The sequence below is a fragment of the Bubalus kerabau genome, chromosome 12, assembly GCF_029407905.1.
Source record: "Bubalus kerabau isolate K-KA32 ecotype Philippines breed swamp buffalo chromosome 12, PCC_UOA_SB_1v2, whole genome shotgun sequence".
Lineage (NCBI taxonomy): Eukaryota > Metazoa > Chordata > Mammalia > Artiodactyla > Bovidae > Bubalus > Bubalus kerabau.
The window spans coordinates 21,451,444-21,595,622 of record NC_073635.1 but is presented as its reverse complement, the minus strand read 5'-3'; the positions used below and the strand labels follow the sequence as shown (position 1 = coordinate 21,595,622).

Sequence of the window (144,179 nt, the reverse complement as noted above, 5' to 3'; positions counted from 1 at the left end):
TCTGCCACCCCTGGTCCTGCCATGCTGAAAGGCTTGGAAGCCTCTCGGAACAGCTCATTCTCAAGGTGTTTCTCAGAATCAGAGAAGCTCTCCTGCGGGTCTGACCAGTGACCAGAGAAATACTCAGAGACCCCAGAAGCCTGCCTCACTATGCAAAGAAGAGAAGAAAACAAAAAGGGAGAGAAGGAACAGCCTCATATTTGCCAAACCCAGCTGCTCTTAAAAACCTCAATGCCTGTGCTTATTCACCACTTAGACATGTTTCTTAACTCAAAGACTCCTTCCTTCTCTCTCGAAATCTAAAACTTTGCCCTGCCAAGGCCACGAAACCCCATTCTCAGATTTTTTTTTTATACTGCAGGGACAGATGAAGTTTCAGAAATGAAACCAGGCTCCCTGTACCCCAGAATTACTGAAATTTCCCTCTATAGTTCTTCTTTAAAAAAAAAAATGCATTTGGTTGTGCCAGGTGTTAGTTGCAACATATGGGATCCTTGATCTTTGCTGTGGTTTAGTTTCCTGACCAGGGATCAAACCTGGACCCCTGCATTGGGAACGTGGAGTCTTAGCCGCTGGACCACAAGGGAAGTCCCCCTTCTATAATTCTCACAACTGAAATATTTACAATATTTAGAGGCTTAAAAAGACCACTAAATCCTGAATTCATCTGTTTCCATGGGCCCCTAGGGTTGATTCAGGTAGATATATGGAATCAGATATTCTTGTCCTCAAAGTCTTCTTTAAGCTGGAGAAATCAGTGTAAGATACAGCTCTGAAAGTGGAGAAGCTTGTGAGAAGCTCGGCTGTCAACAATGGCTGGCCATTGACCTCCTGGAGAGACTAAGTGTTTCAGACAGCCAAAGAGCAGGGATTCTTTTTTACTCCTAGAGTGTTTGACTGATAGTTGTGCCCATCTTGAGAGTATCAAGAGTCAAGGATGCTTCCCTCTTATCTATGTGTTTACTTTCTTCATGTATCAGTCAGCATCTTTATCAAAAATGTGCCAATGGTTTTAGGCCTAGGTGTGGCTCAGCCATAAAGCTGCCAGTGCAGAAGATGCAGGGACTCAGGTTTTATGCCTGGGTTGGGAAGATCCCCTGGAGAAGGAAATGGCAACCCACTTCAGTATACTTGCCTGGAAAATCCCATGGACAGAGGAGCCAGGCGAGCTACAGTCCATGGGGTCACAAAAAGTCAGACATGACTTTGTGACTAAAAACAACGAACAACAGCTTAGTTTGATTAGCAAAGATCCCCTTTATTCAATTGCATGTCAATTTCTGAGTAGGAGTTGAAGAACTAGGTAGAATTATGGCTGAAATTAAATTTTGCTGTTGATTCCTATAAAGAAAAGGAGCTATTGATAGGGGTTAGGACAATGTCAGTGTTCCCAGTCATACCCCTAGTTAACACTTACTGTTAATATTAAAGTATAGTAAGTATATCATTTGGGGTCCCGACAGGAAACAAGTAGAACACTCAAATTAGGATAACTTATTAACTGTTATAAATTTTATAAAAAGCTAAGTACAAAACTGAAGGCAGAGTTAAGGGAGCCATAAGGTATGGGATGAATTCAGAAATGGCAGCAGCCAAATAGTTATCACTCCTGGACCCCAAGGGACAAGGTGAGGGAAAGTTACAGAGCCTGGAAGGAGAATCATGCTTAGCAGGTACTAATACTTTGAGAGGAGCAGTGAGGAGATCACAGCCAGTCCAAGGCAACCTCTCCCTCTCCTCCCTCCTCTGTGTCTCCTGCTAGACTCCCCTTTGACTCAACACATCTTAAACCCAAAGACACAGAGCCATATGGGGCACACTTGGGCCTGAGAGCAGAATGTAGGAAGCAGAAGAGGGAATCGGGAGGAACTAGTATAAGTTATCTGACACCCCTGGATTCCCAAAGCATGGCTGACCTCCTTCTTACCCCTGTATGAGTCTCCATGACTAAAGAGTCTCCATGACTCTTTTTCCCCAGGTTTAAGAACAGGTTTAAGATGAAGCTTCTCAAGGCTTCATCCTCAAAGGGCATCCTGCAGACCTCTTGCTCCATAGGTTAAATAATGCTCACCACTTTGCACAATCTCTAGGAATGTAGCCTGACCTCCACCTAATCCAACTGCCTGCTGGACAACTTGACCCGAATGGCCACGGGTACTCTGAAATCCGTAGATCCCAAATCCAGCATAATCTTCCACAACCTTAGCCCCAAACTGGCTCCTCTTCCTCCCAACTCATACTACGTCACTTGGAAATACCATCCTTGCCCAGTGACTCAGTCTTGCAGGCTCAGTCATGCTTCTCTGTGCCTTGCCTTTCCTCACCTTTCCCTTTCCCCATTGGTTGGTTGCAAAGTCATCTACCTTCTCCTTCAAGTGTGCTTTTCTGATGTATGTTCAGTCTCATGACCAGGTTGTAGTTAGGGGTCTTTAAAAGCATTTTACCTGAACTACTGTAATAAATTCTTAACTGTTACCCTAACTCCTGTCCACTCTGTACCCAATCTAATGTACAGATAGTTGAGTTTGTTGCACCAAGTTGTCACACTAATATGGCCATCATCTTTGCCTCTGTTCTCCTTGACATTTGAGAGGAGGGAACAATCTGTAAGATAAATATTCCTAAAGCAGTGCTTGTAGCAGGGCATGAAGCATATGTGACAACCTGAGGCCCAGAGAACCTGCTTGTCCACATAACCTACCTCTCACAACCAGTGCTCTAAGAAGCCTTTGATGACCCCTCCTTCACTTTCTGTTTAGTAGAACATAACACTTTGCAGCTTTCCATTCTAGGCTATTTCCACCATGTGTTCCTAACTCATCTGTTCAGGCTTTTATCCTGCAGCTAGCCCATATACAGCCTATTCTCAACAGCTTGTTCTGGGATACAGCTCATAATCCTCCCCATTCGTGTCTTTGCATGTACTTTCTTTTACTTAAATTGGCCTTCCCTCTGTTGATTCCCCAAGATCTGCTTGTTCAACATCTGTGTATCTTTCAGAGAATAGGCCATAGTCCTCTTCCTTTAGACTCTCTTTTACAAAGTCCCTTACAAAGACTTCCTGGATTTCCCTAACCAAATAGGGTCTTTCTCTCCTTTAAGTCTCTTAAAAAAAAAAAAAAACTTTCAGTACTTTGATTTTACCCTGGTCTTTCAAGTATTTGTCACTCTGCTCATGGCTGTTTGTAGACTGTCTTAGGCCTTTATTATACTATAAGCTTCTTACATGCATGGCCTATGCTTTCTTCAACTGTTTCCTATTCTATCAGTATTAATGTAGTGCATTTCACAGAAATATTCATTATTATTTTTAAATATTGATTTATTTAAAAAAAATACTTATTTTGCCACATCGGGTCTTAGTTGTGGCACTCAGGATCTTTGTTGAGGCACACGGGCTTTCCAAGAGCTGAGCTCTGGAGCTCACAGGCTGAGTAGTTGCAGTGGGTGGGTTTAGTTTCTCTGAAGCAGGTGGGATCTTAGTTCCTCAACCAGAGATCAAACTTGGGTCTCCTACATTGGAAGGTGAATTCTTAACCACTAGACCACCAGGGAAGTCCCTGAATTTTGACTTACGATACTTTTCTCCCTCTAGAAAGAATTATCCCAGTACTTTTCCATTATAACTATGTATCTCTTATGTGTAATTTCCTTGGCAGGAAGGGGTGAAGTTTCATTATTATTGTTGGTTTCTTGTCTGCCAAGATGATGGTATTTATCAGAGCATGTTTCATTCCTCTGAATCCTTACCACTCTCCTTGGTAACTTGGTGGGAGATAAAGACCAACTGGGCTTCCCAGGTGGCTCAGTGATAAAGAATCTGCCTGTTGATGCAGGAGATGTGGGTTCAATCCCTGGGTCAGGAATATCCCCTAGAGAAGGAAATGGCAACCCACTCCAGAATTCTTGCCTGGAAAATCCCATGAAAGAGGAGCCTGGCGGGCTACAGTCTATGGGGTCACAAAAGAGTCGAACATGATTTAGCGACTAAACAACAGCAACAACAAAAATCAACTGATCTAGTCTATTTTGTAAATGAATCTTGCAGTTAAATTGTATATGCAACATATGTTGAAGAAATGAATGAATGATTGACAGAATGCACGCATAATATGACTGCTACTAGGCATACCTTGTCTCACTGGATGTCTCCTTCTGTTCAAATTCTGACTCTGCTACTACTGAACTAAGAGACCTCAGAAAAGTCACTTAATTTTTCTGAACCTTAGAGAGTATGGACCACATTTTCAAATTTTTCTTTTAAGTTGAGGAACTCTTTTATAAAGTGAAATCTTACTCAGACATGCACTATGTAAAACTGATGAAATAAGAGAAGTATATTTGGCTGAAAATGGGGGAAGCAGCTTTGGGGACTAAGATGTAAAGACTGATAGACAAATGTGACCTTGAAAGTCCATCCCACAGTGAACTCCCTAATTAACCACTTTGTCAAAGAATACAGTCAGGGTAGAAGATGCAAACTAGTACTGACTGGTAGGGGTTTCTGAAATTCTAATTGAGAACATTAAAAATGTGAAACTGGAACCACTGCATACCCATTAGGATGGCTGTCATAAAAACAACAACAGCAACCCAGAAAATTACAAATGTTGGCATGGGTGTGGAGAAATTGGAGTCTTTGTGCGTTGCTTATGGGAATATAAAATGGTGCAGCTGCTGTGGAAAATAGTATGGTGGTTCCTCAAAAAACATAGAATTACTTCCTAATCCAGCAATTCCGCTTCTAAGTACATATCCAAAAGAACTGAAAGTAGGGCCTTGAAAAGATATTTGTACACCCATCTTCATAGCAGCAAAAGGTTCTGTGTAGCCAAAAGATGGAAGCAACCTGAGTATCCATCGATGGATGAGTGGGCTAACAAAATGTGGTCTATACATGCAGTGGAATATTAGCCTTAAAAAGGAATGAAATTCTGACACATGCTACAATATGGATGAACCATGAACTAAGCCAGACGGCAAAGGACAAATAGTGTATGATTGCATACCCTATATATTTGTTTGAGGTGCCTAAAGTAGTCAAATTCATAGAGACAGAAAGTAGAGTAGTAGTTAGCAAGGGCTGGGAAGTGAGAGTGACAGGGAACTAGTGTTTAATACTTATAGTATTTGAGTTTCAGATGATAAAAAAGTTCTGGAGATGGAGACTGGTGATAGTTGCACAGCAGTGAGATTGTACTTAACTGCCACTGAATTATACACTCAAATTGGTTGAAACAAATTTTATGTATATTTTAGCACAGTAAAAAAATATCCCCTAAAATGAGAGACAGAAACAGAATATATCAGTTTGGGAATTACGGCAGTATAGAGAAAATCTACACATTGCACGTGGTACCTAAAGTGAATTTCAAAATATCTAATAACAAAGTTGTTCTCCATTCTAGCATATGGAATTTTTGAATGCTGACCTCAGGCTAAAGTCCATACTTACTGGAGAAAGACTTTTCTTGTTTTTGTTCTGTCGCTAAGTTGTGTCTGACTCTTTATGACCCCATGGATTACAGCACGCCAGTCTCCTCTGTCCTTCGCTATTTCCCAGAGTTTGTTCAGATTCATGTCCACTGAGTCAGTGATGTTATTCAACCATTTCATCTTCTGCCATCCCCTTCTCTTGCCCTCAATCTTTCCCAGCATCAGGGTCTTTTCCAACAAATCGGCTCTTTGCATCAGGTGGCCAAAGTATTGGCGTTTCAGCCTCAGCATTAGCCCTTCTAATGAATATTCACTTTAGGAGTGACTGGTTTGATCTCCTTGCTGTCCAAGGGACTCGCAAAGATCTGTACAGCATTAAATCAGAGGTCATTCTGATGACTTATAGGACCAGATAGGTTGTTCCTTATTCATGATAGTGGTCTCTGAATTCTAAGACTCCAGGTCTTAATTTATATCAGAAGTCAGGAGAGAACCTCTGGAACAAAGCTAAGGACTGTGACCACACACTACCACCCAATTAAGCTTGTCGAGGAAAGGATCTACAAGTCCAGAGTCAGCCCTGATAGCCCTGTGTGTCAAACCTTAGAAGAAAACTCAGTCACAGTAGCTCTGGCTGGGGCAGTGCTCAGCCATTGTTGGCCATAAGGTCCAGGCGTAGTGTGAGGTCACAGCTGGGAGCCAGGGCTGGCGCCTCCCCGGGGCAGCATAGACTGGGTCCATAAGGTTACAACCTGTCCTTTGTACCGAAGTTACTTCTGAAAAAATCTTGCTGCTAGATTAATTAACAGGCAGTCCTGTCATCTGCTATATATTAATTTGGCTGTCCTAACACAAAACAATATAATATAAATTTAGACAGTTCAAGACCAATATGGCAGCTTTAAAATAGTCAGACACAAGCTTTGGCGATCTTATTTTCTCTACTATCTTAGAGTGTGGTCCTTATCAGGATCCAAGATGGCTAATCATATTTAGCAGCAAAATGAAGAAAAGGGGTTGGAAGACATGCTCTTTTAGTTACAACCCTCAAAATTACATACATTCCTCCTGCTCCCATCCCAAGACCAGGGAACACTCGGAGGCAAGGAAAGCTAGGGGATGGGATCAATTCTGAGTGTCCATGTATTCGACTAAAATTCCAGGGTTCACTTACTGAAGGGAAGAAGTTGGAACTCCCAGACCTGAGCATTCTCTCTACTTAAAATACTGGTCATCTTAATACTGGTCATCTCTCTACTTAAAATACTGATCACTTGCATCCCACCATCCAAGTAGATGACCTGGATCTGGAGTATTGGGTCCTATCTGCAGTCTCTGTCCTGGACTAATCTTCTGGTTGTGAGTTTGCCTTACACTTAATTCCTCGAGGGCTCCTTCTTACGAGTCACAGAGTGGTTATGCTCTGAGGTTCCCTGTTACCACCTGACCCTGTAGATCTGTCCTTATTCCTGAGTTTGATAGAACATCCTATGGCTCCTTTCATTGCCACACAGGCTTCCCTAGAGATCAGTAGAATTAAGTACAGTTTTCACACTCTGCTGTGTCTGTCACAACGAACATGTATATTCCCTGTACACCAATAAGAAAATCATTGCCCTCATTTTACCAGCAGGTAATAGAGGCTCAGAGATGTTAAGCAGCTTTCCTCAGGTAACCCAGTGTCAGAAGTGGGATAGCATACTTTCTTGCAGGGAAATTATGTCAGTGGAGGGTTTTGTGCAGAGTTGTGTTGGGATGTAACTCTGTTTTAAAAGCACCACTTGCCTCCTATGTCCAGGAGAGTGAAGCACAGCAAGGGTGGAAGCATGGATGGTGGTGATGAGGCCACTGGGACAACGGAGGAAGACCTGATGCTGGTGTGGACCCGCGGGAGGCCAAGAGAAAGGGTCAGGGTTTGGATGTATGGAAAATAAACCCGATGTGTTGATGGGTGTGAGATGTAAGGGGAAAATATGTGAATTTTATGGTAGAATTTTTAAAGTATTAATGTATTTGGCTGTGCCAGGTCTTCACTGTGGCACATGGGATCTTTTAGAGCAGGTGAACTCTTAGTTATGGCGTGTGGGATCTAGTTTCCAGACCAGGGAGCGAACCCAGGCCCCCTGCATTGGGAGCTCAGAGTCTTAGCCACTGGACCACCAGGGAAGTCTCTACAGTTGAATTTTTGTGTTTCATTGGCGATATCTCATAGCCTTCAGAAACACTACGATTGGAGTGCAATGAAAGGATGATCAGACAGAGGTTTGAGAAACATTCACAGTAATGCCAGTAAGATGACTCTAAGGAGTCTCCAAAAAGTGTGTCTGTGTGTGTGTGTGTGTGTGTGAGATGCAAGTGTGCAGCCAGAGAACATAAAGGAGAACTATTGGACCTTCAGCAGTGTGAAGACTTACACGGTAGGAAGAGGAACCAAGAAAGATACAGTGAAAATGGGATAGTTTGTCATCGGTTCCAAATTACTAGACTTTATACTTTGTGACTCAGTCTCTGAAAGAGAATGAATCAACATAGTACTACTATTGCTATTTTGGGAAGTTTTCTATTAATGGTGCTAATACTCAATTCTATTTTTGATTAAAGCATTTGATCATTTGAATCATCACTTTAAACATCTGACAGTTGACAGAACTTCAATTTAGGAAATTGGAAGGGTGGTTGGTTTACTTTTATCTTTTTGTTTCAGGCTGCTTAATTTGTGCTTATGAAAAATGTGTTACATCCACCTGTGATGTGCTATTCTGTTCTTCCCACAGGCACTAACCTCATTCTTGTTTGGATTCAGTGTTTTTTTTTTTTTTTAATGTATGTATGTATAAAACACTAAGATTGATGCTTTTAGATTTATAAATAATAGAGGTAAAACTGGCTTTCAGTGGCTTTTACTTTACATGTTCAAAAGACTGAATTATAGTGTAAATGAGTATTACACAGGAAAGGCCCTTGCGTGCAAACAACAAATCCAAGATTAACTGCAGAGTGAGAAGTCTCCTCTTTTACAGAAAGAAGCATTTAACTATTCAGGATGTTCGCAGTCTGCATTGATAGGCTCTAGGCTTGCAGACCCCACGGGAGTGTAGTGTGTTCCACAGATACCCTCCAAGTTGACTGTGATCTGGATTTGATTTTTCCTCATGGTCCTAGGTCAGTAATAACCTCTTCTTGGTTGCATCTCATCAGCTCTGATCACCACTGTGCAAACTCACAGTGATAATTTGACCAGACCTCCCCTGCATCTCTTCACCCTGTAAAGTGTCTGCTTACACTGTTTTACAGCCCACACAAATTTTTTTGACCTGAGAATGCTTTTCACTCCTACTCTTAACCTTCTCCTACTGCTTTGTCTGAACACATTTAGTGATTGAAAGTGTGCTTCCATTATGACTCTCATCATCAAGAAATATCTTCTATTACATCATGGATTCCAGACTGAGAATTTTTAAATTTAGGAGGTGTGGGTTTCAAAAACTGTATTTGTTCATTCTCTTACCAGTTCCAATTAACATAAACTGAAGGACCTGAGTGAACTTGTAGTAGCCGTAGCCAGCATCGAGAGCTTACCGTATGTCAAGCACTTTATATATTTTAACTTGCTTAATCCTTACAACAGAATTCTTTGAGGCAGAGATGACCACCATGTTCATCTTACAGATGAGGCAGCTGAGTCTGAGACCGCTTAGTTAAGATGGTCAAGACCCTACAGGCAGAAGCTGGGTTCGAACTCAAGCCGTGTGGCTTCGCGGCCCGCTGGGAGCGCCTGCACTCCTGTGTACTTGTTCACAGTGCACACTCCACGCTTGCAGGACCCGCTTCGGGCCTCGAACAGCAGCAGCGCGCTGTCTGACACATCTGCCACCACTGAGAAATCAGAAGCACCCTTGTTCATCTCCAAACGCTTCCCAGGTCAACATCTCCAGTTGAGAAGGACCAGGGGAACAATGTTTATAAAAATACATACGTACACACTATCTCCATCTATCATCTCTCTATCTCACAGCTTGTCTAAAAGTTTCCTACATTTTTATAAATTTATAACTTGAAAAACACACAGCAGCACAACTGATAGGGAAAGAAAAGGATCAGGTGATGAATATGAGGTAATTTTGTAGGTGTGTTTGTAATGCTCCTCTTCATTATTTGTGAATAAACAATTTTGAGCCTAAAATATCTTGGATTGTTTGATAGTCATTATTAAGTAAGATACACTCTGCTGTTTACCCATCTAGCAATTTTTTTTTTTTTTTTTTTTTAACAGTGCAAAGGTAAATGACTTCAGCCTGGGCCAAATCTCAGAGTCACGCATCTGAAAGTCAGGATTTTTCCCATGTTTATTTTTGGCTGTCAAATTCAGACCATCAGGCTTGTTGCCCCTTTACCAGCACCAAACCCTTCCTCAGGGAAACCATAACAAGTACAAATATTTAGTAGAATAAAAAGAAGCTTGGGGGTTTTGTATTTGCTATGCTAGATCCACTTCACTAGACTTTGTTCAATTGGAGCTATCTCCAAGGTCATCACACAATTTGATCACCTTAACAAGGTTGCAGTGTGAACTCTGAACTGTTTTTTTTTTTTTTTTAATGGGAAAGCTAGTATAGTATTGTGTAATTTTTATTTATTTATTTTTAAACTTTTTGTTTTGTATTGGGGGTATAGCCAATTAACAGCATTGAGATAGTTTCAGGTGGACAGTGAATGGACTCAGCCATACACATACATGTATCCATTCTCCCCCAAACTCCCCTCCTCCCATCCAGGCTGCCACATAATATTGAGCTATGTGGTCAGTAGGTCCTTGTTCGTTATCCATTTTTAAATATAGCAGTGTATGCATGTCCATCCCTAACTCCCTAACTATCCCTTCCCTCCATCTCCCAACACCCCCATCCACCCCCCCAACCATAAGTTCCTTATCTTAAGTCTGTGTGAACTCCATTTTTAAATGACTGCTTCCACAAGAATGTTACGACAATGCTCTGAGCTATGTAGGAGGAGGAATACATTTACTTAAGGAGGAAAAGGGGTCAATGATAAGATGTATTCTGAAACAGATATATCTGGAATTCCCCACCCCAGTTTGGTTCACTTATTAAAATAGCCTACTTGTCTTAAACAAAATATTATATAATCTTATTCAACATCTCAGGTGCTATCAACACCAGGTAACAATGTTAGGTTTTGTTCTTACCCTCTATTGCTTATTACATATCTGTTTTACAACATGCTGCCAGAGCTTGAACAACACAGTAGATGAGATACTTTGATATCCCTGAGGACCTAAAATTTAGGCCTTGTATTATTAGAACTATTCAGTGATGATATAGAGATTTAAAATAAGAATTTCCCTTTGACAGCTGTGAAGTGACAGACAAACCTACATACTCTGGTAGAGCAAAGTGTTGAGATACATATCATAATTCAGACAAAATGAAAGCAACTCACAAAAGATGTTCTAGTAGTTTCTTGAAATCTGATTCATTGAAATTGCCTTAAAATATTTTTATACCTCAGAAAATAAGGCAGAACATACTTTAAAAAGTTTATCCATAGTGAGTATGCATTTTTATTATTTTTAAGAAATCGACTATGCCAAACATTTTTACTTAACCTTTGCCCTTTTCTTGAGTAAGGGTTAGAGATGTTTAAGAGGAATAGGGCATTGGAGAAACCAATGGCACTCCACTCCAATACTCTTGCCTGGAAAATCCCATGGATGGAGGAGCCTGGTAGGCTGCAGTCCATGGGGTCACGAAGAGTCAGACAAGACTGAGCGACTTCACTCTCACTTTTCACTTTCATGCATTGAAGAAGGAAACGGCAACCCACTCCAGTGTTCTTGCCTGGAGAATCCCAGGGACGGCGGAGCCTGGTGGGCTGCCGTCTATGGGGTCGCACAGAGTCGGACACAACGGAAGTGACTTAGCAGCAGCGGCACTTTCCAGGCCCCTTTTTGTGAAGGAAGATTACAGTCTTCTGCAACTGGAATTTCTGGTGGCCTCTTGCCAGGGCAGTTTGCTCAGCCCAATCTGTGGGAAGGAAAAAACTATTGGATCTGAGTAGCTAATAGGTTTCAGAATTCTTCATGAAAGTGAAAATGATACTCTTTAAAGTATAAAAAGGATCTTCTTGGATGCATTAGCGAGAAAAATGAAGTGCACTTTACTTAAATTTTTTAATGTCTGCGAAAAGATCCAGTGGCTTAAAGGGAGACTCGCGTTTTATTTCAGTTCTTCACAAAAGATATTGAAAATATCTTTTCAACATTGCTGCTGTTACGCCTAAACAAATTTGCTTTCACAACTGAGACTGACTTCAAGTGGTGACAGTGTTGCCAATGAAATAATACTGTTGACACAGGTCCTATGGGTAAGCGCAGGATGTATGCTGAATTGAAGTTGGGAAGAGGTGGAATTAAAGAAATAATTTAAAGAAGCACACAGACCTCATATAAAACAGGCTTATCTATAGATGATGGGGTAAATCTAAGCAAAGGGAAAAATACGAAGAAAAAGTTCAAAAGGAAAAAGCATGTGGCAATTAAAAAACTGCAATTTGAAGATATACATACATATATAAAATTAATTGGATAACTGAATCAAGTATTTTGGTAATTACAGAGAAAAAATCTTGCAAGCCAGGGCAAGTGTGGGCTCAAACTTTATAAAATGGTTAAATTCACCATCTAATTACTCATTTCTTCATATTACATTGCTTGTATTGTCTTGGGTTGTATTTTGAAAAGCAAAACCGAAATTACATTTCACAGATCTGAAAAGTAAAACCACAATACATCTATTAACATCAAAGGTTACAAAGTGAAAGTGAAAGTCACTCAGTCTTGCCTGACTCTGTGAATTCTCCAGGTCAGAGTACTGGAGTGGGAAGCCTTTCTCTTCTTCAGGGGATCTCCAAACCCAGGGATTGAACCCAGGTTCCCCACACTGCAGGCGGATTCTTTACCAGCTGAGCCACAAGGGAAGCCCAAGAATACTGGAGTGGGTAGCCTATCTCTTCTTTAGCGGATCTTCCTGACCCAGGGATCGAACCTGGGTCTCCTGCATTGCAGGCAGATTCTTTACCAACTGAACTATGAAGGAACTCCAAAAGTCACAAAATTGCTATGAAAAAACTGAGAGGCGAAGTCACATTCATGAGACAGTCTTATGTTTAGGGCATGGACTAGAGGAGTCGATGTAGGCTGCAGTTTGCTCCGTGTTTGAAGCCCAGCTCTCAGTCCCTGTTCAGGACGCTCTGATCCCTCCAGGTGATCCCCTTACTGGGGAAATAACTACTCAGGGTTGTTGTAAAGATTGAGAGATAAAAGTATTTGTAAAACATGAAGCATAATGATTCCTATATAGACTTTTAAATGGCTACATCCCCTTCTTTTTATCTCTCACACACATACCCCTTTCATATTTAATTCTTGTTTTGTTTTTGACCTCACCATGCCCCCTGCAGTGGAAGAACTGAATCTTAACCACTGGACCACCAAGGAAGTCCCCGTATTTAACTCATTTTAGAGAAAATATTTAGACAAAGGTTTTATGTGAAGTTTGTTTTTTGCCTACTATTTCAAAGCAATTTATATCATCAAAGTTCAATATAATGCAATATTGGATTGTACTTCAGCTTTTATCATGGGATTGACTGGTACATGGAAACCATATGTATGAGGCAGATGTTAGCTCTAGATGTTTTTATATCTATGAAATTCTGCTAATATTTTTAGTTTTTGTATGTGAAAATGGTTAATTTTCTTATGAAGTATGTATATCTCTTTTTTCTTCTTGCTTCACAAAAATCAAGTACCTTATATAAAACTTCTGGTATCGCCATTCTACTGGCAATGCCTATAGCAAACTAGAAATTCTTGCAACTGAAACCAGAAACCCAATGATCTCTACAGAGACATCTTTTTAAAGTGATGATCTCTATTTAGCAATGTATGAATAATACAAATAAATGTGGTAAAATTGTAATGGTCCAACAGATGTTATTCTCTCAACATGTTACCAATTTGAACATGCTTTACTTATGATAAAATACTTTTTTTTTTTTTTTTTTGGCCATACCAGACAGCATGCTGGATCTTAGTTAACTGACCAGGGATCAAACCGATGCCCTCTGCATTGGGAGCTCGGAGTCTTAACCACTAGACCGCCAAGGAAGTCCCAAAATACATTTTTAGCAATAAAGTACAATAAACAAATACTTCCCAACTCATGGAACACAAGACAGAAAAAGGTCATTCGTATGTAAAACTTTTGAGACTACAGTGCATATATTCACAAACTATTGACTAGTGTCCAGAATGATAATCTGGTTAATCAAATGAGTTTTAAAAAGTTGCCATACCAATATTCCTTGCCTGGAGAATCCCAGGGACGGGGGAGCCTGGTGGGCTGCCGTCTATGGTGTCGCACAGAGTCGGACACGACTGACGCGACTTAGCAGCAGCAGCAGCATACCAATATTTTAGTGCCAAATGGAAGTTCAGTATAAATGAGTTTTACTACTGAAAATTATGTCATTACCACATTGGATTCTATACATGTATGAAAACATTTCTACATTTCTTCATAATTACTGTGGAAGAAATTTGGCAATGTCACCACTCATTTCATTTTTTTCTAACAAAATAAGAGCTGCCGGTTTTTCAGTATCTACTGTGAACCAAGAACGTGATGTAGATGCCACACACATGCTCTTCCTAACCCTGGCAACAGTCCTACAGAGGCTATGGGGTGCCCTCCCATCTCTTAGTACAGCCACAGTGCAGGTGACAGTGGCCGTGTAACACAGTTGGACAGTCAGCTCTAAGAGGAAATTATTAGGGTGGTTCCAGAAAAATCTCTTTTCTAAGGGAAAGCCAGTTGAGCTGACATGCTTTCTTTTCTTCTTCCCATCACATCTACCAAAGTAAACCTACAATGCATGAGGTGGAAATAGCTCATTACCAGTTGACAAGCACACATTAAGGCTGGCTGAACAAAAAACCGAGAAAGCCTCATGTTCTTAATGACATTATAAAACTTAAGAGTGGACAAATGAGGCCTGCCTGCACAGCCTACCACTGACACAGGTGATAAAAAATAACCCTTGTTTTTCAGGTTTCTTATTCACGGATGAATGCAACTCTCAACTGATTCACCTGCAAAGAAAATGTTGACCTTTCAGTTAGTGTTTGAGAGGAGGCAACCCAGCTGATAGAAAATAGGACAATAATTTGATACATAGGTATCAGAATTGTTAATGATTTGATTTAAAAGTGCTTTGAGAATCCTGGATTTTAAATGCTATGTATTTATGGGAAGGTCCAATTGTTTGGGGTTATTGAAACATTTCCCTTAATTTTATTACAATATATTTTCACTAAATTTATATTTAACCCTGGACCTCAGTTTACTTATCTCTGATACAGAAGAATCACACTGTTTAAGAGCACCAGTCTTTGGAGACTAGCGAATTGAACATTAAAGTGTTACAGATATCTTAGAAGCTCTCACCCCATTATCCTTCCAGTTATGTTCTGATGAGCAGATTCCTTCCTTACACTGTACTTTGTTGATTGGCTCCTTTATGTTTTCCTCTGTGTCCAAGTCTCTGACTTGTTTTTGATCCAGGTATCTCAGTTCCTGGGCTTCACAGGTGGCTCAATGGTAAAGAAAACACTTGCAATGTAGGAGATGTGGGTGGCATCCTTGGGTTGGGAAGATCCCCTGGAGAAGGAAATAGCAACCTACTCCAGTATTTTTGCCTGGAGAATCCCAGGGACAGAGGAGCCTGGTGGGCTGCCGTCTATGGGGTCGCACAGAGTTGGACATGACTGAAGTGACATAGCAACAGCAGCAGCCAGTATTCTTGCCTGGGAAATCCCATGGAAAGAGGAGTCTGGAGGACTACAGTCTATGGGGTCCCAAAGAGTCAGACATGACTTAGATAAACAACAATCCCAGTTCCTACAGTCTGCACAGGGATTGGAAGCAGGTCCCTAAGCCCCAACTCCCATAGACGGGTCAATGACAACTGTCAGGCTTGCCCTGGATAACGCCTCCGGAATCAGATCCAGGTTCTGAGTCTATTGTTTTGTGACCTTGGATTATCTTAATTAATATTACTTGGTCTTTGTTTCCTTTTCTGAAAAAGGAAGAACACTCATCTTGCAGGCATGGGAAGTGCTAGCAGAGGGCCTGCACAAGTAGGTGCTGAAATGCTTGTTTTCTTCCCATTCCCTTGATTTCATATTCCTGACTCAGAGCTCTGACTACCTACAGGAATGCTTGTTGAATGTCCTAGAGGCTGACCACCTGCCCTCTAGAATCCTTGCCCATGAAGAGCTCAGAAGATCTGCTTGCTTGTCCATATTATCCAATGAAAGGGCTTCCCTGGTAGCTCGTTGGTAAAGAATCTGGCTGCAGTGCAGGAGATCCAGGTTCAATCCCTGGGTCGAAAGAGCTCCTGGAGGAGAGCATGGCAACCTTCTCCAGGATTCTTGCCTGGAGAATCCCATGGACAGAGGAGCCTGGCAGGCTGCAGTCCATGGGGTTGCACAGAATTGGACATGACTGAAGCGACTAAGCGGCAGCAGCAGCCAATGAAGGGATTTCCCTGGAGTGTTTACTTGGCCATCAGTATCACTGGTTGGCTTGGGCAACCAGCCGTTTCCCATGGCTCCCTCAGCATTTATTCTTTCCTTTGAATTTCTCTATAATTGATTTTATCATTCAACACAGACGAAACATTTGCCATATACTGGCACACTGTTGTTCAGTTGGTAAGTCCTGAACCACTTTTGTTACCCCACGAACTGCAGCATGCCAGGCTTCTTTGTCCTTCACTATTGCCCAGAGTTGAAGGCTGAACTGGTACATTAGGGTTCTGCAGAGGAATAACCAATGGAAACAGAACACAAAATACATATATATACACACACACACACATATATACATACACAGAGAGACAGAGAGAGAGAGAGAGAATGAGATTGATTTTAAAGACTTGGCTCAGAGGATCATGGAGCCTCAGAAGTCCCGACATCCACAGTTAGCAAAGTGGAAACCTAGGAGAGCCGATGGTGCAGTTCCAGTCCCAAAACTGGCAGGCTTGAGACCCAAAAAGAGCGTGTTTCGGTTTGAGCCCGAAGACTGAAAAGTCTGAAGTCCAGCTCAAGGCAGTCTGGCAAGAGGTCCTTCCTCCTCAGGGTAGAGTGCCCCTTTTGGTTCCATTCAGGTCTTTGATTGGATGAGGTCCACCCACTTGGGGGAGGGCAATCGACTTAACTCAGGCTACCATTCAAATATTCTCATCCCAAAACACGCTCACATACACTGGGAATCTTTGACCAAATGTCTGGGCAGCCAGTTGTCAGTTACCATCGCACTGAGCACTGGGCTGGGCATGGTTCACAATCTTATCATTATTTTTGGTCTCAGAGAAGTCAGTGCACCTTCTTTCACGCCCTCTTATTCCCACCTGTGCTCCCGAGCCTGTCCTTTCCTGTTGCTAACACCTACCCCACCCTCAGACCCCTCTCACACTTTCAGTTTACCCCTGCTTTTTCTCTACCTAAAAACATGTTCAGGTTTTTCCTTCACTTTAAAATAAAGGCTCTCTTTGGTCCTTTGAGCTTAACATCCCATCCTCTTTTTTCAGTTCAGAAAGAGAAGTTTATATTCTCTGCCTTCAGTCATTCACTAAAATCCCCCGTGATCTAATTCATCTTATTTCTTCTGTCTTTATATTCCTTATAAAAGTCAACAGTGGCTTCCTCAAATCTAACAGCTTTTGTTCAGTCTTCACTTTAGTATGTCATTAACTTTTGTAAAAAAGAAATTCTCTTTGCTTTAGCTTTGGGTGTCTACCTTGTTCTCTGCTGATTTGAGGGGCTTCTCTTTCCTGTCCTGTCCAACTAGGTAATGTCCTTCATTGCATTTTGTATCTGTTTTGGCATTTATCAAATTCTACTCCATGTTTTAGTTATTTCTGTTGCACGGGTTTAAAAGGCAAGCACCTAGCCCCACTACTTATTTCTCTTCCCTGCTTGATCTTTCTCCAGAGTACTTATCAGCATCTCACAAGGCACAGAGTTTACATATTTATTGTCTCTCCTCTTTATCCCCCTGGCAGGGAAGAATTTGGAACTGTTTTTTCACTAACATATCTCCAACATCCAGAGCAGCAACAGTGTTCAAATAATAGCTGTTGAATTATTACAAAGATTAGGGCTGTTCAGTGCCGAATTATCTATAAAACTAAAACATCTGGAAATAAAATATCTAGTAATAAGAAAATAAATGATGATACATCCATGAGATGGAATACTGTGCATTTATTGAAAGTCATATTTTAAAACATTAGTGGAAAATGCCCACTATTATATTAGGTGGAGAAAAAGCAGGCTAGAAAAATATATGTAAAGGATCCTCATTTTATTTAAAATATAAAGGAGGGGATATATACTAAAATTTATCAGTGGCTATATCTGTGTAGTGAGATTAAAAGTGACTTTTGGTTTTCTCTGTTATTTTTGCATTTTGTAAATTTTCGACAAATTCCTTTCAACAACAACAAAAAAATTAAAGATAGAAAACCGTAAAGCTTTGAAAAAAATGCTTCCTCTTCTCTAGTCTGAATGAATTTCTCACTTCAATTAAAGATACTATTTGCACTTTTGGCACTGATTATATTCTGCTTAGTATTATCTGTCTTTATTTCTGCTAGGCCCTACACTTTCTGAAATCAGAAATCATGTCGTATTTTTTGTAATTTTCAGAGCCTACAATACCTGTCTTTACATTCTATAACTGTTTGAAAGAAAAAAATTGTATATTTTAGTAGCTGAAATAATGTACAGCATTCGTTGCTTAGGGAAACCATCAAATAATATAATTTTCTTATGTCCTTCATGACTGCCTTGAAAATACTCAGATTTAGAGCCATGTTAGGATGACGACTGTGGGCATCCTGCATTTTTATTTGCTGGTTCAAGATGGTGACATAGGAAGATCTTGATTTCACTGCCTCACAACCTATCTACAGCTGTTTTTAGAATAATTTCCTCTGAAAAAACCTAAAAACTGGCAAAGCAAACCCTTCACATGAGGCAAACCGGAGAGAAACCACATTGAAGCAGGTAGGAAAGGCTGAGATACAATCTCACTGTAAATCCCGCCCTTGGCACAGTGACCTCTGATCAGGAGGGAATGTTGCAGTGAAAAGGAAAAAAGAGGAATGAGTGTGCTAATTCCTGATGAGTGAAGGGTCAGACTTTATTTTTGGGGGCTCCAAAATCACTGCAGATGGTGACTGCAGCCATGAAATTAAAAGACGCTTACTCCTTGGAAGGAAAGTTATGAGCAACCTAGATAGCATATATAAAAGCAGAGACATTACTTTGCCAACAAAGGTCTGTCTAGTCAAGGCTATGGTTTTGTATGGATGTGAGAGTTGGACTGTGAAGAAAGCTGAGCGCTGAAGAATTGATGCTTTTGAACTGTGGTGTTGGAGAAGACTCCTGAGAGTGCCTTGGACTGTAAGGGGGTTCAACCAGTCCATCCTAAAGGAGATCAGTACTGGGTATTCATTGAAAGACCTGATGCTAAAGCTGAAACTCCAGTACTTTGGCCACCTCATGCGAAGAGTTGACTCATTGGAAAAGACCCTGATGCTGGGAGGGATTGGGGGCAGGAGAAGGGGACGACAGAGGATGAGATGGCTGGATGGCATCACCGACTTGATGGACATGAGTTTGAGTGAATTCCGGGAGTTGGTGATGGACAGGGAGGCCTGGTGTGCTGCAATTCATGGGGTCACAAAGAGTCGGACACGACTGAGCGACTGAAGGGTTTGTACCCCACATCGGGCACCCCAGTTTTTAAAACCAGGACCTGAGAGAATGATGACTACTGTACGAGTATTTTTACCTGTTTATTTACAAAATGTAAATGTTTACTTACATTTTTAATTAATTGTTGGTACATTACATGACAACTTCTGATTCTGGAGTTAATCTGACCACGATAGGCAATTTCAGGAATGACCACTAAGATAATTAGGGTAGGCAGTGTTACAAAATGACCATGGGACAAATGGATCCAAAACACATGGCTCAAGCACAGAGAAGTTTATTTCTTGCTCTTAGGGATGAATGTTCTTGGTTGGCAGGCAGGTTTCCTCCACACCCTTGGAGTCCCAGTGTCTTCCATTTTATGGCTTCCCAGGTTATACAGCATGTGCACTGTATACTAATTTTATTTACTCATCTCTGCTTCCAGAAGGTCAGATTGTAGGTTCAGTGAGGTCAGATTCAGCAAATAAAAATACAGGATGCCTACTTAAATTTGAATTTCAGATGAGAAAACATACTTTTTTTTAGCATAAGTATACTCCACATAATATTAGGTACATAATTATACTAGAAAATCACGTGTTATCTGAAATTCCAATTTAACCTTGGGTCCTATATTTTATCTGGCAACTCTGTGTGGGTTGGGAGTAGGTCTATCTCATTTAACACGGAATCCCTAGAATCTGAAACAGTACCTGTCAACTTTAAGATAAATCTCTCAATAATATTCAATAATATTTAATGAATAATTGATATTCTGCCTGTCAAGGAGAACCTATATGAACAAAGAATTTTTATTATAATTAATTAGAGCAGTACTACTTTTAGTAAGAATATGTATTAAGTATCAGCCAAGAATAGTTATTAATACTACTTGTTATAAGAATACTTATTAAGTATATCAGCAAAGCATACTTACCAACAGATGGGACCTTAACTGTTTCAAACCATAAATGTTTTCAGTAAATCATTAAACTCTCTTCGCCTAGATACCTGCGCAGCTCTGCCCCTGGCTTCTTTCAGGTCTCTACTCAAATGTCATTTCTCAGTATGTCTTCCCCGTTCTCCATGTCTAGCGCTGTAGCCCTCCCCCTTCTGTTACACTGTTAGGTTTCCTGCTCTGTTTTTCCTCCGTTGCAGTTAGAGTGAAGGTACCATATACTTACCTTGTTTACTGCCTCCCTCTCCCACTAGAATGTCAACTTCATAAGGGCAAGCATTTTCCTTTCTGTTTTATCCACTGCTAAATTTCTGGCTCCTGCACATATTCAATTAATATTGGTTGAACCAATGACTGAATAAAAACCGTTGGTTCTTGTTAGAATTTATATTTACCATTCGTTTGATATTCACTTTACATGACGCAAGATGGAGTTAATCTCACAGTATCATGATTCTGCCTGCATCTACTCTGTTCTAAGACCATGTCTTAGAACCCATGGTGTCTCAGAATTGATAAAATATGGTGTGTTATCTTGCATTTCTAAAACAATCCTCTAAGACAGGTCTCGCTGTATCCTATCTGGGGTCTGCTGACTTATGAGTGTATTTTCATTATCTATCTGTCTTTCCATATTACTGCTATGTTTTAGGCTCCTTTGATACAGAAACTGTTCCACTGTGATTCTAATTCTCAATCTGGATATGTTCATTTTCAATACTCATTTTGAGTTGCCTAAGACTTCAGCTATTACTGTGAAATACTGCTTATTGGAAAGGTCTAATTTCCGTTTTAAAAAAATTAATTTATTATTTATTTGCTGTGCCAGGTCTTAGTTGTGGTATGTGGGATCTAGTTCCATGACCAGAGATGGAACCTGGGCCCCCTGCATTGGGAGTGCAGATTCTTAGCCAGTGGACCACCAGGGAAGTCCCTCTTGTTAACAGTAGTCTCTAGTAGCATTCCAACCACCACCCCCCCCCACCCCGCCCCCGAGGATTAATACCAATTATATAATTGGTATTATATAACATCATAAATTAGGATGACCAAAATTAAATTAAATTTCCTTATATATGTATTATTCAAATACTTTTCAAATACTTTCTGCTGCATAATTTCACATCTGATGTTTTTTGTTTATTATTTCACGTTTGTCTGATGTTCTCAAACTCTCAACATCACTGACTCAGTTGTGGTCTCAAAGAGTAAAGCAGACAACTGAGGAAATGAATGGTAAGACAGCCAAAATAAACTTTGTTAGGTTACATATGAGAAACACTAAGTTCATCTGATTATTCTGCTCAGATGGCACATCCAGATACCATAAGCCAAGTCACTGGCACATCATTACTTTTAAACTGTGTTACCCTGCTTAATTAGTTTTAAAATAATTTAAAAGGCTCTGATTGGCTTCTACAAATGAATATAATTTGTCAGTTCTTAATTCTGTTAGAATAGCTCCATTTCAACAATTTAGGCTATTGTTTAAGCCAGAGTCACTAATCTTTAAGGGTTTTGTATAATTTATTCCTTCCCTTTTAAATCAGGAGCCATAGCATTTGGGCAGCATTCCTTTAAAAACAGCAGCAAAGAGCATGTTTTCTCCCACATACTTCTTCCAACCAATGTCCTCCCAGAAAAATTTTTCCTAATCCCTCAGATTGCCCCAGGACAGGGTTTAGCACATACTACTCCAACTAGTTTCCCCTCTAGCGTTGCAAGAGCTCAGTTTCTTCAGTTGAGTCTGATGAAATAGTTGGCTTGCATATGATGGGTTGTTTTAGAGATATAAGCCTACATATAACCAGAATCTTTCTGGAATCACATTGTAGAATCACAGAGATTAGGTGAAGAAGAGATTCATGTTTCCCATCTGTGCTTCCTTCAAGGCCTAAGCTCACAGAGTGGAACAGTGAGAGTCTCTGGCATTATTTTGCTTTCTCATTTTACATTTTTGTCAAACATAGTTGAATTCAAACAATTAAATAAGCATATGATGAAATTCGCTGTTGTTTATATTGGTGCCACATTTATAGTTTTTTTTTTTTCCCCTTTAGTTTGCAGATTTTAGGCGTTTTAGATAATGTAATAACTCCAAGATTATGTGAATTTTTAGTTACTGAGTACTACTAGAGGCTAGACACATACATTATTCTTATACTTTTAGGCATATAGTTCATAATCAGCATTATTTAAGATTCATCTGAACAGCTTTTTAAAAAATGAGGTGTCGAAGGCTCATCGCAGTTTTCCTGTATCACTGTCCTCTGGGCTTGGGGGTTTGGTACATTATTATTTTTAAGCTCTATTGATAATGCTGATGCACGTCTTCTGGCCCAGAACCACAGGCTTGAGCCATCATCAACTAACAGCTTAATTGTCAACCAGAGTCACTAAGAATAAACTTGGCCTACTTCTCACAGTTTTGTCTAGGGACTACTTGTCAAAGCTTCCTGGTTTCAGATGGCCTTTTGATTTGCTGTCTATGTATGTCCTGATTTCTTTCCTGTTTTACTCGGGGCTTTGCTGTCCAATACTTCTGGGCTTCTCAACTGGAATCCTGGTCTTTGATCTCAGGTGCCACTGTAAGGGTAGTTTCTGGTTATATGCCCCAGCTTGGCTCCTTGGACTTGGCTCTCCTGATCTTTGTGTCTAATCCCAGGTCTATCATATACCTCTGCTATGACCCTAGTGCAACCAACTCCATGGAGTTGGGGAAGAAAGACCATGCTGGCTCCATTGGAAATGATTGCAAATAACAGTAATAGCTAAGGTCAGTATTAACACATGCTCATTTACTTCACTCTAGTTTGATTCCTTTCAAACACTACTTTGTACTAACTAAAAACTCCAATTTACATGGAAAAAAAATTTCTATGTCTTAGCCTGGCATAAAGACCCTCTGGACCTGACCCACCTTTCTGGATCTTACACTGTTCTTCCTGTATCTGATGCTCCAGCCTAAGCTGAACTTGATTGTTCCCCAAGAAGCCACCGTCAGTGCTGTGCTAACTTCCTTTCTTTACTACATTTTCAATGTCTAGAAGGGATTTTCATCAGAAGCTTCTTTTCCTTTACCCGCATATTCAAATCCTATCGATCTTTTAAAGCAGTGTTTCTCAAATCTGAGAAATGTAAAAAAAAAATTCTTATGATTCCAGAGAATACATTTTCTGACAGGCAGGAATCCATAGACCACAGTTTGAAAAGCACTGACAGAGAAAACTGGGGACAAATTCTGTCAAGAGTTCTTTCAGTTGCAAATTATCACTTTGAAAAAAATTTTTGTCTTTGTGACTTATAAAACAATTTGAATATTGTCATTAAAATAAAAACAAAAATTTTAAAGTATCAAGGAAATCTTAATTCTTTATCTCCAGGTCTAGGATTCCATTTTGAGAAACATTGCTTTAAGGGACCACTTAAACTTACTGACCCTAGAAAATGTTATTTCCCCGGGGAAATAACATTTTCTCTTTTCTGAATTATTTAGTATCTAATCACTTTCTGTTCTGTAGTAGCTAATAATATATGGGCAATATTTTTCTAGAAAAACCATAAGTTCTTTGAAGGCAAGGATAATATTTTAATCATTTTTAACTCCACTTAGCAAACACTGGATGTAATCTCTCTACTCCACCTTATTTTGTGGTCTAAATCTCTTAAAAATACTTTACTCTTCTATGGAACCTACTCACAGAACAGTGTATTATTGAACTAGCCCTACTATAACAAAAGTTCAGAGACTATCTTAAATGTTAGTAAAAGTCCAAGTTAAAAAATTAAAAATTAAAAAAAAGTGCCACAAAACATGTTTCATGTTAACAGTAATAGGAACAATTTCTTTCAATGACCAGTAGGCAAATTTCAGAATAAACGGTAGAAATGTAAGGCTAGCAGGGGAGTCTTGTCTTATATGGGTTGTATGTCCCTAGGTCCAACTGTCGACTAGTATATTTGAGGAAACTTTTCCTCGGACATTTAAGATTCATTATGTCATCTGGCTTGATGACAGGCGCTGGTTTTTAACCGAGGATGTCTTCCCTCATGCAGTATCTGGATGGAGCCTGATACAGTGTATGTGAAAGAGCACTGGAAGGGTTATGCAGAACCAATCTTATGTGTCACCTGGGCAGCCAAGTCAGTTTGTTTAAATAAATAATGGATTAAATAAATAAATAATGGATTATGATTTGCCAGCGTCCCTTTTAGCTCTGAAAACTAACATTCGATGGCTCTAAGTAAATATGGCTTGACAGAGGTTACTTCTTTGGGTAAGACGGGTTATTTCCCTCCCAGTATAAAAAGGGCAATAAACAGTTTGTCGATATTTGAATCTTTCCCCACTGTCCTTTTAGGGCTGAGTTAGGGGGAAAAAAATGGTTTGTATCCTTTTTGGTGGGTCCTGCAACGAGAGGGGTACTGGCCAGGTCCAGCCCTCGCCCTCGGTCGCTGCCCAGGGCCAAGCGCGGCTGCGAGCGAGGGTTGCCCGTGGTCCCCACTCCCCAGCGGGAGCGGTGTGACTAGCGGAGATTAGTCCCTGGTCATAAACAACCTCTCACTTCCCCTCTCCCGCCCCGCCCGCGCCGGGGCCGGCCCTCCGAGGGCCAAGGAACCTCCTCCGACGACCGCCGGCCCAGAGCCCTCCTCTGGGGGGCGACCGCGGGCTTGCCGCTAACTCCTACCCGGGCTTTTGATCGCGCTACTCATCCCTCCTCGCTGGCCCACAGGGAAGGGGTTTGCTACCAAGACCTCGGAAGAGGAGCTGAGGCCAACCTCCATTTCCCTTCCCCCGACCCCTACCACCTCCGACAGCCAAGGAGAGGCCGCCGTGCCTGACGCGCAAACTCACAACCGCGCCGGCCCTGGGCGCGCCGACGCAGCCCCCGCCCCACGGACCTTCCGTGGCCAGTCTCCGCCCCTTCCCGGAGCCCGCCTCCGCGTCGGCCGGCCCGCCTGCTCGCCCCTCGCGCTCGCTCTCGCGCGCACCCGACGCCCCGCCTCTGCGCGTGCTCCATAACTGTTCCCGGAGCCGGCCTCCATGCTTTCCCCGCCCCAGAGCTGTTTGAATATGCTAATAAGAGGCCAGGGGCCAGCCAATAGACTAGCGGGGCGGTGCGTCACGTGGGCAGAGGACGTGTCAGAGGGCGGAGCCTCTGCGGCCCCTGCCCGAGTTAAAACCGGAGTGTGAGGGAGAAAAGCGCTTCAGTAGCGAGAGGGGCTGAGAAAGTGGTGACACCGCCGGGGTGCGGAGGGAGTCCCTGAAACTTCTCCCAACAGCCCCAGGGCCAATCTCCCCTCAGCCCACTCCCCTCTTCGCCAGCTCCCAGGTCCCCACTCCCTGCGCCGGGGGTGGGGTAGGGAGCCAGGCCCGTCTCCCGCTGGGACACACACAGGGACCGGGAGCGGGGACGGGACCCCCGAGGCGGGGGGGGAACGGACCGACAGACAGACGGCCGGGCGCCCGCCCCAGCGGGCAGGCAGGCAGGAGGAGGCGGAGGAGGCGGGGGTACGACGGGGAGGACTGGGTCCGGGGAGTTTCCTCTCAACTATCGGGGGAGAAACTCCCCGCAGCCGGAGGAAAGACCCAGACGGTGTTTTCCTCCCGGGGGCCGCGCTCCCCCGCCCCGCGTTAGCGGCGGTTGCCGCCGCCGCCGCCGCCGCCACCGGCGCTTCCACCTCTACCATCTCCTCTTTCTCCACCACCTCGGGCCCCGGTGTCCCCGGCCAGCACTATGCCCATCTTACTGTTCCTGATAGACACGTCTGCCTCTATGAACCAGCGCAGCCATCTGGGCACCACCTACCTGGACACGGCCAAAGGCGCGGTAGAGACCTTCATGAAGGTACCGACCGACCGAGCCCGGGGGGCGACCCCAGCCCGGCGGCCCGCGGGCGGCAGGGGTTGGGGGGAGGGTGGTGAGGCGGAGGTGTCGGGGACCTGACTGCGGGAGCTGCCGGGCTCGGGGACCCCCTCCCCCACCGCGCGGGCGGCGGGCGGCGGGCGGCCGGGAGCTGCGAGCCGGGCTCGGCCAGGGCCCGGGCTCCGGCCCCGGGTGGTGTGTGTGTGTGTGTTGGGGGGGGGGGGGGGCTGATGTGTGTGTGTGTGTCGGGGGTGGGGGGGGGCGGCCGCGGCGTGTGCGGTAACTGTGGGGGGGGGGGCGGCGGGGCCGCTGGGCGCCCCTTCTCCGCCTGCTAACCTCGCCTGTGTGCTTCCCTCTCGCCCGCCCTGTTCCTGCTCCCGTTTTCCACCCGTTCTCCCGCAGCTCCGTGCCCGGGACCCTGCCAGCCGAGGAGACAGGTATATGCTGGTCACTTTCGAAGAGCCACCCTATGCTATCAAGGTAACAGCCCTCGCCCTCCCCCTCCCCTTCCCCGTCCCTTCCTCTCTCGCCCTCCCCGCCCCCCCATTCACCCTTCCTTATGCTCCCCTCCCCCACCCGCTGTGCTCTAGGCGCTGAGGTCTTTTCCCCTGCGGGCTCCCACCCCCTCCCCCCGCTCTGGAGCGTCCCGGCGCGGAGTCGCCGGGCCACCGCCGTCCCCTCCCCAGCCCGGCCCGGCGGCGGCGGCGGCGGCGGCGCGGCGATCAACATGGCCGACATTTCCCCTCCGCGGCGTGAGCGGCAGCAATGAACTGTGGGGGATATTTATTCAAGTTAGCCCGAGTGACAGCCGGGCCCGGCCGCGCAGAGCCCGGGTTTGCATTAAAGGGGAATCGGCCCGAGGCCGGGGCGGGCCGGCGGGCGGGGGGCTTGCGATGAGGGGTGGGGTGGGGTGCAGCGGGGCCGGGTCTCCGGATTCTCCCCGAGAGGGCCGCGGGGCCGGTGGGACAGCTCCGGGTGAACTTCGGAAGTGCTGCTCACTTCTGCTTTCCACCAGTACCTCTGCATCCCCGGATTTTTGGGCACGAGGTTGGGGAGTGCATCTCCCCGGAAAGTTATGAAGTATTAAGGCTGGTAGCCACGGAAAGCTGTAGAGCCAGCAGGTTTATTCTCGGCCACCTCTGGAAGAGAGTTTCTTTAGCAGAGAGACGGCATTGACACTTTACCCCAAACCATACAGTAAAGTCGAGCAGCTGCTTGGTGAACGGCAGATTGTTAACGGCCGTCCATGTGTACCTGGCTTTAAAAGATGAAAAAAAGAAATTCTCACATTTTTCTTTTCAGGCCGGATGGAAAGAAAACCATGCAACGTTTATGAATGAACTGAAAAACCTTCAAGCTGAAGGACTTACGACTCTTGGCCAATCCCTAAGGACAGCTTTTGATTTATTAAATTTAAATAGATTAGTAACTGGCATAGACAACTATGGGCAGGTAGGTTGAATATTAAGGTGGAAACACAGTTAATTTTTCTTTTTGTGGACAAGCAGCCCAGTCCAAAAGCTATATACCGTGAAATACAAATATGAAACATTGCAGATTAAAATACAGAATGCACATAATACAAAAGTGGAATTCTGACCACAATGTATATGGTTTTATAGCCCTCAGGTTTTTTTTTGTTTGTTTGTTTCTTAAAATGTATTTGGGTTCAGAATTTGAATCTGAATGCTATAAAGTTGACATAAATTCAGTTTTAATCCCTTCAAGTTCACTCAGGAAATAAAAGGAAAACATCCTGTTTCACCACACTGTTTCTCTCATGGCCTACCCACTGGCAACTGCAACCCTTGCAATGACTGACAGACACTAGTTAATTAAAATGATCTTAAAATGTTAGAGGAAATTATTCTATTTGTTGCAAAAGGTCTTAGTTTAACCATGTTGTATAACAATTCTGAAAGGTGAAAAGATTTTCAGTGTACTGGCTGAGTACATTAAGATTTCTCAGCTTTTGAAGTGTGTCCAGTAAGCCACTCCAGGAAGAATTCTGAAATCATTCTTGAATTAAATGGCAGGTCCAGAATTTTGTTTGTAAACTCCCAACCCTTGGAAGAAAGGCTGTTGGAAAATTTGAAAGAGCCCTTCCTTTCTCCCTGAATTCCCCCAGTTCCTCTAATACTCTTGCTCTTAGTTGTCTGAAGATGAGACAAGATACTTAAATCACATGATGGTCACTATGGGATAATGCAAGGTGGTCCATGATGACACTTTTTGGGGTAACTGGCCCAGGAAGTAAAGGATGACAGGTTCTGTGTTGTGCAGAGCACTATTACCACAGTGACACATTTTGGTATACATTTTATTTTCACAAATTCCACGAGCCACACTTTTCCTCAGTTTCACAAGTTTCAGGGAAATTCTTCCCACAATTACAGCTTTTGGTTTTTTTTTTCTATATAGAAGCAGAATTGTTCTTTTGTTTTAGAGATGTTTACGCCTTAGTTCTTAGGGATGACTATTCATTGCCTGAACATCTTTGGAAATGGTTGAAAATGTAGTCCTATTGCATTTAAAGTATACATTTCAACTTGGAGCCAGTTTGTTTCTGTTTTTATGGAATTGTACTTCCATTGTTTAATTAGTAAATGTGTATTTTCTTATACAGTAATCTTTCTGTTTCCCCTTTCTATGCTGCTTTGTGTTTCAACTGTTAGTAATTTAGGCAGATTTGCCATGAACTTTTCAGTTTGTTTCTTTATTTCCCTTTCAGATTCCTTTGTTATCTGTAGTACTATGCAGTCTTAGTGCTTAAGGTCTCCATCTAAACTTTGAGTTCAAAGTCAGATAAGAAACTTGCCCTTACTCAGTTATCCTTATTTCCTTGTTATTTGGTTGTTAGGTTGTCAGTGTATAGCAGAAGTATTAATTTTCTGTTTTTCTGCATCACATTTCATAAGTGGGAAAGACTTTTAGACATATTTACTTCCTACCTCCTATTAAAAATATTTTTTAGGTGTTTCCTTGGAAAAAACTCATGGAGAGGCTGAGGACATTTGTAACTTAAACCTGTATTTTCTTTTTCATAATTGTCGTCTTCCACCAGGGAGCACTTAAGTTCTTGTCTGTAAAGTTCACACAAGTTTGAGGTTGAATGTGGTCCTGCTGTGCTTTTACCACTTGCACCAAGAGAAGAGCCTGGAGATGAGGATGTTTTTGAATGTCAGGATTTATTGATTCAACAAGGGGTAGAGATTGTGCCTTTTAGTTATTTTGATGAATAAGTGAAGAGGCAAGGAGTAATATCCTGATTTGGCACATAAAAATGAATAGCATTAAAGTAACTTACGAAGCCATAATTTTCCAAATGAAAATGACGATTGAGTAGTCTTTTAATTAGAAGAAAATGTCTTTTCAGAAGCTATTTTTCATCATGAGGTTTTTTTTCTTGCTGATTTAAATACATATTTTCTTGTTAAAAAAGACAAATGATCGAGAATTTTGAGTGTCTCATATATTTAATAGTGAATAGTTCATATGCTTTCTTTGTGAGATTGTCTGCCTATTTTTTGTGGAATACCTGTTTTCTGTAACCTCAGTGTTTCTACATTAAGTACTTTCCCTCTCATGCTCTGTCCTAGGATCTGTGGAGCCCATAGTGCTAAATACTATTGTATAATCTCAGTAGTTGAAGGAAATGAGAACAGGTGAGCTAGATGAAAGGGCATATTGAGTTTATAAAGCATCTAAAAACTTTATATAAGCTTCTGAAAAAGTTTTCCTAAAACACTTAAATGGGGTTTATGTATATCTGCATATTTATACAGATACCTCCACACGTTCCTCCTACCCACATACGTGCACATACGGGTTTCCAGAGTCAATTCCAAGAGTTTTTAATATCTATGTGTTGCATTAACATACTTAAAAATAAAACATGTTGAGCTATTAGTATAGTAAGAACTTACAGGGCTTCAGCAAGGTTAAAGTGGCTGAGAAAAAAATGGGTATTCGTGAATTTTTTCTCAAGCACGTTGGCTATCTCACTAATAAATTCCTTGCATGTTGAAGTCCTTATAAATAATTTTGACAATTAGTACTATTTGCTGATATTTCTATACTCATGGGATGATGTGTAGTCAGTCTTCCTTATAAATTTTAGTAATAACTTAGTCAATTGCTATCATTGCAGGTAAATCTGATAAATTTTTTTTTTTTAACGTGTTCACTAGGGTTTCAAATAATGCTGAATTTTTAAGAGGCACTGAAAATTTGATCCAGCCTTAATATCTGTTGGACATGTATATTTGATTAAAATTTCATATGTAGATTGGTTTATTTTTCATACTTTAGCAAGTTGTTCTATTATTTTCAACATTGTTAAAGTTAGGTTCCAGTTAGGTTTAGCTTCTAAATATTACTCTGAGCTGCAGTTCATCATTTTTGTCACTGGACTGATTCCACACTCCTGCTACTCAATACACTAGTACTGATTCAGTTGTTCCAGGACTTAGAATGGTACCTTCTACTCTATACCTTTGGTGAAGACAACCCTTGAATAATAACATAAAAGGAGATAAAATATGTGTTTAATTTTTTGAGGGATTTCTATTCCAAGTGTTTACCTCATTGAAAAATGGTGGCTTTTAGACAAGATCAAATTGAGTGAATCTTAGGGAGAATAATGCCAGCCAATTTTATTCTTCAGCATAAAGAGCTATTTGTGAATGAAGCAGGTAATTCAGGTAGATTTCTAGTAATACTGCTTTTTTCTCTTCACCAAAGCGGTACCCATTTAGTTCTCGGATAGTATGTAATAAAGGTTTCTCTTTTAACACTGGTAGGTGAAGTAATGAAAACTTGATTCCCATTTGGGTTTTTGGTTTCCTTTAGTCTACTGAGAAATGTATAAACAGTAGTTTGGTATTTATTGACCTATAGATATCTTTTCAAAAGAAAGTAGATTATTATCCTTGAACATTCTGTGCTGAAGTCCCTGAACCTTTTTTTCCTACTTTTTAAATTTAAACATGTAATAGCAAATATACCATCCTAACTATTTTTAAATGAACAGTTCAGTAGTGTTCATAGTGTTCAGGTTATTGTGAAGCCAGTTTCTAGAACATTTTCATCTTTCAAAACTGAAACTCCTTTCAAAACAATAACTCCTTATTGCCCCCTAGCCCCAACCACTGGCAGTCAAAGAATAGCACCATTCTACTTTCTGTTTCTATAAATTTGACTGCTCTAGAGATACCTGCTGTAAATGGAATCATAGAGTATTCCATGTTGTAGCATGTATCAGGGTATCATTTCTTTTTATGACTAAATAATATTCCATTGTATGTATATGCCACATTTAAGTTTTCTCTGTGCATACCACATTTTGCCTGTGCATTAGTGATGAACACTTCGGCTGCTTCCACCTTTTGGCCATTGTGAGTAATGCTGCTGTGAACATGGTGTGCAAGTGTCTCCTGAGATCCTGCTTTCAGTTCTTTACACCCTGAAGTAGAATTGCTAGATTGTTTGATAATTCTGTGTTTTAAAATTTTAAGAAAAGGCCATATTGTTCTACATAAAGGTTACACTGTTTACTGTTCCCACCAGTAGTGCACAAGGATTTCAGTTTCTCCACATGCTTGATAACACTATTTTCCTTTTTTCTAATATTAGCCCTTTTAATGGGTTTGAGATGTTATCTTATTGGTTTATTTGCATTTACCTAATTATTTAATATTATTTATATTGTACATCTCTTCATATGCTGGGTGGACATTTGTATATTGGTTTTGGAGAAATGTCTGTTCAAGTCCTTTGCTTATTTTTTAATTGTTACCTTCTTCTGTTGTTGATTTGTGGGAGTTCTTTAAATATTCTGGATAGTACCCTCATCAGATGTGCAATTTGCAGATATTTTCTCCCCTTCCATGAGTTGCCTTTTTGCTCTGTTGATTGTCCTTTTTACAGACGTTTATTTTTGATGTATTCCTATTTATCTTTTACTGCCTTTGCTTTTGGTGTCATATCCAAGAAATCATTGCCAAATCCAATGTATTCACGCTTTCCCCCTGTATTTTCTTTTAGGAGGTTTACTTTTACATCTTAACATTTATGTCTTTAATCCATTTGGAATTAATTTTGGTGTATGATATAGGGAGTAAGGGTCCAGCTTCATTCATTTGCATGTGGACATCCAGTATTTCCAACACCATTTGTTGAAGAGACTCCTCCGCTTTGAAGGGTCTTGGAAAGTCACTGAAATTATTTTCAGTAATTACTGATAGATAGGGCCCTCTATAATCAAACTGGTTTAAATGTTTTTTTCTCCATCTGTAATTGTGTAAAGGAAGAGCAGTGGCTAGGAATGTGAAAATGGAATTTAAAATCTGACCTTGACATTGAATTACTCTGTCATACTGGACAGTCACTTTACTACCCTGTGCCTCTGCTTCTTCGTTTCCCAAATTGCCAGTAATGAAGCTATTTTATACCCTTATAGAGTCAATGAGAGGTTAAAATGGGAAGATATGGTAAAATGTACTTCAAAAGTTATGAAGTGCTCAGTAGATACAAGACATACTTTTCTCCCCTGAATAAATTATTTACCTCTAGTTTTCTATTATTTTTCCCTGTTGAATTGGAAAGTACAGTGATAAAAATCTAGTGATACTTAAAGCTGATATTTATTACATGCTTTGAAATCTGTAACATATTAAATATATTTATTTTTTGGGGGAGTGAGCTTTGTATTGCTTCCTAAGGGAAGCAGTGTGAAAAGTAAATATAATGTGATCAAAGTTGTCTTAATGATAGTTGATAAGCATGGGATAAAGGATGGGATTTTTTAAGTGTTAAATGAAAACTGGATGAATATAGTTCAGTAGATAAGTCAGAAAGTCATTCTTTTATAGGAATGTAAATTAGAAAAGGAACCCTCAGAAGACAAAAGCACATATTTTAGGATTCTTTCAAATAGGGAGCTCCCCCTAGTGCGTTTAAGATGATACTTAAACACATTTGATTTGCAAGGAACTTTTGAGGAGCGCATCTATTGGGTAAATCAAGGGATATTTTAATAAGGTTTGACTGAGCTCAAAGTAGTATAACATGGCTATGATTTGTTTCCTGTTGAGCAGTAATTTTGAAGGTGGTAATTTATGACAGATTTCAAGACCCAGGTTTTATTTTCTTTGAAACTCACTATAATTTGTCTTCATCATTTTACATGCTATATCTATTTTCTAAAAGATAAAAAACCCACCTTGGTATGATGGTTTTAAAAGAAAATGAAAAAGACTATCCTAAAGACATTGCATTCTTTTTTTTTTTTTTTTTTAATTTTATTTTATTTTTAAACTTTACAGTACTGTATTGGTTTTGCCAAATATCGAAATGAATCCGCCACAGGTATACATGTGTTCCCCATCCTGAACAGACATTGCATTCTTGATTAGAAATTATTGAAAATAAAAGTACAAAAGGTGAAAGTAATATGTTCCATTTCTTCAAAGAGAATATTTTCCCTTTATGCAATAGAATGTCAATAATTTAGTATTAAGCTATGTGTGAAAAATTATATACATTAAATTATGTTTGAAAATTAAAAGACCAGGAACAAATATTGAAAGAATATCACTTATTTGATTATTTTCAATTGATTTAAGGTCATTTATGGTCAGAATTAACTAAAAGTATTGTTTAGCCATGTTCGTGTTACAGATTTCTGCAAGGAGATTATAATATTTTATGTTAATTTTCTTAAATATTTAAAGTTATTTTTAGTCGTCCTACTCCACTCAAATTTATACTTTTATGAATTGTTTTGGTGGATATTTTTCCTTTGGTGGATCAACACTAACGTATTACCAGCGCTGTTTTCTTTTCCATTTTATTTTTAAATTTTCTCTCTTTAGCCATGTGGCTTGCAGGATCTTAGTTCCCTGGCCAGTAATTGAACCCTAGCCCACAGCCGTTAAAGCATCGGGTTTTAACCATTGGACTGGCATGGAATTCCCTGTTTTCTTTCATTTTAAAGAAGTAATTTCTTTACACAAACTTAATTTTTGTTTAACCTTATTATTAATCTGCTTAATTTAAGCATGGTCCCAGACCATAGAATACTGAGTTTTTTGGATTTTGTCTTTATTCCCTGATCCCTCTTCTTTCCTCCATCTTTTTTTGTTGAGATACGCCTTAAATATATATAGTATGTGTGAAGCTTAGTGAATTTTTATATACACTCTTGGAAAAACAAATTGAACTTTTTGCATCTATTGACAGAACTTTTCATTAGACTTCCTGTATTACTATAGTTACTGTATTTTGGGGCTTTAGAATTGAAAGTGATGTTAGACTTCATCTTCCTTATTTTATAAGTGTAGAAGGTAAGACCCAGTAAAGTTAAATGCTTAATTTTGTCACATTATGAAATATTTCACATTATGAAAAAGAGAGCAATTGGTTATGAAACAGTCATGCAAAATTTATTAGTAATTTGTATTTAAAAGCAAATTTTATTTGAAGGTATAACTTGTAGATGTGAATACATTTAGGTGGTAGGGGTTATATCTGGAGCTCTCTAGTGGAATATGCCTTCTTTCAATTCCTCTGAAAAGCAGGCATTTCATTTTGTCATTGTGTTGCATTTAGCTTTTCTTGTAACACCCTGTAAAAATACTGTTTGTTATATTCAGTTGGATTTCCTTCCGAGTCCCTTGTCCCTCCCCACTCCCTGAAAAATAATATGAATGTGGGGGATAGTTGACAGGATTTTATATATGTGTGTATGTAGGGGTGTGTGTGTGTGTGTGTGTGTGTGTGTGTGTGTGTATATATATATGTATATTTGATGGTACTTTTTGATTTTGTACTCCTAGTTTACTAAGTGTCTGATGTAGTTAATACAGCACTATCACCCTAGTCAGTCAGTCAGTTGATTTCTCCATTGTCATATGCCGGCCAGTATTACTATTGTAATTATAAGTTTTTACCTGGACGGTTTGTAATTTGTTAACTAGCAGTTAGTTTCCTTTGATATAAGATACTTCTGAAAGTCTCTAGGCATTGTTTTTAAAATTCAGAAAAATCTGTTTGGCTCTTCACCCAAGTCGTGTAATCTCTGAACCTCAGTTTCCCCATTAGGAAAATATGAATGGAAGAATCTTATCTTGTAGGATTGTGGTGAAGATTGATAAACACTGTAATCTGTTAGTGTAATAACACCTATTACCATTTCTATGAATTTCCTTTTATTTGAATTAAAAAAAACAGGAATTGTAGGTACATGGAGTATTTCATCCAGATTTTTAAGAATAAGAAATGTGATAGGGAAAGAACGAACTGCTTCGTTAGAACTGGCTATGCCAGGCTCTGCTGCTACTAGCTGAGGTTGTATTGACTGACAAGTCCCTTAAGTTTGCCTCACTTTTGTCACCCACAAAATGGTGATAATACCAATTGAAAATGTTTTTAAGGATTGAAAAGAACATTTGTTAATCATCTAGCAAAGTGCCTGCTTAGAAAAACTTTTCTAATCTGCAGCCTTTGAGAGAAAACAGTAAATGTTTTTGTATAACCCGACATGCATACATCACAAGAAGCTCAAATCAGCTGTCCATTTCAAGTGAAATTCCTTGCCACTGGGGACATAGTGGGTTTTGGTGTTGAATTGAAGCTTTCTAGATTTCTCCAAAATACTTACCCCTGAGTGTTACGAAAGTCTTCCCCCTGCCCTAGACCTCTAACTTGTTCAGAAATGTTTTGATAACAATGAGTACTTCAAACAAATATGTTTTTGATTTTCAAAGCAAGAAAAGTTTAAGCTTCTTTGAGGAACTTTCGATCTTAGACCATTTTTAGGCTTTGTAGCAGTGTATTTTCGGAGAAGGCGATGGCACCCCACTCCAGTACTCTTGCCTGGAAAATCCCATGGACGGAGGAGCCTCGTAGGCTGCAGTCCATGGGCTCACGAAGAGTCAGACATGACTGAGCGACTTCCCTTTCACTTTTCACTTTCATGTATTAGAGAAGGAAATGGCAACCCACTCCATTGTTCTTGCCTGGAGAATCCCAGGGACAGGGGAGCCTGGTGGGCTGCCATCTATGGGGTCACACAGAGTTGGACACGACTGAAACGACTTAGCAGCAGCAGCAGCAGTGTATTTTAGAATTCAGGTTAGGATGAGATGAAAGATGTTCTTGTGCAGAAGAAAAGTCAAATGGAAAATGTATGATCCCTTTTATTGTTTGTAATTAGGTTTATTTGGGATGAGCCTGGTAAGGATTATTTTATGTGATGATGTTTCTGTTAGGGCCTGTATAATTTGAAATTTGGTGTATTGAGAGATAATTGCACCTAAAAAGTATTCTATTTATTTATTTTTTTTAATTGAAGGATAATCGCTTTATAGAATTTTGTTTTCTGTCAAACCTCAACATGAATCAGCCATAGGTATATATTCATGATTCATATATATCCCCTCCCTTTTGAACCTCCCTCCCATCTCTCCCCATCCCACCCTCTAGTTGCTGTGTGTGTCAGGAAACTCAAACAGGGGCTCTGTATCAACCTAAAAAGTATTATAACTTAAAAATCTTATAATAGAATTAGTTGTAATCAGAGGACAAATTTACATTAGCTTGAGTGAGTGAAAGTTGCTCAGTCATGTCCAACTTTTTGCGACCCTGTGGACTGTCAATTCTCTAGAACAGAATACTGGAGTGGGTAGCCTTTCCCAGCCTAGTGGTGACTTAATCAAAACTTATTCTAGGTCCTACGTACTTTTTTTTTTTTTAATCTTTTCTTGAAATGACATTTTAACATTTTCCATCTATTTGCTCAGATAAGCTGAAGAACATGTGAAGGTCCTTGGAAGGACTATATGTTCTTAAAAACTTTGTTCTAGAAAGCAAAATGGTTCTGAGTATGTGAGAAAAAGTAATGTAGCCTTAGCTATTAGGTAATGTAATTTGACTAGTCATTGACAGGTTTTGTGCTGGTATCAGTGTTTAAGGAAAACTCCCTTTGTCTTAAAGCTGGTGAAGCTAGTTAGGAATCAGGAAACATCAACGAAGTCTTCTGGTTATTCTGAAGTTTATAAACACTAGAAGCATCCAAACAACTCTTCTGAGAGGATTAAAAACAATTGATTATTTTTAATCATAGAAATTGAAGATGATAAATAACCTTTGTGGAAGGTTAGACTATGAACCACAGTGGTGATTGATACAAAGGCTGGGTCCATAAGATAATGACAGCTTTTAGTACTTTTGGATTATTAGGAATAGGCAAAGTGATGTTTTTGTGACTCCTGATGTAATGCCTGAGTTTTGATGGTTTCTGATCATTTATGTACTTTGGAAGACATTAATGTAAAATTTTGGATTTTTATTGTACATTTTTGTCAATCTCATTTTTCAAACCAGTAAGTTAGAAGGAAAACCCAAGTAATTGCATCCAGAACATTGGGCCTAAGTCAGGTAGTAGAAAGAGAAAAGGATCTTTAATCTAAATTTTGTTAATCCAGAATGGATAATGTCTAATCCCAAACAAGATTATATTGAATGTAAATCCTTATATACAAAAGTTATCTTATGTTTTTAGAGCTTCCATTTCAGTGTGCTATATAGTATCAAGCAAAAACATGCAGCAGTCAGTGTAGGCACCAACCCATCCATATGTGATATCTGCTTTTTCATGAGGTTCATTTCTAATGTAAAACCTTGGTGGATTCATATGTATAGTTAGGAAGTCTTGTAAAAATTTGTTTTTAACAATAGATCCATATATTATGTGGTTAGTTTTTTGTTTCCCAAGTATGTCATCTATTTTGAAAAATTTAAATCTATAAACACTTGTGGGGAGGTGTTTAGTACAAGCATCTATAAATGTTTGGATCAGAATCTAGCCAGAGTGCATTTCTAGAAATTCTTTTACTCAAGTTCATATACCTAAATGATGAATTTGGAGAAATATAAATATTTTCTCCTAAAAATATCTTACTGAAATTGGGTTACCACAAATTCTTTCCCAGAACACAAAAATTCTGTACTTTTAATTTTTTTCCAGAGTAGGGCCTCTTAAAACTAATCTCGCATTTTGGTTTATCCAGTTAAATTATTTTGAGGTTGACCTTAAGCCATAGCATATGAAAAACAACAAGACTGTTAGTTTTTCCAAGTGCTTATCATGAATTATTTTCCTTTATTAAGTTTGATACTTTGCTGACTTTACTAAGATGTACTGTTTATTAGGCGGTTCTTCATTTTTAGTTGTGGTCTTGAAGATACTTGTATAATAGAATGCTGAGGTTGAAGTCCATCTTTTTTGTAGGACACCTGTTATATTTGATTCTTTTGAGAGTATATTCATAATGTGGATATTTAGAAGGAAGTAATGATAATGGTTAAATAAATGATTTAATCAGACTTTTACAAATGTGATATCTGTAGGTTTGGTGGTAATCAACACCCAAGGAGATGATTATTTGTGATAGAATAGGCCGATGTGTATTTTTTTTGGAGGTCAGATTTCCAGCATTATTGCTGTATAAAACTTTCCCCATCTTTGGAAATGTGTTTTCATTTCATCTTGTTTATTTTTTAACTTTTTCTGTTATGTTTCTAACATTTTTAAATTTTAAATTTTATTTGTATTTTGGCTGCACCACAGCGGCTTGTGGAATCTTAGTTCCTGGACCAGGGATCAAACTAGGCCATCAGTAGTGCGAGTGTGGAACCCTTACAGGACCACCAGGGAACTCCCTAACCTGTTGTTATTACATATTTTACTGAAATTAATACTATGCAATCCATTTACTATTTCAGATATATTGAATTTATATTACTTAGCTTTGATACTTTCCTTTGATACACTAATACTTATCATTTATTGAGTTTCTAACACTTTTTTCCACAAAGTCAAGCTTGTAATTTTTCAGTTCTGATAGTGAATATTTTTTACATTACTAGTATGGTTGACCCTTAAATGACAAAAGTTTGAACTGTGCAGGTTCACTTATCATGTGGAATTTCTTACATACTACAACCATCTGGGGGTTGGTTGAATCTGAGGTTGTGAAATTGCAGATGTAAAGGGCTGACTGTAAAGTTATATGTAGATTTTTGACTCTGCAGGGGTCAGCTCCCCTAAACCTTGCGTTCAAGGGCCACCTGTATTTAGTTTATTATTTCAATCAAATCCTAGGATATTGCCCCTCAGTCATTATGCTAAAATTAATATGTAAGATTCCCTCCTGCTTTTGCTGGTCTTATTATTCCATCTCTTTCTAATGCTGTTTTTTAAAAATAAGGAATTAGAGGAACTGTTTTAGTATACGATTGTATAATGGAGTTACTTGAAACTAAAAGTGTATTTCTTTTAATGGGGAATTTTAACATGTTTTTAAAGTTTATGCTTTAGCATATTCTAAGTACTAGACTTTTATGCATTAGCAGATTTTTTTTAAAGTTTTATTTTTGAATATTAAGCACATTTTAATTTTGAAGAGTACTTGTTTTGAATATGTAATAAATGTGCATGGTTAAAAAGTTTAAGCATTAGAGAAAGTTATATAGTTGCTCAGCTCAGTTCTTCAGAGGCTACCATGGTAAATCAGTTTATAGTGTGTATCCTTCAGAAATCTCTTCTACATAATCAAAAGTATTAATTTAAAAGCACTAATTTGTACTAATTTCTTAAGATGAATATCTGAATTTTTACATCAAAGACTTATTTATGCCATACCACTTGGGATCTTGACTGTAAAAGTAATAATCTTGCTGAATTCAAAAACAAACATAAAACTTGTATTTCTGGCCTTGGAGTATTGATTTTAATGTAAGCCTGTTGGGCTGTTAGTGGCTTAAATAATTATTATATTTTCTTTGGAATGTGTAATTAAGCAGTTGTGTATTCATCCCTGTAATATAATGAATCTTCTCATTCTTTAATAAACAAAAGGTAAACAGTATTATGACACTGAGTATTGAATAGAAAATATAATTTGCACATCAAAACTATGATTTCATAGGTCTTATTGCTAGAGTTTGAAGCTAAAAAAATGATACAGAGTTAAAAATATTAAGTATATAAATATTGTAAATAGATATTGAAAAAATTCTGGTTGTGATTTTCAAGTGTCTGAAGTTTGAGCAATATTGAGCTAAAGAATGTTATTGATTCTGGTTGACTTGTTTTACACAGTATGTATTAAAACCTTTTCTCAATTCTGTATAGTTGTATAAGTGTTTATTAGTATTATGATTAATAAGACTTTGGATGTGAATTGCATTCTTAGATGCTTTTCTTCTAGAAATAAGTTTAAAGTAGAATATTTTTAATATTAATGTTTCTATATTTTTTATAGAATTTGATTTTTGACAATATAGGGAAGTGTCAGAAAGTTTCTAAATGAATATGAGGTGGTTGGTTTTTCATTTTAGGAGACCATCTATTGTTACTTCTTTATTCTCTATGGTATTAGAGGAAAATAGGGTAGATAATGAATGCAGGCTTCATTTCATATTTTTACTATTTATGCAGATTCCACAGAGATGTAAATAAAGGGGACTTAAAGCTTCTAGTCTTGAACTTAACTTACAAAATTTTTAGCCGCCATCCTGCTAGGTACTTGTCCAGTATATGCATGAGAACCTTTAGTGATGTAGTAGTTATTTCTTAAAGCTGCTCTTTCCATTTCTTCACATTTTTACTTGTTGTCACTGTAATTTGCTTGAAAAGGAAGTTTTAAATAGGAAAAAAGCACAGGCTGTTTCTGAAAGTTTTTTATTTTCTGCTAGGTAATATACTTTTAGCCTAGCCATATAACATTATACATCTAAACATCTTTTTTGTTGATTTCCATTGGCCATAGCTTTCTTGACACATAGTAAAATAGCTCATTGGTGATAGATGTTGGTAAGCTGAAGATACTGTCATGGAGAGAATCGGAGAGCAGATCTGTGGTGCCCATTTTCCCTGTCCTGGGAAAAGTGTAACATAGACAAGCACTTGGCTGTCCTTCTGGGATTTGTTTAAAGCATTGATATCATGGTGGAGCATGGTGGCATGGAAGGAAAACTTGAGCCCTCTGGTCCTGCAGCAGAGATAGCCACTAAAAGGTCTACTGAATATTAGAGCTGCTTTCCTTTCACTATCACTTCAAAAGATAATAGCTAAGACAAGCTTAAGGGTACAGTAAAACTCCTGTGGTTCCCCCCCCCCCCCCCCCCCCACGCACATTGTAAATTTCTTGGGTAAAACTAAAAATTCTGAATTTGAGAACCCGGTTAGTTTTTATTTGAAGGAAAATTAGGCTTATTTTTACATTTTAAAAACTATTTCTGCTGAATGCCAATAACTTGTTTTAACATTTCCAAAGCAATTTTTGCAAAATTGCAGTAGGTTTTAGTTGGATAAATCTATTTTAATTTTATTTTTAAAACTTTCATATTAAGATTTTTATGCCTTACTTTAACATCACAATAATGTTAAATTATTGAGAGAATATATGTAAAGTGAAAGTTTTTGTATTTATCTTTATCAGAACTCTTCTCAGGACTTTTGGCCAATATTAAATTTAAATATTCTAAATGACAAGATTTCCATCAATAAATATCTCTAGAGGTAGATTTATACTTTGCGCAGTATTTTTTTTTTTTTTTTGGTTACATGTCTAGATTCTTTATGCCAAGAACCAGGGCTCTGAGAGGAAAACATCTGAGTTTAATTCTGCTAATGGCATAAGTAAACTTTTAGTCCCTCTACTGGCTGCCTTGGTTGTAGCAGACCTTAAATTTTTTTTTTTTTTTCTTTTCAACTCTAAGATAAAGATTAGCTTTATGACTGAGGTGAATTTTGAGGTAAATTCTAATATGAACTGTCTCCAAATTGAGTGACTTCATAGATATTAAGAATAAAAATGTAAAATAGTGACTCAAGTTTTGAGAATTATTAAACTTTGCTGCTGTTGCTGCTAAGTAGCTTCAGTCATAGATGGCAGCCCAGCAGGCTCGGCTGTCCCTGGGATTCTTCAGGCAAGAACACTGGAGTGGGTTGCCATTTCCTTCTCCAATGCATGAAAGTGAAAAGTGAAAGTGAAGTCACTCAGTCGTGTCCCACTCTTTGCGACCCCATGGACTGCAGCCTACCAGGCTCCTCCGTCCATGGGATTTTCCAGGCAAGAGTACTGGAGTGGGGTGCCATTGCCTTCTCTGACTAAACTTTGCAGAGTTTTGTAAAACATGAAAAAAATAATCTTGCAATACTGACAGACAACTAAAAATGTGTTTTAGTTTGCTGGGTAAAAGATAGTAAGAAAGAGAAAGATTCCAGTTGTTTACATGCTTTTGCCAAGAGTAAACATACTAGAAAAGGCAGAGGAGGAACAGCCTAAAACTATATGTAAGAAAACTTTATTGGTACAACATGGTCTGGTCATTTTCTGCAGGATATTTAGAAATTTATGCTTAGATAAATGTTAATACAATCATTTTTATATGGAGGTTGGGATAATTCTTCCCTGGGGAAATAAAGAAACCTCTCTTTGTGTGTAAATTACATTCATTAAGTCATTATTCTAATTTTTATCATAACACTGTTCCTTTTCTTAGTGTGATTCTTGACTAAACTGTCTCACCTGAGAAAGGAAGGGGTCTTAGGCACAGTAGAGTTAAATGAGTAAAGAGGTGAATGAGGATGGCATATTTTTCTTTACTTTTTTCTGCCTTTGATCTTTTCTTGTATTTTCTAAAATTTAAAAGTCATTAAAAGCTTTTAATATTACTTCATTTTTTAATTTGTATATATCGTGTCTGAAAGTTGATTGAAGTTATAGAGTTTTCAAAAGTAAGTAATACGTACAACATTTTGTTTCACTGTGTTTTTCTTGGGGGAGTGGTATATTGATTTAATATAAAGAAAAATTGATGCAGCATCACAGAACTGCAGGAAATAAGACATCACAGAGCCACAGGAAACCAAATAATGGAATAGTCCTACCGTACATAGTTAATTTTACTGTAGGTAGAGTATATTAAATAAAACCAAACTGATTGTAATCCTGTAATACTGGGGGATTCCCTGGTGACTAATCCTAATACTATAATACTGGGGGCTTCCCTGGACAAGAACTCACCTGTCAATGCAGGAGACGCAGGTTCCGTCCCTGGGTTGGAAAGATCTCCTGGAGAAGGAAATGACAGTCTGCTCCAGTGTTCTTGCCTGGGAAAGCCTATGGACAGAGGAGCCTGCTGGGGTCTATGGGGTCGCAAAAGAATCGGACAGGACTTAGTGACTAAACAACAACTGCAATTGTAATACCTTTCTTTGTTGCATGAAAATGGCACAATCCAGGTTGGTGTAGAATTGTATTCAAGAGAATTTAGCTGCTGCCATTAGGACATTCAGATGCTTCAGAAAGACCATGCAATTTAGAGTTAGAATCACTTTCTGGCTTTGCCAAAATCAGTTGTGTGACTTAGGGTTATATCATTTAATCTCCATGATTAAATATGTTTACTTCACCAAGTTTTTAGGATCAGATGAGATAAATATAAGTGCTTATTGGTATTACCAAGTGCCTGGTTATTACAGTAATTTTAGGCATAGAATCTGAAGAGTATTATGTGTACAAGGCTGCAGTAAAATATCAGTTAAGAGCTTTGTTGTCAAGAAAAAGTAACTGATTTTAATGTTTTAAATTTGGCTTAAATTTTCATAACTTAAAGACTTCTTGCTAAGTTTTAATACATTTGAACTTGATTTTTAGACATTATGGTTCTTAAATAAGTATGTGTGAGTTTTTGGGTGGACGGCATCATCCATGAAGTTTTTAATAACTGTACATAGTTGTTTAATTATAAATATGACAAATCCTTTGGCTTTTGAAGGATAATTATAAGTGTGCTTATACAGAAATAAGAGTAGATGGTTTTCAAACTTTTGAACAGAAAATATGACTTTGATTTAGGTTAGAATATGAAGGTGACGCAGAGATACCTATGCAAGTATTTAGCCCATGCCCTGGTGGCATTAATAGATTTGCTGATTTGTTTCTTAAAGGAAGCAAGTCAGTCAAAGTAGTTTTAGCTTAAGGATGAAAGTGAGATACAGACGAGGATGTCTTGATTTTATTTCCTTTTGCCAGATTATATTTGTAGCCAAATATGATATTTGTAGAGACGAGAGTTATTGTATGTCCATTGGTACATACTTTTGTCATGTATGAGAATAGAGATTATGTATCATGCAGCTAACAGTTCTTGATGTAGAGTAGTCACTCAGTGTTTGAATGGCATACATGAATGAATGGACAGTGGATGACTGGATGGACGTAAGTAGGAAAGAGGTGGAATATTCTTACTGCCTAGTGTAATAAGTTTGGGAAGCATTCATTTATATTGTGGTAAAGGTGACTTCTATATTTTTTGAAGCTTGTTGAAGTTTGAGTAATTCTGATTGGCTCTGTGAACTTGGACAGGTCTATATGAGGCTATTAAAGTCAGTGATTTAAGTGTCCAGTGCTAAAATATTTTGTGCTCAGTGCTGAGGAAGAATGATGACATGATCCTTCCGTGATTCAAACACAAGAAACAATAGCAAACAATACAAGATGGTGTGTTTTTTAAAGGTATAGTAAAACTGTGTTAACAAAATTTACCATCTTAACCATTTTCAAGTGTAGAGTTCAGTGGTGTTAAGTATATTCTCATTATTGTGTGAGATGTAATATATTTAAAGTGAGCATAAGGAACAGATGCTTAGGGAAGTATATTCAAAATGTACTCCATGAAAGCACTCCAGGTCTAGTTCTATTTGGGGAAATGTTATGTTTATATTTTTATTTAAGTTTGAAAACTACCACTATTAAAATTTGGAGAGGGAAAGGGGTTGGGAGGGCAGTGAATTAGTCAAGGCCAGAGTAATCAGGGAAAGTTTTAAGGCAGGAGAGGAAGGCTTAAACTGGGCCTTAAAAAATGATGAGGAATTAGATGGGTTGTGGGCAGGGAAAAGGAAAAGCATTCTTCATGAGGGAACCAATCAAAGCTCAGAGGTTGGGAATGAACACTACCTGTTTCTAGATTGAAGAGGAGATCCGTGTTATGAGAATTTATTGTGTATGTTGGGGGTGAATGGTGTGAGAGGCAGCAGAGTAATGTAAAGTTTTCCAAAATGTGTTCCATCTCCCATGATTGTTGTAGAGGAAGAAGGGAGGGGAAATCACATCCTCCTGCAAGGTTCTAGGAACATTTGAATGCAACTGCATTTGAAAGCCTTTAGAGGTTATTCCAACATATTTTAATTTGATCTGACCAGAAGACGTTTTCTCTACTTGGAACCATTGTTTCTTGGACACTAGTTGGAAAAATGTTTATGTCACTTACATACATTTACACTTTCTTGACTTGATCAAGAAGTTTAATATACCAAATACCACTTGCTCCCTCTTTATGATTAGGTTATGATCACAATGACTATATGTGGAAACTGCTTGTAAATTCAGTCAACAAATGAGTATGTGCTGTAATCTGCTAATAACTGAGAGTTATATAAATATAAGGGAAATGTTACAGAACTATAAAATATTACATGCCACATCCTTGCTATTATGTGTGTGGTCGGTGGACATTAGTGTTTCCTAGCCTGCTATCTTGTTAGAAATGTGAAACCTTAGTCTTTGTCCCAGATCTACTGAACCAGAGCCTGCATTTTGTTAAGATCTCCAAGTGACTCATATGCATGTTAAAATGTGCATGTGACACATGCTGTTTTATGTTGTATCCAGCAAAACTTCTTTCTGTCCTTTCTTGAACACTGTTAGTAGCAGAGAATTCAATACCTTTGATTTCAAACATAGTTACCCTCTCTAACTTCTACATTTGGTCATGGTTTTGTCTTGAAGAGTTATACAAAATGTGCTTCATGAGCCATTTATGTGTAAAAAATAAGCTTATGTTTATCTGAGTCCCTAACAGAATCTGTCACCTAGAATTGATCATAGTGTTGTGACTTGGCCAGGGATTTGAGTGGAAGTTAGTGAAGTTGATTGGCCCTAACTGCAGAGCTTTTAAGAGCCTGTGCCATTGTTTCATTGCCTGTGCTGCTGCTGTTTTTTTTTACTCCTCTAGCCAAGCAATTTCTTTAAGTTGCCATCCTTCTTAATTTTGACTTTTCATATTGGACTGTTTTGCTAAACTCAGGGCAAGCCTAATGTTTCTTTGGAATCAGCTCATGGAGCCCTTCCATCTCTGTACTGGATCACTTGGCTAGATACTTTATAGGCATAGATTACTTGGTAAATGTTGAGAAAGTTAAAAATTACTTTAATGTGTAATATCTAAATATGTCAAATCATTAGAATTGAACTGTAGGGTCCCTTTTAAGAAGTTAAATACTTTTAGTTACTTAAGTATAGATCTCACTGTAAAAATGAATACAATACAAAAATGTAGAAAGAAGTGAAAAATCCATTTTTCCCTCAATTCCAACCCTTCAAGTTAATCCCTGTTTAGTTTATGTTTCCTTCTAAACCTTTTTTGAAAATGTACAAAAGGTATAGTTGTAAATAAAATTTAAAAACAAGAAAAGAGGATTTATATACTGTTCTGAAGATTGACTTTTTACTCAGAAAAATTAAGCTCATTTTTAGATTTTAATATGATCAATATGTTTTTTGACTTTAGGGAAGAAACCCCTTTTTTTTGGAGCCAGCAATAATTATTACAATTACTGATGGGAGCAAGTTGACTACTACCAGTGGAGTCCAGGATGAGGTAAGTTACGTTTATATCAGCATGGATTATGCAAAGGCATTTGAAAAAAATCTTTATTTGTATAGGCATTGTAGGATATTGAAACCTCAAATAGGTTCTCTATTTGATGCAGTCTAGACTCATCTGGCTCCTAGAGCTCATTTACCTTCTCTGTTGTTTGTAGCACTGGCCTCTAATTTTTCTTGAATAGGAATCCCTTCTGTGAAAAATTTTGGAGTTACCACCCATCTCAATTGTATGTATATTTTTGAGTTTATGTGAGGGTCACAGTGTCAGTTACAGTAAATTTAGTAAAATGAGTTCTTATTTTGAGGCTCAAAAAATGGATGCAGCATTTTAATAACGGCTTCTTGTTTCAGTGGATTGTCATGTGCGCTCCACTGTGGAGACTCCTAGAGTAAGCAAAACCAAGAGGTTGGCTAAGTCTCGGAAAAGCGAAGGTTTTTAGACATTTTAATTCTTAGTCAAATACTATATAAATAAGTGAGAGCTAGCCTCATGTATTCTTTGCTAGCATGCATTGTGCAGAGTTGGGTGTGTGTAGTGTGATAAGTTCAGTGGAAGGGATTCATCTTGACTTTTAAGATGTTTTTACTGTAATATTTGAACTGCTCTTGAATATTGTGTTTGTTTATTAAAATAGGTTGGTATGGAAAGGAGGTGGTTTAGGCTATTCTCTTTATTGCTTGCAGTTGATTTAGAATCTTAATTTTAATTCTCACTGTATTTACAAAGGGTGTAAGTAGAAAAAGTGTAGTTTTTAAGTTCAGTAATTTGTAGAAATACTTCGATTTGTGTGACATTGTGGAATGCAAATTGGATATACAGTCCAGACACGTGGGTATCTAGTCTTTGTTCAACTACTTTCTAGCAATGAAGTTTGTACCTAGCATCCCTAAATCTCTGTATTCGTCCATAAATAAATTCTTGCCTTACCTCATAGGGTTGTTGAATGACTGAAATGAAATGATGTGAATGAAAGTACTTGGTAGCCTCTAATGAAAAGAACACTGTATAATTCTACCATGAAGCTTTGGAACTAGTATAGAATCGTTATTTCCTGATCTTGACTTGAGGGGAGGAGAGCCAAATTTATTTTGTTTGAACAGTTGGTGTTGAAGGGGAATTTAGGATATAATTCACAGAAAAACAGTTGAAAAATTGGTAGATTAAAATTTGTAATTAAATAATTTATAGACATAGCTATGAAATGCTCCATAGCTGACATTAATGGATTTGGGGGCTTTCTTAAACTTAGTTGGACTGTATAGCCGATTATATTCTGCCATTTTTCAGAAACAGATAGACATTGATTGTGTACATTAAGAGTGAACAGGTTGTTTAACTTCAATTTGAAAATTTCAAATTTTTCCCACTTTGCCTTCCTTTTGAAAAATTTGAATGAGTAATCAGGTCAGAAATACTATGATTTTGTTTTGTAGTTAGGATTACTACAAAGGTATTTTTCTTTTTTATTTACATTTTACATTTATATGAAGTAGTCCTCCATGTGAGATTATCTATTCAGGGTACTCTGTCTTACCACCTTTGTAGAAATTCCCTTTGGGGTTCAGTATATTTTGTTCCCGTATATCTAGATCTGCTTTGTTTGTGATAATTTGTTTTAGCTTTACAAAATATCTTAAAATATGGATATGGATATTGGAATTGCTCACCTTGTGTCCTAGGCCCTTGGGAGAGATACTGGAGAAATAGAACTATGTGTTTATACTAACCTAAAACTCATTCCTAGTAAGGTTGGGAAGATTTTCCTGTGGGCCAGGATCTTAGCTTTTAGTGCTGTTGTATCTTCTACAATAGTTAGCATAGTACTGAGAATAAGGCTTACATTGAAAAAGTATTGATGTAGATATTGCGTCTGATAGTCAAAATCAAAATTGATCACAACTTCTTATCTGAGATAGACAATCCATTTGTTATGAGGCAAAGATTATTTTGGATATGCTGTTGGAACATAAGTCTGTGAGTTGTTTTGGGTTTCAAGTTTAGGAGTTTCTCCATGTTGGGTTCTTAATATTCCAACAAGACTCACTTTGAGGGCCAGAGAATGTATCCTGTATGCCTGTATGTGTTTATTGTGGAAGGTTAATTTTTTGCTGAGATGTGAAATACTTGTCTCTTCTAGTCCAAATAATTAAATAATGTGATTCATTTTGAGGACAATTATCAATTTATAAAAAGCATAAAGATGCTTTTCAGTTTGCTCATTTTTTTGTGAGTGTGTGTGTGTGTGTGTGTTATATGATCTGTATTGTAATTTTTTTTTGCTAGGAAATAACAAGCAGAATATTGCCTTTGCCTCTTTTTCTTCAGTCCTCTTAACCTTTACCTTTGGCAAAACTTGATTCTTTTTAAAGACTTACTGAATGAGTGAGTGTTGATAATTTCCACATTAGATACGTGTGTATAATTCTTGAGTAGCCGTGACTGCTGTTGATGTGACCTGTTACTGTTTGTAGAGCTGTGCATCCCACCCATACAATGCCCTTTGCCCAAAGTTCTGTTATCTCACTTAGTGTATTTGGTCTGTTGTGCTAGTGCTGTTTTCCAGTAATAAGTGTTCCTGCTGCTTTGAAATCATCCTTATGGCGTATTACTTTTTATTTTACAAATGAGGAAATTGAGATCTGGGGAGGCAAAGTGATTTGCTCAAGGTTATAACATTTATTATTGCCAAACTCTGGATTAGAATTGATCTAAATTCCAAAGATATCCCAACCTCCTCCAGACCCAGTTATTTTTCCCTGATGCTATCTGCTGTCTTTCTGTTTATTACTGTATGTTCTTGAAATTTGCATTCTACTTACCTGATTTACTGTTGTCTGCTTCCCCTCTCTGTATATTTGTGACATGGGTATTATGTTCCTGTTCTCTAAGTGTCCCTTGAATGACCATTATGACAAGGGCATTTCTAGGTAGTGAAGATAACAAAGATGAATAGGGTGGGTTTCTGGTTCTTAAGTTCACAGTCCTAAGGGGAGGATTGTCTGTTAAATGGTTTTATGAATGATAGAATAGAGATACATACTAGGTATATGGAAGCACTAAAGGAGGAGAGGAGGGTTAATATTACCTATCCTGTGCGTGTATCAAATCCTGTGTAATGTAAATTTTTAGTCATTTTAATTTTGATTAAATTCAAGGATCTTGTGATTCCTTATAAGATGTGGCTCATAGATTACGTCTGTGAAAGTTATAGAGAAACTTGGTACAAAGTTGTTTTGAGCCTAGAAAATAGTTCATGGAAAAACTTGGTGCCATATTGCCTCCTGACCTGGCTAAATTTGTACAGGCCAGAATGATCTAATTACTTATAACTTGTTTGTCAAAATAATAACAGGGATACTGTTTCCTCTATGACAGGTCATCATTTAGCAGCGTGTTAGGGGTTGGAAGAGAAACAGCATGTGTTATGGACGAAACTTCTGAGCAATCATTTTACCTTAATTTATGATTTTAATTATCTTTTTTGGCCTTATTTAATGAAAATCCAGGCCATTGTCTTGAGTTGTTCATGAGTGTGTTTCTAGTGTAGTGTTTTTAGATAACTGTAGAAATTTTGATGATGGCTTATGGTAGAAGAATATGTATGTATCTTTTGACTTTTTCATTTTAAATGTAGTTATTTGATAATTTTTTTTTTTCAGTGTTTTCATTTATGAGGTAGGAGTTAGATGGGACCTTGAATTCTGATACATGAGAAATCTGTGTATTTCTTATTGCCGTAGTTATCTTTGGTGTTGATAAACATACTTGTGGTCAAATACTTCTAGTATCATTCATCATGTTATGTTACTAATGTATCAGATGTTTTGGTAGATTCACCAAATTATAATTAGAGTTGCTGAAAAAAATTTTTTGGTTTTTATTGCTTGAGAAGATCTTTTATACTCTTTTGCAATGGAAAACTCTGCTGTGCTATGATTCCAGGAACACGTGGCTAACTATATTGCTCAATAAAGTAGCCAGAAGAAATCCTGCCAGTCCCTTCTTGGTGATGAATGACATTCCAGGATCATGTAGCAGTTGTTTTTCTCTTCCTTGAAAGTGCTAATAGTAGTGTTACCTTTCAGATATTGAGATTTGCTGAAGACTCTTTGCATCTCTTTATCAATGTTGTGATTGCCCTATTGTTTTAGAGAAGATATTTGCTGTCAAAAAAACCTATTGGCTTTTGACATGAAAAGTTTTGCCTTCTTATGAGTTTTCCAGCTTTTTAAGACAAACTAGGACAGCTACTTTTATAACTTCTTGAAAGAGTACTTGTTTGTAGAGAGAGAAATGTCTGAGTAAGCTCAACTGTGTATTAAAGAGGCTGTCCTTTGTGATCTTATCTTTCATTTTTTCAGTTCTCAAAAGTTGATGCAGAAGTCCCATCAGTCTTGGAGATGTGGACTGGTATTAGTGATTTTTCTGGATCATTCTGGGCAATATAGAATGAATTTACCTTTTATAAGGATAATCTATAGTTAGGATCTATAATTGTAGTTTGCATTTAACTCTTCATGTTGTGTAATGTTTAAAAGACAATCCAGAATTTTAAAATGTTTCTACTATCTGAAATCAGAAACTACATCTCCATCTCCCCATAAGTATTTTTGTTTCCCTAAAGCTACCATAATATGTGCCAGAAGCTGTTGAAACTATTTTAATCATGCAAAGATTTTTAGACACATATTTTAAATTGTTGTTTCTCAGTACTCTTAGAATTTGGGAGACTTTTATTTTTATTTTTTTCTTTTTCAAAAAGACTTCTAAGGAATCTTGAAGGATGTTATTGTAGTATGGTAGAATGTATTAAACAGATCTGTGTATAAATGCGTTCCTGAGTTTTCATTATCAAGATTAGCTCCTGTCTTACTGATTGAGATGTTCTGAACATATGTATGACATGACTAAATATGTTAGTCTCTATTATTTCAACTTGCCAGGAACATTTAATAAGAATTTGTTGGATGTAGATCATTCACATTTTCCTTTGTACCCATATTTTTGGCCCTATTAAATGTATATATATATCAGCAATTATTAATATTTGAAAATATGTAGTTATAAAAATGCACAATTAAAAGGGTTGATGATATATTTTAATATTGTAATGAATTTTCAGTAATCACATTTGCAATACCCTTAAAATATATATTTTTTCAAAGTCAGACTCTTAAGGATTTGAGTTTGAAATCAGCAAAGAGAAACTCTTAAGGATTGTCTCTAAACAACACTATGATAGAATAATTAAAAAGAAATGCTGGCTGATCACTCTTTAGTGAAGTTGTATGGCTGCAACTACTAATGTATTATCTAGAATTCTGTATTAAGCTATACCAAAATAGTTTTTATTCAGAGTGTGAGGCAACTTCACCCTGCATTTATTAGCCTGTCAGAACCAATAAGCAAAAGCAGTCTCACACATGTAAGGAAAATTTCATTTGTAGACATTTCTATTCTTCTGATTCTAGCTCTTCGATATATAAATGACTGATATTTAGCAAAGTGGTTTTCAAATGGCTGCATCAAAACCACCTGAGTTTTTTGTAAAATGTACATGCCTCAGCTCTAGTTCTGGACATTTTGGTTCCATTGCTCTGGATATGTACCTAGGAATCTGTACTTTTTTCAGTGTGTCCAAGTTGATTCTGATGCACAGTCTGGTTTGGAAACCATAGTTTCAGAACATAACTGTAACCTCAAATAGATACATTTTTAAAGTACAAAAAAAAAACACACATGTGAAAATAAACCACTTTAACAAAGCAAGGTAAAACTGTTTTTCATGTACATGTGTAGCAATACATGTGGCTTCCTTTGTGGCTCAGCTGATAAAGACTCTGCCTGCAACGCGGGAGACCTGGGTTCAATCCTTGGGTTGGGAAGATCTCCTGGAGAAGGGAAAGGCTACCCACTCCAGTATTCTGGCCTAGAGAATTCCATGGACTCTATAGTCCATGCGGGTCGCAAAGAGTTGGACATGACTGAGCGACTTTCACTAGCGATGTTTTGTTTAAAAATTGACTCTTGGCCTTCAGAATTCTTAAACTTGGGAACTGGGTGTCTGAAGGGTATGGAATAGGTCTTCTATGAATACATTCGTTATTGTGTTTGGTGTAACTTAGATCTGTTATTGGATAGCTGTGAAGTAAGCTCTGTACTGACTGTAGTCAGTCTTCAGTTGCTACACACGGTGTGCTCTATTGAAGAGGACTCCCAGACCCTGAGACTGAGATGGGGAGGACAGGGGAAAAGAGGGGAGAATTAGTTCATACTTCATACTATTGGTTATTTGGCTTAGGAGTTTTTATCTAAAGGACTATATAGTTTTCCGTTATCTTTGTTATTCCTCAATTCCTGATTTGGATGTTTGTAACTAGCATTATTTTAAAAAGTGATATGTATATAGAACTGGTGATAGTTAAACTTAATTTTTACTTACTAGAGAGTTGCTGCTAAAATACCCTTCTATAATGAATTGTTCCAATTTTGAATGCTTAAAGTATATTTTAGATTAATTCAGCAATGATTTTTCTTGCGCTACATAGTGACTTTGGTTTGTGTACAAGAATAGTGGCATACCATACATTTATATTTAGTATTGCTGTAGTCTGTGTACTGAGGACACAAAGATGGAATTAAGCAAAGCTTTTGCCCTGGCTGCTGCTGCTGCTGCTAAGTCGCTTCAGTCGTTTCCGACTCTGTGCGACCCCATAGATGGCAGCCCACCAGGCTCCCCCGTCCCTGGGATTCTCCAGGCAAGAATACTGGAGTGGGTTGCATTTCCTTCTCCAATGCATGAAAGTGAAAAGTCAAAGTGAAGTCGCTCAGTCGTGTCCGACTCTTAGCGACCCCACGGACTGCAGCCTACCAGGCTCCTCCGTCCATGGGATCTTCCAGGCAAGAGTACTGGAGTGGGGTGCCATTGCCTTCTCCGTTTGCCCCTAGACAACATTATCTTTGAAGATAGGAAAGTAAATAAGCATTTTTAATACTCTGAGATAAGTCTCATGATAGAAATAAAGAGAGAAGCTAAGTTTTGAGAAGTGAGTAAGGAATTGAGCCATGACACTGCAGGAAGAGGGAACAGTGTATATAAAAGTATGAAAACAGTGTATTGGAAGGTGGTAAATTATATAATGGGAGTGTGGTCATTGTGAGGAGGACTGTGTGCTTGAAATGCAGGCAGAGGCCAGATAACCATCCTAAGGAGATGATTTTGTTAACATGTGCCGAGGAGGTACTGAAGATGTTAAGCAGATGAGTCACGTTTTAGTAAGTGTACTTTGCTGGAACGTGAAAGAATGGTAAACTGGGAAGAATTAGCAGACTATCAATACATGCAATAACCCAGGAAAAACATGGGATGTGCTGAAATGAAGCCAGTGCCTGCATAGGAAGGCAGAAGTCTCAGTCAGGTATGCTAGGTAGGACAAAGCAAAGCATTTGACAGGGTTCTGAATAGGGTCCATGCTTGGATTTCAGAGGGTTCTGTGAATTACCTGAAATCTTTATCCAGATACTATCTAGATGTGTATGCATATTTTTGTGGGGGACACAGGTCAAACTTTAACCATATTTTCAGACAAGTGAAAACAGAATATCATAGTTTAATAATATTTTGAGGTTTCCAGCATGGAAATCTGTGTGGATTTGGTAGTGGTAACTGAAATGGGAATATGGGATAAGTAGTAGAAAAGAATATAAAATAATTGTTTGATAAAGTATCATTATTTTTAGGGTACAGATATATTAAAGGAGTTAGAAGCAACTTCTAAGACAATAAGCATAAAGACTATTTCTTGCCTTTTAACATTATGTCTTAGGAAAAGTGATTTGTATTTAAAACCAGAAATAAGCAGAATTTTATCTTTGGATTCTGATAGAATTTTTGTCTTGAAGCAGATTAAATAAACATTAAGTCATTTTATTATTTATCTGATCTTTGAGTTGTTTTGTTTAAAGCCGTAACGTAAGCATCTTTTAAGTGCTTATTTTAAACAAGTGTGAAGATTGATATTCATAATGCTAGGAGCACTGTGTGTGTGCGAGGGGTATTCCTTGTAGTGTCAAGTCATCTATAAAGAGGATGGAAACTTAATTCCTTTTCTGTTCAACAGTATGTAATTTAAGAATACTAGGAGATTGGCTTTGACTGCACTGACAGTTTTCTGCCAATTAAACTCAGTTCAGGTCTGCCTGTTAGGTGTATTTCATGCCTCTCTAAGTCAGATTACAGTTTGAGAGCGTGAAAAGGCTGAAAACTTGGACTTCGGTTGGGACACATTTGCCTAAGCCTGAGGCTGTTAGTTTTTTTTTGTAAATACCTTCATTATGTTATTTAGGTGTGTTCCATAAATAGTTATTATACATAACTTCCACTTTGAAGCTTTCTTTTCAGGTGTAATACAACAGATTTACAGGTTTTTAGACTTGCATATTAGGAATAAATGTTGTACAGTGATTGGAACGGTACTCAAACTGATCTACTTCAAGGCAAGGCTACATTTTGACCTAGACAAGGCTGTTTTGGTATATTTTTCCCCACGTTCTGTCTTTTCAGGTTGAATTACTGATTTTTTCCCCCTTTGTTTTGTTTGTTGTGGTTTTGATGTTTTTTTTCCTTTCAGCTAAAGGAGCAGTCCAGTGGTTTTCAAGAAGTGCCAAAGTGCACTGACTGTCTCACGATGACTGGTGCCTCAGGGAGGGTCGTGATTCCTGGATACAGGATCGACCTGGTCCTGGATGTCACTTCAAGCAGTCAGATCGTGGGGAAAAGCCTTGTCTAATGGCTAGCCTTCCTCAAAAGTCTGATGCTAGTCATCTCGGAAGGCCTCAGAAAGAGCCTTAAAGGTGAGCAGAGTAGAGTGTAGTTCTCTCTGGGGGCTGTGACTATTGGTCGGAGAACATGATTCAACACAGAATGATAATCCTAACCTGACAAATCCAGGTTCAGTTGGTAAATTCAATTTATAAATTTGTTGAGCATGGCAATCAAACCTCAACTTTTGGGTTATTAGAAACCACCTTCCTAACCTTAAGGACCTATAAAAGGAGGAATGTGGTATTTCCTGGGTCCTTCAGGATCTTAGGTTAGTATCTGTTGTCTTAAATGGAAACAGCCTACAATCACAGCTAAGGAATACTTTTGTTACAAAAGCACTTTATGTTAAGTACTCGTGGATTAAAAAAAAAATCTAGTGAAGTATTCTATTAGCTTATATGTTTTAGTCAGTTCAGTTTAGTCACTCAGTCATGTCCGACTCTTTGCGACCCCATGAATCACAGCATGTCAGGCCTCCCTGTCTATCACCAACTCCTGGAGTTCACTCAGACTCACGTCCATCGAGTCAGTGATACCATCCAGCCATCTCATCCTCCGTCGTCCCCTTCTCCTCCTGCCCCCAATCCCTCCTAGCATCAGGGTCTTTTCCAGTGAGTCAACTCTTGGCTTGAGGTGGCCAAAGTATTGGAGTTTCAGCTTTAGCATCAGTCCTTCCAGTGAACACCCAGGGCTGATCTCCTTCAGAATGGACTGGTTGGATCTCCTTGCAGTCCAAGGGACTCTCAAGAGCTTGCAGTCCAAGGGACTCTCCAACACCACAGTTCAAAAGCATCAATTCTTTGGTGCTCAGCTTTCTTCACAGTCCAACTCGCACATCCATACATGACCACTGGAAAAACCATAGCCTTGACTAGATGGACCTTTGTTGGCAAAGTAATGTCTCTGCTTTTTAATGTGCTATCTAGGTTGGTCATAACTTTCCTTCCAAGGAGTAAGCATCTTTTAATTTCATGGCTGCAGTCACCATCTGCAGTGATTTTGGAGCCCCAAAAAATAGTCTGACATTGTTTCCACTGTTTCCCCACATGTTTAATCATTTATCAATTATATATCAGGCAGTTGGGCTTCAGGACTTAGGGCAAATTGGAATTTGATTTGATTGTTACACTGATTTTTTAAAAACCATAGGCACTTTTGAAGCAGTTCAGATATATGTAACACATATTTTATTGCATTCAACTTGAAGAATCAGTACTATCTGCATCCTTTGAATTACATTTTTAACCTCATAGAATATTCCTTAGAGATGTTTTGAGCATTTGGGTTTGAAAAATATTTCATTCTAGGCCTCTTTCTCTGTGCTTTGAAGCACTTAGAGAACCCAATTGTTCATATAATAATTTTGATTACTAAATTTTCAAGTAAACGCTAAAACTTGTCTGTCCTAATAAGACTTATTAGGCTTTTTGTTTAAAAAATTGTTTTTAATTGATTCACCTGTATTAATAATACTATGGACATGCACCATCCCTAATGTATGCACATTTTTGTATTTAGTAATTCTGTATCACTGATGTGTTAATATTAGAAAGCATACACAAAAATAGAAGTTTTGAAAGATGAGATGAAAAAAATTACATATAGGCAGTTGTGATATTTTGTTTCCCTTCACCGTGCGTCATGATGTAATTCCGGTTGGCAAATTCTTTTTAAAGGCCAGATAGTAAATATTTTAGGCTTTTCAGCCCATATGGTCTCTGTTGGAACTACTCAACTCTGCTGTTGTAGGGTAAAAGCAGCCACAGACAATACTGAAATAAATGAGTGTGGCTGTTTTCAATTAAAATTTTGTTACTGAAACAAGCTGTGGGCTGGATTTGGCTGGAGGGCCATAGTTTGCCGACCCCTGGAGTGTACCCTGTTTTGTAGACCACTGCCCTAGACCTTGCATTTGTTAACACAAATGTCTCAAAACTCACTATGTCTGCTAGGTCCTTTTACCTTCAGTTTTAAGAGTACAGTGGATCTTCCTTATTGAAGTGAGCAGAAGAATGTTAGCAATTAGAACATATTGTTTAATTGAACAGATACTTACTGAATACCAGTGATGTTCAGACACAAGGTTAGGTGCTGGGATGAGTTTGGTAAGAGAGAGAGGTAAACAGTTAAGGCATGGTGTCAGAAATAATTATAGCACATATTGCTGGAGAAGGCATTGGTACCCAACTCCAGTACTCTTGCCTGGAAAATCCCATGGATGGAGGAGCCTGGAAGGCTGCAGTCCATGGGGTCACTGAGTCGGACACGACTGAGTGACTTCACTTTGACTTTTCACTTTCATGCATTGGAGAAGGAAATGGCAACCCACTCCAGTGTTCTTGCCTGGAGAATCCCAGCGACGGGGGAGCCTGGTGAGCTGCCATCTATGGGGTCGCACAGAGTCGGACACGACTGAAGCCATTAGGCAGCAGCAGCAGCAGCAGCAGCACATATTGCTGAGAAAGTGAGGCTGGCGCTGGGAAATGGTATATTAAGTTGGACTTTGAAAACTTAATGAAAGTTTGTAAAGTAGATGAGTACAAGGGAATAAAAGGTGATAGAAGAGAGCATTGGAGGACCGTATATACCTCAGTAACTGATTGTTGGCAGAGTGTGCAAGAAAGAAGCAGCAGGGAATGAGACTGGACAGGTCAGCATGGCCCATAGTGTGTGCTCTGCCGAGGAGTGTGGACTTGGCCTTATAGGTTGATGGTAATCGTTGAAGAGATTTTAGTAGAGGAAGAAATGATTGGATTTGGATTTTAGAAAGACAGTGGCAGTGGTGTGGAGTATACAAGGAGTAACTATTTTGGGTAGCCTTTTTTTTTAAACCTCCTTGTAAAAGAGATCACAGATTGTTTGTGGGTTAGAAGATAAACTTGGAATACTATTTAGCAATGAAAATAAATGAACTGTTAACATGCTACAGGGTGGATGAACCTCCAAAATGTTATCCTAGGTATGAAAGACCACATGTTGTATGATTCTGTTTTTTAAGGAATGTCCGTAAAATAGATTAGTGGTTGCTGGGAATTGACTGGGGACTGACTGCAGATGGAAATGAGGGATCTTTTCATGGTGTTGGAAATGGTCTAAAACTGGATGATCTAAAATTGATCTAAAAATTTACACCACTTTGTAAATTTACTAAAAATAATTGGATTGGACACCACTTTTCCTTTCTTTAACTTGAAGTATAGTTGGTTTACTGTGTTGTGCCAGTCTCTGCTGTATAGCAAAGTGACTCAGTTCTATATGTATATACATTATTTTTAAAATACTCTTCTTCATTATGATATATCTCAAGAGATTGGATATAGTTTGGATTAGACACTTTTAAAACTGGTTGCATTTTATGGTAGGTAATTATAGCAATAATACTAAAAAATTAGACCTCACTTTTGAAATTTGTTGGAGTAAAACATATTGTTGATTCTCAAGTAATTGCTCTTTCCTCTGAACAAATTATTGATCTTCCACTGCTGGAACAAAAAAATAAAAAGGTGTTTTTTCCTCTTTAAGAGTATACACTGCAGCTATAGAGTGTAACTGTAGGAACTAGCAACTAAATAAATCAGGTTGTTACTAAATCTTATTGAATACACTTTGACTCTTATGTTTAAATTTTTCCTTTCCTTATTAAATAGCATATGAGGAGAACCATCTTAAATGCAGTATTGCATAATTCTCAAAAGCTAGAAGTAGCCTAAAGGAAATTTACTTCCTTTTTTTCCCCAAGGAAAGAATTGCTAAAGAAAGAACCTGATGATTTAAAATTTTAAGTTTTTTCTTCAGTCTTAACATAGGAAATAAATAGAAAGAATACAGAGCAATTGGAAAATAGTTAATTTCACTCAATAAATATTTATTGAGGCCCTACTGTGTGCTAGGTACTGTTTCTTAAGAAATAAATCAATGAAGGTTTTTATTATGTGCTTTTATTCCTGACTGCCAAAATTTATGAGTTTGATTGTAGTAATTAATAAAGCATGTACAAAATTAATTATATTACCCTTTATTGTTTACAAGATAATTTTACATCTTACTAATTCTGTAAGAGTGAGGAAAATGAGTCTAATTATAGCCAATTCCCAAGTAAGAGGCAGAGGTGGGACTTGACTATTGGTTCTTATTTTTACTTGAAGTCCATTACTCTTTATACTCTATTGTGGGATTAAAAAAACAAACCCACCAACAACAGTGCAGTAGTATTTAAAGATAGGCATATAGATCAATAAACAAACCCATACATTTTTGGTCAGTTGATTTTTGAAAATGGAAATAAGACATTTTAATGGGCAAAGAGGAGTCTTTTCAAGCAGTGGTAGTGGACAACTGAATATCCCCATGCAAGAGAGTGAAGTTGGACTCTTACCTGACGCCATATTACAAAAGTGAAATCAAAATGAGTGGGCAGCCTAAATGTGAGAGCTAAAATCCTTGAAAGAAAAAAACCTAGGCATAAATTTTCATGACCTTGGATTAATTAGACAGTGGTTTCTTAGACATAACACCAGAAACACAACCACAAAAAATTAGATAAATTTGACTTCATCAAAATTAAAAGCATTTGTACTTCAAAGAATACGGTGAGGAAAAGACAGTGAACAGAATAGGAGAAAATATTTGCAAATCATATATAGGATAAGGGTCTGGTATCCAGAATATAAGATAAATAAGCAGGGTGACATGAGAAATGCTGGGCTGGAGGAAGCACAAGCTGGAATCAAGATTGCTGGGAGAAGTATCTATAACCTCAGATATGCGGTGACACCACCCTTATGGCAGAAAGTGAAGAACTAAAGAGCTTCTTGACGAAAGTGAAAGAGGAGAGTGAAAAAGTTGGCTTAAAGCTCAACATTCAGAAAACGAAGATCATGGCATCTGGTCCCATCACATCATGGCAAATAGATGGGGAAACAGTGGCTGACTTGATTTTTCTGGGCTCCAAAATCACTGCAGATGGTGATTGCAGCCATGAAATTAAAAGACGCTTACTCCTTGGAAGGAAAGTTATGACCAACCTAGATAGCACATTAAAAAGCAGAGACATTACTTTGCCAACAAAGGTCCGTCTAGTCAAGGCTATGGTTTTTCCAGTGGTCATGTATGGATGTGAGAGTTGGACTATAAAGAAAGCTGAGTGCCGAAGAATTGATGCTTTTGAACTGTGGTGTTGGAGAAGACTCTTGAGAGTCCCTTGGACTGCAAGGAGATCCAACCATTCCATCCTAAAGGAGATCAGTCCTGGATGTTCACTGGTAGGACTGATGTTGAAGCTGAAACTCCAACACTTTGGCCACCTGATGCGAAGAGCTGACTCATTTGAAAAGACCGTGATGCTGGGAAAGATTGAGGGCAGGAGGAGAAGGGGACGACAGAGAATAAGATGGTTGGATGGCATTACTGACTCAATGGATATGGGTTTGGGTGAACTCTGGGAGTTGGTGATGGACAGAGAGGCCTGGCATGCTGCAGTTCATGGGGTCACAGAGTTGGACACGACTGAGCGACTGAACTGAATCCAGAATATAAAAGGAACTCTTAAGACACAGAAATAAAAAGACACACAATTAAAAAAAATGGGCCACAGATTTGAAACATTTTTCCAAAGAAGACACAAATGGCCAATAAGCATGTGAAAAGATGTTCACCATCGTTACTAGCTGTTAAGGAAATGCACACCAAAACCATAATGAGATACTACTTTATACCTACTGTAGTGGCTAAAACTTTAAAAAATGGATGAAGGAAATGTTGATGAAAATGTAGAGAAACTGGAACCCTCATTGCTGGTAGGAATATAAAGTGATATAGCTGCTGTGGAAAGTAGTTTGACAGTTCCTCAAGAAGTTCGACACAGTACCCTGTGACCCCAGAACGCTGCTTCTTTGTATGTACCCAAGAGAAATGAGAAAATTTCCACATAAAATGTCTTATCAGTATTATTTATAATAGCCAAAAAGTAGAAACAGTACAATGTTCATCTACTGATGAATGATTAAACAAGTGTGGTATATCCATACAATGGATATTATTCAGCCTTAAGAAGGAATTAAATTCTAACATACACTACAATATGGATGAACCTTGAAAATATGCTAAGTGAAAAAAGTCAGACATAAAAGATTCCATTTAAATGAAGTGTCTCAATAAGCAATACCATACAAACAGAAATAATGGTTGCTAGGATTTAGGGATAAGAGGAGATGCTAATGGGTATGGGGTTTCTTTTTTGGGTGATGAACATGTTCTGAAATATGTATATACTCACACACATGTATTTTTTGAAAAATTGAGATAATTGACGTAACATTGTATATGCTTTGGCTATGTAGCACAGTAATTCTATAGTCATGTATTGTGAAACAATCACTAAAACAACTTCAGTGAACATTGACCACTATACATAGAAAAAAATTTTTTTGGTGATTGGAACTTTTGAGATCTATTCTCTTAACAACTTTCAAATATACAGTACAATATTGCTAACTGTAGTCACTATGCTGTGTAACATCCCTGTGACTTGTCTCTTTATAACTGGAAATTTGTACTTTCTGATCACCTTCACCCATTTGCCCGCCCCCACCCGCTTCCCTTGTGGTTCAGCTGGTGAAGAATCCGCCTGCAATGCGGGAGACCTGGATTTGATCCCTGGGTTCAGAAGATCCCCTGGAGAAAGGAAAGGCTACCAACTCTGGTATTCTGGCCTGGAGAATTCTATGGACTGTAGACAACTGAGCGACTTTCACTTTAAAATAAGGGGCTTCCCTCATAGCTCAGTTGGTCAAGAATCTGCCTGCAATGCAGGAGACCCCGGTTCAATTCCTGTGTTGAGAAGATCCCCTGGAGAAGGGATAGGCTACCCACTCCAGTATTCTTGGACTTACTTGTGGCTCAGCTGGTAAAGAATCCGCCTGCAGCGTGGGAGACCTGGGTTCAATCCCTGAGCTGAAAAGATCCCCTGGAGAAGGGAATGGCTACCCACTCCAGTATTCTGGCCTAGAGAATTTCATGGACTGTACAGTCCATGGGGTCACCAAGAGTCGGACACAACTGAGCTACTTTCACTTGCCTTTATATTTCTTACTGAGTTTTGGTGCCACTTAGGTGTTCTTCCTTTTTCCCTTATTTCCTACCTTGGATATCTGTATTCCCTAATTGGGCATGAAAGTCCTTTATAAATTTATTCTAACTTTTCCCATGATTTATTTGGTTTTTACTACCTTTAAGTGCTTCACCAACACTGAATTGACCCCATTGTTCCTTGAGTACATGACACTCTTATTTGTCAGAGCGTGTTCCATAATTTTGGAATGTTTCCTGTTTCTTTCCACCTTTCTTTTTCCAAAACCTACTCAGTGTTTGCTGAGGCATGGGTCAAGTGCTCTCCCCGTAGTGCGTTTAGGCCTTTAGTTGTGCATCTTCTCTGCACTTTCAGGGCTTTCTTGTCACCCCAGTTTATGGTCATCATTTCATTTGGTTACTTATCTTTGTGTTTAGCTCCTGGCAGGCCCCTTTAATTTAGGAATTCTTATCTTTTAAGTTTCAGAAATGTTCTTATTTGTTTAATGATCTTTTCCTTCCCGTGTCTCTGTTCTTTCTTTTTGGATGTCAGCCTTCTTGAATTGATTTGTTACAGTCATCATTATCGTTTATTTTTTTCTCTCCCACTTTCATCTTTGTCTTTATTCATTTTAACGAGGTTGATAAAGGGCTTGGCTTTTTGCTAAGTTTTATATCTTTTTTTGTTGGAGTAAGATACACATAACATAAAATCATTTCAAGTGAAAAATTCAGTGACATTTAGTACATCCTTTTTAATAACATTCTCATACTAGGCAGACACATAAAGGTGCTGTAACAGTGTGTTGTTCTTTCTAATCCTAAGCAGCAGGTTCTAGGATAGGCAGATTTCTTTCACATACCTTTTCTCCATCAGATAATTTCATCATGGGTATCCTTGGATTTTAAACTATCCTTGGATATAAACAGAAAAATAACTGAGGATTATGATTGTTGAAGGGTAAAATCTTAGGGAAAGAAAGAATATTGAAGGACTAAATCTTCTACATGTATTGGGAAGGAAGAAATGTAAATGAATCTATAAGGGCCTGATAACTATTTATATGGATTTTTGTTGTTCATTGAGTAAGAGCTAAGGCTGTATTACATTTGAGGAAGTAGATTTAAGAAGTACTCATTTTATTTGAAGCTTTTTTCCCCATCTACATTATCCAAGCAGATCTGAGTAATGGAACTAGAGCGGGACTTGATCCCCGAGGAGCCAGCTTCCTGTTTATTACATCACAAAGAGACGTTCAGCGTTGGTTTGATTAGAATGGGTGCTTCCCTGCCTTTAATGCACAGTGTGTCTTTGAATGCATATTTTCTGCCACAAAGCAAAAGAATTGACAAGCACCCAGGTCAACTTTCAAGGATTCAGGAAAGCTTCTGGAAAGATACTGATTTTTATATAGGATATTGGTTCAGCTGCTGTAATTGGGACAAAAGTATTAGTGGCTTAAAATAGGAAGTTTCTTATTCTCTCACGTCAAAGACAAACTGGTTGGTGGCCTGGAAGGTACTGTGGTTCTGCTCCAGCCGATTGTGTAGGCCCTGGGTTCCATCTCCTTTGTTGCTTTTATCTGAGCGGTTGATACTGGTTTTAACACACATCCTAGTTCAGTACTTCAACTGACTTTAAGCCTGTGGGAAGGAGTGCAGGATATGGAGGGCAGGCAGCTTCCTAGTATGGAGATGACCTAAGCCTTGTATATGGCAGTTCCAGTCAGAGTCCATCAGTCAGAAGCTGGCAGAGTAGAAAATGGGATCTTTACTTGGGCGGCCATGTGTCCAGAAGTTCTGAAGTTGAGAGGTTTTGATAAGAAGAAAGAAAGATTAGGCTTTCGAGGGCCAGTTTTTAGTTTCTGAAATAAAAGGGGTGGTAAAGAATTAATTATGCTTTAAAAACTTTGGGAACATCCTTATCTTGTAGTTTGACATCTTGTTCTAAGTTTATCTTGTACATTTTGCCCCAGACCTGGAATCATACCAGATTCTGTGTACTTGGAAATGATATATAGAAACCATAAACCTGGATGTTGTTTTGTTTAGTTGCTCAAGTCATGTCCAGGTCATTGCAACCCCATGGACTGTAGCCCACCAGGTTCCTCAGTCCATGGGGTCTTCCAGGCAGGAATACTGGAGTGGGCTGCTACTTCCTTCTCCAGGGAATCTTCTTGATTCAGGGATTGAACCCACGCCTCTGTGTCACCTGCATTGGCAGGTGAATTCTTTACTGCTGAGCCATACCCACCTTTACTTATACATTTATTTACTGTGTACAACTTCAGGATCTCTTATAAAAGATGTCTTAATTTCCTTCCTCCACCCTCACCTAATTTTTTAGAAATATAGGCATTCCAGTTGTCTTTCAGTTTCTCCTCCTCCTTGCTAAATACCAAAAACAACAACAACAACAACAACTAACCTCTGACTCCATAAAAAGGGGTGTTAGAGGTGATATTGGGCTTCCCTTGTGACTCAGCTGATAAAGAATCTGCCTGCAGTGTGGGAGACCTGGGTTTGATCCCTGGGTTGGGAAGATCCCCTGGAGAAGGGAAAGGCTACCCACTCCAGTGTTCTGGCCTGGAGAATTCCATGGACTATAGTCCATGGGGTCGCAAAGAGTTGGATGCAACTGAGTAGCTTTCACTCTCACAGATGATATTTACTGTTGAGTTGGTGATTGTCCTCATGCCTTTGCAGTAGACAGAGTTAGGAAATAGATACTTTTTTTTTTCACTGAAAGAAAATATGTCATCAATTCATACCAGTCTTTCCAATTCAAATTTAAGGTAGTTTTAATCTAAAGAATACTATTAAAGAATATGTTTGTGTTATAAAGATCCAGGTTTGAGTCCTCGCTTTGCAGCTAATTAGAAATGTAATCTTAACTCTCTCTTTTTTAAGCTTCAGTTTCCTCATCTTTAAAATGGGGATAATAATAACTGTATCTCATGGTTATTGTAATGATTAAATGAGAAAATAGGTGCTCAAGAAATTCTAGTTTTACTGTTCTCTGTCAAACTACAAAAGGGAGAGACTTCTAATTTTTGTAGGGGTTAGAGAAGGCTTGCTCATGAAGGTAACACTGGTACAATCAGAAAAGATCTGGTGTTAATGGGATGTAGAGATTTTTAGAAAAATATCAGGGCAAGAGACTCGCCAGGGGAGAGTGATCTGCATTAGTTAAGACTGGAGCATAGGATTCTGTTTTGATGTTTAGAAAGAGACAGTAAAGAACTTTTTTCCCTTATAGCATTTAGTGTAATGTATAATTACATAGTGATCTGTGTACTTATTTGATTAATGTCAGTCTGCCTCCATGCCCCACAAGGGCAAGGACTCGCCTGTCTTCCTTTTATTTACAAGTAGTCACTGCACAGTGTAGTCTCTCAGTTGATATTCATACCCTAAATGAACTTTTCCAGCATTTATAACTACCACAAAATTTAACATTTAATTATTTACCTATATTATCATTCTGTAGTTATTTCATTTTTTTTAATTATTTTGTTTTATATTTTAACTTTACAATATTGTATTGGTTTTGTCATATATTGTATTGGTTTTGTCATATATCAGCATGAATCCGCCACAGGTATATACATGTTCCCCATCTTGAACCCTCCTCCCTCCTCCCTCCCCGTACCATCCCTCTGGGTCGTCCCAGTGCACCAGCCCCAAGCATCTGGTATCATGCATCGAACCTGGACTGGCAATTCGTTTCATATATGATATTATACATGTTTCAATGCCATTCTCCCAAATCATCCCACCCTCTCCCTCTCCCGCAGAGTCCAAAAGACTGTTCTATACATGAGTGTCTCTTTTGCCGTCTCGTATACAGGGTTATTGTTACCATCTTTCTAAATTCCATATATATGCGTTAGTATACTGTATTGGTGTTTTTCTTTCTGGCTTACTTCACTCTGTATAATAGGCTCCAGTTTCATCCACCTCATTAGAACTGATTCAAATGTATTCTTTTTAATGGCTGAGTAATACTCCATTGTGTATATGGAATATTACACAGCTTTCTTATCCAACTGTAGTTATTTCATTAATGCTGCCTTGTCCCTAGCACAGCTATAGCTATTGACCTAATTTCTTTAAGTTCAATGATGTATAATACGTTAATACACTGCAGATTTTTGCCATTTATTTAGCCATTATCTGACAGCATTAGTTCTTTGTAGATTTTTATTCAGAGTGAATTAATGAATGAAATTGTTGGTGACGCCCATCTGGGTCTCAGCATATTGTGGAATGTGTGCCAAGTAATTTATTGTTAAAGAGTTTATAAAGTACTTCAGCTATCCCTTAGAATGAAGCCACTGGGTTGCTTTCGTTTTGTTATGTTGCCTTAAGTGGGAGAGAGCAAGGTGTATATAGTTAAATTAGCCTCCTGAGAATTGAGTCGACTATTCCCATAGAGGGGGAAGATAGAGTGTGTGTACGTACACGTGTGCATGTGTATGCGTGTGCTTGCATACACATCTTCTGTCCCATGGGAAAGATTGAGAATGAATATTCTGCCCTGGATATTTAGAGAGGAGGCAGCGTGGTAATAGTGAAAGGCACCAGACTCCAAATTAAATGGCATATGTATTCCAGGGAATTTTCTTTCTTTCCCTTTTTTTGCCACTAAATATATGGTACTCAAAATTTGTATTTGGTTATATTTCTTTTGTTGTTATTGTCCCCTTTGTGTATAACTGCAATCTATATGTAATAAAATACAGCAATTTGACATATAAGATTTGATGAGTTTTGGCAAATATAAACACTTATTAATAGCACAGTAATGCTATAAAATACTATAGCTGTCATTCTGAAAAAGTTGTCTTATGGCTTTGCAGTTAATTTCTATCACTGTCCCCTGGAAAACACTGATAGGCTTTGTTTCACTTTGTGTGTGTGTGTGTATGTAGTTTTGCCTTTTCTGGAATTTCATATAAATGGAATCATTCAGTATGTAGTCTGTGTCTGGCTTTCAGTTAGCATAATGCTTTTGAGGCTCATCCACATCATTTTTTGTTATTGTTTACTTGTTTGTTTGTTTTTTGCCACATAGCTTGGCATTTGGTCCCCAGCCAGGGATCGAACCCATGCCCACTGTAGTGGAAGCATGGAGTCTTAACTATTGGACTGCCAGAGAAGGCCTCATTCATGTTGTTGCATCTGTCGGTAGTTCACTCCTTCTTATTGAGTAGTATTTCACTGTATTGCTGTATTATAATTTGTTAGCCACTCACCAAGGTAGAAGAGTTGGATTTTCCCCTAGTACTATTATAATAAAATCATTGTGTACATTGGCATGAAAATAGTTTTGTGAGTGTGTTTTCATTTCTCTTGGGTATATACTTAGGAGTGCAATTGGTAGGTGATATTACCATAGTGTATATCTACCTTGATAAGAAACTGCCAAACAGCTAAAGTGGCTATACTGTTTCTGCATTCCTAACCAGGAAGTGTATGAGAGTTCTTAGGTGCTCAACATCCTTGTAAACTTGATTTTTTTCAGTCTTAAATTTTAGGCAATACAGTGGGTGTGTAGTGGTATCTCATTTTGGTTAGTGTGCATTCCTTAATGACTGATGATGTTGAACATCTTTTCATGTTCTTATATGTCACCTGTATATCTTTAGTGGAGTGAGTGTTCTGATTCTCTTGCCCATTTTTAAAAAACTGGATTGTTTGTCTTGTTATTGTGCTATAAGAATCTTTCACATATTCTGGATACAAGTCTTTTATTGGATACATGTCTCAAATATTTTCTCCCAGTCTTGTCTGTTTAAAGAGCAGATATTTTTGTTTTTTTCTTTTATGGTTTGTGCTTTCTGTGAACTATTTCAGAAATCTTTGCCAAACTCAATGTTACTAACTTTCTGCTGTGTTTTCTTTAAGGAGTTTTATAGTATAAGCTTTTACTTTTAGGGTCATGATTCATTTAGAAATTTTATTGTATAGTAGGAAGAAAGTGTTGAGGTTCACTTTTTTGACCCCGTTAGCTAATTGTATCAGTGTCACTTTTTAAAAAGATTATCCTTTACCCATTGAATTGCTGTGGCATCTTTGTCAACTGGCCACTTATTTTAGTGTCTGTTTTTGGATTTTCTATTCTGTTTTGTTGATCTCTGTTTCTGTCTTTTGCCAGTACAACACTGTCTACCTGAGTTTGTCTCCAGCTTTTTATTTTTCAAACTTGTTTTGTCTGTTCTAGGTCTTTGAATTTCCATGTTAATTTAGAATCAGCTTGTTAAGTTTTACAGGAAACACTACTGCAATTTTGATTGTAATTACATTGAATCTCTAAGTTAATTTGGGGGAAATGTACATTTTGCATTATTATTCTGGTACATGAGCAAGATATATATCTCAGATTTAAAAATTTATTATTATTTTTAAAAAATATTTTTTTATTTGGCTGTGCTGGTTCTTAGTTGTGGCCCTCACGATCTTTAGTTGCAGCATGTGAGATCTAATTCCCTGACCAGAGATGGAACCCAGGCCCCCTGCATTGTGAGTATGGAGTCTTAGCCACTGGACCACCAAGGGAAGTCCCTTGCTCAGACTTTTTAAGTCTGATTTTTCTCAGGAATGTTTGTGTGTTTTCCTTGTGTAAGTTTTGCACATATATTTTGATACTTTTGTAAATTCCTAGTTTTACTTCAAATTTTGATTATTTGTTGCTGTTACATAGAAATATTTTACTTTTATATTTTGACCTTGAATTCTGTGACCTTCCTAAAATCAGTTATTATCTAGTAGTTTTATCCACATTTCTTGAAAATTTGTTTATGTGAACTGTGAACATAGACTGTTGTACTTCTTTACAGTGTTTGTCCTTTTTTGTTTCTTTTTCTTGACTAAATGTACTGGTAGAGGTTGTGAGAATAGACATATTTGCCTGTTTCCAGTCTTGGGGAATGAGGTGGGAGTAAAACCTTTCACCGTCTAAGTGTGATTTTAACTGTAGTTTTTTTTTTTTTTTATTCCTTTTATCAGATTGTGGAAGTTCTCCTTTGTTCCCAGTTCGCTGTTTTTTTTTTTTTTTTAATTATGAGTATGCAGTTTTGTCAGTTTTTATGCACATGTTGAGATGATACGATTTTTCTTTTTTAGTTTTGTTAATATAGTGAATTACATTGATTAGTTTTTAATGTTAAAACAACCTTGTTTATAAGAACTTCCCTGTAGCTCATACGATAAAGAATCTGCCTGCAATACAGGAGACCAGGGTTTGATCCTGGATCAGGAAGATCATCTGGAGAAGGGAATGGCAACCCACTCTAGTATTCTTGCCTGGAAAATCCCATGGACAGAGAACCCTGTCAGGCTACAGTCCATGGGCTCGCAAAGAGTTGGACATGACTGAGTGACTGCTATTAGCCTTATTTATAAATATATATAAACAGACATAGGAACTAAGAAAGCAGCAATCTGAAATTACTTTAAGTCAAAGAGGAAAACAAATTTTTAGTAGTGTAACACACTATTAAACACAGTGTGAACATCAGGTAAAAACACAAATACGTAACAAGAATGTAGCAAAATGGGAGAATGTGGGTGTAAATCTTGCTTTTTCCAGAACCTGCAGTTACTTAGACAAGTTTCTCAATCTTTTTGTGTCAAGGTTTCCTTACCCTCCTCCTACCCCTAAAGGATAATTCTGTATTTGTTTTGTTTTAAGAAATGTTATCCACCCTTTCCTTACCTTCTCTGCATTTCTGAAATCAGGAGACGTTTGTTAGCTTTCAGCTGGACTCTAAGGACTTGTATCTGCCTGTGTCTGTGCATATTGACACATATTGCATATGTGTAGATCATTTTGCTCTCACTTGGGCTGAACTGTTTGCTTTCTTAGCATTTCATGTTGGAGTAAATTTTTATATTCTATTTAAAAGAGTTAAAATGTTTTGGTTTAAGTATGAATATTTGGCTAATGATGACATTTATACAAGGGCTACTAATAAAAGCAAGACTTCTCATTCCCCTTCCACAGAGGCTTTTTAATTGCTTGCATTTTTAATTGTGTTTATTATTCACATATGTCCAAATATAAAAATTATTTTGGAACTTTTAAACATACACAGAAGTAGAGAAAATGAAATGATTAACCTCAAGAACCCTTCCCTAGCTTCAATCATTAGCTACATTTTGCTGGTCTTGTTTCATCTGTTCTGCCCTTGCCCCATACACATTTATACAGTTAAATACACAATATGCATTTTTTAGGAGGATTATTTTAAAGTAAATTTCAAACATTCCATTTTACCCTGAGTACTTATGTGTGCATCTTTACTGTGTAAGTGCACATGCTTGCACACACACATACTTTCCTGCAGTGCTCTTTGACTCAGCAAAAAGTGATTTTAATAGATTTTATTAAATTTAAGTTTACTTTACAGTATACTTACTGTTAATTAAATTAGTTTAAATTTAATTTCTTTATAGCTTAGCAAAAACTTTAAGGGGTTTAATAAATAATACAATATCCAATTTATATCCCAGTTTTGCTACTTGTCTCACAAATGTTGACAGTTGTTTTGTTTGAATCACAGTATAAACTTGCTTCCCATGATATCTGGTTATAAGGTATTTTTATCCAGAAGTCTCATAGTTTTTTTTTTTTAATATTTATTTATTTGGTTGCGCTGGGTCTTAGTTGTAGCACATGGGATCTTTCATTCCAGCATGAAGGATCTTTTAGTTGCAGCATGTGGGATCTTGTTTCCTGACCAGGGATTGAACCCTGGACCCCTGCATTGGGAATGTGGAGTCTTAGCCACTGGACCAGGGATTCCCTCTCATAGAAGTTGCAAGAACATAAATTTGTATCCCTCATTGTTCTGTAAAAAAAATTTTAAGGAAATTATTACTTTACAGTGAATTAGCATTGAAAGAAACAAAAAATACGATACACACATATGTACCTATGGTACAATAGGCAGTGCAGTATATAGGCAGTTCAAATTGTGAAATTTCTGAGGAGAGAGGTAAAACTTTGAAAACTATGATATGGTATTATGACTCTTACCAATTATGAATAACTATTACTGATGAATCCAACATCTGTTCAAAGCAGCCTTTTAAAAAGGAGAAGCGTTTTTGTCATTTAGTAAATTATCATTGAAATGAAGAGAATATAAATATATTCTATGCTATGCTATGCTAAGTCACTTCAGTTGTGTCCGACTCTGTGCGACCCCAGAGACGGCAGCCCACCAGGCTGCCCTGTCTCTGGGATTCTCCAGGCAAGAACACTGGAGTGGGTTGCCATTTCCTTCTCCAGTGCATGAAACTGAGAAGTGAAAGTGAAGTCGCTCAGTCGTGTCCGACTCTTAGCGACCCCATGGATTGCAGCCCACCAGGCTCCTCCATCCATGGGATTTTCCAAGCAAGAGTACTGGAGTGGGGTGCCATTGCCGTCTCCGAAATATATATATTCTAAGGTTAATCAAATAGGAACTGCAAATGAAATTCTAGTAGTCTTTGATGTAGACTTGAAATGACACTCTTCAAACTAAAAGTGCCATAAAGAAGTCAAGATCATAAGCACAGGCTATAAACTATAAACTCTGGTGTTCTGCTTAACTTCTGATGGCCAGAAGGGATTCACAAGAACCTTCAGATCCAGTGTGGAGAAGACTTAGATGCAAACTCCATAATACTCAAGTGGTATGAACCTCTGTGGTATGGAAGAAGAATAAGGGGGTTTATGCAGCTTGAGGGATAATTATGTGCTGCTTATGGAAGAAGTTTCATTTATGTTTCATGTTAAAGTTTGGAGAAGCAAGGAGATACATTAAACTGGTGATATACCTTAGACTCTATTAAGTTATAGGTGCCAAGTATGTTGGAGGATTAAATGTGATGATTTAAGCAGAGTATCAAATTAAAACCATGGCACACCCTTCAGTAAATGACAAATTGTCAGCCTGTTAACTTGATGTGTGATTTGGGGCGATATTTGGTATGAACAAGAGGTCTTTAACTTTTTATCTCTCACTCCATCTTTGATATCAAGAAAAGATTGTTATTGTTATTTTTAGGGGGCACAATGTATTTCCAGATGATAGGGATGTATATAGCATACTCAAGAAAGTTTGGTTGATAAGTGTTTATGCTTGAAGCATTAAATGCTCTCAGTTACCTAGGAAATAATTATTCTCAAACTGATTCGCCAGGCTTTTACTGTATTTTTGTGTTTTAAGTTTCTTTACCAATGTGCTTTAAGTTAGCCTTCTGATCTAATACTTTATAATTATTTCATTTTAAATGTTAGATTCCAAAGAATTTAGAATACTATTTAACAATTGTATGTAGTTATAAGGTAGAGTTGGTGACATTATTGTGCATCTTTTAAGAAAAAGTGCTCTTTTTCAGAGTGTGTATGTCCTTTTGGAACTTCAGTTTCTCATATTTTGAAAAGTCATGCTTTGTATGTTACAGTAACTTGTTATCATTTGAACATGTTAAATCATTACTGTATTAGTGGAGGTGGAGAACTGTCAGAGCCTCTGTAATTGTCTTTGGTCTTGGTCCCTTGCTTTTTGTTTTTATTAATTTGTTTCTTGCTTTCCTTCCTATTCCTTTTGCCTTGGTGTTATTCTTAAACTATGATTCAACTCCTTAACTTGTCTTGGTTGCCTTCAGTCTGTCTTTCTCTGGCTATAATTAAGACTCTAAAGCACACAGTTTAGGTGTATTATTCCACTTGTTCAAAATATTTCATTGCTTTTTATTGTCCACTAGATTTCTCAGGGCCTGTTACAGTTAAGCCATCCATCCATTTTATTCATGCAGCCATATTTTATTGAGTTCCTTTTGTGAATTGGACACTGCTAGGCTCTAAGGATCAAGTGGTAAAACAAGCAGGAGCTCCGCCCACTTGCCTCTAGTTGAGAAGACAGAAATTAATAAAAGTATCATGTGATAACAGTAAAACTGCAGTGATCATGTGTCCTACAAAAGGGAGGAGTATGTACTCTGAAAGCTTATAGTAAGTGCATACTAGATCTAGTCAAGAAAGTCACTGAAAGCTGAGATTTGAAGAGGTGAGGAGGATTTACTACACATAAAGTGGGAAGGATCATACCAGGTAGAGGCACTGTACAAAGGCTCCTGAGGGGAGTGTTTTGAGACTGAGCGACTAGAAGAAGGCTTATGCGACTTGCACTGTAAACGAAGAAGGATCATTGTACAAAATGGGAAAGAAGGTTGGGCTTGATCACACAAGGAGTTTTGAGGCCATGCCAAGTAACGTTATTAATACGACTGCAATAGGAAGTCTTCCAGGGGTTTTATCTGGGGAGAGTGGGTGGAGGAGTGGAAGACAAGCAGATGTTGGAAGACCAGTTAGGCATTGTTAGTTCTGACAGTAACTTGATTATGGAGGTTGGTGATAATAAAACAGAAAGAAGCAACAGTTGCAAGAAATATTTAGAGAGTTAAATCAACCACATGTGCTGACGTATAGTGCTTTTGGGGGTATAAGGAAGAGGGAGATGGCTTCTTGCAAAACTGGATAGATTGTGGTGCCTTTCACTGAGCTAAGAGGTTTTGAGAGAGTAGTTCCATTTTAGTTGGAGGAAAATCATGAGTTCAGTTTTGAGCAAGCTGGGTTTGAAGTATTTTTGAGCCATTCGAAAGGGAATGGCAAGTAGACAGAAGAATATTTGGTACTCAAAAGAAAGATCTAGGCCGGACATGCACAATTTTAAGATACTGAGTGTAGGTAGTATTTGAAGCTGTGAGTAAGTGGGTTGTGTGTTTTGAGTATAAACTGGCCAAGGCTTAATACTGAGCCTTGAGAGACTGCAGTATGGAATGGCTAGGTGTTAGAGGTGGAGGGGAGTGGTGGAGTGGAAGACAGAGGAGCAGCAGAAGAAGCAGAGAAAACCGTGAGACTATTTCAAGGTGAAAGCCAATGGAGAGTGTCTTTCTAAAGAGTGGTAAATAGCTTTGAATGCTGCTGGGAAGCATAACAAATCATGCTAAATCTCAGTGACTTGATACAGTAACAGTTTATTGTTTCTCAAAATTTTTTGAGTTGGCTTTATTGAGCTGGGGACTTAGCTGGGGCTGGAACATCCAAGATGGCCTTGTTTACATGTCTGGGGCTTTGGTGCTTGCCGTTGCCTGGGTACTGGCTTCTTGTCTCTTTGACTTCTGTCTCTCCGTAAGGTATCTCATCATGCAAGGGTCTAGTTCATGCTTCTTTACCCAGTAGCTGGATCTCAATGCCTTGACAGTGAAGCTTTGAGGCCTGTTAAGACTTAGACATGGAATACTGTCATCTACCATCATGGCCAAAAAATGATCACCGATGACTTAATGTGGGAGTTGTTTTAGTAGAACGGAAAGACTAGGAAATGATTAGCAGATGAAGAAAAATTCCTTATCATTCCCCTGTATTTTCTCTAAAGTGTGTCTTAGTCACTCAGTTGTGTCCGACTCTTTGCGACCCCATGGACTGTAGCCCACCAGGCTCCTCTGACCATGGAATTCTCTAGGCAAGAATACTGGAGTGGGTTGCCTTTTCCTTCTCCAATGTTTTCTCTAAACTTGACCTGAAATAGGCTACTAATTTCCTGAATGCTTCCCGTTTCTTTCCTCATATGCTTATTTCCTCTGAATATTATTCCTCTCTCTCCCCCTTATTAAAATCCTACCATTCTTTTTTTTCCCAATTTTAATTGGAGTATGCTGCTGCTGCTGCTAAGTTGCTTCAGTCGTGTCCGACTCTGTGCGACCCCAGAGACGGCAGCCCACCAGGCTCCCCTGTCCCTGGGATTCTCCAGGCAAGAACACTGGAGTGGGTTACCATTTCCTTTTCCAATGCATGAAAGTGAAAAGTGAAAGTGAAGTCGCTCAGTCATGTCTGACTCTTCGAGACCCCATGGACTGTAGCGCACCAGGCTCCTCCATCCATGGGATTTTCCAGGCAAGAGTACTGGAGTGGGGTGCCATAGCCTTTTAAATCCTGAAATAATGCCTTACTTGTGCTAGGCACTCAGTGAATAACTAAATAAAATTTAAGTTGTTCTGTAGTCCAGCCTTAGCAAAATCATAAATAATTAGGGACTAAACCATAAACAATACAAAACAAGAGAAAGTTGCACTTTTTTAAGTACCTAGAGTTTTGAATATGCTCAGTGATAGACTCTCACCGTCCTAATCTGCCTTTTGTTTTTTATACCTATGGAGAAATAAATTGTATATATATTTTTTTTAAGAAATTCAGGAAAGACTAAAAGGTACAAGGACAGTAAGATAGTTCTCCAAAGGAAAGAAGGAAAAGTAGGACAGTCTTCCTTAGTTTAAATTGAAGTTACATTTCCTTTTCTGTCAGCTACTAAGGTAATGTAAGAAACCTGGAATGGTGAGCTCAATAAAATTAATCAATTAAAATAGTAATACAGAAAACCTCAATTGTATTCAAGTAAAAATGAAACTTGGTTAGTATAGTTTTCTTTGCTTATTAGTCCGTTAGACTGAAACTTTGCAAAGTACAATTTTAAGAAGACCTTAATAAAGATCAGTAATGTCATGGTTATGGGTAAGTTAATTGAATTTCACATGATTTATCCAGTTTTTAAAATTTGCAATCCTTCTTTGGTGCTCTAAACTTGATTATTATTTAAGTCTGTGTTTTGCAGACAGGAATCTTCTGACACACAATCTTACATTGTACCTTGGCTATAAACTGGGGATAATAATAGTACCTACCCCACTGGTTTATTATAAACATATTATAAATATGAAAAGCTCCTAGAATGGTGCTTGACACATACATAGTGAGTGCTCATTATGCAAGCAGTTATTATTATTATTGTTTATTTGTGTTGTTCTTGTTACCTTACCTGTGTACTTGAGAACTGGAAGTGAATAGCAAAAGGGGAAAAGAGTGTCTCTTCCCATCAAAGACTCATGGGGGACTGTGGTTTATAAAAGGAAATCATTCTAAAATGTTTATAAGATTTAGGATTTAGTGGTTCAAAATCACTGGATTGATTCAGAATTGGATGAGTGTGTGTGTGTGTGTGTTTAGAACAATGTCTGCCATATAATAGTTCAGTTCAGTTCAGTCATTCAGTCATGTCCGACTCTCTGCGACCCCATGAATTGCAGCACGCCAGGCCTCCCCGTCCATCACCAACTCCCAGAGTTCACTCAAACTCATGTCCATCGAGTCGGTGATGCCATTCGGCTGTCTTATCCTCTGTCGTCCCCTTTTCCTCCTGCCCGCAATCCCTCCCAGCATCAGGGTCTTTTCCAATGAATCAACTCTTCACATGAGGTGGTCAAAGTATTGGAGTTTCAGCTTCAGCATCAGTCCTTCCAAAGAACACCCAGGGCTGATCTCCTTTAGAATGAACTGGTTGGATCTCCTTGCAGTCCAAGAGACTCTCAAGAGTCTTCTCCAACACCTACAGTATAATTGTTGTTAATAACTTTTTGCATCATCAGGCATTTGAATTTGAGTACTCTCTTACTAAAGTTTCCTGTAATTAAGTCTCAGAAAACAGCTTTTATAAAACTGTTTTCCAGTCAAATATTCAGAAATAAAAATCCTAATAAATGTTTTGGTAGCCAGTACTGTGACTTTCTGTCTTCTTTTTGTTTGTCAGCTTCTCCTTAAACACATTTCTAAAACTGTTTCATTTAGGAGCATGATCCCTGTCCTCAGAAATCTTGGAGTAGAGTAACCATGTTTTTTATGCATCTTTAAGTTCCCTGATCCCACATACTGAATATTTGGTAGGGGCATAAAAACGGGAGAACAAATATAATTTTCAAGAAATATTCTGTCTTATAGTATATTTTAATAGCACCAGTTAAGTAGAACTCTGTGTAGAGTCCTTATGAATAACTGAGCTTTGGGGCTAATGATTGATGTGTATATACACTTTTCTTGTGTTTGATTTTGTTGTAAAATAATACTGTTATAAGAGATGTATAGGTAACTACTTGAATGGATAATTTACTGGTTTTGCATATTAATGTATTCTAATATTCTGGATAAGAATATGTGATATAAACATTTCTTGACATATTTGGCTAGTTTAGATTTTTTTGTTGTTGAGGATTTTTAAAAATTTAGTGAATAAAACAGAACATTGCAGATAACTGAGTGCTGTTTCTTTTCTTCCCCTACTCAGTTGTTATTTCCCTCCCTGTTCCCCATCTGAGAAGCAGAAATTATCATGAATTTGGTGTGTAGCCTTCCATTTCATGTTTTCTTATTTTACTCTATGTGTTATGTTATACACATGTAAAACTACTCTTTAAGTAATTGTTTAGTAGTGCATATAAATGTTGTCTTGGTGTCTCATTTTGCATTTCGCCTTTAATTTGTGTTACCTGATCATCAGTGTATTTGAGTTTTTTTATATATTTATAGGCCATATGGGTTTCCTCTGGTATTTTGTTTTTTGTTTTTTTTTTTAGCCCTTTTTTAACTTTGGGAATTATTTATTCATATTTATTGCACATTTTTCTAATGGTTGATTTTATATTTTTCTACTTGATTTCTGTGCTCTTTGCCTTGATTTTCCGTATATTCAGAAAGACCTCCCTTTGTGATTATGAGACATTGCTAGAATTTCAACTGTAGACTTTCAATTTGGAGTAATTCAGCTCTCTTGAGTATTCACTTTTTAAGCTAAAGCATTTTATCTTTTTCCTGTACCTGTTTGCTTGCCATCACTCCTTACTATTTTACTACTGCATTTCAGTTACAGGGAATTTTTTTCCCTCCTCTTTGGTGATGAGGGTGGTAGTGATATGGAAGGCAGAAATAATAAGAAATAAAAAAATGAATAAAAATTTGACACATTTTTAAAATTAATACAGCTATGTGTAAAATATACTCATGACCCTTCTTGGCCTTTTGTTTTACTTGGAATACATTCTTGATCTAGCATTATGTAGCCAATAAGCAGATAATGCTCATTATTATCTGATTAGGGGTGGGGGTGTATGTACATGGTAGGGGTCCACGGTCCTGTCCATCGTTGTACATGGGGTCTCTACAGTGCTGTTAGCCACTGGATTCTTGAGCCAGGGCCAGATACCGTTACTTTCCAGAGCTACTGCACTACCAGTTGGAACCTTCTTCCTCCAGCGCCACTGGTGCCTTGATGTTTATCTTCTGGCAGGTGTGGCGGGGGCAGCAGCAAGGGCTTGGGGTTCCCAAGCTGTTTTGCAAGTGTCACAGAAGCTTTAAGGTTAGAAAACCTTTCTCAGGGAACATCCTGGCCCAGATTTCTTTGAGCGTCTCTAACTTCTGTCTTAAAAGTAGGATCAGTGCCAGATGAAAAGCTCATGACTCTTGGCCATGGGCTCGAAGTCTTGGCTGACTTGATAGAGGAATCTTGCAGGAGGTTCTCTTGGCATGAGTCTTGTGGAGAGAGGTGCCATTATAGCAGAGCTTCACTAGGAACTCTTTTCTTAGCACTGAATCTGATTTTTTATTAGTGGTTTGATATAAGTCAGTGAAGAGACTTGAGTTCTTAAGTCAGTGTAGAGTGACTTCAGCCCCTAATTTATCAAGTTCAGAAATTTTCGAGGTCAAAATTAGAAAGGCTATAAGTGATATAGTCATCTTGGTTTTGACAAAAATAGTGTAAACTCTGGCAATTAATTTGGAAGTGATATTTTAAAATGTGTTCTGTATTTAAAGAAAACTCCAATATTTGAATAAATCAGTCCCTGAGTATGCTGATCTGGGATTTCATATCATTAAAAAAATTCTTTTTTATAAGGGATAAGGATTTTTGTTTTCCTTAGCACTGTATTATCATCACACTTAATGTTATTAATAATCCCAGTAATATATATTTTGAATTTTCCCAGTTGTCTCACAAGCCTTTGCTCTTGTTTTGTCTCTTATTCTCTAATGGTCTGGCCACCCTCCCCACCCCCACTCGTTGCTCTTTCCTGCCCAGTGGCGGGTTTCACTGGAGAAGCCAGGTCCTGTGTCCTGTCGAGTGCCCCACACTCTGGGTTTGACGGACTGCTCTCTGTGGTGCTGGATAAGTTGATCGTGTATCCTCAGGAGTCCTGAGGGACTACCAGTAAACTGGGTTGGAACTGAAGGCTTGGTTAAATTCAGATTCAGCTTTCCCTCCTTTCAATGCTGTGTCCTTCCGGCATGAGGCTCACACTGTCTGGTTCTCCCCTTTACTTACGAATGAGACTACGGTCTGGGTCTCTTGGTGCCTTGTGACTCTGTTAGTACGGAGGTACACAGTAGAAGCATGTTAAAGCGCTTTAGATTTCTTAAGAATCTGAGATTCTGATTGAGGAGGTCCTAGAGTGGGTGGGGAGAGACATAGGTTAAAGACCACATGCAAGAAACCCCTAAACCCTCTACTGTTACTTAGATGGGTTATGAATCATTTCCTTTGGTACATTTACAGTATAACTGGAGTGACACAACTTACTTTTAGCAGATGCTCTGGGAAGATCTGTGTTTCATATGAAATGAAGCCTATTTAAATCATTTAACTGTGGAAACGTTTGAGATGTGGTGTGATAGAAAAAACAACTGGTTTGGACCCAGGAGGCCAAATCATTTATTCTCTCTGAGACTTGTTTTTTAATTTACATCTAGAAAGTAGGAATCCTAAGATATTTATCATAGGCTTGTTTTAATGATTAAATGAAACAATTTATTTGGAAGCAGTCCCAGCACCTAGTGGTGAGTTATACTGAAATCTGAAAAGCATTACAGAAATAGATTTATTTTTTTCAATTGAGGTCTTCAGAGTAGAGCTTAAGAAAACTGAAGTAATAATATCTTATGTGCTATTTCATATATATATACACATATAAGCTTTTGTTTTTTAGCTTATTTGAATGATGGGAGACTCATGATGTAGTTTCAATGTAAGTGTAATAAATGTAGCCTTTTTGGGAGGCATAGTGTGTGGACATCTTTTTTTTTTTTTCCCCTTTCAGCTTCATTTACCTCTTAATTCTCCTTTGCCTGGAAGTGAATTGACCAAGGAACCTTTTCGTTGGGATCAGAGACTCTTTGCATTAGTGTTGCGGTTGCCGGGGACGATGTCCGTAGAATCAGAGCAGTTGACAGGTGTGCCTTTAGATGACTCTGCAATCACACCAATGTGTGAGGTGACAGGCGGTAAGTTTTTCGCTGGCAGTAATTCAGTGACTTAAGCAGATTTTATCTGAATGTTTTAAAATGTGCATTTCAAAAACTCCGTGTTTGTTTTGTTTAACAAGTTACTATTAGAAGTTACTAGACATACATGGTTTTAAAACTACATTGATGAAGGTCTTTGATCTGTTGAATAAGATGTAAATACTATTGGGTCTGATAATGCATGATAATTTTTTTCTAACCGTATAGCAAATGCTAATATTTGAAGTTGTTAAACTTATTTTCTTATCTATAAAGATTGCCAATGATTTACAAATGCCATAGAATTATTTTCTCTGACAAAATGTTTCAAGAATCACCTCATTGTCCATGTAATGATTAATGCCTAGTTAAGTACAGTTTTACCCAGAGGCAAAGAGGAAGTGAGATAGGTTAGAGGAAAACAGGTAGTGAACTCTTAACCAGCTGTGTTAAGTGAACATTAGTAAAACTCTTGAAACAGAAGATGTAATAGACTCAGAACTTCTATATGGTGGAATTGGTTAACAACAGGTGGGTTAAATTCATATCAATATGCATTGAGTGCCTACTGTGTACCAAGCACTGTCCATGCTTCAGGACTTCCACAGTAAATATGACAAGCATGGTATTCTTGCTTTCACGGTGCATCGTCATTCTCTCTTAAGGAATTGATGGTAAAATGTCCAGGTCTGGTGCACCACTCTTCCATTGGTGTCCTGGGTTGTGACACAGCCTCCATTCACTGTCCATGCTCTGTTGAGATCCCATCATAGCCAGCTGTGTAAGTCAAAGGAAAATAAGGTCTAATTAATGTTTTAGGTGCCTTTCTTCTAATATTCTGTGGATTTTGGAAGCCTGCAGATTTCACAGATGAAAAAGAATACCCTACATAGATAGGTATGTGAAGTAGATAAGTTAAAAGATTCAGAAATCACCATTGATGATATCTTTCAGTGACCCAGAAACCTTAGTTGGTCAAAGAATTAGGGAGCTTTCCACAGACGTACATCCTGAACCTCTTCTAATGTAGTACTTTGCTTTTCTTCACGCTCCTGCTAGCAGTAATGGGAGACTGCTCAAATGCCACTCGTTTTCTTATAGTATGCTTTCTTCTTTATTTTCAATGAATGCTGACTAAGAAGTGTTTTGAGGATAAAACACCGAAAAAGTAGCAATAACTGAAAAGCTAACATCCACTGGTGGAGTACTGTTCAAATATGCAATCATGTTAACAATTCTGTGCATTTTTAAACGATAAGAATAGTGTATGCATTTGTTTTTTCCTTTATAGAGTAATTTATGTTCATTAAGGAAAAATTGGAATGAAATTTGCATATGTTGCCAAAGTGATTAATATTTTATTCTATTTTTAATGTATACCTTAAAAATTATATAATTGTCACTGTAAGCATTTTTATTTTATTATCTTTAATTAATGAATACTCACTCAATGCCAATTAGCTGTTTTTGATCATGGGACTACAGCAGGAGCAATAGAGAGAAGGCTTACATTTTTGGGCTGTATGACAGATAAAATGCTGTAACATCAATAAATCATGTTTCAGAGAGTTCTGCTTACTATCAAGTAAAGACACAGGGTGAGATTGCAGGGGGCAGTGAGGCAGAGAACAAGTCTTCCTGGGACGTCTTCTAAGGAGGTGACTTTTTTACCGTAAACCTAAAGGATATGTGTACCCCAGTTTGAATCAGTATAAAATGTTGCATGTCCTTGGAAATTGTTATACTCTTTGTGTAAAGAATTAAATAAAGCAACAATTATTCTTTTATAAAAGATATTAATCCCTTTAAAATGATTGTTGTAGCGTCTTCATCAACCCTCTCTCCTTTTTAAAATTGAGGTATAATTGATACATACAACATTTTAGTTCCAGGGGTAAAAACTATGATTTGATATTTGTTTAAATTATGAAATAATCACTGCAGTAAGACTAGTTAGCATTTGAACAGAACTCAGAATAACGGAGTAAACCATACAAAGATCTCTGTAGAGGAAATAGTAAGAGAAGGATCATGCCCTGTATTTTGGGAAGCAACAGGAAAGCTGATATGGCTACAAGCTTATGTAGGGAAAAGGAGAGAATAACAGGTTAGTTTCTAGAGGTGGGCAAGGGCCAAATTGTGAATAGCCTTTTAGGCTGAAATATTATTTATTTTCCCAGTGTGATGGGAAGTCACTGGAGGGCTTTTTATAGGAGATGACATTGATTTCCGTTTCTGAAAGACCACTTCAACTGCTAGATGAGAATATACTGTAAAGCGGTGGGAATGAAAGCAGGGAGACTAGGAGAGAGGATAGTACTTTGATCTCAAATGTTTATGTTTGGAGATGATGAGAGGTGGTCTGATGGAAAGGAAAGACTGAGGGTAATGCAGGAAGAAGGAATCAGGGATGATTCCTGGGTAATTCACTTGGTCTGAACAATTGGAGGTGAACGGCTATGCTATGTACTGAGATGGTTACTCAGGAGAAGCAGGTTGGGGGGAGGTGCAAGGATGGTATCAGATTTTAAAAATACCTAATGGACATGTTGGTAGAAGTATTGAGGATAAAAAGCATTTTATAAAAATTGTAATACTTTTCTAGATTAAATAAATTTAACTTTCTTAACTTCTGTAAATAGGACTGTTGCCCAACTTAGTATTACTACTTTTGTGTCTTAATCCATTTTATTAATACTAAAATCCTTCCTAATCCCAAGGGAGAAAGTTTTTTTTTTTTTTTCCCCCACTTTATTGCTGTGTTAAGATTTTTTGTGAACCAGCTTCTTGGCTTGAAAGTGTGTGTTTTTCTCACAAATATAATGAGTGATCTCAGACACTTTATCCTTTAGTACAAAGTATCAAGCATTCCAAGAGGTAAGTTTTGACATAAAGAATAAGAGAAACATGACATAGGTTATGGGCTCACTTTGTAAAGATGTCTAAATTTGCTTTAACTTTGAAAAGAGTTAATGCATTTTTATTATTTTTATAAGTGATTCAAGTTTATTTACTTTTTCTCTAATTTTCATAAAATATCTTTGTTAGTAATTTAATGTCATACTAAAATCATATCTTATTTACTTATATTTTCCTAATCAGTTAGTTGATGACACAGGTTAGAGAAGTGTAGAGGATTGCCACAATTTTATATTTAGGAACTTTTGATTTTATTGACATCATCAAAATATGTTTAAATATCATGAAATAAGATACTGAGCCTTTATATAATCTCCTAAATACCTTATGTATTAAGATGATCAGCATTTTTATGTATGTGTTTAAACTGACTCAAAGAATTTTTAATTTGCCAGTTCTTTCTCATAAGTGTGGTTCCATATAAACTTTCTTATTTTAAATACTGATTTCAAATTAACATCATGGTTTTGAGGGAAGAAGGTGGTATATCCAGATGAATGTTTCTGATGCCTTGTAAGGGTTTGAATCTTGGCTGCTCTATTGTATTAACTTGGATAAATTAATCCCTCTGTGCTTTAGTTTTCTCATTTGTAAAGTGGAGAAAGTAACCCATATGATTGCTGTTAGGATTAGAGAAATTAATGAAATAGAGTGATTAGGATAGTGCCAGGTGCACAGACACTCAGTAATTGGTGGGTATTTTTATAATTACGGCTTTCATTGTTGCATCCAGGTAAACCATTTGTTACATGATACTTGTTTTCCTAAGTAAAGCTGACTCTGAGGAGTTGAATCACACTATTGCCTAATGATAATATCCTCTTTTCTGAGTAGCCTTTAGCAAATCACGTGTTCAGTTTAAATTGATACACGAGTAATTTGATATGTCAAGTATAATAATATAACATTGTTTGGTAGTAATTGGTTGAATTTGTTAAGGAATAGGATTTTTCCATATTGAGCTTATTACAAATAACACTGTAGGATGTTTGATTAAAGATTTTTAGTTGTCATGATTTTAAGCACTGGTCTAGATCAGAACATACAAATATGTAAGTTACATATATAATGATAAATTTTATAGTAGTCACATTGAAAAGAAACAGGTAGGGAACTCCCTGGTGATCCAGTTCTCAGGACTCTGCATTTTCACTGCCTGGGTTCAGTCCCTCAAGCCATGTGGTGTGACCAAAAAAAAAGGAAGAAAAACAACAAAAAACCTAAAAACAGGTAAAATTAATTTGTATAGAATCATTTATTTAAATATATATAAAATATTTCAATGTGAAATTGATGTTTTAAAATTATTGAGATATTATCATCTTATGTCTACAAAACGAAGTGTGTATTTTTTATAGTTACTGTACATCTCAATTTGGACTAGCTCTGTTTCAGGTTCTTAATAGCCATGTACAGCCAGTGGCTGCAGTATGGGACAGCACAGATCTGGCTGTATTTATTGAAAAATCCCTGTTAAAGAAATGTTTCCACTGGTATTTTTTCTTAATTACTATCATTTTAATGCTTCTGAACTAAAAGTTTTATAGGTTAAAATATTCAAGAGGGAAATTCATTTAAGATAGGTAATTTCTAAGTATGTAAGCCAATTGAAATTCAGAAAAGCACATGCTACTGTGTATTATTTTAAAGTGCAAATACTTAAAATATGTGGTGTCTGCCAGCAGATTACTTAAATAATTATTGGGTTTCTTCTATGTCCTTAGCATTAATATTTAGTGATACATTTTTCTTCAGCAGGTGTAAGATTTTGAGGGGTTAGTTACTATACTTTACCACAATATGTGTAGTAAAGATAAATTATATTGGAACTCAGTTGGAAAATAGTTTTTTATATTTATATATATACTTAAAAATTTTTTTTCATTTCATGTGATATACATTGTATATATGTAATGATTTTTTTCATTGTGGTTTGTTCAGACCAATATTTTTATTTTCTGTGTACCTTTAATTAGAAGAAAAAACTTACATACTCTCATAAAATGGAATTGTTGATTGAAAATAACTTTTTTTGTTTTGTTACTCTTCCATTAGATAATGAAAAGTCCAAACTTTATCACTGAACTTTTGTGAATCAATATTGTCAAAAACCCCACTATGGTTCTTTTTTGCTTAAAGTAGCAATTTTTGCAACTAACTAGTTCACTTTATGTTTTTTTTTTTTTGTTTCAGGCCGCTCATACTCTGTATGTTCTCCAAGAATGCTTAATCAGTGTCTAGAATCCTTGGTGCAGAAAGTACAAAGTGGGGTAGTAATAAACTTTGAGAAAGCAGGACCAGATCCTTCCCCTGTAGAAGGTATTATTGTCATTTTCTTACAGACATTTTAAACTTGCTTTATCAAGTATTCAGCTAGAACTGAAAAATTACTATGATTTGGTTTTAACGTTGACAAGGTCAAATTATTAAGATGACAAAAGAGCTGTTGGTAAAGTGGCACGATTAAATAGGAAAGTCAAGGTTGTATGATAGTGGTTTGGTCGTATTGCCTTTTTATATTGGTTGTTCATAGCCTGATAATTTGTAAGAGCTAAAACCCTTTTTAAAAAAACATGAACAGAATAGTGTATTTCATTTTTTAGTATTGTAACATTGACTCTCTCCAGCGTATGTGCCTCTCCCGTGTCCCTTGATTCACAAGAGTGTTCAGCCCTAGGTGTTTATTTAATTCCTTAGCTACAATTTTTACTAAAGATCAGACTGATCAGAACCAAATGGTTGGTGTGGTTCCAAAACTGAGAAACCAGCCTTTGCTATTGAACTTGATTCTTTTAACTCTAGCTGAGCCCTGCCTGGCTTTATTCTAATATTCTGTGATCATGAACTATTTATATTAGCCAGAGGGTATAAGGAGTTTTGCCAGAACCAACGGACGGCTTACATCTGGACCCTCTGCCTTGTACGACATAGCTGAAAACCAGAATTAGAAAGTCGTTAATGACACTTTGGCAGAGGTAAGGCAGTAGAGTGGGTAACTGGGAGAAGAGAAAGGTCATAGAGATGAGAGCAGAAGATGGAAAGATTATATAAATTATATTGCTGTGTTCAATTTAAAAAAAAGAAACCTTAAAAGAATTGAATTGTTAGACATGGAATATATTTATTTTAAAATTATTTTAGGACTTTGCTTAGAATTAGGCACTCAGTAAATGTTTGCTGTACTGTTGAAGAGAGTTCCCATTTTCTAGGATTGTTTTAGATTAAAGGTAGGTGCCTCAAATCTGTATTTATACATTAGACTTTTGTTCTAGTTTTTAGGCTTTAGGTAAAATGATTTTTAAAAAATACTTATTTAGCCGTGCTACTGCTGCTAGGTCACTTCAGTTGTGTCCAACTCTGTGCGACCCCAGAGACGGCAGCCCACCAGGCTCCTCTGTCCCTGGGATTCTCCAGGCCAGAACACTGGAGTGGGTTGCCATTTCCTTCTCCAATGCATGAAAGTGAAAAGTGAAAGTGAAGGCGCTCAGTCGTGTCCGACTCACTCTTAGCGACCCCATGGACTGCAGCCTACCAGGCTCCTCCATCCATGGGATTTTCCAGGCAAGAGTACTGGAGTGGGGTGCCATTGCCTTCTCCATATTTAGCCATAGTTACTTAGTGTTTACTAAGCTGAGCATGATGATGAAAAAATTGATTATTTGCCCTTATCATCTGGTGGGGGGAAACATGTCATTCGTTAAGCAAGTATTTCCTGTGAAGTATATTGGGCAAGCAAAGGATGCTGTGGGACCTCCTTTCAATTGTGGAACTCAAAGAGTCGAAATTTGCTGATGTTACCCTCTCATGAATTCTGGTCTAATCTAAATTTTAAAGTCTTAGTCGTGATAGTATTCTACTGTTTAAGAAAAACAGGAAAATCCAGAACTGAACAAGTATTAAGATATTTTTACTAAGTAATATTAGACATAGTTTAACTTCTTATGTTTTTTCCCTTTAATGATATTTACTTTTTAAAATTTCTTTGCTATAGATGGGCAGCCAGACATATCAAGACCTTTTGGATCGCAGCCTTGGCACAGTTGTCACAAACTCATTTATGTCAGACCAAATCCTAAAACTGGGGTTCCTATAGGTCACTGGCCTGTTCCAGAATCTTTCTGGCCAGATCAAAATTCTCCAACACTAGTAAGTACCAGAGATTGTGACTTCATAATAGTAACTGCTTTTCATACCAGCTTTAAGTACTACTGTCAGTTAAAGGTGTGGCTATTGTATAGAAATTAGACAGATGTTCAAGTGCTATGATAAGCTGTTATTTGCTTTAGTATACTGTGTTGTTCATTATAAAATAATAGAAAAGAGGCATCGTTTTCCTTTGGAATCTGAAGTTATGCTTATGTTTTTATTATTGCATCTGATTACAGAATCATAGATATATATTCTAAATATATAAATAACATAAGGCTTTGTTCTCAGGGACATAATACAGAATTTAAATGAATGGTTATAAAATAATTTTGATGGTTTCCCTGCAGCCATTTAGGACTTAATCTTAGAAATTCATGTTGATTTGCATAGTTTTAGTTATATTCAGTGTTCTCAGTCTGGAAGTTTAAGATAGAAAAGATTTTCTGGTCTTATTTATAGGAATTATTTTTAGTAACAGTAGGGCTTGTTGAGTGGTCATGATGAATTATCAGTATTCACTATATGGTTCTTATAATAATAGGGTAAATTTAACAAATATCTATTCAGTCTTGTTAATACACATTTTTCAGATTAGTATTTTTTGTAGTAACTCAGAGGACACTGGAATATTTTGTGGGAGAGCCTGACAGTGGTTCTTTTGATGTTACCCTTAGAAGATAAGAATTGTTATTTCAAAGATCTTTAAGTAGTCTTTAATAACTTTTGATGTGGCTGTCATTTATGAATTAAGTTAAACTCTTTGAAATCTTTCATACTTTAAATCTGTATCAACTCTTCAGGATAATTTTTTACTTTTGTTCTATACAAGAGCTGTGATATTTCTTTTGTTCATTAGGGATTTAATGAAGTAGTACATGAAATAAAGTTTCTATACATTTCAGTGAGAGATCGTCTTCCTTTTTTTGATTGAACCATGATAGTTTTTTAGTCTAACCTTAGAGAGCTCTCGATTCTTTGGTGATTTTAATTTCTCTTCTGGAGCCTTTCAGAATTCTGAAAGAACAGCTATCATATTTGTATGAAATATTATATTGTTACTTATTCAGTTATATTTAACACTTACAGTAGTGCATATGGTACATGTTGAGTCCGCATAGGAAGAGATCCAAAGCCAGTATCACAGGCATTATCTATCAATATTACTCTAGTGGTCTATTGCAGATTGTTACAAGCTATAGAGGATTTTGGAATGTGGATAGGATTTTAGTTGGAACAGAAAACAATGTTGAAAGTATGGAAGTAGGAAAGAACAAGGTGAATTTAGAGGAATGGAAAGTATCTGAGGATAGGTGGTTCATAATATGTCTGTAGGACACTGAGAATACTATTAAATAGACTAGATTGCTCATGACTTTACATGCAAGGTTAAGGAATTTGAGCTTTTCTCAGTGGGGTTCTTAGAACTGAAGACATTTCTAAGACTGTTGCTTTAGGAAAATTAATCTGGTGGTTGTTACATGCAGCAGAATCAGCAGATGAATTGGCAGGTAAGCTGTTTACCTAGAGGACTATTGCTATAGTTGACTTAATACAGAGCTGTTGTGCTTAGTCACTCAGTCGTGTCCGACTCTTTGTGACCCCATGGACTGTAACCCGCCAGCCTCCTCTGTCCATGGAATTCTCCAGGCAAGAATACTGGAGTGGGTTGCCATTTCCTTCTCCAGGGGATCTTCCCAACTCAGGGATTGAACCCAGGTCTTCGGCATTGCAAGCAGATTCTGTACTGTCTGAGCCACCAGGGAAGCCCAATATAGAGCTAGTAAGAGTTTGAATTAAGATGTTGGAAGAGAGAATGTTAAAAAAGAGATATTGGAAAGAACTGGCAAATTTTAGTAACTGAAGGATATTAGAGGGGAAATTAAATTTCTATAAATAATAGGATTTCATATAAGAGGTACTGATACTGAAATTAAATGTGATTTATTAGAGACTGGTTCTGAATTTGAATTATGGCTCTACCAGTTATTAGCCATGTCTTTGGTTAATTATCTTCTTTAAGCCTCAATTTACCATCTGTTAAATAAAGATAATAACTCCTATCTCATAGGATTATTTTGGATATTAAATGGATCTTAGTATTTTCATCCAAAAAAACCCCGTGAATTTCATAGACTGATTCAATAAGCTGTTTGTCAGGTACGTGACAGGTACAGGAGCAGAAGATAAGTAAAACATAGTGCTTCCCATCTGGAACCTTCTGTAGGAAGGTCAGCTGTATAAACATGATAGAGTCCAGTGTGCCACATGTCAAAGTGGTGGAGCAGAGGCCAGATGAGGTGGTACCTGACTGCCTGGTGTGGGTTTGGGGTATGTGGTAAGAGTGTATCAGGAAAGAAGCCTCTTAGAGGTTGGTACTTGCCAGTTCAGACTTCAAAATTTTGTTTGCATTAGGCAAGGAAGAAAACTGAAAAGCAGCCAGGGATAACATGAAACACGGGAGCATGAAAAGACAGTGATTTCTTTGGGCCACTGCAAGTTGTTTTTAAGGCTGGAGCACAGGGTGTATATGGGGTGGTAGTTAAAAGGCATATAGGGACCATACAGTCAAGGCTCTTTGTTTAAAAAAAAAAAACCCAAAAGAGTCTGGCCCTATTTTTAGGTGATTGGATGCTACTTTTACTCAATAATTTGAGGCAGGAAAATTATATGATTATATTTATATTTCATGGCCATGGGGTTGATTGGAGGGGGCTGACTAATTAGGGATACTAATTAAAAATATACAGTTGTACAAATCTAGTCTAAGAAATTATGAAGGCATGAATTAGAGTGGTAAGAAATAGAAGAGATGAGAAATCAGAGAGATGAGAATTTAGCACTGACAGAGGGCAGCATCTAAAGTAGTGAGCATCTGCCCCATATTTATGTGTTTGCTAAGTGGCTTAGAATTTGTGGTATCACTGAATCTAGGTCTTTGTGACAGTTAAGTATGGAGGGTAAGGCGGAGATAATTAAGGATAACATTTAGGTTTTTAGAACAGGTTATGTGGTTTGGGGGTGAAATAATGAATTGGGTAGTACTATGTTTGAGGGACCTATAGAAAATTGAGGTTATGTCCAGTAGGTGTTTAGATACATGAAGAGAAATGAAAGATGGTCCCAAGACAGTAGTTTTGGGAGCCACCAGTGTATGTACTGATAGATAGTAACTGAAGCTAAAAGGAGTCCTTTGTATTTATGAAGTTTCACATTATTTCCTCATAGCTCATATTTTCTTCACCAGTCTTCTTTTGGTGAGACTTTTAGGAAGGAGACTGTTAAAGAGGGGGAATTGAATAACATGCCTTTTTTTTTTTTTTTTTTTTCTTTAAAAGTATTGCAGTTTTTTCAGCTCTAGACCAGGGTCTCCAGAGTGGGGCATATTTACCATAGGGGTAACCAATAGTTTACTGGAATAGCAAAGGAAACCAATAGAACGTCTATTTGTTTTTTCTATTTTTTAATATTATTTTGGTATATATTATATACCTATAGATTAATAATTTACAAGTATATATATATTTAAAACCTCATACTGATCAGTGTGCATCATCAGTTTGGAAATCAGGTAGTTAACCTGCTACAACTGTGGCCTTAGGAAGGTTTCTAATTACATTAACTACTTGTTAGATGTAAAAATTAATGAGCACTTAGTTAATCCTAAAATACTGCATTTAAGTTTTCTGATGAATTTGATTTTAAGACTTAAAAAACTTTAATCCTGTGCAGATTTTGAAGTGTTTATTTTTTTTTCTTGTGCATATTGATAGTTTAAGCATTACATTTTTAAGTATTATCTTTCCGCTTAGTGGTGCTTTTGATAGTAAATTAAACTCTCACTAGTGAAACTGAGAAACTGAGTAAACTCTGACGGTGAGGGATACGAAAAGTTTGTTTCTGAGAGTTTGTGCAAGAGTAACAGTAAGACTTTGCCTTCTAGCCACCTCGTACATCTCATCCTGTAGTGAAGTTCTCCTGTACAGACTGTGAACCCATGGTTATTGACAAATTGCCTTTTGACAAATATGAGTTGGAACCTTCACCGCTGACTCAGTTTATCCTGGAAAGAAAATCTCCTCAGACATGTTGGCAGGTAAGCTGAAAGACTGCAGTGATTTAAAAAATTTATTTAATTTTATTGAGGTGTAATTGATCGACACTGTTGTTGCATTAGTTTCAGGTGTACAGCAAGCTACCTGTTACACATGGACATACAGCCTCTCTTTTCAGAGTCTTTTCCATATAGGTAGAGCATTATAGAGTAATGGTCCCTGTGCTGTGTAGTAGTAGGTCCTTATTAGTTCCATCTATTTTATATACAGTAGTGTGTATATGTCAATTGCAATCTCCCAGTTTATCCCTCCCTGCCTCCTTAAACCCCAGTAACCATAAATTTATTTTTCATATCTCTCACTCTTTCTGTTTCGTAGGTAAGTTCATTTGTAGCCTTTCTGTTTAGATTTCACATATAAGCAATATCATGGTATTTGTCTTTCTCAGTCTGACTTAATTTCACTCAGTATTAGTTCAGTTCAGTTCAGTCGCTCAGTCGTGTCCGACTCTTGGCGACCCCATGAACTGCAGCATGCCAGGCCTCCCTGTCCATCACCAACTCCCAGAGTCCACCCAAACCCATGTCCATTGAGTCGGTGATGCCATCCAACCATCTCATCCTCTGTTGTCCCCTTCTCCTGCTCTCAATCCTTCCCAGCATCAGGGTCTTTTCAAATTAGTCAGCTCTTTACTCAGTATTAGAACCTCTAAAAATTTAATTTGGTGTTGTTTTTTTTTTAATTTGGTGTTTTTTAAAAAGTCAAATTGAATCCATGGTTTATATAACATTCTGCAAAGGTTATTAAATGTGAACTTTTAACTACTTTTTAACAGGTATATGTGAGCAATAGTGCAAAATACAGTGAACTTGGCCATCCCTTTGGTTACTTGAAAGCCAGTACAGCACTGAACTGTGTCAACTTATTCGTGATGCCTTACAATTACCCAGTGCTCCTTCCCCTTTTAGGTAAGTCATTCTTGTCATGTTCTCTGTGGCCTAGCATACATATGAATTTTCCTAAAAGCAATCTTTGGGAACATCCCTCCCTTTTTGAGTTTTCTTGTCTTCTGGAAATTAATGAAGATTTTTATTAATATTTTAAAATATTGAAGCTGTTAAGGGTTTTATAGCAACCTCTGCATGTTTCTGATATATTGAAAGTCAGGGTCAAACACCTTTGATTCTACAAACTATTGAAGATAATACTATATTTTGTTTCTAAATTAAATATTCTAAGTTTTTTGCAAATCAGATATCTTACATAGTTAGAATTAGTAATGCAGACTTTGTGTATGGTAAATAATTAAGATATTTTGTAGAAGCATAGTTCTTGGATCTGAGTATTTTCTTTTTAAGAATTTTATTTTGGCAAATTTTTTAGTGCATGAATTTGTTCTAAAATAATATTCTAAATAATATTGATAAGCCTAAAGTTGATTGGAGACCCTTTGGCTGTAATTTTTTGAGGGGTGCTATTGGAGAAGGCATCTTTTCCTTCATGGAATTGCACCAGATTTAAAGCTTAATAGACAAAATATTAGTAGGTATGTTTTCATGTATAGTTTGTTTCTGTATTCCAGTCTGTTTCATATCTAGATTTTCCTTGTGTATTTTCTCATTCTACCTTTATTATTTAATTTGAGACCTTAATTGGCACCCTTTCATTTTTAAAGTGGTATTACTACTACTCAAAAATGTCAGAACCCCAAATTTATCACCTTTAATTTTGTTAAAAATATATAATTGATGTTTCCTCTCTCTCTTGTAAATAGTAAAGCAAACTTTAAAAATGAAACTTACTTGACTTGGTTTTCATGTGTGAAAACACTGAATGATGATAGTTTGTTCTCATTATGCATTCATTTATAGATGATCTGTTTAAAGTCCATAAAGCAAAACCAACATTGAAATGGAGACAGTCATTTGAAAGTTATTTGAAGACAATGCCTCCCTACTATCTTGGGGTAAGAATATTATTCTTAAAAATAGAATGTTATAAAATGTTGTATTATGCTTATAGTTTACTGTAGGTATTAAAGCTTTTATTTATTGCTGTTACAGAATAAATGTCATGAAAAATTTACAAATGACCCATATAAATATGAGAAAGAAATGTTTCAGTGATTTGCAGAATAATGATGATGGTGAGAATATATATAATGCTTATCCAGGCCTGCCTGATACTATCCTCAGCACTTTACATGTGTTACTTAACCTCATTTAATTTATATGGTAACTGTATGAGGCAGAAATAACTGTTTTTATTTCACAGATATGGAAACTAAGACACTAAAAAATTAAACAATTCATCTAAGGCTACACAGCTAATATCAGGGTCAGGAATTCAATCCCAGGCAGCTGGCTTTAGAATTTAAGCTTTTACAATTAACCTTTTTAAATTGCAGTTTTATAATTATTTCTCCTTACAGGTACAAAAAAAGGTTTGTTTGCATTATTCTCTGAATCTCAAGAAACATTCCCTGAAACCTGGTGTATCACAATAGGACCAGTAATACATATATTATTAAATACATTGTTGTTGTTGAGTTGCTAAGTCATGTCCGACTCTTTGTGACCCCATGGACAGTAGACTGCCAGGCTTCTCTGTCCATGGGATTCTCCAGGAAAATAATTACTTTATTGATTTTGTGAAAAATAACTTCTAGAACACTTGATTAAAACATTACTTCTGCTTTTACTGCAGGAATATTGTAGTATTCAACTGTAATCTTTCTAAATGGTCTCTAATAACATTAATTTCTTAAGCTTTGAAATCATGTATTATAGTTGTAAGAGAAAATCTGTGTGTGTCTAGCAGATAGTACCAGCTGTGTAGGAGACGGGAAAGGAGGAAACACTGGAATATGAACTGCTGCATATATTTGACTCATGTTTCATAGCATCTGGGGGGATGTAGCCAGTGCCACATGGATATTAAATATCTGGTCTGGGATTTGATTCCAGTTTGACACCAGTGCTTTTATACACTTTGTAATATGTCAGTGGGTGGCTGTCATCCTTTTTCTGACTCTGTCCCATTCACATATGCTAGACTGTTGTGCCAGTGACATTTTTCATTGCACAAAGTAGTTCTTAATTAGCCTATCCTTACCCAAGGTAAGAATCTTCTATTATCCTTGACTCCTCTTTTCACTTACCACCCAAGTTCTATCAAATCTATATCTGCAATGTGTCTTCTGCCCTCTTTTTCCAGATGATACTAAGAAGTCCAGGACTCCACACTTTCTTACTCTGGGGGTTGTTATTACAGTCTCTAATCCTTTAGTATTTCAAACTGCCTTTGATACCACTGACAAACATTTTAATGAAGTACAAATATGATTATGTGACCCTTATTGAAGAAAAGGAGAGGTTTTGCGGGGGTGAATTTTTCAAAATTGACAACACATTTATGGCCCCACTGGTAAAGAATCGGCCTGCAATGCAGGAGACCTGGGTTCTATGCCTGGGTTGGGAAGATCCCCTGGAGAAGTGAATGGCTACCCACTCCAGTATTCTGGCCTGGACATTCCATGGACTGTATAGTCCATGGGGCCTCAAAGAGTCGGACATGACTGAGCAACTTTCACTTTCACTTTTCATGGCTATAAATTTTTGACAAGCTTAGGATTGAGTGTGATATTTTCTTTTTTTCCTATAGCCTTTGAAGAAAGCTGTTAGAATGATGGGAGCACCTAACCTAATAGCAGACAGTATGGAATATGGACTTAGTTACAGTGTCATTTCATACCTCAAAAAACTGAGTCAGCAGGTAATGTTAAGAAATAGAGCCATTAAGTATTTTGAATGGTATTGGCCAAGTTGGTCAATAGGCCAGATACTAGTTCTTGATGGTTCTAGTAGAATTGTATTAATAGATTACGTTTTAAAACCACATATATATTAACATAATTCTCAAGTGCATGATATGCTATGTTTTGAAATGACAATTTCAAATAATAATTTCTAGTTTGTGAAAATAGCTTTATTAATGTGATCCTAGCCTTATATGTTAACATTCCTCATGTTTTCTTTTGGGAAATTTGTTAGAAATTTGTTTTTCTTAGTCAAAAAATATAAGTTTCTTTTGCTTTATGTTTTAAAACCTATAGCATTTTCTATAAAAATGGGAGTTTCTTTTGAAATATGTATAAAAATACTGAATTTTGTCCTTTTGGATATAAATCACGTTAGTAGATACCAGATTAGTCAAGCAGTATACCCTTTGACTGCCAAGTTATTAAAATTATATAAAGCACAATTTTTCCAGTACTTTGCCATCTCTACTTCAACTGCTAATTGAATTGTAGAAGAGTCAAAATATTGCTGTTTGCCTAATCTGTGAAAATTTAGTTATGTGCTAGTAATAATGTCTTTAAGTAGATATTGATAAGATTGTTTTCTAATTTTATGTCACCTCTGAATTGGGAATTTTTATTTAGGGTGTATTAACTAACATATCATGGTTTCAATGTAGTGGGTGTTAATAAATCTAAGTTGTGTTTGTGTGATTTTCTCCAAAAGGTAAGAATTGTGATGATTTAAAATCATAAGACATTATTGTTTAAACTGTGTTCAGTTTACCAAGCATTTGACATAGACTGCATAACTTAAGTAGTGTTTTTAATTCCTTATGTTCTTTTAAAATGTGATAAATACTTAATTTATAAAAGACTGAAACTACTTTTAGCCTTTAATTTACCAGTTCAGATCACATGAAGACAGCTTTTATTTATTTTTGCTTTAGGCCAAAATAGAATCTGATCGAGTCATCGGTTCTGTAGGCAAAAAAGTAGTACAGGAAACTGGAATTAAAGTCCGAAGCAGATCACATGGTTTATCAATGGCTTATAGGAAAGATTTTCAACAGCTGCTCCAGGGAATTTCAGAGGATGTTCCTCACAGACTGCTGGACCTTAATATGAAAGAATACACTGGGTTCCAAGTTGCTTTGCTCAATAAGGTAATAGTTATGTGAATTTTGTACTGCTCTAGTAATAGTCTATATTGTCAAATATGTCAAATTTTCTATTAACTGATACCCAGTTTGTCCAAACTTCTATACCTCTGCAGAATAATGATCAATTATGCTATTAATATTATTGAATCATTGAATTTTAAAACACTATACATGGTGAGTGGATGAGCAGATGGACTGATGAAGAGCAAACCATCATGTTCATTTTATAGATAGAAAACAGGCTTAGAGATTGCCTGAAGTTACATAGCTAATAGTAGAATTCACTGTAGTTTGATACTTATACTACTGACCTTGGCTGCACAGTATAATCCTGAAATGCTTTATGAATACTCATTATTAGAAAGATCTTCATCCCAGTTGCCTGTTTGTCAAAACTGACAGACTGGTTCTAAAATTTATATGGAGGTATAAAGGTCCTAGAGTAGCTGAAACAATTTTGGGAAAGAATAAAGCTGAAAGACTTGCACTGTCTAATTTTAAAAGTTACTATAAAGCTGCAGTGATCAACATATGTGTTGCCGGCATGAGGAAAAATATTTTGGTCAGTGGGACAGAAGTAGACCTTCATATATAAAGTTAATTTTTAACAAAGATGCCAGAATAATTTAGTGGGTAAGAAGACAGTCTTTTCAACAAATAGGGTGGGAACAGTTGGCTATCCATCTGCAAAATAATGAACTTGATCCTTATATTAGTTAATGTGATCATAGTTACAAATGTAAGAACTGAAACTATAAACTTCTACAGGAAAAATATCTATAAGATGTTGGATCTTGGGTCAATGAAGATTTCTAAAATACAACACAAAAAACACATACACATAACAATTTCATACACTGAACTTCAGTAAAATTATCATTTTTGTCTTCAGAAGAAACTTTGAAGTTTCTCCCAGACAAGCTACAGCCTGGGAGAAAAGCATATGCTGAATAAAGAACTTGTATCAAAATATATAAAGAAATCATAAGACTTAGTAATAAAAAGATAAGCATCCAATAAAAAAATACACAAAGTATTTGAATAGACACCTTACCAGGTAGGATATACAGACCTGAACAAGCACATGAAAAGATGTTCAACATTATTAGTCAAGTGGGGAAATGCAAATTAAAACCACAGTGAGATACCACTTTATGCCCACTAGAATGGCTAAAATTTAAGACTGAAAAATATGAAGTGTTGGTAAGGTTATAGAGTAGCTGGAACTCTTACACATTGTTGATGAAAATTATCAACAGTTAATTTGCAGTTTCTTAGGAAAGGTAAATGTTGCTGTATACCAACAGTTCTACTTGTAGGTATCTACTGAGATAAATGCAAATACGTGTGTATAAAGGGTTTATATGCAAATATTCATAGCAGCATTAGTAATTGCCCCAAACTGAAAACAGTCCAGTTCAGTTCAGTCGCTCAGTAGTGTCCAACTCTTTGCGACCCCATGAATTGCAGCACGCCAGGCCTCCCTGTCTATCACCAACTCCCAGAGTTCACTGAGACTCATGTCCATCGAGTCAGTGATGCCATCCAGCCATCTCATCCTCCATTGTCCCTTTCTCCTCCTGCCCCCAATCCCTCCCAGCATCAGAGTCTTTTCCAATGAGTCAGCTCTTTGCTTGAGGTGGCCAGAGTACTGGAGTTTCAGCTTTAGCATCATTCCTTCCAAAGAAATCCCAGGGCTGATCTTCTTCAGAATGGACTGGTTGGATCTCCTTGCAGTCCAAGGGACTCGCAAGAGTCTTCTCCTGCACCACTGTTCAAAAGCATTAATTCTTCGGTGCTCAGCCTTCTTCACAGTCCAACTCTCACATCCATACATGACCACAGGAAAAACCATAGCCTTGACTAGATGGACCTTAGTTGGCAAAGTAATGTCTCTGCTTTTGAATATGCTATCTAGGTTGGTCATAACTTTCCTTCCAAGGAGTAAGCGTCTTTTAATTTCACGGCTGCAGTCACCATCTGCAGTGATTTTGGAGCCCAGAAAAATAAAGTCAGCCACTGTTTCCCCATCTATTTCCCATGAAGTGATGGGACCGGATGCCATGATCTTCGTTTTCTGAATGTTGAGCTTTAAGCCAACTCTTTCACTCTTCACTTTCACTTTCATCAAGAGGCTTTTGAGTTCCTCTTCACTTTCTGCCATAAGGGTGGGTGGTGTCATCTGCATATCTGAGGTTATTGATATTTCTCCCGGCAATCTTGATTCCAGCTTGTGTTTCTTCTAGTCCAGCATTTCTCATAATGTACTCATAATGTACATAATGCATAGAAGTTAAATAAGCAGGGTGACAATATACAGCCTTGACGTACTCCTTTTCCTATTTGGAACCAGTCTGTTGTTCCATGTCCAGTTCTAACTGTTGCTTCCTGACCTGCATACAGATTTCTCAAGAGGCAGGTCAGGTGGTCTGGTATTCCCATCTCTTTCAGAATTTTCCACAGTGTATTGTGATCCACACAGTCAAGGCTTTGGCATAGTCAATAAAGCAGAAATAGATGTTTTTCTGGAACTCTCTTGCTTTTTCCATGATCCAGAGGATGTTGGCAATTTGATCTCTGGTTCCTCTGCCTTTTCTAAAACCAGCTTGAACATCGGGAAGTTCATGGTTCACATATTGCTGAAGCCTGGCTTGGAAAATTTTGAGCATTACTTTACTAGCATGTGAGATGAGTGCAATTGTGCGGTAGTTTGAGAATTCTTTGGCATTGCCTTTCTTTGGGATTGGAATGAAAACTGATTCCAGTCCTGTGGCCACTGCTGAGTTTTCCAAATTTGCTGGCATATTGAGTGCAGCACTTTGACAGCATCATCATTAAGGATTTGAAATAGCTCAACTGGAATTCCATCACCTCCACTAGCTTTGTTCCTAGTGATGCTTTCTAATGCCCACTTGACTTCACGTTCCAGGATGTCTGGCTCTAGGTCAGTGATCACACCATCGTGATTATCTGGGTCATGAAGATCTTTTTTGTACAGTTCTTCTGTGTATTCTTGCCACCTCTTCTTAATGTCTTCTGCTTCTGTTAGGTCCATACCATTTCTGTCCTTTATCAAGCCCATCTTTGCATGAAATGTTCCCTTGGTATCTCTAATTTTCTTGAAGAGATCTCTAGTCTTTCCCATTCTGTTGTTTTCCTCTTTTTCCTTGCATTGGTCGCTGAGGAAGGCTTTCTTATCTCCTCTTGTTATTCTTTGGAACTCTGCTTTCAGATGCTTATATCTTTCCTTTTCTCCTTTGCTTTTCGCTTCTCTCCTTTTCACAGCTATTTGTAAGGCCTCCCCAGACAGCCATTTTGCTTTTTTGCATTTCTTTTCCATGGGGATGGTCTTGATGCCTGTCTCCTGTACAGTGTCACAAACCTCATTCCATAGTTCATTAGGCACTCTTATCTATCAGATCTAGGCCCTTAAATCTATTTCTCACTTCCACTGTATAATCATAAGGGATTTGATTTAGGTCATACCTGAATGGTCTAGTGGTTTTCCCTACTTTCTTCAATTTCAGTCTGAATTTGGTAATAAGGAGTTCATGAGCCACAGTCAGCTCCTGGTCTTGTTTTTGTTGACTGTATAGAGCTTCTCCATCTTTGGCTGCAAAGAATATAATCAGTCTGATTTCGGTGTTAACCATCTGGTGATCATCAACTGGTGAATGGATAAAGATACAGTATATCCATGTAAAAAGGAAAAGACAGTAAAAAGGAATAAACTACCAATACATGAACAACATGGATGAATCTCAAAAACATGTTTGTGGAAAGAAGCCAGATAGAAAAGATTACATATTGCAAGATTCCATTTATGAAATGGGTTGTAGAGAGACAGAAAGCAGATTAGTGGTTGCGGGGATAGGAATTGCAAGTGACTGCAAATGGGCACATGGAAACTTGTGGAGTGATAGGGATGTTCTAAAACTGATCCTAGTGTTGGTTTAACAACTGTACATTTATTAACGCTCAAACTGTTTATGTAAAATGGGTTGTTTTATGGTATGTAAATTACACATCAAAGCTTTTATTTACTTCTGTTAGCCAGGATACATAATGAAATCTTGGACAGATATGAGTTTGAGATAATTCGGTTGAGCTTCACTACCGAGTTTTTATCTTTTGGTTATTAAAACAGTACATTACAATGGTATCATATCTATTTATTCTATTTTTTTAAGCTAATTAGTTGACTTGTATATCTTATTTTCAAAGCTGTGCTGCGGGCTAGAGATTGTAGTCTCTTAATTCTGTTTCAAAATACATTTTGTCTTTGAATCTTTTTAAAACAGGATTTGAAGCCACAGACGTTTAGAAATGCATATGACATACCAAGACGGAATCTTTTGGATCACTTAACAAGAATGAGATCTAATCTTTTGAAGAGCACCCGCAGATTTCTTAAAGGACAGGATGAAGGTTAGATCATGGTTTTAATATTGGTATTTCTTCAGTAAACTTTTCTTTATATTGAAAATACAGAGTGTTATTGTAACTTTTAAAGAGTTGACTGTAATATTACATTCTCATTGAATGAAGGATAAAGTTGAGTCATCTCTAATTGTCTACACTTCTTCCTACCATCACTGTTGCCCCAAATTCTGTTCTCCAGAGGAAACAACCTTTGGTAATAGCTTAGTTTCCTTGTGGCTTTCTTCATACATTCACATACACAGGCACACACAAAATCATTTTCTTGTGATCTACTAGTATCTGATAGTTTAACTCGGAATGGCCAATATATGTCATATTCTAGTATTTCCTTAACCATACCTTTGGCACCTACAAATCAAGTCAGATGAGAACTTAACCCTTTTGCCAACTCTGATGTAAAGGATCATCTATGTGATAACCTCTTTTCTGTAAATTATGCTTTAACTAAATTCTGCTTTGGAGTCGAATAGAAGAGACATTTTCATAGAAGGGTTACACATACTGTTTATTCTATATACTGAAACTAACGGCAATATTTTTGCTTTGTTTAGAAGATAAAATTGATTATTTAAAATTTTATTAAAAAGCACTCAAGATTTTATGTCACAATACTTATAATGGCAACAAACTAATTTAGAATATATGGTAAGGAAAAGTTGCCTGGAATAGACCAGGTAGCATTCACACACAAGAACACATTATTTGTTAACTAAATGGAAGGTAGTTTCAGCGAAGTTAACTTTTGTTATTGATTTGTTCTGTTTGAAAAGACCAAGTGCACAGTGTTCCTATAGCACAAATGGGGAATTACCAGGAGTACCTCAAGCAAGTACCTTCTCCATTAAGAGAACTTGATCCTGATCAGCCTCGGAGGTTGCATACATTTGGCAACCCCTTTAAGCTGGATAAAAAGGTAAATTTGAAGTGTTCGATTATATAATTTTTTTTTTGTGGGAGGCACAGTAGATTTAATAGTTCTTAATTTAACTAAAGTAAGCCGAAATTATTTGCTTGGTAGAATACTATGTCAACATCTTTAAAATGTACTTTAATGGGAATTGGAGTTTGTCGTACAACTGAAAACCATATGTAAAGTCAGGGAAATTCTTCATTGTTACAGGGTATGATGATAGATGAGGCAGATGAATTTGTGGCTGGACCTCAAAATAAACATAAACGACCTGGAGAACCAAATATGCAAGGTGTCCCTAAGAGACGACGCTGCATGTCTCCACTGCTGAGGGGCCGGCAGCAGAGCCCAGTTGTGAACAACCACATCGGAGGGAAAGGCCCACCGGCACCTATGACCCAAGCACAGCCAGACCTCATTAAACCCCTTCCTCTTCATAAAAGTAAGAGTTTTTCTTTAAACAGTATTTGCTGCTTTTAGTTTGGTTCTTCATGAGAGAGAGTTTTCTGATATAGAAAAAGTGAATAAAGTTCCAAGAGTGTCTAGAGAAGATATTTGTTTATTCCAGATTAGCATGTAATCATTTTTTATGTCTTTTTAATGAACATTTCATATATTCATTCATTATGCTTAATAGCTATCATGATTTGAAATATCATTTGCAAATCTTTAGCGTTTAGAAATGACAGTTTTTAAAGGGGCATTATCAATACCCACAGAAAGATAGTTTTCAATTTGTTTAATTCGGCAACTAATTATTAAATGATATGCTAATTTAGACAGGGTTAGGCATTGAGATGTAGCTGTAAACAGATAATAGGGATCTCTGCCTTCATTTATAATGAGGAAAGAAAGTCATCACACATTTCCTTAGAAGTGTGATGAATATTACAAAAAGGGAAGTCAAGTATACTTGGGAAAGTATTTGGCAAGAGGATTTAGTCTGTGGGGTCAAGGCAGTTTACTGAGGAGGTTCTGTTTAAGCCAACACTTGACGGATGAATGGAAATTAGTAAACTGAAGCTGTGCATTTACCTATGTGACAGTAATAGTGCTCTTACAGGAAGAGTACACTCAGAGGCAAACTGGGAGGAGCAGGGCATTAAGGGAACTGAAGCATTCTGGTATATTTGCGGGCTGCTGGGAATGAGGTAAGGTGAGAACCAAAAGATAGACATGCAGAGTCTAGATCATAGCGGGTCTTGGAAGCCATTGTAAAAAATTCTAGACTTTATTCTAAGGACAGTGAAAATCCATTGAAAGAGGTAGTGATCTGATCTGATTGGCATTTCATAAAGACCAGGCTGACATTACTGTGTGGAGTATTTTTTGTTGTTCAGTCGCTGAGTCAAGTGGAATATTATTGGGGAAGAATGAGAGTTGATGAAGGGAATGTTTAATGGAGTAATTAATTATAGGTGGTGATCATTCATGGGTAAGAACATCTTAACTGGAGAGAAGCCAAATATGATCCCTCCTGATGGGATTACACAGTACTACATTTGAAGTATCTGCCACCCAAAATACTGATCAAGCCTCTGTAGCTACAGGGAAATAATTAGCAAAATCCAGATTGTGGTAAATTACAGGACAAAGAATCTGGTGTGGATATATTTTTCCAGGAAAAAAAGCATAGAAAAAAGAGAGGTACAGAAGGATTTTATAGATGAAAGAGCAAGAGTTTTCACAAGAGTGCGTGGAGAAATGCTCTTGAAGTGGCATTGGAAAGAAAAGGGACTAGTGACGCCACCTCATTTTAAGTCCATGGAGAGAGTTTGAGAGCGAGGGCTTTCTTTGCAGGCGAGTTGGATTTCAGTTAAAACAGGAGTTGCTGTTGAGATTATTCATAGAAGTTTGCAAATCATGGAGTAAGATTTAGGATGAAGGAAGGGAGTCAGAAGTTCAAAGAATTTTTGTGGCGGGGAGGGAGTTTAAATTTTGAATAGTAAGGTGATGAATTCAGCTGGATCCTGGTGGTTTGGTGAGCAATCAGGGAACTGAGAATTCAGCTGCTTTCTCTGGTGAGCAAATACAATAATCTGATATTAAGTGGCAAGCTTGCAAGCCTTTTACGTCTAGTCTAGTGAACTGAAGTGGAACCAGCTACTCTTCATTGCTCAAGTAGTAAAGACCATGTGGATGGTTATATGGAAAGGCGCTCTGGAGGTTTGGGGCCATGTTGCTGCAGAATACTGATTAGCTTAAGCTTCCTGTGTTGACTTTTGCCTCTAAATAGTAACTGAGTAAGGCAGAGGTAAGTTGGATTGAACTGCTGCTGCTAAGTCGCTTCAGTCGTGTCCGACTCTGTGCTACCCCAGAGACAGCAGCCCACCAGGCTCCCCCATCCCTGGGATTCTCCAGGCAAGAACGCTGGAGTGGGTTGCCGTTTCCTTCTCCAGTGTATGACAGTGAAAAGTGAAAGTGAAGTTGCTCAGTCGTGTCCAACTCTTAGCACCTCCATGGACTGCAGCCTACCAGGCTCCTCTGTCCATGGGATTTTCCAGCCAAGAGTACTGGAGTGGGGTGCCATTGCCTTCTCTCTAATAAAAGGATAACCATGATAATCTTGATCATATATGTGTCCTTAAAGCAGTGAAAACCACTTATTCAATAAAATTGCCATAGAAAAAAACCAGAAAACTAAAAGTTTTTTTAAACTGACTTTTATTTTTTCCCCCCAGGCAAAAATTGTACAGATTTTGTAAATACTGTGAATGTTTCACGTTGAAATACACCGTATATATGGCAAAGCTTAAGAACCATATCACATTGTTAATTTCTAAGAGTCAAGGAGATAGTTGTGATTTGCTACAATATTGTTTCTTTGACGTTTTCTTTACTGTGTGCTTTGAAATTGGCTCTCATCTTTCTTTCTTTTTTCCTTATTTTTAGTTTCTGAAGCCACTAATGATTCGACAATGGATGATGTGGTTGAAAATCATGTTGCAGACCAACTTTCATCAGATACTACACCAAATGCTATGGAAGCTGAATTTTCAGGATCTTCTCCAGCCAACTTACTGGAACGACCAAGCAATCATACAGAGGCTCTCGGTCACGACCACTTAGGAACTAATGACCTCACTGTTGGTGGATTTTTAGAAAATCACGAGGAGCCCAGAGATAAAGAACAATGTCCTGAAGAGAATATACCAGCATCTTCACTCAACAAAGGAAAGAAATTGATGCATTGCAGAAGCCATGAAGAGGTCAACACTGAACTAAAAGCACAAATAATGAAAGAGATCCGAAAGCCAGGAAGAAGTATGTATAATTAGAGACAGACAACAGATTTGATTTTTGTATGTGCTCTAAGAAAAAAGTCAAATTAACTAAAGCATAGATCTGATTTTTAGATCAGTCTTGAGAACAACATATCAGCTATATAAGATCCCATTCTTTATTCAGCCAACACTTACTGCTATATCCAAAGTACTGTGTTAGGTGTGATAAATAAGGAGGGATGAGAGTAGAGTAGGGAAACACACATATAAAAATCAAACATGGTTCCTCCCATGACAGGAACCGATAGTCTTGAACATTCTGCCAACCAGCAACTGGAATTTTAAGGTAACAGAAAAAACCCCCAAAGATGCAATAAATATTAAATGACTTCGTATCTGTAAAGTTCTTGGCACAGTACCTACCCACCATCTTAACTTTTAAGATTTAAACTATAATAGTGACAGGGATGCCTTTAGGCCAAAAAACTAAAATTATGAAGTTGTCTGTTATATGAGTAGAGAAGAACTTTGTGAGATAAAGTTTCAATATTCTTACTGATATTCATTCAGAAGATTTGGACAGATCACCTGCTATGATGGTGCCCATGGGTGGTCCAGAAGTGGGTAAGACTCAGTACTGGTCATTTTAGGAGCTTATAGTCCTTGACAGAGGACTATTAAGTTTTATGTGAAAACTTGAAATTGAGACAGCATTCTTGTTTGTTTTTTTTCCTCTATTTTATCCATTTCCTATGTTAGCTGTAATTTAGAGTTTGTTGTAAGGTTGGATTTTTGTAAAGGCCACTTCTTATTTTTCAGTGGCACTACCAAAAAGCTGTTTACTCGTTCTTCTAAGCTGTATGTTTTGATATATATATACATGAGTTCCCTAATGAGAACTTTTACCAAGAAAAGGCAGTGTTTGACAAGTTATTTTATCTTTGTTGATGTCTGATGAAATACATGTATTATAAAATCTCTATAAAGAGCGGTGAAATTTTTAGGTAAACTATTTTTAGTTTTGTCTTAATCTTGATGTGTAGTAAACTGTAATAGGAAAATATTGAATAAGTGTGCAAAGTAACACCACTTTTCTTTTTGCTTCTCTTATTTTAAGAATATGAAAGAATCTTCACTTTACTGAAGCATGTGCAAGGCAGTTTACAAACAAGACTAATATTTTTACAAAATGTCATTAAAGAAGCATCAAGGTAAGTAATCTGTTGTACATTATGGTATGATGAAATGAGTCCCCAGTTTCTATAGTTGGTATTTTAACAGTATCTACTTTATACTTGTGTTGTTATGCATGTATATGACACATCAATGTGTAAATAAGTAATTCTTATTTTTGGTTTATTGGAAGTTAAGGTCACTTAAAAAATAGCCACACACAAATTCTTTAGAAATCATGAACCCTTTCTCTGTACACATTACAGGTATTGGCATAATTCTCATTTATCCTACTCTGTGGCTTTTTGATGTCTTTATATTTTACAGTCTTTCATTTTTCTCTGTATATTTGAACTACAGTTAATATTAGTGATTAAAAGTAACCTTGAAAGGCAGTATTTGAATGCAGGAGTTCACTTGTACGTGGGAAAACATGTAATTAAGGGACAAGAGCTGGACAAATGAGCCTTATTCTGATTGCTTCAGTAGCCCAAGATGATGTACTTTAGTACAAGGAATGTGGATCAAGATTATAAACGGTGACCACACAGTGCAATTAACTGGAAAGCATAGTTGTATGAGTTTAGTGAGTAAAAAAGCGTTTTTTTAAATTTCTCCTTTAAGACTTTTTACAATTCTAGTATTGTAAGAAAACTTAAGGTTTATCTCATCTGACCTTCCAAGATACCCATCTTTTAATTATGCTACCCACCCTTTAATTATGCACCCCACCAATTTCTTCCATGCTTCATGTAAAGGTTTTTATTTTTTTAAGATAAAGCCATTAATCCTTTTTTTTTTTTTTCCCCCCTCTATGAGTGGCTAGAGCATGGGCTACTTTCAAGTCTCAAGATAAGGCCATAACTTTTCATATTACTTATTTTGAATATTTAACCTGTTTTGCTCTTTATATAACATGCTATCAACTCAAACTTCATAGATTTAGCTGTATTCCTGGTGCCTGAATTCTACCTCTGTTACCTTTTAGAGAGTTGTATAATATTATGGTGGTTAGTTGTTATTAGTTTACAAGTACAGAGGAAGTAGGCATCAATTGGGCCGTGTTTTTGGAGAGTCTAAAAAGCATCTGCATACTTCTGTACAAAAGCAATTTTAGTCTGCTGTATTTATTACTGAAAAAATTTTAAATTTTTCACTTGAACTTTTAACTGTTAGCTATATCCTATAGTGCTGATGTCTGATTGTCCTTAACTTGTTGCTGGTTTTCAAATTGTGTAGTAGTAGAACATCACAGTTTAAATGTGAATGGCCAAATTTCATTTCTTCCATTTTGTGGGGGATTATATTCATATTTTATTCATACTCCTTTCAACATTGCACTTTCATAGAGCATAAGAACCTACTGGAGTCATTTCTTTGGGAACCCAGATTGCTGGAATGTTTATAACCCTTGTATTTATTAGGTTTTTTTTTTCCCCCGTTTTTCTTTTTTATTGTGAAAGAAATAACCTCTTATCCATTGTACCTAGGCCTGGATTGCTTGTTTTAGAAACAAACTATAATACTGTACTGATAAAATAATTTGCTAAGAGATTTTATATATCATAAAGCTGTTGATTTTTCATTTTCATTTCACTTTAAAAAATCTTCTCAAGGCAATTTTTCTCTTTAAAAAAAAAATTATACTGATATGTAACTATTTGTTAAAAAGAAATTGAGAGTGCTATTATACTTATTTTTTCATACAGGTTTAAAAAAAGAATGCTAATAGAACAACTGGAGAACTTCTTGGATGAAATTCATCGAAGAGCCAATCAGATCAACCATATTAATAGCAATTAAAAGAAAAGAGAATGTGGCCACTTATTTCACTACCTTCTCCAAATACAAAGTAAATACAAGACTGTTGTGATCTTGCATTCATTTTTTGACATGCATTGTTGGCTTTTTGAAATACTAAGAGCAAGTCTACAGATCCTTTTTCCATCATTTTACAGTGACCTTTTCTTCATTTTGGTTTATTTTTGTAATGTGAAAAGTATCACTCTAAAAAAAATTTTTATTTAACTAAAAATATTCCTCCAAATCTCTTGCTTGTCATTGACTCTTGCGTGTCAATTTCCCTCAGGTTCTATTTTCTTAAACCAACCTTCAAAATTGTCACCTCTGTTAAGGTTGAACTTTGCCAAAAAAATAAAAAAGTTACTTTGTAATTTTTGGGGAAAAAAAGCACATACATTAAAACTAGGCAATGTTTTGTATATACAGTTATTTTGGATATATTATTGTAAGTTGTACAAATGTATTTTGAAGAATATTTAAGAAAAGCACTTTTGTTATTCCATCAATAAATGCTCTATTTTACTCTTGTGTGGTTTAGGAAATAATCACATTGAAAGTAATCATTCAAAACCATCTTAAGATAATGGAATTTTAAAGGCATTGCTTTTTAGCATTGGAAAAATACACCACTTGAAGTTCACATATGTTAAACCTAACTGTAATGACATGTTAACATAATCTGCATTGTCTTTTTACTCTATGTTCTTAGATTTTATTGGCCACTCCGACACACTCCGTTTCTGCCTAGACAATGGAAACGTATCTGCGGATAGGCAGACTCTTAAAAGCTGTTTCAAAAGCAGATAGCTTTGAACTCTATTGGTTTCCTTACTTCCTTTCCTTCAACCCGTCCCTTCAACCCGTCCCTTTTCCTTTCTCACTAGGACTGTGGTGAAGCTGTCAGGGAGTTGTAAATTTGGGGGACACCACATACTTTGAAATGTGTAGCATTTAGCAGCTTGATGCCATGCTTGCAGAAGTCCCACAACAGACTGAGGGTTCCATGGATCTCTTTGTTCTGCTCTGCTGTTACACTTAAACTGTCCATTTCCTTTAGAAGCTAAATGGAAAGGAAACACATTTTAAATGACTTTGTCCATTCTGCATTCTCCCTGAGTTGTCCAGTATAAGGAAAAGGCAATGCTATTCACTGTCCACCCTCAGTCCACCGTGGCCTCACGTGTCCTTACTGAGGACTGTGAGCCTGTGGCCTGACTCACTCACCATTCATAGGTCACTGCTGTGCCTTGTAGTGCTTCGGGGATAATGAGTAGAAAAGAAGGCTAAAACACATTTAGATTAAGAGAGGGTAAAATAAATTTATAAAATTATGGCAAAGTGGAAGTATTTTTAGGTTCATAATATTTGAAAAACACATACCCTTATCTTTGTATACACTTCAGCAGATCATTTTTTAAATTTCAGGGGTATAGGAAAATGAAATTGTAATTTTTGAAGAAAAGCATAGATAAAAGTGGAGAACATGCTTGAGCTCTGTTACTTCAGTGTAGGGGGTTCAAAACTCTCCCAATACTGAAGACAAATGCTGTAAAGAAAAAAACATAATGTAGTGTTACATAGTATTTTCATATGCAGTTCTTTAAACATTTTTTTAAAACCTCTTAAAAAATACCTCTAAGCAGGATATCACTTAGTAAGTGGAATTGTTAAGGTATTAATAGTTAGCTGCAGTCACATGGCTAAGTTCAACATGAGATACACAAAATCCAGAATATATTGTCTGGTTTTAAATTATATATGTTTAAATTCTGAGATTAACAGAAGAGCTTTACAAGTCATTCAGATAAAAGTTAATATTTAACAAGAATATTTAGTAAAGCAACTAAATATTCTGTCTGTTCCAATATTTGCCCACTTTGCCTTATCAGAATGTACTTTCTTGCATTTCACAGGTTGCTCATGAGGTGATCCTTTAGACCCTTGATCTTTAATATATTTCAGGGTATGAACCGTAGGTGGAGTTGGGAAGAAGCAGTTTGTTTTGTCTCCTCTTGTCCTTAATCTCTCTGCCACCATACTCTCTCTATGCTCTTACCCCAAAATATAGTCACAAGCTTTGAAACCCATAAAAATTCAAGCTTAATATTCCATTCTTGCAGGGCTTTTTTTATTTGTTTTTACAGATTAAGAAACTGGGCATATTAGTTAAATTACTGACTACTACAGCAAAGGGGAAGGGGGAGCACATGGAGGGGAATATCATGTCTTTTAGGTCCTTTAGATCACTGGATGGCTGACTGTAGGCTGGACAAGTGATGTTCTCCAACAGTTTAATCTTGAGGTGAAGATCATTTTTGGTAATGTTCTTCCATGTGTCCCATGTGTCGCCTGATTGAGTCATGATTTGCCCTTATCAGTAAGCTTCGTCAGTTCGGTGTACTGAGGCTGAGGCTCATTTCTGTCCTTTCATTACCCCGTCACCAGAAGAGTAGCCACTCGGCCTTGTGTGATGTGAGCAGGTACCTCCCAGGGAGAGAGGCAGAGAAACTCACGGGGACTGTTGTGGATCATGGAACTGGTGTTGGATTATATTTTCATTCTGTTTATTAAGGCAGTTCTGAAAACTCTTTATCACAGAAACAGTGATGTATTCTTTACTAGTCAGTTTAAGGATTTTCCATCATTTTATGCAGTTGAATTCCAGAAGAGAAATTGTTCTCTTAACTGTCATCAACCTTTATTGGCTATGAGCTTTTGACAGTGACCCTTCTGTTCAGGTTTAGTCCAGTCTCTTGTTTCTTGAGGGAGTAGAACCTGTCGTTCTTCATCTTAACTGTTTTTGACCTGTATCCTTTCTAAGAGAGGGCTCTCTGATACCTGTTCCAAGTGATAAGTGACATTCTCATCTGGTGAAATACTATGAGGATATATTCTGTTGATGGACTTTCTCTCCCCCCAATAATCCCTTAGTAGATAATTCCCTAGTGAATGATTATCTTCATCCTTTTTGTCACAAGTGTCTTTGCTTTCTAGCACAAATTACAGCCGTACGCAAATGATTCTCAGATAAAATGATGTTGACAGTATTTCCTTAACGATTTGTGTAAAACCTATGCATAATTTTCATTATTCTAACTTAACTTTTTTTCTCTCCATAAATAAAAATAATGCCTGATGTTTAGTTAAAGTAGATCCACTTTTGCTTGATTTTGTTAGTCCTGGTCCATCCTATTTATTTTTAACACATTGTTTAGACTTGCCAACAACTCTTTACTGAGAATCTCTCTTTTTTCCCCAGGCTGATAAGTAATTGCCAGAGAAGGTGGGGCAACATTACGAGGAATCATTTGAATACTTTGTTCACTGTTGTTGAGACTTAAAGGACTTCTGCTTGTCCTTCTGATGTGCTAAGGCTCTGCCTGTACCATACCATCTTTGGATTAAGATGGGGTTGTATGGTAGGACAAGGCCTAGGGCAAATATTTGATTTCTGTGTAATTTCAACAAGCTTGAGAAAGATCAACAGAAAAGCTATAGAAACGCAGGTGCATTCCCTAGGATACTAGGGGTGCTGAGAGTACCAGGGGACAACTTGGACACTTGCGGCCTGAATGAACTCTCTCATCCTACAAGGCCAAGAAAGTTCAGCAACAATGGGGAAAAAAGATATATCATTTATTTTACTTTCATAATTTTTTTTAAGTCCTCCCCAGAAGTAGAAACTTAAATTTTTAAAGACCTAACATCAATCATAAATGGGCTGAGAGTAACAGAAGGCAGAAAAGCCACAAGAGGGTATTAGTCTCCTCAATAGTTATGAAATATTCCCCTTTCTCAGGATACATGACATAGCAACTGGGGAGCTTTGGAAGCACTACAGAAACCAGCTAAAAGGAATGCTTGTTTTAGGTAGGGGTGGACAAATGAGCCCTTGTTGCTAGAGAGGTGCTGATAAATATTTACATGACTTCTATCAAAAAACACTACTACCTGTGTTCGGTTCTCTCAGGAAAAAGATGAACGGCCGATCCGCTTTAAAAATAGGAATCCGAGACCTTTTCAGTAACAACAGAGCTGCAGGAAAGATAAAAGAGTAGAATCCCATTGTATTTTCTCTTCATTTGAGGAAAGTCACTATTATAATTGGATACAAAGTCACTTGATTTTTGAAGACATAAAAGCATCCTAATGATACAGCATTGTTTTAGTGTTATGATGGGGTGCAAATGGGAAAATTGAAAAGATAGCACTTAGCCAACACTGTGTCCTATTCTCAGAATATTTCATGGAATAAATTCCTTCCTGAAGGTAATTTTCAGAATGACTATTCCTTATTTATGGGGTCATGGTGCAGATCCTTTTCAAAATGGCTCTTTTTCTCCCATCATTTTCAAGAACTTGATTCTGTTAACCCTTTTTTTTTTTTTTAATGCTCTTATCACATCTGGACATGGGGTTTTAGTGGGAAGGCTTAGAAGTGTGAAGGCTGAAGTGGATGAGTCTAACAAAGGGGGAGACGCGGGCCTGCAGCATTCCTGAGTGCTGCTGACACCCAGTCCTCCTGGGCACACACCTGTGACTGCAGATGCCTGGGTGCCTTCCTCTGAAACCTCAATCTTGGCTTTGTGGATCGCTTCAGAAACATAAAAGCCATCTTGGCCTAAGCAGAGGAAATAGAAATGGGATTATTTGCATTTTGTTGAAAGATGTGAGTACATTTTTAAAGAACAGAGTTATAGTCTTGCATGCTGCTTACTGTGGAAATAGGAAGAGATTTGGGAAATTTTAAGGTGCAATATTTTATTTAACTTTCAAAGCCTCAAATTTGGTTAAGTATCCAATAAGTGAAAGTGTTAGTTGCTCAGTCGTGTCCAACTCAATTGCGGTCCCATGGACTGTAGCCCACCAAGATTCTCTGTCCATAGAATTCTCCAGGCAAGAATACTGGAGTGGGTTGCCATTCCCTTCTCCAGGGGATCTCCCCAACCTAAGTACTGAACCTGGGTCTCCTACATTGCAGACAGATACTTTACTGTCATAGCCCTATCTAATAAATAATCCCACTCAGTATTCAGGGCTGTGTCCCCATTTTTTCAAGTTAATTTTCAAGCCCAATTTCTAGTTACTGTTGAAATCTTAAGTATTTCTAAAATTTTGGTGTATAAGAATTGCCAGAGTATGTGTTAAATTGCAAATTCCAGAGCCCAGGAATCGGCACATTCAGCAAGCTTCTGAGATGACTTCCCCTGAATGCCTTCTTGGGCTGCATTTTAAGAGCCACTTTTAAATGACAGTCAGAGGTTTGTACTATGGGCTTTAAAAGGCAATGTATTAAAAATATCTCATGCCGCGTGACTGCATTCTGTATACCGAGCAATCAGTTATGCAATTACCTTGCCTCATGGGCTAGAGTCTGCAAAGAAAACGAGAGGTGAGAACTATAATGGTTGTATGTCAACAATTTCAAAAGCATCATAAGCTTAGCAAACCGGAATTTGGTGACGGTAGAGAAATGGACAGGTTTTTATAATTTAGCCATCCATCATGTTTAAACAGTTTGCTTGGTACTTGACACAAAAAATGAAAGTAAGAATCTTGAGAACGAGAAGAAACTAGAAATCCACACGCTTGACCAGAGGTCCTGTTGGGCAGATACAGGCGTTCTGACAGCAGGTACCGTGCCCATTTCCACTCAACCCTTCCACATGGATGCCACCACCTTGCAAAAGTGTGTTCTAGTTGATTCTAGCATGCCCTGGAAAGGGAGCGGTGTCAGGAGTCTTAAACATCGTGAGGGACATGCTGTATTCTGAGAGGGCTTCTCTGTTTTATCTTAGGCTAAATTATTTTTGATTTCTCATACGCAATACGAGGGGACAGTGAATGAACGTTATGAGAGAGTAAGACCAGCAGAGTACAGGATATGTGGCGTCTCATCTGTCTTTTACATAAGGGAGTTGTGAGTTGGCTGTTTGCTGTAAGGAACAGATCTTTCTCAGTGCCAGTGAAGGGGACCAGACAAGGGCCAGAGGGAGAGAAAAATCAATGGAAACAGTCACTTGGCATCACTCATCCTAACACTAGTGCAGAATCTGATTGGTTTTAGCAGTTGGTCTTTTTCAGTAGCATTTTTAGAAAATCTGTTAGCCTGTCTCGCTATCTCACTGAGCAAATGGAAATGCGGGACCCAAATGAGAACTGTGTGTATAAGGAATGGTTAATGGTCATGGGACGGTTTTACTAATCTGTGACTTCATTACTGTCTAGAATGGTATCCAAATATTTAATGAAATGAGCAGAGGTTCTCTGTCAGCTAGAATACAGTTGAATACATTTGTGTTAGAGTCCAGACGCCCTGGCACAATGTGAGAAATGGTGCCAACTGGTTGGTATGAATGAGTTTTTCAGTAGATGACTTGGCTATTTCACTTTCTTGAAACTGCAACTGAGGAGCTTTTTTCTCCATCCTATTACAGGAGTGGCCCAAGAAGTGACATTTACATGTTTGCACAGACGTAGGCTTAGACCCATAGCCTGGCATGCCTCGGCATCCTCATCTCCTATACATTTTATCTCTGGTAAGAGTTAATATTTCAGAAGACCAGCATTTGTCATCAAAACAAGGATTCAGGAGTCATCTGTGGGTTGTGTTTTTCTTCTTGCTTGATCTTGTATTGCAGATCCCAATTTGCTTACTTCTGTTAAGTGGCTCTGGATATGTTATGCAATGAACTCAGCCTAGAGGATCCTCCTGGCTTTGGGCATATTCTCTCCTGCAGTGTTGGCAACTGTCTAATGCCACTGAGGGCCATTCAACCTGTTTCCCCAAAATTTGTTCCCAAGGTTGTTTACAGGTGCTATTCTGTATAAAGGGTTCCACGAGTAATAACATGGGAAATGCAAATTGAATAGGCTTGTGCTTTTGTTTTTAACAATAGACTTCTTAGAGTTGCTCATTTGTTAATGTTCATGGTGTTCATAGCTCTACAGGAGCGTGGTCATATGTAGTGTTTAACCATGGAATGACTCACACGATCTCCTGTCCCCAAATTTACCAGGTTAGCATTCTACAGAACCTACTTTGGCTAGCCGCCTTCCCCTCAATAAACCCTTCCACTCCTATATTACATTTCAATATCCAAAGCAAATGAATAAACTCTTCTTCCATAACATCTTCTGTGTTTCCATCTGAACCTTCCTTTTTAGACTGTAAGCTCCCAGAAAACAGAAGCTGTATTATTCTAAATACTTGTTACCTCGCTCAACTAGCATAATAGTGCTTGGCACACATAGGTGTATAGTGAATGTTGGACGAATGACTGAATACTGGGGGCTCGCTCCACACACTACATTTGTTTCATTTCCCCCATAAAAACAGCTGCCTTAATGTCCTTTAATCTGATTTTCACTCGTAAGGAAATGGTTGGTGTCTGTGGACTCAGGGGCGCAGCACAGGAGTCCTTGGCAAGTGTCATCTGAATGACTCCGAGCCCCCTTCCCCTTTGTTAGTGGAGCCCATGGTGCTTTGTATGTGGCCATACTCTCAGAAGGTTAAGGGTTTTCATAATGTGAGACTGTATAAACATAAGATTTGCAAAATGTAAACTGATAATCTGACATTCCATTGTCAGCTTCTCATTGTCACATCGTTGGCTGTGTCTTTTGTCTCCCCAGATATTATTACTTAATATTGGCAGTATTAACGCTTTGAAAAAGTTATTGCCAGGATCTGCTTCTAGTTTATCTTTCCCCTCTTCTTGTCACTTAGTTGTAGATGGAGAGTGTATCTCACATAGCAGCCAGCCCAGAATATACAGAGTGCCGGAAAGAACCTGAAATGGCCTCTGCAAGTAGGTAGTTAGTTCCTCTCTCCGTCCTTCTCCTCTAGCCCTCTCCTCACATCTTGCTTTCTTGCCACTCTCCCAGCCAGCTTTGTTAAGGTGTAATTGACATGTACAGTGTAAGTTTCAGGTGTATAATATGATGATTTTATGTATGTGTATATTGCAAATAAGATAATATACTTTGTATCTGTACCCTTTGACCACCTTCAGCCATTCTCCCCACCCTGGCCACCACCACTGTGTACTCTGATTCTATGATTTTAGCTTTTTATTAGATTAGATTTAGATTTTAGATTATATATAGTATATGTGAGATCATACAGTATCTTTCTCTGACTTAATTCACTTATCCTAATGCACTCAGGGTTTTCTATAATGTTGGAAATGGCAGGATTTTCTTCTTTTTATGGCCAAATAATATTCCACTGTATATGTTGACACTTAACTTTTTCCATGACTGTTCTAAACAATAGAACATGAGGGTGCAGATATCTCTGTGACACAATGATTTCATTTCCTTTGGATATATACCCAGATATGGAATTGCTGGATTATATAGAAGTACTATTTTACTTTTTTGAGGAAGCATGATACCGTTTTCCATAGTGGCCGCACCAGTTTACATTCCTACCAACAGTGCACGAGGGATCCCTTTTTATCCACATTCTTACCAACACTTGCTATTTCTTCTTGGCTATGGCGTACGGCTTGCAGGATCTTAGTTCCCTGACCAGGGGTCTAACCTGCGCCCTCAGCAGTGAGAGTGTGGAGTCCTAACCACTGAACTCTTGCCATTTCTTATCGTTTTGATAACAGCCATTTTCAAAGTTTCTGTTGAGAAATCCACTGGTTGTCTTATGGGGGTTCCTTGTACGTAACTCGTTTCTTCTCTTGTGTGCATGCTTAGTTGCTTAGTTGTGTCCAACTCTTTGAGACCCCATGGACTGCAGCCTGTCAGGCTCCTCTGTCCATGGGGATTCTCCAGGCAAGAGTACTGGAGTGGGTTGCCATTTCCTTCTCCAGGGCATCTTCCTAAGCCAGGGACTGAACCTGGGTCTCCTGCATCACAGGCGAATTCTTTACCGTCTGAGCCATCAGGGAAGTCCCCCTTCTCCCTTGCTGCTTTCCAAATTCTTTGTCTTTGACTTTAGACTAATTATAACGTGTTTCAGGGTAGCCCTTTTCAAGTACAACCTATTTGGGGTCATGGCCCTCAAAAATCTGGATGCCCATTTTTCTCTCCAATTTTGGGAAATTTTCAGCCAGTATTTCTTTAAATAGACTTTCTGTCCCTCTCTCTTCTCTTTCTGGGATTCCCATAGTGTATATATTGTTCCTTCCCATAGCGTATATATTGCTGGCTTTGAAGAAAGCCAACTACCGTAGGCTTTCTTCACTCTATTCCTTTTGCTCCTCTTACTAGATAATTTCAAATGTAATTCACTGGGGTTTTTGTTTTTTCCTTTGCTTGATCAAGTCTGCTGTTGAGGCTCTAATCTTCAGTGCAGTGACTGTATTAAGCGTTAGGATTTCTGTTTTGGTTTTTTGATAGTTTCTGTTTCTTTCTTGAACTTACTTATTTGTGCACTGTTTTCTCAATTTTGTCTGTGCATTCCTGTAGTTTACTGAACTTCTTTAAGAGGATTACTCAGAATTCTTTGTTCATAGATCTCCATTTCTCTATGAGAGTTGAGTGAGTGGGTGTTAGTTGCTCATTCATGTCCGACTCTTTGCGACCCCATGGACTACAGCCTGCCAGGCTCCTCTGTCCATGGGATTCTCCAGGCAAGCATACTGGAGTTAGTTACTGGGGTTTTATTTGTTTCTTTCAGTTCTATCATGTTTTTCTAATCTTTCATGTGCCTTCATCCCTTGCATTAACATCTATGTATTTAAAGTAAGCAGTCTGCTCTCCCAGACTTTATAGATTTGCTGTGGCAGGAAAAAGACCTTCACCAGTCAGCTCCCAGCAGCTATGGATGGGTGAGGCCTTCTATCAGGGTCTCTGTTTGAACAAGGCTACTGCATATGCTCAGAGGTTGCAGGGGTTGCTGCTGGCTGGGTTCTTTGGTTGGGTGGGACTGCTGGCTAGACTGTGCGTTCTAGTGAAGCCACTGGGTGGGCTTCCTCTTTAGGTGGAGCTTCTGGCTATGTTTCATGGTTGGGTTGAGCTGCTAGTTCGGTAATCACCTCTGGTTGAGTGAGGTTGCAGGCTGTGTTCCCTGGCAGGATGGTATGATTGGGCAGCTGTGGGCTGGGCTCTGCAACCATTCCTGGTCAGATGGGGACTCAGGGTGTGTTTCCCAACTGGATGGTGCTATTGGCTGGGCTCCGTGTCAGGTGGGGCCACAGGCTGGGCTTTGGCTTGGTGGTACCATGAGTTGAGCTCCAAGGTCATCCACAGTCCATGATCAGGCTTCCTGGTTATGTGGTGTCAGGGACTGTGCTCAACAGTTGGGCAGGGCGTCTGACTTAGCTCTGCCCAAGCACGGCCGTAGGATAGGCTTCTTGGCAATCTGGGTTCTCTGGCCAGGCTTCCTGCATGAGTGGGACATGAGACTATGCTTGGTGGTTAGGTTGGGCTGTGAACTTGCTTTCCTGCCTGGGTGAGTTGGGAGTATGGTGGCCCTTTCACCAGAGACCCAAATCCCAAGAAGAGCCAACTGAGCCCTCTGGCCAGATGGGGCCACTGGCTTGGCTCTGCCCATGGGCATTGCTCCTGGCTGGGGATTTTGCTCAGGTGCACTGCAGTATGCTCTTTTAAGGTGTAGGTGCTGAATGCTGTATGTAGGCTTTGCCCCCCTTCTCCATCTCTCTGATCCGTGAGGCAGGACCTGAGTGGGTCTGCCAGGATGTGTCCTGAAACACTTGAATGAGCTGGATGAGCCAGATGTCCACCTTGGGCCTCTCTTCTCTCACTGGAGAAACCATGGACCAGGGGGCACTCTCGGTGCAGTGCTGCGTCAGCCTGGAGCGGGTGGTGATGTGGTCAGAAAGGAGCCATTCCTCTTACTTTCTTTTTATGCCTTTTTAAAAAAAGTATAACTTTATTTACTTTTGGCCGCACTGGGTCTTCATTGCTGCATGGGCTTTTTTCTAGTTACAGTAAGTGGGGGCTACCCTTTAGCTGTGGTGTGCGGGCGTCTCATGTTGTGGAGCACGGGCTGTGGGGCACGTGGACTCAGCAGTTGCAGCTCTAGGGCACCAGAGCACAGGCTCAATAGCTGTGGTGCACATGGGCTTAGTCGCTCTGCGGCGTGTGGGATCTTCCTAGCCCAGGGATCGAATCCATGTCTCCTACATGGGCAGGAGGATTCTGTACCCCTGAGCCACCAGGGAAACCATTTCTTCTTACTTTCTAACGTGGTCCTTCTCAGTCTCTGTGTTTCAGAGGGGTGCTTCAGCCTCACCCCCAGGTGAGGGCATTTCTACAATGTTGATGTATGTGTGGAGACTTGCTAGTTGGTCTTCTTAGGAAAGAGACTGAAGACCAGAATGACCTATGTTGCTATCTTGATGACCTTCTCTAGCTCTGCCCAATCACTGGTATGGCATAAGTTAACTTCAGTTCACAACCAAACAACTCTGGCTGGTTTGTTCATTCACATCATAGAAATAGGGAGCTTGTACGTCTTCCCGAGCAGAGGTTGGAAACCAGTCACAAAAGTTAAGAATAAGACAGTTTCTTCAAAGTTTCAAGTTTGTGCACAAGGACTATTTCTTAGATTAGGAAGCTTGGGTTGGTATCAAAGCCTACAGGAAGTGGGACTGCTCAGAAAGTGGATCTCTAGCTGGTGTCTTTAGTGTGAGTGACACTGGCAGTATTCTTAAAAGCTTCATAACATGTAGTGCCTAGGTGGCTAGAAAAACAGCATAGGCCCAGCTGGGCGTTCTTCATGCAGCAAAAATAGGATTTGAGGCCATAAAAGAAGAAATGAGTGACTTTTTAAATGGAGAAGGGGAACTTGATTCTGGGCTTTGGTGCCAAATAGAAAGAAAAAACCAAATGTTCCCAGTGGTTGCTGAGTGTCCATTAGTAGTACAAAACTACTTGTTAATTGTAGGATGGGAGGCCCCTTGTTAATTGTAGGATGGGAGACCAGCATTTTCTGATCACTTGCTCTCTGTCAAGCTCTCTTTGCTGTATGATAATTTGCTTTGCTGTATGATAATTTCATCTCTGCAAGTAAGATGTGAGGTGGGAGGTGGCTACCCCATTTTAGGCATGACACATCTATTGTTAGATTCAGTGGCCATGTCTCCAGAATTAAGTCAACAGTCTACTTAGGCACAGAAGTAACTAGTCTATTGATCATATTTAAAGAAAGACATCGGAAAGCAGTATTTTAGACAGCTAACTCTATCTGTAAAAAGCCAGATATTAAATATTTTAGCCATTATAGAGCATATGGCATCTGTTGCAAAGTCTCAGTTCTGCCATTATAGCAGGAAAGCAGCCATGGGTGAGTTTAAATGAATGGGAGTGGCTGTGTTTCAATAAAACTTTATTTATAAAAACAGGTGGTAGGCCCTCATTTGGTAATCCCTGTGTTAGAGGAATAAAACTTTATGGGAGAAGATTGTAAGGTGGATATATTTTATCTGAAGGAAATAGGCATGCAAGCTTCCCACTTGGTGTGTGGTAACTGCTTGATACTTGTTTAACAAGCCAGATCCATAAGCCTATATTTCTGCTGATTTGAGCAAAAATAAGTAGACTTTAATTGCATTGTAAAACAAGAGGTTAGGTATTTTAAAAGAGTTCTTTTTAAACTCAGCTGCTTGTTAGATCTTGTCAAAGGAGCTCTGAGCCTCAGAGGTCTTTACTGATAGGAGAACTGCATCATGTGGGTTGAGCTCAATTCTTTTTGAGGACACAGGGTTGACTGCCTTTTAGGATGTATTTCTGAAAATGATGAAGGAACAATCAGTGAGTCACAGTGACTACTGGAATGTAGCGGTATGGAAGAGAAGGTCAGAATGGCTCCCAAATTTTGAATTAGGCTGGTCAAAACAGGAATGCCATAGCTGAGCTCCAGAGCCACAAAGATTGTGATGGGATTGTGTTATTAAAGATAGACTGCACACAAATCCTTCATCCCTTGCTCTTTCCTTGCCTCTTAGCCTTTAGCTCTAGTCTTCTTTTCCTGGCAGTGCCAGATTATGTTTGTGTCACCAGGGAAAATTTCTGGTAGAGTCCAGTCACCAAGTCAACAGTATTTACTGGCTCCCCACTGTATGCCAAGCATTGTTGGGGGGCACTGGGCCCAAACTTGACTATTGCTTTGCTTACTATCTCTTTGCATGTTTAGGCAATAAGTTCAGAGCTGGGAGATTATAAATAACCTAGAATAGAGTCTTCCTCGTGTGTTTTCTGATAAGTAACTTTGCCATGGAGTCTAACTGGTCACGTCTAATATCCAAGCTGAAACTCTGTTGTGGACTAAACTCACTTTTTTTTTTCCCTGCAGTGGCTTAAGAAAGAAATCTGAGCAAGGCTTTAGAAAACATATCTGAGCTATGAGGTTCTAGCATTCCAAACAGAGGTTTCATCAGCTCCACGGGCAAGGAAAGCATCAAGGCCAAGGCAATGCCTGCTCCAGGGTCATCTTCGCACAGATAGTTCATTACTATCCAGAGCAGCAACGAACCCGAGTCTTTGGAGTTGGCAGTAGTTTCGCCAGTGGTCTCCTGGGAGGATTCTGAAACATTAGGTTCTGGCTTTCCCCTCTCTTTTAACATTAGATGTCAGTTCTGTCAGACCACAGGTGAATGCAGAGCCCGTAGATTAGCAGGAGCTCGTCTACTATAAGCCACAAAATCTAATACTCTGGGAGGGAGAACATTTTAAGGCCAGGTTATAATTTGTGGAAGTAATTTGAAGAAAGGAAGTTGGATGGATGAGGGTAAGTTCATTAGAAGAAGACAGAGAGGTCCAGGGAGGGAGGGAGGGGGCAGAGATAGAAACGAAGAGTGATGGTGGGAGGTCAGAATGATGGGCTCTGTTGTACCAGTATCTCTGGTTTCTCCTATCATGACGGGCAGAGGGAGGGGAGCTGTATTGTGACCTCTGATCACTGACTTCACTCTGAAGGTGTGGTGCTTAGAGGCCATCTCAAGAAACACCCCCGCCCCCACAAAGTCCAACCCAAATCTGGCATCTGAAGCAGCATGTTCTTATATACAGTAAAGCACTTACTTTATTCTTTTAAGCCACATCAACTCTGGCTGTTTACCTCTAAAGGCTTTGTAGGTGTGAATCCCTTCATCAGTGCATGATTACTGATTAAAAACAGCACCTACCCCACCCCCCCACCACACACACAATGCCAATATACTTGGAAAAAGAACTGTTGTTACCTGAAATTCCTTTCAAGTTAGCTCTGAGTGGATCAAAAAGATCGATGACTCCCCAGGAATATAAAATGTTTTTCAAGTCGAAATGATTTTGGATCCTGAACCTAAAACAACAAAAGATATACACTTTCACTTAAGATTCTCATCTTGATATTCATCACATGCCAACCCACGCCCCTCCCTTCAAAGTCAGGGAGCTCCAGGCTCACTTCCAACTTCATCTGTCACTGCTCCTTCCCACACCCCGACCCCCTGACTAATCTGACCCCACAGCCCCTTCTCCCACCTCTGGACCTTTGCTTCTGCTGTTCTTTCCAGGTCTGCCTTGAATTTGAATTGTACTATCCTCTCCTCTAAGCTCAGTTCAGCCAACACTCCTCCTCTTCCCCAGCTGTTCTGTGACCTTCAGTTTTTTAAGCCCTATTAAGCACTTTGTTCCACTCTTTTGATGTATAGAATGGTCTGTTTCCTATTAGTGTTATTTATGATACTGTAAACTATTTGAGAAAAGAGGCTCATTATTTCTTCATAATAATTAATATTTAATGAGTGCTTACCATGTGTAGGAAAATGGCAACCCACTCCAGTAGTCCTGCCTGGAGAATCCCATGGACAGAGGAGCCTGGTGGGCTGCAGTCCATGGGGTCTCAAAGAGTCGGACGCGACTGAGCACCCATGCGTGCATACCATGTGCCAGGCACTACAAGTATTTTATGTGGATGATCTCATCTCTTCATCACGTAACCGTGTTATTATTCTCGTTTTACAGATAGAACACTGAGGCTTGAAGAGTTTAAGGAGCTTGCCCAAGAGGACGTCCTGAGTCTGCGACGGAGCCTGCCTGGACGAGGCTGACGGAGCGCAGAGCCTGTGCTCTCGGTGTCTACACTCTGCCACCTGCCATCTGCCTCCTGGCTGGCATCTCACACACAGTAGGTGCGGAAAAGAAGTTGCTGACTAACTGCCAACTAATAGTGGCTCGTTGAACATTTTTCTATTTGATACAACATATTTTCACGTTTGCTGTGTGCAGCGTGGGTCTTTAGTTTTCCCAGTTAAGTCCCGAGAGCAGGAAAAACCAGCCCACCAGCTTTATCATGTTTCTCCAAGGGCAAGGCGTTTAAAACTTTACTATTGAAGGAGGCTTTAAAAGGATGAATGATGTGATTTTCCTTTGAGAACAAAAAAAATTCCAAATTGGAATTGAGATGGTCTTTTCTATAAATCATGCAGAACTTACTGGAGAATAAAAATACTGTACCAGACTGTTAAATATCCAAGTTCTTCACTGCCATACAAGACAATGTGCCCAATATTTTAAACAAAGGTATCAGATTTTCTCATAAATGTGTGTTCTGAATCTTGGCCATAGTTTCCAAAAAAGGCACCAGCTTTCTCTAAGTATGCTGATATTTCACAAAAATTAAAAAAAATTTTTTTGTGGGGGCTACACCTCTCAGCATGTGGAATCTTAGATCCCTGACCAGGGGTCAAACCCACACCCCTTGCACTGGCAGTGTAGACCCCTAGAGAAGTTCCTCAAAAAAAGTTTTTAGACCACCTTCTCTGAAATTTTCTTAAATCCTTAAACCTCACTTTTCTGAGAACTCTCAGTGCTGAACATATCGGTTAAGAACATGAACTTGGGAACCCAGTGCCTAGGCTTGAATGCTGGCTCAGCCTCGTGCTAGCTGAGGGAACCTGGGCAAGTCGCTTTGCCTCGGTTTCTCTACTTAGGAAATGGGCCTAATACTAGTGCTCAGTTCTTAGTTTTGTGAATAGTAAGTGCCGTAATCCTGGTAAAGTGCTCAGAACAACGTCCAGGACAGCTCACACACTTTACTGTTACCTCTGTGGTTCTATTGTTTCTCACTGATACTGATTAAGAGCTAAGGTATGTTTGAAGCCACGTATGGTGGTTATGGTAGGAGATAAAGCTGGGCAATACCATTTTTAGTAACTAAAGACAACAGTAAAAACGAGGTATGACTATGAAAGAGGACAGTGATTTGTTTCTTGTATGGCTACAAAGGCCAGGCCAGAAGAGATGCTACAAAAATATCTTGGGTTAGAAAAAACACCCTTTACCAAAACCAGACAAGGATATCACAAGAAAATGACAGACCAGTGTCCCTTGTGAACACAGATGTAAAAATCCTCAACAAAATATTAAAAAATTGAATCCAGCAACATATAAATCCCTCTATGACCAAGTGGGATTTCTCCCAGGAATGCAAGGTGGGTTTGACATATGAAAATCAATCCATGTAAAATACCATATTAATGAAATAAAGGACAAGGGTGACGTGATCATTTCAAGAGATGCAGAAAAAGTACTTGTCCAAGCACTTGACATTCTTTTATAAAAACAAAAACCACCTAACAAACTTGGATAGAAGGAGATTTCTTCAACCTCAAAATGGGCATTTACAACTCCCTACAGCTAGCATCATCCTTAATGGTGAAAGATTGAATGCTTTCCCCCTAGATCAGGAACAAGATAAAGATGATCACCACTTCTATTTAACACTTTACTGGAGAGTGTGCAGGGCAATTACACAAGAAAAAGAAAGCAAATGTGCCCAGAATCAAAAGAAGGAACTAAATCCCTTTCTATTCACAGACGACCTGGTCTTGTATATAGAAAATCCTAAGGAATACACACACACACACATACACACAGACAAAAAACTATTAGAGCTAATACGTGAGTTCATCAAGGTGGCAGGATACAAGATCAAGATACAAAAATTAACTGTTTCTTTATACTAGCAATGAACAATCTGAAAATGAAATCCCATTTACAATAGCATCGAAAGGAATAAAATACTAGAAATTTAACAAAACCTGTACACTGAAAACTACAGAACACCTTTGATAAAAACTAAAGAAAACCTGAAGAAAACCAAAGACATCTTGTGTTCATGGACTGGAATACTTAATATTGTTATAAAGCAATATTCCCTAAGTTAATCTACAGAGTCAGCAAAGTCCATATCAAGAACCTGGCTGTTTATTTGCCAGAAACTGATAAGCTGATCCTAAAACTCACACAGAAAGACATGGAACCCAGAATAGCCAAAACAATCTTAAAAAAAACAAAGTTGAAGGGCTCATACTGCTGATTTCTAAATGGATTAAAAAGCTATAGTAAACAACCAAGAGTGTGCTGCTACTGCTAAGTCACTTCAGTCATGTCCGACTCTGTGCGACCCCATAGACGGCAGCCCACCAGGCTCCCCCGTCCCTGGGATTCTCCAGGCAAGAACACTGGAGTGGGTTGCTGTTTCCTTCTCCAATGCATGAAAGTGAAAAGTGAAAGTGAAGTCACTCAGTCGTGTCCAACCCTCAGCGACACCATGGACTGCAGCCTTCCAGGCTCCTCCGTCCATGGGATTTTCCAGGCAAGAGTACTGGAGTGGGGTGCCATTGCCTTCTCCGAGAATAAAACTAGAAGTCTAGAAATAAACCTATATTTATGGCCAATTGATTTTGACAAGAGTGTCAAGAAAATTCAATGGAAGACAGAACAGTCTTTTCAATAAACTTGGTTAGTTTTGCCTGTGAAACACCCCTAAAAGATAAGGGAAGTTTTATTTCCCTAAAATCTTATATTCTTCTCAGATAGCAGGCTGAATAGTCTTAGATTAAAAAATTTTTTTTGTTTTAATCCAGATAAGGTCAAGTGTGAATGAATACTTGGGTTACTATGACCTCTGCCTTCTTGTCCCTTCCCCATCCTCCAGAGTTTTTTAGGATCTTTTCTCAAGGGATTGCAAGTTCTAGAGGCAGAATCAGCACCAGTGAATAGTTCTCAGTGGCGCTGGGCATCTCCCTGGGGCCTCTTCCTTACATCAGCTGCTCCAGGACGAGGCCAGCCATTTGTCTCCTACACTCAAAGAGACTGTAGCAAAGTCCTACTCCCACAGCTGCATTTTCTCTCTATTATTAGCCTTGAAAGCTCTTCGTCCTTTGCTGAGCTTCTCTTAAACATAACAGAAACATCAGGCTTGCTTCTGCTTCATGCTAGAGAGATTTGCTGAAATAGCCAGTCTTTGGGCTTTGATTTGGGGTTCAAATATTTGGTTTGGAGAGATAGGCATTATGTCTGAGTTTAATTCACCTTCTGCCTTCGCTAGGCCGATCTCACTTTAGACCTTGGCCCTTCACTCACTGGTCTCTCTCTCTCTCTCTCTCTCTGTTTTTTGTTCCAGGGCCTGGACTTATTTTTAACTCCTCAAAGGAATCCTGCCAAGGCCTCTGGCTCAGCAATGCAGAGAGCCTGGTCAGTGGAGGAGGCTGAGGTGGCCAGTGGGGAGGAGCATGAAGAATCCACACACTGCAAATGAACCCTCGGATAATTTTTTTTGTTTAGCTGCTGGTCTCCAAATTAATTATGCATTTACTCTGATTTCAAATGAAGCTTATCATTTAGAGATGCTCCTTGAGGAACCCTTTGTAAAGTAATGAGTTTCGCAAATAGGTTTTGCTTTGGAGAAGAAAAATCCAGCACCATCATTTAACTTTTTGACCTCTTGGGGTTTTGTATTTGTACCTATTGGGTTTCCTTAAAGAAAGGCTCACCTCTCTTTAGAAAGAATGAAACCTTCAGTGCAAGGATGTAAAGCCTTCAACTTTTATGCTTCAGTTTGCCTTCTGATGGGAATTATATCTGTATTTGCTCAACTGCATAAGCAATCTTGCCTGTTTAGTTTTGAAAAATGATGGCTGTATACTCTTAGGATGTGATAAGATTTAGAGGCACTCTCCAAGGTAACTGCACAGACCCTAGAGCCAGCCGCCCAGGTTCTGTAATGCAGGTCTGGCCGACTGGAGCAGGCCTAGGAGCCCGCCGATAGGACGATGCAGCCGCTCACCTGGGCAGGAACACCTCCATCCGGGCTCTCTTCAGGCTGGCGGTCCAGGCGTGGAGGAGGCTGGCTGTGAGGTGGGGCTCAATGTGGCTGAGCGCTGTGTCTCTGTCCCGAGGCAGCACCAGGAGTAGGCTGGCCGTGTTTCCCAGGTACGGCAGCTCCAGCACCCCCACCTGATGGCCCGCAGGGTCCTGAAACTGGCCTGGGGGTTCAGTGGATGGGGGATCAGTTCTGTCCCGGGAGCCCAAGGAAACAGACAGTGCCGGACCCTGGGAGGGGCCAGCTCCCAGAACTGGAAACAATGCATTTTATTAACAATCAGGGTGTCCACCTCACCTTCAGGGAGCTGTTTGAGGACCAAGCCTGTTGGGGGCTTGTGGCCACCTTTGCTGATCCTAAGACCTAGAATGTCTCTAAGATATCCTTATGTGGATTGAGTCCTGGGGCCTGCAGCGGCTGGGCAGGATGGGGGTACTGGCACGCAGGAGAGCCTAACCCCTCTTAAAGGGACGGCCACCACAATCCTGGCCTCTTGTTGCCATATCAGGACCCAGGCTCTTGGTGCCAGATCTTCCTATCTTTCAACCAAAAGCTTCCCAGGTGGCGCTAGTGGCAACCAGTGAACCAGTGAAGTTGCTCAGTCGTGTCCGACTCTTTGCGACCCCATGGACTGTAATCTGCCAGGCTCTGCTGTCCATGGGATTCTCCAGGCAAGAGTGCTGGAGTGGGTTGCCATGCCTTCCTCCAGGGGATTGTCCCTGACCCAGAGATTGAACCCGTGTCTCCTGGATTGAAGCGCTGCCTGGGTCAGCGGTAAAAAATCTGCCTGCAACGCAACGCAGGGGACGTGGGTTTGATTCCTGGGTTGAGATGATCCCCTGGAGAACGAAATGGCAATCCACTCCAGTACTCTTGCCTGGAGAATCCCATGGACTGAAGAGCCTGGTGGACTACAGTCCACGGGGTTGCAAAGAGTCTGACTGAAGCGATTTAGCACACACTCATGGAACCAAAGCTCTAAGCCTAGATGTCACATGAAATTTCCCAGCATCTGAAGTACTGCATATGCATGCATGCGAGCATGCTCAGTTGCTAAGTCACATCTGACTCTTTGTGACCCCATGGACTGCAGCTCACCAGGCTCCTCTGTCCATGGGATTTTCCAGGGAAGAGTACTGGAGTGGGTTGCCATTTCCTCCTCCAGGGCATCTTCCTGACCTAAGGATTGAACCCAGGTCTCCTGCATTGGCAGGCAAATTCTTTACTACTGAGCCACCTGGGAAGCCCAAAGCATTGCAAAGACCTAAGGAAACAGGAGTTCAGGCTGGATTTGGACTGATAATTTGTACCCTGTGACATAAACAAGTGGGCTTCAGGATGGACAGGTGGGAGCTTGTGGGTGATGGCTATGACTGGCCAAGGACAAGTCCAGGCCACTGGGCACAGCCTAATTTCAGAAGTGTGTGATGGGACAGGTGGCAGGTGGCAGCAGACACAAATGGCCCAAGATCAGGAGACCCAGAGAGGGTTTCTGGTGAATGCAGATGTAGTGGCCAGACCCAGTGATGGGACAGGGCGGGCAAATCATAGGGAGCAATCTACGTGAGCTGGGTTGACTTCGCAGCCTGTGGCAGCCCCAGTCTCAGGCAGAACTCCAGGCTCGATCCCTTCCCTGGGAGGACAGGGGGGCCTGGGCCTCAGGGTGGACAGACAGCAGAGCCGACTGGCCACTGCAGCAAAATCTTACAATCACCAGGGAAAGACAGGGGCATGGTTCATACACCTTTTTGTATCTGCTCAGTAAATACTTGCTCAGCCTCCATTATGTGCCAGCCACCGTGCGTGGCTGTTCTCCCCAGCCACCCTGCACTGTGCTGGGGAGAACAGGAACATCTCGGAGTCTGCCTGCCAGCATCACCCAGCAGACAGATCAACCAGCATGGGTCACAGCAGCGACAGGAAAGTGTTAGGAGCAAGAATTATTGGGTTGGCTAAAAAGTTTGTTTGAGTTTTTCCATAATAGCTTATGGAAAAATCGGAACAAACTTTTGGGTCAACTCTGGCTCATTTGGTAAAAAAATCCACCTGCAATGTGGAGAAGGCAATGGCACCCCACTCCAGTACTCTCGCCTGGAAAATTCCATGGATGGAGGAGCCTGGTGGGCTGCAGTCCATGGGGTCGCTAAGAGTTGGACACGACTGAGCGACTTCACTTTCACTTTTCACTTTCATGCAGTGGAGAAGGAAATGGCAACCCACTCCAGTGTTCTTGCCTGGAGAATCCCAGGGATGGGGGAGCCTGGTGGGCTGCCATCTATGGGGTCTCACAGATTCGGACACAACTGAAGCGACTTAGCAGCAGCAGCATCAGCCACCTGCAATGCAGGAGACCTGGGTTTGATTCCTGGGTTGGGAAGATCCTCTGGAGATGGGAAAGGCTATCCACTCCAGTATTACAGCCTGGAGAATTCCATGGACTGTATAGTCCAAGGGGTCACAAAGAGTCAGACACGACTGAGTGACTTTCACTTTTCACTTTCAATACAATCCATTGTAAATGTATGTTTACTTATTCAACAGACGTTCTTCCATTCCCATCTTACTTGACCTCAATGAATAATTATTGGTTGAATAAACTAATGAATAAATGCACTGGGAACTCACAAGGGTCCTGTATGGAGGCAAAGCAGGATGATAGCAAGTGTTCTCAACACCAAAGCTCCTAAAACACTGTTTTAAGTCTCACTGACTTCTTCTGGAATAAGAACATAATTAGTCCCACAAGCTGGAGGGGGCTGAGCATGCAAACCAGGGTTTGGAGGGGTGACCAGGAGAGGAGATGTGAGGCAGGCAGGGCAGCGGAGCCCTTCCTGCCTGGTCTTGCTGGGCCCCCCACCCTGGAGCATCCACAGCACACACAATAGTCTGCTGGGAAGGGGAGCTGCAGGTGCACCCCACCACGAGGGAGACGAGTGACTTCCAGCAGGATGGGCGGGCAAAGTGATGAGCACTTCCGAATGGACATGCTCTAGGGAAACTTCTAGATTGGACTCTCCACCAACCGTCATTTCTCAACACCAAACGCTGAGGCTGGTGTTCATCTTGAGGGGGTGACTGCCAGGGGAAGGTGGTTTGCCCAAACAGTCACATGACTCCCCGCTTTGCTCCGTGCAGAGGTAAAGGCCAGTCATGAAATCGGGGTTCTCTTCCCCATCGGCTCCCTCACCGTCCTGAGTCTCCACCTCCCTGGCCTTCGCTTACTCCTCTGCGCGCCTGGCACCGCAGAGGGACCCGCAGCGCCACTCAGCCGCATCCTTTTAGAGCGGAGCCCAGCCCTCCCTTCCCGGGCTCCTCCCGCTCACCGTAGTTGACCTCGGCCATTTGGTACATCATGGGAACCTCGAGGGTCAGGCCCTGGGTGCAGGTGAAAGGCAGGAGCTGAGTGTCCGAGGAGAACTGATGCCGCCAGGCGCTCTGGAAGGACACGGTGCTCACCAGCACCAGCTGCGCAGACTCCGCGCCGCCACCGCGCTCCCACGCGGAGCCCACAGGCCCGTCCCCTGCGAGCAAGAGAGCAGGGGGCCGCTGAGAGGCTGCCGCCCGCGTGAGGCATCCGCGGAGGGTTGTGGCTTGCTTGTTCGTACTCTTAGCTGTGGAACTGTGGTGCTTGTAAAGAGCTGTGGTTGGAGACCAGGCTTTAATTTTTTATTTTTTTATGTATAGCTTGGGGTGCTACGGGCTGGTTCCAGTTAGTTCTGGCTAGTTCTGGCTGGGATTGTTTCCCAGAAGCAGAAGGCTGCCCTGCTCAGGCAGACCCCTGGGGCGGGGGTGAGACTAAAAAGTGAGACTGGGTGCTGCCCAGTGTCACCCCTACCCCCGACTCCCTTCACCCCAAGTGCTCTTGGGCCTCATCCCTGGCGGAGCCTTTGTTTACATGATGACCTCCAGGGCACGGACTTTAAGTCTCTTGCCTTACCTAAGAGGGGAGCTGGCTGGCCACCTGTCAAGGGGCTGCGTCCTTCCAGCTCTTTATCCCTTTAATAAACATGTCCTTTGTGCTAGGCTCTGTCTTCAAGGCTTCAGCAAACCCTCCTCGACTCCTTCTACCAGTTCTGTTGTTATTCCTAGTTTAGATGGGGCCCCAAGGTTGTCCAAGGTCACATACTTGTGAGCAACAAAGCCACCATCTGCCCACTTGCCCAAGATGGAGACCTTGGCCTTGAATCCAAGCAGCCTGGCCCCGGTCTTTTCAGGGGTACCGTCTCTTTCTTAGAGGACCATTCACCCCTGGGGTTGATAGCAGCTGACTGTGGCCTCGGGCCTCCCAGCAGCGCCACGAGCTGCAGCAGGGAGTTAAACATTTTGAAGTAAACTGAAAGACGTTGTGAAATGTTGGAGCAAACTGGGAGGGGAAACCTCCTTATCAATAAAGATCCTAATATTTAGTTCGCCTTTGCGCGCCTGCCCACATGCTGTTTCTTGATTCATAAAGTGCATGTTCCCTGTTGTGCCTTTTTAAACATTGGGTCTTCGGTGCTCTCCCTAGTTCTCTGTAACCTTTGTAATCGTCAAGGACGCTGGAGCCAGACTGCCTGGGTTAGAATCCCCTACTCTGTGGATATAGGGCTGGAGGCCCAATTCTCTGTGCCTCTGTTTCTCTGTTTGCAAAACGGGGACAATGATGGCACTTAGCTCTTAAGATTATGGCGAGGGGAAACTGAGCTCGTAACCACAGAGTACTTAGAAGAGTGCTGAAGAAATAAACTGAGCACTCAGTAAGTGTTCGTGACGTTCATCATCTTTGATGGTAATCACAACTGCGTGATATGTGTGCGTGCTCAGTCCTGTCTGACTCCCTGCTACACTCTGGACTGTAGCCTGCCAAAGCAGGTGCTGCTTTTCATTAAACCATCCCTAATTGCTGCACATTAAGATAACCCTGGGCTAAACATTATATACAGTTATTACATACAGTTATTGCCTTAAGCGAAATTCCTAAGAAACCACATTTTGGGCTCCTACTGCATTTTGCATTGAAGAGGGTTAGTGGTTGATGAGAACAGAGCTCAGTGGAAACACACCTGGGGATGTTGCATGGCCCAAAGTCTGCTGGACTCCCTCTGCTGGGATTCTGAAGAGCACCCTTTTGTGTGTGGGTGTGTGTGTGAGGGGTTGTGTGTCTGTCCCTGGGGGTGGGGTAGGGACAGAACAGAACCAAAAGTGAGCCCTGTTCACTCGAGGGTCGGGTTTCCCAAGAGGATAAGCCTCTGCTGCAGGTGAGGGCTGCCTGTGTACCCACTGCATGGCTTCTGATGGGTAACAGCTGGGACCTGTCTCCCCAGCCTTCCTCCATTAACCTCATCAAACTGGACGGTTTTTCCTTACCTGCGGTCTGCCTGGGGCCCCATCCATTGGCCAGCATGGCAGTGCTGTTGGGCTCCCTGAGGTTGGCCAGCTCCAGGCTGCTGTTTGCCCACCGGGAGATCTGCTCCACAAAGCAGGGGGCGAGCGGTGTCCCCGTCTGCACGTAGAGGGTGCAGGCCAGCTCCAGCTTGGCACCCGGGCTGGTGCTGGGCAGCACAGCATAGACAGCCCGGAGCCATTCTCTGACCTTGGGGTCTGCAAAGAAGATCAGTCAAAATGGTGAGTGTAAGGCAGGAGTTACCCCCGGCTCTGCTTGCTGGGTACAGGGGAATGGGACCCCTGCCTCTCCACTCTTAGGTCCCGAGGTTCATCCACCGTAGACAGTCAGTTTGGATAAGTCATAGCTCAGTTGCTCAGGAGTTAACCTGGTTCCACAGATGAAAAGTCAAGGAGGAAGAAACCATGCTAGATTTGAAAGAAATCAGGCTGTTATTGTTCAGTCGCTAAGTTGTGTCTGCCTCTTTGCGACCATGGACTATAGCCCACCAGGCTCCTCTGTCCATGGGATTTCAGGCAAGGATACTGGAGTGGGTTGCCATTTCCTTCTCCAGGGGATCTTCCCGACCCAGGGATCAAACCCTCATCTCCTGCATTGGTAGGTGGATTCTTTACCACTAAACCACCTGGGAAGCCCAAATCTAGCTGTGATTAAGTCAGATAGAAAAAGACTACCAACCTCCCAAAGACTGTGCTTCCTAAACTTCTTGAGCCAGATATATGCTGCTGCTGCTAAGTCGCTTCAGTCGTGTCCGACTCTGTGCGACCCCATAGACAGCATCCCACCAGGTCCTCTGTCCCTGGGATTCTCCAGGCAAGAACACTGGAGTGGGTTGCCATTTCCTTCTCCAAGGCATGCATGCATGCTAAGTCTCTTCAGTCGTGTCTGACTCTGTGCGACCCTATGGACGGCACCCCACCAGGCTCCTCTGTCCACAGGATTCTCTAGGCAAGAATACTGGAGTGGGTTGCCATTTCCTTCTCCGAGCCAGATATGTGGAGCAGTGCTAAAGCAGAGAGACCTGGGCTGGTGGGCAGAGGGTTTCAAGTATGTACGAGGCCAGTGGATTTATGGGGAACATCACGAGTAGCAGTACTGGGCAGTGACCAGGGTGTTGAATTGTCGCTATCTCTGGTACAGGGCCTCACGTTCATCCCCACAACTAAACATCTGAGCAGCGTTTGGATGTAGTCTTTTGTGGAACTCTGCTTTCAACCTGGAAAATCTAGGGGCAAGGTAAGGACTCCTCCCATTCCCCCTTCTCTCTGAGCCCCAGCAGACAGCCCATTATTCATGTCAGCGGGAACCTGCGAGAATGTTGAAATACGAGGCATTTGAAAGAGTCCATAGCTTCTACCTTCCTGATGGTGGACTTCTAGTCATTTACAGCTCACGCAGGAGGCCACTTCCTTCTCTGCATATTTGCGGTGAAATTCTTTATCACACTATTGTTCATAGCTGTGGCTTCTCTTCTCCCCTGAGCATGCGGAGCTACTGCTGAGTCACGACACAGTGGCATACCCTCCTGACCTGTGCACACAGGGCTTTTCCAGCCAGCAGGACCCCTTTGCAGGCAGGCTGCCTGTGGAACACAGCCCTTCCTTCTCCTTTTCGCCTCCCCTTCATCTTAGGGACAGCCCCCTGGCTGCCCACAAGTCTCCCCCGTGACTCCCAGGCTCTTTGCACCCTCTTTCTGCCCACCCTGCCTCCACCAGCTCTCCTAGGGCACCAGGTGGAATGACCCTCCTACCTGGCTTGGGTGCCTGTCCATTCCATGTCCCCTCACAGAGGTCTAGGCCAGGAGACAGCAGCAGATGCACCCCCCCCACCACCACCCCTAACTTGCCTGGCTAAAGTCCTTCTGGGGGCAGCGGCACCCAGAACACACCCTGGGCCGGGGGCCCCAGCCACCAGGCTGCAGGATGCGGTGTGGGCAGGTTTACTCCACAGAACTTTCACCACCAAAGCCGCATCTTAGAATCTACTGCTGTAAAAACTGGACTCAAGGCATATATAAATACATAGCCTAGCGAATTGCAGCCTAACTCAAGTGCTTGTTTTTGTTTTAATGAGAAAAAACTGTGAATGAAAAAAATAATAACTCATCGGATTGTCCTTTCATGAGGAAGGTCATAAATACTCATTGAAGCACGTCCCTGTGGGGTGTAGACTGTCTGCAAGGGTGAATGGAGACATGTCTGTGGTCCTTAGTGTCACATGACTTTAGGGAGCGTCACAGAGCTCTCTGTCCTCTCCCCCTCTCGGCCCAGGGGACCCGCCATCCTTCCAGACAGACACGCCCAAGGCGCAGAGTCAGTGGGCTTGAGAGATCTTATCTCCTCTGGAGCCTAGTTTGTCCCTACCATTAGCACATCGGAAGTGGTTTTCTAGATGCTGCTGGAATGAATATATATCGTCAGAATAAAAAATGCTGAAGGTTGACGAACTCTGCTAAAGCCTCTGCAAGCAGGATCACTTTTAATCCTCTCAACAACCCTGCGAATTAAGTGCAATTATGATCGCATTTATGGATGAGGGAGTGGGGGTTCAGACAGATTAATAAAGTTGCTCAATCAGTTGTCATCTGATTGTTGGGGTAGTATCTCACCACCCCCTGCCCCCTGCTCCCTGCCAGGTGAAGGACAGGTGGGCTGGGAACAGTCTGCCTCTCTGCTGGGGAGAACCTCACAGAGCCTCCTGTTTTGCTGAGTTGCCTGTATTACCTAGTCTGGTCTCTGCTGTGCTTAGTCGCCCAGTCGTGTCTGACTCCTTGCAACCCCATAGACTGTAGCCCGCTAGGCTCCTGTGTCCATGGGGATTCTCCAGACAAGAATACTGGAGTGGGTTGCCATGTCCTTCAGTGGGGCAAAAGGGACTGACTTCCACAGTGACAAACTGCGCCTCCCCTGCAGCCCTTGAAACTACTGCCTCGATTCCTCTCCCCTCCCATTCCCCCTCCTACAAAGCCGTCTTTGTTGCTGGAGGGGTTGGGTGGCTGTAACAGCAAGGAGGGGAGGACTGCAGTAGATCAGGGGTGTACTGGGGAGGGGTGGAGAGTTTGAAGGGAGAGTCCCTGGAATGGCATGGAGTGGCAGGAAAATGCTAGAAGAAATGGTATTTTTCTTCTTTTTTTTTTTAGAAATGGTATTTTTCTGAGTCCTGCTGCAGACCAGCCTTTTAACTCATTTGAGAGACCAGCATAGAAAGAGCCTTCCTCCTCAATATATTAGCTGAACTGAACTTCTTGAATGTGACACTGAATCTAAAGGGTGGCGGTTCTGGATTTTAAAGTTAATGTATATGAAATTCTTAGCCGGCCAGAACCATCTTTGTGGTGCTGATCAAAGAGAGTTAAGTTTAGGACGATGTGCAAAGGGTTTGGTTGGGCTGAGAGAGCAGTGAGGATACGTGCATGTGTGCTAAGTCACTTCAGTCATGTCCAACTCTTGCAACCCAATAGACTGTAGCCCACCAGGCTCCCCTGTCCATGGGATTTTCCAGGCAAGGATACTGGTATGGGTTGCCATGCCCTCCTCCAGGGGATCTTCCCAACCCAAGGATTGAACCCACATCTCTTTTGTCCCCTGCATTGGCAGGTGGGTTTTGTACCAGTCGTGCCACCTGGGAAGCCAAGTCTGGTGGAAAACAGTGAAGGCAGGGGGCTTAGATAAATTTGTATGCCTGCTCAGTGGCTGAGAGGGAGGCTAAGGAGTTGAGGAAAGAGCACAGGATTTGGAGTCAGAAAATCTGGAATTGGAATCCTGGCTCTATCACTTGCCTGTTGGGTGAGCTGAGTCTTAGCAAATCATTAACCTCTTGCTGCTGCTGCTAAGTTGCTTCAGTCGTGTCCGACTCTGTGCAACCCCATAGACGACAGCCCACCAGGCTCCCCATCCCTGGGATTCTCCAGGCAAGAACACTGGAGTGGGTTGCCATTTCCTTCTCCAATGCATGAAAGTGAAAAGTGAAAGTGAAGTTGCTCAGTCGTGTCCGACTCCTAGCGACCCCATGGATTGCAGCCCACCAGGCTCCTCCGTCCATGGGATTTTCCAGGCAAGAGTACTGGAGTGGGGTGCCATTGCCTTCTCCGCATTAACCTCTTGTCTCATTGGTAAAATGGGCACTTTAGCAGGCTTGGCGATTGCATATGATTTCTATAAGGATCAAGTGACATAACAACTGTAAAAGTGAGTCCACGTGCGTCATCAAACAGAATTCTTCCCCACCCCCATCTCGGAGGCCTCTGTTCCCAGCATCGTTCTTGTGACAGAAAGCTGAGATGTGTGAAAGCTGAGATGTGTTCTTTATTGACTTGGAAAAGCATTGGAAATCCCTAGAACTTGGACCATTGGGAAATCATATTTTCATGCAGTGAAAACAAAAATATTTTGGGGATATCACTGGTGTCTGCTTTGAAACTCATGCCCAGCTTTAGGACCAGCTGGTGGGGATATTGGCAAAGCTGCTGGTGGTCAGGCACTTCCCTGGTGGTCCAGTGGCTAAGACTCCTTGCTCCCAGTGCAGGGGGCCTGGGTTCAATCCCTGGTCAGGGAACTAGATCTCACATGCCTAGCCAAAAAAGAAGATTCTGCATGCCAAAACAAAGGTCAAAGATCCCATGTGCCGCAACTAAGATCCAGTGCAGCCAAATAAATATTGAAAAAAAAACTGCTGGTGGTTACCTATTGGATGGATGTCAATGAGAAGACAAGCGCCCATTGTCTCATTGCGAACATGGATAGAGCTCTGTTGATCAGATGGGAACAATGCCCCAAGCCCCTGGGCTATGGGTTCACATTCCTGATCTGTGCTCCTTTGTAAAAGAAAGACTGGGACAGGGCAGGTGGTGGGCAGTAGCAGGTTGACTTAATCAGCACCCATGTGATTCTCTGAGCCATTTGGGGGCAAGCACATGCAGGGGTATTCCGTTAACTAGCACTCTGCAAGCAGCACATTCCTGTTTGTAATAATTAACCATGGATCCATGAGATAATGAAGCCATTTATAAGTAAGAAAAAAAAAGTGGGATTATGTTCCCCAGAATTTGACCATTAAGCATTCTGGACATTTGGTCATTCTTGAATGGGCTCTATGGAAGCCTTGCTAATCACCACACTTTGCTTAAGCAGGTACCCTGACGTTACCTGACAGCAAAGCACCGACTGTCATCAGTTCCCTGGCTCTGCAGGGAAACTCCATTTGCGTTTCTCACTTTCCCCCTAGTCCTGACTTCTGTGAGAAAATGTTTCAAGGCCGAAATGCCTGCCCCTCTTTCATATTCCTATTTGTTCTTCATAACCCAGCTCAGGGGTCTTGTTATCTGGGGAGCCTTCCTGATCTGCTAGTGGAATAAATCATTCCCTCCCTGGTACGAACATATTTCACATAAGTACACTAACTGCCCCTCATTAAAAATGTGTTTCTGTGTGCATTGTTCCTACGAGACTGAGAGTCTTGTGTTCAAAGGGTTCCTTATATACCTGGCTGCTAAATTCCTGGCATAGCACCAGCCCACACAGCAGGAGCTCAGAAATACTTGATGGATGGCTTTGCACTGAATCTAACGTGGCTGGAGAGCAACTCCACGGATACGTGCATTTCTATAATATACTTGCCGAGCAAAATTCAACGTGATAACTTCTGTTTATTTTCACTTATCCTAAGAGACAAAACGCATTTGCAGGTCGGCCAGCAGTCTCACGAGAATTATTTTGGCAGAGGACAGGGTGTGGATGGGGAGGGATGGGGACAGTTCACACAGGTAATGCCTGTGGCCTGCTATCTGGAGCATTCACCTTGCCAATGCAAGATGCCACCTCCAGGGAGCTCTTGCTATGGCTGTCTTGGTATTAGTACCTGGGTGCTCTAAAAAAGGGTTAATTTATATAATTTTAATTCTCATCCTTTTTCACTGGCATCTTATTCTTAGATAGAGAAAAAAGGTTGTGTGTAAAGTGTTTGTGTTCAGATGGAGTTGGGAGGTTGGGACCAGGGCCAGAGGCCCCAAGTGGGACCAGGTGTGGCTGACCTGGCATCACAAGACTCTTGCCCCCACTGGCAGAGGTGTTCTGAATTATGTTGGTAAATATGACTGCCTAAAAGTCACACATTTATGAAAGTGGGATGGTCTCTGGAACCAGACAGCCTGGCTTGAGTTCCAGCTTGACCACTTGCTGGCTGTGTGACCTTGGGCAACTTGCTTACATGCTCTGTGCCTAAATTGGCTTATCTCTAGAATAGGGATGATAAGATAATTACCTACCTCAATAGGGTTTTTGCTACAATGAATTAGATTGTATTGGTAAGGTGCTTCTAGCAGTTTCTGGCATCTAGTAAGCATTCTAAAAGGGCTTGTAAAATGCAATGGAGAAATTGCTGCCAAACCCAAGGGTAGAAGGGAACCTTAGAAATTTTATCAAGAGTAACCACGATGTGGACTTCCCTGGTGGCTCAGTGGTTGGGAGTTAGCCCTGCAATGTAGGGGATGTGGGTTTGATCCCTGGGTGGAAAAATCCTCTGGAGAAGGAAATGACAACCCACTCTAGTATTCCAGCCTGGAGAATCTCATGGACAGAGGAGTCTGGTGGACTACTGTCCATGGCAAGACTGAGTGACTAAACAGCCACCACCATGATGTAGAGTGTCAATGCCTTCTGTTGCACACGTGGGCAGCCTTCTCTGCCTGTCACCCGAGGCAGCCTGAGCATGAGGTCAGGTGTAAGTATGAGCAGGGCCGTGGGCGTGAGCAGCAGAGTGGGAGGAGCAGCGGTCCGCTTACCGTGGACGGTGTAGCCCAGGGCCTGGGCCAGCTGCCGACCAGTGTTCCCCCGGGCTCCAAACTGCAGGAGCTCCAGGGGGATGAAGGCGCCAGCGGGGGAGAGGACCAGGTTGGTTTGGTTGCTGGCCGCGGCCACGCTCCGGTACAGGCGAAGTGCCAGGTCAGTCCTCAGCAGGGTCAGGTCCTCATGGAGGTTGCTGGCTCCCCCGGGGGGGCAGACGTGAAGGAGGAGGAGGGCCAGTAGAAGAGACTGCATGGCTCCTGCAGAGGAGGGAAGAGATGCAAGTGAGGCAGGAGCTGCTCCATCCTGCAGAGGAGTGGGCCAGGGGCTGGTGCCCTGCTGCGGCTGAGGATCACTTAACAGGCCTGTTACCCGGCACCCTTCTACCCGCAGCAGAATGCGTCTCTGTATCTGCCTTAGAAACACTTGCTGGAAATCAAACCATGAGTTGAAAGGTCTGAATTTTAGGCCTGCCCTGTCATTGGAAAAGACCCTGATCCTGGGAAAGATTGAAGGCAGGAGGAGAAGGGGATGACAGAGGATGAGATAGTTGGATGGCATCACTGACTCAATGGACATGAGTTTGAGCAAAGTCCGGGAGATGGAGAAGGACAGGGAAGCCTGGCTGCGGTCCTTGCTGTCACAAAGAGCCGGACATGACTGGGTAACTGAACAACTGTCACTTACTACATGCATGACCTTGGGTGAAGCTCTGGTCAGACCAGAAGCATTATGTTGGCTCAGAAACTTGAAAAGCACGTCTTACTCATTTTTCTCAGTACTTAGTTAGCTCAGAGCTGGGCCATGAGTAGTAATAATAGGAATCACTATTAGGAATAGTAGGAATAATAGGAATTACTACTATCAGTAGTAATAATAGGAATAACAAATACTATACTCTGTTAAAAAGGACTTTGTATTTTCACGATTAATCATTACAACAATCTTACGTGGTAGCTGTTATTATATTGCAAATATAGAGATGATGAGGTTTAGAGACTTCAGTGGGTCATTTAAGAAAACATGGGGGTGGAAACAGGCCTGGGATTCCAGTCCTGGTCTTCTCTGGGTGGTCCATGAAAGACTGAGCATATAAATGCACACTAAAATATTGATCCATGAGCTAATTGTACCTAGGATATCAGAATTCTTGTGATGTGAATTATTTTCATAAAAAGGACACTTTCACAGAGAGCAGAATGCTGCAGATAGAACTCCTGCTACAGAGATGTACCCCTTCAAGGAAGAGAGTGTCTTTGCTGGAAATTAATGCAAAGAGAAAGGCAAGGCACAAAGTGTTCTCAGTGACTACTCCACACGGACAACCTGTGGCAATTTCTGTTCTGTTGTCTGACTGTGATATCAGGCAGGATTGGTGAGAGAGGGTCCCAGCCCAAAGAAGTCATCTGAGGATGAGAGTTGGCATGTAAAGCCACTGGGCTCAAAGGTGTTTATTTCAGATAAAGACCCCACGTGGAAAAGCATCCTCTCTTTCTCAGCTCTTTCCTTCTGCAGCCAAGCGCACAAAGGCATCATAGGGGTGGGCGTGTGCACAGGTATGGGGGTCTTTCTCTGTGTGTTTGGAAACCCCAGTCCAGGGTCTTTTTTGAAATGACCAACTCCCAGTGCTCTTGATGCTCCTATTACCTCCCCCAGGGATGCAGCAATCAACCCTTCACGCCCTTAGGCTCCCCGTGACCTCGTCCCTGCCATGATTCACTGCGGACGAGCTGTACACTCACCTTCTCTTGGATGGGACTGTCCAAGTTTCCTTGCTGACTCCTGTCCTTGTGGGTCTCCCGTGTTAATGTGCTCCCCCTTTTAAAAAAGTGGAGCAGAATCTGCTTTGAATCACAAGACAGCATAGGGAGGAAGCTGGCAGTTGCCGTCTCTGTCGGCGATGTCTCTACCACTCAGTCCAAATTCCTGGAGCCTGAGGTCCCACAGAGAGCCAGGGTCAGGAGCCTAGCCTGGCCAGCCAAGCCCAGATCGGAAACAGAGCGGGCCCTGGGGAGGGAGCCAGCCACACCCGTCAAGCCTGCTTAGGCTTGTGACCTGATTGTACCAGCGAGGAACCCCTCTTGTAGCCCTTTGTCACTTGGAGGAATTTCACTGATAACTCTGCCATTAGGGCTTTTGCTGGGTACCAGGTACCTCATGCTTCTCCCCGCCTCCTGGGAAGAGAACAATACATTAGTCATCGGGCATGACTTGAAACTTTTAGCAAATGACATTCTGCAGAAAAGGGTGGGGGGGGGGTGGGAAGCAAAATATAGCACAATCAGTTTGGAACAAGGTGCCTTGCCTTATTTATTATTAATAAAAGTGAATGCATTTATTTATATATAATACAATAAATATAAGAACTCTAAGCAATCTTGTTCTCAAGATATAGAAGTTAATAAATCTGGTGACTCAATATGAGAAAGAGACTGTGTTGTCAGTTAAGTGAAGGCACGTTCTGGGGAAGAATAAGCAGATTCTGTCCAAAGTCTGTCCTTGTGACCTAATTCAGAGTTGTAGACATTTCTATGAGTTTCTTAGGTGTCGTATTAAGTACAAAATACGTGTTAGGTTACACGTCGTTAGAGATTAAAGAAAAGAAGACACTTGGAAATGAATGCAGCTCTCAATAATGTTCTCTCAGGCATCTGTTAGAGTTAATATTTGAAAAAGAATGAGACTGTTTTTCATCTGACCACCACTCACACCCCTGTAATCAGCGGGCGCTTCACTTTCAAGTGGACTTAATTGCTGACACTCAAGCCTGGAATAGTTTATAGCTCTTAGGAGAGTTCCAACTCTAGAATTATTTTGCATGAAATTTCCCCAGATCTTCAATGTAGAGATTGTGCATTTTTTGCATGCCTTGAACTCTAAATTGTAGTATGATGGGGGAATAAATATATATAACTTATTCTATAGCATCCAGAGTGGGCATCCCATCCACCCACCCACCCATCCACCCATCCATCCATCCACCCACCCATCCACCCACCCATCCATCCACCCACCCATCCATCCATCCATCCATCCATCCACCCACCCATCCATCCATCCATTCATCCATCCACCCACCCATCCATCCACCCACCCATCCATCCACCCACCCACCCATCCATCCATCCACCCACCCACCCATCCATCCATCCATCCACCCACCCATCCATCCATCCAGTAGCTCTTGCTTGCCTGCTAGGTTCTGAGGCTCTGTGCCAGATCTGGTGGAGGTGGCAATGAACCAGCCACCTGGACTCAGCTAGCTCTCAGGGGACCTAGAGTCTTGTTCCCTGAGTGCAGATTTTTGATGTTGATGCTGATAGGTTTAAGAAAAAGAGTCCTTCATGAGGAGGACCGTGTAACTTGCAAGGGCTCTCTCCCAATGCTGAGTTCCCCGTGGTTGCAATTATTTGAGCAGAAGCTCATTCACTCTCTGCCCATGGTGGAACTGGGAAGATGCTTATAAAAAGGTTTCCCAAATTTGAGAAGGTTGGCTGTGTGACTTCTGTAAGCATTTCTTCCTACCTGACTCTAAGAATGTATCATTTTAGATTGCTTTTATATTCTCTAGAAAAAAATACTGAGTGGAAGCCCTATGTATAGACTGCTGCTGCTGCTGCTGCTAAGTTGCTTCAGTCATGTCCCATTCTGTGTGATCCCATAGGCAGCAGCCCACCAGGCTCCCCCGTCCCTGGGATTCTCCAGGCAAGAACACTAGAGTGGGTTGCCATTTCCTTCTCCACTGCATGAAAGTGAAAAGAGAAAGTGAAGTTGCTCAGTCGTGTCCAACTCTTAGGGACCCCATGGACTGCAGCCCACCAGGCTCCTCCGTCCATGGGATTCTCCAGGCAAGAGTACTGGAGTGGGGTGCCATTGCCTTCTCCATGTGTAAAATAACTAGTGGGAATTTGCTGTATAACACAGTGAGCCCAGCCTGGTGCTCTGTGATGACCTAGAGGGTCAGGATCAGGAGTCAGGTGGGAGGGAGCCTCAAGAGGGAGGCGATATGATTCTCGAAGTTGTAGAGCAGAAACCAACACAACATTGTAAAGCAAATATCCTCCAATTAAAAATAAACTAAAAGAAAATACTGGGGAGCTGAACATTCAAAAAAAAATTTCCTGTGTAGGTTAAACATTTCAAAGTGTGAATGAATGAAAGATGGGCAGCAGTTTTTGTTTTGTGTGCTCAGAGGTGAACCTGTATAAGCCTCTGTGTTCTCCATCCGTTTAAGCAGAGGTTATCAAGCTTGTTTTGACCTGGCTGGCATATTGGTTTACACTGCTCAGGGAGCCTTTATTTGTGAAGATATTTACCGTAATTATAACAACAAAAATAGTGACCATTGTTGAGCACTTACTATGTTCCAAGTACTGTGTTACATCCTTTCCATTCACTATTGCAATGAA

General features: G+C 39.5%; 2 protein-coding genes and 1 long non-coding RNA gene across 4 annotated transcripts; 2 read left to right on the top strand and 1 right to left on the bottom strand.

Moving 5' to 3' along the window:
* The first annotated feature begins 25,807 nt into the window (after nucleotides 1–25,807).
* INTS6 (integrator complex subunit 6) lies at nucleotides 25,808–109,059 on the top strand. Of its 2 annotated transcripts, XM_055542212.1 has the most exons (18): nucleotides 25,808–26,092; nucleotides 26,513–26,590; nucleotides 27,413–27,562; nucleotides 46,754–46,843; nucleotides 80,715–80,898; nucleotides 86,011–86,136; nucleotides 87,809–87,963; nucleotides 91,907–92,059; nucleotides 92,854–92,986; nucleotides 93,890–93,984; nucleotides 95,682–95,792; nucleotides 96,768–96,983; nucleotides 101,282–101,408; nucleotides 102,194–102,336; nucleotides 102,544–102,775; nucleotides 105,226–105,597; nucleotides 106,675–106,768; nucleotides 108,440–109,059. In XM_055542212.1, exons 1-18 carry the CDS (start codon nucleotides 25,982–25,984, stop codon nucleotides 108,531–108,533), a joined length of 2,664 nt encoding a protein of 887 aa, XP_055398187.1. In that variant the 5' UTR covers nucleotides 25,808–25,981; the 3' UTR covers nucleotides 108,534–109,059. The 2 variants fall into 2 exon arrangements, with proteins under 2 accessions (XP_055398187.1, XP_055398188.1); XM_055542213.1 differs by lacking the exons at nucleotides 25,808–26,092; nucleotides 26,513–26,590; nucleotides 27,413–27,562; nucleotides 46,754–46,843 and adding an exon at nucleotides 55,690–55,705.
* Nucleotides 109,060–109,836: 777 nt separating this feature from the next.
* On the bottom strand, nucleotides 109,837–140,025 carry SERPINE3 (serpin family E member 3). Its single transcript, XM_055542217.1, has 8 exons — nucleotides 139,770–140,025; nucleotides 132,955–133,188; nucleotides 130,932–131,129; nucleotides 127,573–127,771; nucleotides 122,699–122,799; nucleotides 113,068–113,154; nucleotides 112,485–112,568; nucleotides 109,837–110,079 (listed from the first exon to the last, which is right to left on the bottom strand). The coding sequence occupies exons 1-8, from the start codon at nucleotides 140,023–140,025 to the stop codon at nucleotides 110,036–110,038; spliced, it is 1,203 nt and encodes a 400-aa protein (XP_055398192.1). The 3' UTR covers nucleotides 109,837–110,035.
* On the top strand, nucleotides 121,930–128,267 carry LOC129624390 (uncharacterized). The gene is made up of 3 exons (XR_008700922.1): nucleotides 121,930–122,052; nucleotides 123,465–123,631; nucleotides 126,910–128,267. It is a non-coding gene; the product is annotated as an uncharacterized LOC129624390 (long non-coding RNA).
* Nucleotides 140,026–144,179: the final 4,154 nt, after the last annotated feature.

Excerpts from the sequence above, each read along its gene's own strand:
- INTS6 (XM_055542212.1), top strand. The coding sequence starts at position 25,982 with ATGCCCATCTTACTGTTCCTGATAGACACGTCTGCCTCTATGAACCAG. Across the intron at positions 95,793-96,767 it reads TCAAAAAACTGAGTCAGCAG|GCCAAAATAGAATCTGATCG; the intron begins GTAATGTTAAGA and ends TTTTTGCTTTAG. Across the intron at positions 105,598-106,674 it reads GATCCGAAAGCCAGGAAGAA|AATATGAAAGAATCTTCACT; the intron begins GTATGTATAATT and ends TCTTATTTTAAG.
- SERPINE3 (XM_055542217.1), bottom strand. The coding sequence starts at position 140,025 with ATGCAGTCTCTTCTACTGGCCCTCCTCCTCCTTCACGTCTGCCCCCCC. Across the intron at positions 131,130-132,954 it reads GGGCCCCAGGCAGACCGCAG|GGGACGGGCCTGTGGGCTCC; the intron begins GTAAGGAAAAAC and ends TCTTGCTCGCAG. Across the intron at positions 112,569-113,067 it reads CCAGGCATCTGCAGTCACAG|CTCTGTTGTTACTGAAAAGG; the intron begins GTGTGTGCCCAG and ends TCTTTCCTGCAG.